The following is a 144179-nucleotide window of genomic DNA, read 5'->3' as shown; positions in this document are numbered from 1 at the left end:
TAACTTCCACATCAAGCATGCCTGATCATTTCAATCCTCATTATGAAATTAAAAGCAGATTACCTGAATCCCTCTGAAGTTGATGAGTTGAATTTTAAGGTCTGTAAGCAGAAATCAAGGCCATGACTCTGATCTAAGATTCTCAACACAAATCACGCGTTCAAGGTCAAATCTAATAGAAAGGACGAAGAGAAAATCTAATCTAAAAGGTAGAAGAAAAGGGAAAAAATAGAGTTTCTGACAAGCAGAATAGCATCGGGCCCCACGCGCTAATAGTCTCAGGATCATCCACGTGAATGGAGAGCTCTACCAAGGAACTCTCGAAAGAAAGTGCCTCTCACAGCATGAGTGGCGATAAAAAGGTGAGATACCTCTCGATTCGGGGACTAGTCCAGATTCGAGGCGTACCTTAAACAAAGAAGAGTCGCCATCCAAGGAAAGTGGGCCAAGGATCCCATACTATGCTCTGTTGCAACGGATAACCAGAGATATAAAATAGGGTTCGTGCCTGGTTACGAATTCGGAAGGTCTGAAGAGCACCTCATCCGCCCAAGTGCAAGCACCTGGTCTCTTATGCCATTTGTTATTGATTTTAAAGAATTTTGAGCGAAAGTCATATGAAATGGGAATGAATATCTCCAAGAAGACGTCTATCTAATCATGCATGTCTCGGAGAGGAAATCAAAGGCACACAAGATAAAATAAAAGAAACATGTGTCACCTAAGCATAGCTAGGTTATAAGTGACATGCCTAATGGGTGTCTAAGTTCTAATGAACAAACACATGCATGACACACCAAAAAAGTATAAGGTCTGCGCAATAAAGTAAGAAAACACTGCAAAACATAGAAAATGACTCTATACCATACAACCTTAAGACTCTAATCTATACCTAGGCCCGAGTCTTTAGATGATCTGATGTTCATCCAAAGAAGCCTACGTATCCCCGCCTCCACGAGAATCAAGGCAACGTAGTTCTTCACACCTATTCTAAGCTATGATGCCTAAGACATCTAGACCTCTATCCTAGACTCGATCTAAAAGACCGGACTAGTTCTTAAAGCTTCTTGTGTGATTATTTAAATTCCAATGGATTGTAGATTTTAGGACACCCTATATGCCCTAACTAAATATATGTTAGCCTTAAGCTAATGCAGGTGGTTCCTATAATCTATGTGTAGCTAGGCTGTATATCCTAAGAAAAACAGTAGGATCTATCGCATCTTAGACCTAGTCATCAATTGGCAATGTGGATCGCCAACTGACCGGACGGAGGCGTAAAACTCCTAGCTAGGACTCACTCCTAACTCTAACACAAACAAATAAAACACACAACAAACAAACAACGAACGAGGGAGCAACTCCCGACTCAAAAACTCTCTAACTAGGACAACCTCCTAACTCTAGAGAAAGATCCTTTCGAAAAAACAATATTTTGAAAGATTTTTGTAATTTTGAAAGATTTAAAATGCTTATTTTTAAAGGTTTGGCTGGACTTGGGATGTGGATCCCAAGCTGCACTACGTACCCTGTTGAAAGGGATCAAGCCAACGTAGTTCGGAACAGATTTCCTAACTACTCTCCTATGACTCAAGATTTTTGAGATTTTTGGTTTTCCAGATGTTTTTGATATTTTGGTTGTTTTATAGTGTTTTTTGAGTTTTTGACACAAGAGGACTGAATCCTATCATCATAAGGGGAGGATAGACTCCTGACATCCCGCAAAGGTTGGACAGCATCCTATGCTTTGCGGGGGAAAAGAACAGAAACACAACTCTGCAAGGGTTGGACATCATCCTATACCTTGCAAGAGTGGATAGAAAAAACACATGGTTTGACGAAAGGTAGGATAGAATCATAACCCTTATGATGATAGACCTTGATTCCTGAACAAGAGGACTGACTTTCTAGACTAAGGACGGATTCCTATGCTAGTGGACTATCAAGCTAAGATAAAACTCATAAGTAATAAGGAAAAAGAGACCTTGTGCATATTTGGCAAAGGTAAAACAACCAGCCGGGCCGGACAGCTACCTAGCCCTAGGGTGCAACAAATGTGCAACCCAATACCCATAAGGGTAAGGGTATGATGCCAAGCTGAGTAGGATGTTCTCCCAAAACCAAATGATGCACAAAGAGGAGGTTTAGTAAGAGAATGAGACTGGGTAAGTCTCTTAGACACATAGGTAGGATAGAGAAAAATGTTAACAAGGAAAAAGAGATCTTGTGCATATTTGGCAAAGGTAAAACACCCAGCCGGGCCGGACAGCTACCTCGCCCTAGGGTGCAACAAATGTGCAACCCAATACCCATAAGGTTCGGGGTATGATGCCAAGCCGAGTAAGGTGTTCTCCCAAAACCAAAAGACGCACAAAGAGGGGGTTTAGCAAGAGAATGAGATTGGGTGAGACTCCTAATCACAAAGATGAACTCCAAGAGAGGTGCTGATGAGACATGGCATGTCTCCTAAGGATGGATTCATTAATGAGACAAAGCTTGTCTCTAAAGGATACAACTTTCTCTGTCTGAGACATAGCCTGCCTCCCTAAATTGGGGCTTTAAATGACAATGTTTAAGGGTATCTCAAAAGACTGGGCACGTCTTAAAAACAAACGAGGGGAGGGCTACTCGGACTAAGAGAGTCCCCTAAGGATGGGCTTAGGCTAGCGCCTTCATCGCCCTTGCAAAGAGAGGGGATTCTAATATCTAAAGAAAATTAACAGAAATCTATAGGACTGTGTTAGTCTATCAAAGAGAAAAAAAAATAAAAAATTAATTACCGAGTAAACTCAAATCAAATATTTAAGCAAAGAAGAAATTATAACTAAAGAGTGCACAACCTGTAATAATCATAAAATGATAAATAACATTAATTAGTCCAGACCAGCCGCTGGATAGCCTAATAAAGTAAAAACAACATCAAACACTTCTATGCCCAACCACAAGCGCTGCCCCAATATGGGGGTGAAATCAGATGATGCTAAAGTAATCATCTGATATCACAAATACACATGATAATATTTCTAAGCCTGCCTTGAGATCAGACAGTACTCATGTCGATAATATCGAATAGAGTAGTCATCTGATCTCCTTCTTTCCTAAAACAGTTTATTTAAATAAAGAAAAGACAAATATAATAAGTTTTCAAGGTTGTCTCACCTGAGCAGTCCATTCATTATTGTCTTCAGAACCCTAACTCAAAGCTTAGTATGAAAGAAAAGTATTAAATTTATAAATACTGGACTATAGGCTTAATTTTGGAAATCCTTATCGAAATCTTCTCAAATTTTATTTCAAAGTACTCTTTATTATTCTTTGGAAAATATAAGAGATGAGTCTATCACCACGATTAAATCATGGAATAGCACCCAAAGAACATCAATGAATCCATCTCTAAATTACAGACCCACAGCTGAAACTCTCTTTCTTAAACTATCAAAATGATGATTTAAACTACTACTATCATGCTCTTATCATTTTCAAAACATTTACCAACATATTGAGATGTCTAGTATAAATGAAGATGACAAGTCTTGGGACATTAGAAATTGAAATTCATTGACTGATATTCGAGCGAGGATCATATATATAGAACCCAAAACAAGGTAAATGGATCATGGATACTCCAACAGAAAACAAGTGGATTTGGTACACTTATCCAAACAAGGGTAGCATGAGACGAATTTGTAGCTCTCATCGAAACAGGATTCACCTAACACATCATATGAATAAATGGCTTCTTATACCCTGAGAAAATAGCATTGACATATCATGCTTCTTTAGTTACAGCTCCCAATCTCTTCTCACTATTAAAGCAAGATAGTGTTACTCTTAACTTAAAAATGCATAGTTACAGGCACCAACCTATTTTGATAATGATTTTGACCTACCTTATTTCTCCATTAACTCACAACAAGACCATAAACAGACCTAACACCTTATAATGCAATAAAATAAAATATCCAGACATTTAGCAAATGAAATCAATACTAACTTCCACATCAAGCATGCCTGATCATTTCAATCCTCATTATGAAATTAAAAGCAGATTACCTGAATCCCTCTGAAGTTGATGAGTTGAATTTTAAGGTCTGTAAGCAGAAATCAAGGCCATGACTCTGATCTAAGATTCTCAACACAAATCACGCGTTCAAGCTCAAATCTAATAGAAAGGACGAAGAGAAAATCTAATCTAAAAGGTAGAAGAAAAGGGGGAAAATAGAGTTTCTGGCAAGCAGAATAGCAGATCAAAAAAAAAAAAAAAACGATTTGCGGGCACTCAAGGTGACCGGAGAAATCAATCCAGCTATGAAGCTTGCCGGAATCTGATCGGACTCCTCGGAGAAGAAGAGATTACGGGTGGAGAAGAAGGTGTACGAAGCTAGGATTTGGATTTGGGGGAAAATCTCTCTAATTTTTCTCTAAATCTTCAGATCTGAAAATGAGTCTCCTCTCCGGTCTCCTACCCTTTGCCTCAGATCGCAGATCTCTCTCTGCAATTCTTCAGATTATCGAGCTTAGCGTTGCCGCCATTAGAGCTTCGGATTGCGGCTCTCCGATTGAAGATCAGATCTCGGAGAAGATGAGCTTTGACCTTGTCGAAGCTTCAGTGATCCCACCGCAAAAGGTTGATCGGAGAAGAAGAGCGATCGGATCTCAGGGTTTCCGTTCGGAAAATGGGTTAGGGTTTGCTAGAGAAGAAGGGGAAAAACTAGGGTTTGTATTAGGGTATTTAAAGGGCAAAATAAAGCTTGATGAGGATAGAAAAGGAAGAAGAGGATCAAAGGAGAAGACTAATAGCTGAAGAAAACAGACAATGACCGGATCTCGATCGGAGAAGATGAAGCTTGGTTGAGATCTGTTTTTCTCTCTCTTCTCTCTTCTCACGGATTTTCTCTTTAAGAAGAGCTCGTCAGCAGAAATCATAGATCCGGAAGCTGTAGATCCAGTAGTAGAGAATCGAGCTTGCCGGAGCTTCGGCAATCTCACCGGAAAAGGTTGATTGGAGAGGATGACCAGAGCTTTCTCTCTCTCTCTTTCTCTCTCTCTCGCTGCTGCTTCTTGGAGATCTAATTTCTAAGAAAGAGAAAAGAGCTTGAGCTTTGATTGAGGTTGGCCGGAGCTAGAGTTTTGCCGAAAAATGGCAATCGGAGATGAGGAAGGCGTGCGGCTGGCCGGAGAAAATGGAGAAGAAGGATTTGGGATTTGGAGATTTTCTCTCTGCTAGGGTTAGAAAAATCTCTCTGTTTTTCTTTTGATCTGGAAAATGAGTTCTCTCTTTTGCCATTGACCGACGGATTCTTTTTATAAGAGCGTGACAAATTCGACTTCTTTTCTTACTTGGACAGCCACATTTCGGATAATCCACTCCCCTTTAATGTTTACACTGCGCACACTCTCCCAGCTCGTTCGCTAGGCAAACGTGCACGGATCGCGATGAAATTTTGCGGGGAGCTTGGTGAGACCTTAATCTACCTTGAGGTGAAATTTGGTATCCTATCTCATTCATTTGATGAGACTTTGCTCAAACAAGAGAGATTTAGGGGACGGTCAAAATGGGGTGTCTACAGGACCGCCAGATGGTTATTGTTGTTGTCGGAGTTTGACATCTCCCATGTAACCTAAAAATCAGTAAAGGGCCGAGCCATTGCTGAGCAATTGGCAGAAGCACCCCGAGAAGAAAATCAGCCTTTCAAACCGATGTTCCCAGATGAAGAGATCATGATGGTAGAAGATGAATATCCAGAAACTGGTTGGACCCTCTATTTTGATGGAGCAGCAAACCAAACAGGGCAGGGAGTAGGGGCATTGCTTGTGTCACCCCAAAATGAGCATGTTCCCCTTGCCGTTAAGTTACAATTTAATTGCACCAACAATATGGCAGAGTATGAAGCATGCATTGTTGGGCTTGAGGCCGCATTGGCTTTAGGCATAGAGAATCTTGACGTATATGGAGATTCGAAGTTAATCATTTGCCAAACTCAAGGAGAGTGGAGAACCAAAGAAGAAAAGCTACAGCCATACATGAATACCTAGATGCTCTCGCCCAACAATTTCGGTGCATCACTTTCAGTTATTTACCAAGGTTGAAGAATAGATTCGCCGATGCCTTAGCGACGTTAGCTTCTATGATTGACATACCTCACAATATGAAGATGAGGCCCATCACGATTCAGGAGCAATGGGCTCCTGCATATGTTGATGCTATAGAAATAATTGCAAGATGTCCCGATGGTAAGCCATGATATATGGACATAAAGAACTTCATCTCAGGCCAGGGGCATCCCAATGAGGCATCGAATAAAGAAATAAGGACTTTGCAGAGATTGGCAGCTAATTTTGTCATTTGTGGAGGGGAGTTGTATCGACGGTCTTTCGACGAAATTCAACTCTTGTGTGTCACTGAAGATCAGGCAGAAGAAATTCTCGCAGATATTCATGAAGGGGTGTGTGGGCCTCATATGAATGGGAAGATGTTGGCAAGGAAGATCCTACGTCTGGGGTACTATTGGCCAACATTGGAAGCAGATTGTCACACATTTGTGAAGAAATGCTATAAATGTCAGATACATGCGAATCTCATCCATGTACCACCCACAGAATTGCATTCTCTTACCTCTCCTTGGCCGTTTTCGGTATGGGGGAATTGACATCATTGGCAAGATTTCTCCTAGGTCGTCTAATGGTCACGAGTACATACTCATTGCAATTGACTACTTCACCAAGTGGGTTGAGGCCGCTTCTTACGCAAAGCTTACATCCGCATCAGTTGCTAAATTCATACGCACCAATATCATATGCAGATATGGAATTCCCCATGAACTTATCTCAGATAACAGATCTCATTTCAAGAAGGAAGTAATCACTCTTTGCGAAGAGTTCAAGATTAAGCATCATAAATCCTCACCTTATCGGCCGCAGACGAATGGAGCGGTGGAAGCTGCAAACAAAAATGTCAAGACGATCATTAGCAAGATGTCAGAAACTTATAAGGATTGGTTGAATAACTTACCGTACGCCTTGTGGGCTTACAAAACATCAATTAGAGCTTCAACTGGGGCAACCCCTTACTCTCTTGTTTATGGGATGGAAGCAGTGTTACCTGTTGAGATCCGTGTACCTTCACTCCGAGTATTGACTGAGGCTAAGTTGCCAGAAAATGAATGGGTAGATGCTAGATATAAAGAGTTGAACGTGCTAGATGAGAAGAGGTTAAAGACGCTTTACCATGTGCAAGGTTACCAGCGCAGAATAGCCCGGGCTTTTAATAAAAAGGTTAAGGTCAGAGATTTAGAAGAAGGCAATCTTGTTCTGAAAGAGAATCGAGCACCACTGTTTGACCCAAGGGGCAAGTTCAAACCAAATTGGTCAGGACCATACATTGTGGACCAAATCTTACCCGGAAAAGCCGTCAAGCTCCGTAATTTAAATGGAGAAATATTGCCAGAACCAACAAATCTTGATCAACTCAAGAGGTTCTATGCTTAAACACCAGAAGGCCGTCTTTTGGCCGAATAAATCTCAAATTCATTGCCCAAAATTAGAAAATATATAACCTTTTGCAAACCCTTTTGAGCCTAAATAAAATTTTCCTTCAAAAACCCAATATACTAGGGGCATTCGCCCTGAACTACGCATGACCTGATCCCTACACTGGGGTACGTAGGCAGCTCGGTCAAACCGAGTTCGGTTGTTTCAAAAGAAGAAAATCAATCATTCCAAAAAAAAAAAAGTTGAAAAGAAAAAAAAAGAAGAAAAAGAAAAAATCCATGCAAAAAGAAAAAGAAAAATTAAAATACCTTCAAACTAAGGGCATTCGCCCTGAACTACGCATGACCTGATTCCTACACTGGGATACGTAGGCAACCTGTTCACAGGTTTGGTCGAAATTATTGCAAAACCTTGAGCCATTCTTTGAAAAATCCTACCTCACCTATAAAGTCCTTTTGGTGTTCAAGTAAAAAGAAAAAAAAATAAAAAAAGAAAAAAAAAAGAAAAAAAAAGAAATGGAGCTTGAAGATCCGCTAGATTGAAAACCTGAAAACGCAATCTAGGCAAAATTTAGGATCATTTCCCTGCTAAGTTGAAAACCTGAAAAGGCGACTTAGGCAAAAGTTAAGAGAGTGGCCTGCTGAGTCGAAAACCTGAAAAGGCGATTCAGGCAAAAGTTAAGGCCGAGCGGTCCGCCAAGTCGAAAATCCAAAAAAGGGGGACTTGGTCGTGGTAAGATTGGGTTCCCACCAGAAGAATTACATCAATCTCTGAAATCGCAGTAGGTCAGACAAAAATAACAATGATTCCCGAAACTAGGGGCATTAATTTTTAGCAATCGGAAAGTTGATAGAAAGATATATGAAGTATCACTGTCTTAAAAATAAGTGAAGATGTTTATCAATGGAGAAACATTCTTTAAAAGAGGCCAACCTAACCCAAATGAAAATACTGATAAGTCAGAAGCATCACAGGATTACTTGAGTAATAGTTCTTATTTCGTCATTTTATTGCCAGTACTTGTAGTTTTTCAATTGGTTAGAAATTTTTTTACGAATTCTATCTTAAAGAATTGTTGTAGGGTGCAATCACTCCGAAGGCAGGTTTATTAACAGGTTCTGAGAAATTTGGAAAAGGCAAGACTGTCATGAATGGTGAAAAATCTTTGAAGAATGATCTCTGGTCAATGAATAGAAGAAGGTTAGAATATCTCAAACTGGGGCAGGTTGCTAATGAAGGGGCATCTCATATTCAAGCCCTGAAAGTCCTTTGCTGCACGGTGTTATTAAATCCTTTGCTTCCAAAATTGTTAATTGGAGATTTTGATTTTCTGTAAGCCCAATGGTTTTTACCTTGGCATTCCCATCTTGTTTTGATGATTCCAATACACAAGTGATCATTTATCACTAATGTGTTTGATTGTCTAAGTTGTAGATCTTGATAAAGTAAGATCAAGGATGCTTGGATTGAAGGCCAAGAAGCCCACATTGGACCACTAATTGGAAGGCCAAAGTCATCAAGCAAGAAGTCATGAAGACTTGAAGACATGAAGAAATTAATATTGAAGACCATTTCTTAAATGTAATTGATCCAAACCTAGATTAGGTTTTTAGAGGCATAATTAAAGTAATCTCACACACCCTAAATAAACAAGTGATTGTATTTGTGGAGTTCCAACACCTTGGAACCCTCATAGCAATCCCATCTTGGTTGAGAACTGGAAGCCCAAAAACAGAATTGAAAATCTGCTCTGCATAGGCTTCTCGGAACTCCGAGAGTTTTTCTCGGAACTCCGAGAATTATTCTCGGAACTCCGAGAAATGGTCCAGTAGACTTTTTCCAATTTCTGTGAGGCTTCTCGGAACTCCGAGATTTTTTCTCGGAACTCCGAGATTTTTTCTCGGAACTCCGAGAATTATTCTCGGAACTCCGAGAACACTCCAACGGTCTGAAAAAGAGCCGTTTGGAATTTTGCTGGAATTACCGTAATGCCACTGAACGGTCATATTTTGTTTTTCCTATAAATATGGGTGTTCTAATCATACAAACAATCAATCCTAACACTCTTAAACTTCATTTGAATACCCAAGAGTGAATCAAGCTTCAATTGTGCCTCTCATCACCAACTCTAGGATTTGGATCATAGGCTCTCAATTGTACATCTTTTGTAACCCTTGTGAAGGGATCTTTTAGTTCTTTCTTTCATCTTTCAAGATTTGTATTCGGAGAAGCGGAGCCCTTTTTCTCCGTGGTGAGGATTGCCACCAAGGTTAAAGCAATTGTAATTGGCACCGATCTTCGCCAAGGTTAAGAAGATCAAATAGTGAAGCCATCAACGGGTTTGGTTGGTGGAGTGGAGTAGGCCTCGGGTTTGAGGACCGAACCACTTTAAATCTCGGGTGCACTCTTTCTATCTCTTTGCTCTTTCATTTGCATTGCACCATTAGATTTAACTTGTATGCTTAAAATATTGTTTTTGATCTCTTAATCGGTTTAAGTCTTTCCAATTGGTAAATTCTAGTTTTCTTAAACAACCGTATTCTCCCTCCTCATAGTTGCCATTTATAATTCAACTTGGGACCCCCTATATCGGATTTTCACTTGGTATCAGAGCCTTGGCTCTTAAAAGATTTTAAAATTTTTTGTGAAAGTTATTTCAAAATCTAACTAGGGAAAGATCTTATTTGGCAACTTCTAATGGCACACCAAATTGGAACCGGACTTCCGGAAGGCCATTCCACAACTAGACCTCCTTTCTTCAATGGGTCAAACTATGGACATTGGAAAACAAGGATGCGCATCTATCTTCTTTCGATAGATGTGGAACTTTGGTACATTGTTGAAAATGGATACAATGTACCTTCCAATCCTTTTGAAGAATGGAATGTGGTAGAGAAAAGGCAAGCTAATTTGAACTACAAAGCAATAAATTCCTTGTTTTGTGCCTTAGCTACCGAGGAGTTTAATAGAGTTGCTCTTTTTGATTCCGCCAAGACTATTTGGGATACCCTTGCAACTACCCATGAGGGAACTTCACAAGTCAAGGATTCCAAAATAAACTTGTTAAAGAGCAAGTATGAAATGTTTAGAATGAGTCCGAACGAGAGTATTTCGGAAATGTATACTCGTTTTTCTATTATTTCTAACGAACTAGCTAATCTTGGTAAATCTTATCCTAACGATGAGCTTGTGAGTAAGTTACTTAGGTCTCTTCCTCCCCATTGGGATTCAAAGGTGACCGCGATTCAAGAGTCAAAAAATCTCAAGACTCTAACCATAGAGGAGCTTGTAGGATCTCTCATCACCCATGAGATGCTCCTTACTAGCCGACAAGAGGAAAAGAAGCCAAAGGAGAAGGAGAGGGAATTTAGATCCCTAGCACTCAAGGCTTCCAAGGAAGACTCATCAAGTGAAGCGGATAGTGACGAAGAAGAAGCCTTACGAAGATTCAAGAGCTTGTGGAGAAAGAAGCATAAGAAAGATAAGAAGAAGAAAGAGGAAAGTGATGTTGAAAGAGCCTTAAGATGCTTCAATTGCAAGAAGATTGGACACAAAAGACCGGATTGTCCACTTCTAAAATCAACTTCCTCTAAGTACAAGGGTAAGAAGGATTGGAAGAAGCATAAGGCTCTTGCCGCCGGTTGGGATGCGTTAAGCACATCGGGCAAAAGCTCAAGTGAAGGGGAAGAAAATAAAAAAGATGATCTTTGCTTCATGACAATCACCCATGAAGTTGAGGTAAACTCTAACCCCTCATATTCTTCATCTAGTAGTAAAAGTGATAGCATACCTTATGATGAATTATGTGAAACCTTGCATACCCAAATTTCCAAAAACAAAGTTCTTAAAAAATCCATTTTAAAGTTAGAAAAAGAACTTGAATTTTTGAAAAGTGATTTATCTTCTTCCATATCTCAAGAACAAGTTACACTTGAAAATCATAAACTTGAGATTAATACCCTTAAGGGTAGCTTGGATGAGAAAACTTGCCAACTTTTAAAATTTCAAAATATGGCAAGCTCCTCCAATTCTTATGAAGATGAAAGAAATGAGCTTTTAGTTCAAACATCCCATCTTCATAATGAAAATGAAAGACTTAGATTATGCTTACATAGATTTCTAAATGGAAATAAAATTATTGACATAATCCTAAGTAAAACTAGTCTTAGACCTCAACATGCTTATCATGATAGGACTAGTGTATCTAACCCTCTTGTTAGATGCCATTTTTGTGGAATAAATGGTCATTACCAATTCCAATGTGCATCCAAGAGTAGGGCTAGATGTGGGACCAAGAAATCTTGGGTTCCCAAAACCCCCATATGATGATATTCATATTGTGTAGATTAGGGGTTTTTGAACTTAAAATTGAATATATTTCATTTGTATGTTTTGTTTGATAACCCCTCTTGTATTGTAAAATTATTTTAACTAGGGGGAGTTAAAATTGAATTTTTCTTTGAAAAAGGGGGAGCTTTAAAATTGTAAATTTTAAACCCTTGTTTTTCTTACCCCTTCTTTTTGTTGATGACAAAGGGGGAGAAGAATCTAGAGTAAAGTCTCTAGTGTAAGAAAAATATGAAAAGAGTATATGCTTTGATTTGTAAATCTCTTGTGCTTGTCATCATCAAAAAGGGGGAGATTGTAAGCCCAATGGTTTTTACCTTGGCATTCCCATCTTGTTTTGATGATTCCAATACACAAGTGATCATTTATCACTAATGTGTTTGATTGTCTAAGTTGTAGATCTTGATAAAGTAAGATCAAGGATGCTTGGATTGAAGGCCAAGAAGCCCACATTGGACCACTAATTGGAAGGCCAAAGTCATCAAGCAAGAAGTCATGAAGACTTGAAGACATGAAGAAATTAATATTGAAGACCATTTCTTAAATGTAATTGATCCAAACCTAGATTAGGTTTTTAGAGGCATAATTAAAGTAATCTCACACACCCTAAATAAACAAGTGATTGTATTTGTGGAGTTCCAACACCTTGGAACCCTCATAGCAATCCCATCTTGGTTGAGAACTGGAAGCCCAAAAACAGAATTGAAAATCTGCTCTGCATAGGCTTCTCGGAACTCCGAGAGTTTTTCTCGGAACTCCGAGAATTCTCGGAACTCCGAGAATTATTCTCGGAACTCCGAGAAATGGTCCAGTAGACTTTTTCCAATTTCTGTGAGGCTTCTCGGAACTCCGAGATTTTTTCTCGGAACTCCGAGAACACTCCAACGGTCTGAAAAAGAGCCGTTTGGAATTTTGCTGGAATTACCGTAATGCCACTGAACGGTCATATTTTGTTTTTCCTATAAATATGGGTGTTCTAATCATACAAACAATCAATCCTAACACTCTTAAACTTCATTTGAATACCCAAGAGTGAATCAAGCTTCAATTGTGCCTCTCATCACCAACTCTAGGATTTGGATCATAGGCTCTCAATTGTACATCTTTTGTAACCCTTGTGAAGGGATCTTTTAGTTCTTTCTTTCATCTTTCAAGATTTGTATTCGGAGAAGCGGAGCCCTTTTTCTCCGTGGTGAGGATTGCCACCAAGGTTAAAGCAATTGTAATTGGCACCGATCTTCGCCAAGGTTAAGAAGATCAAATAGTGAAGCCATCAACGGGTTTGGTTGGTGGAGTGGAGTAGGCCTCGGGTTTGAGGACCGAACCACTTTAAATCTCGGGTGCACTCTTTCTATCTCTTTGCTCTTTCATTTGCATTGCACCATTAGATTTAACTTGTATGCTTAAAATATTGTTTTTGATCTCTTAATCGGTTTAAGTCTTTCCAATTGGTAAATTCTAGTTTTCTTAAACAACCGTATTCTCCCTCCTCATAGTTGCCATTTATAATTCAACTTGGGACCCCCTATATCGGATTTTCATTTTCTTTTTTCTGATAATCTCTGTCAAAACTCAAACTATCATATCTCTCTGAGTCCATTCAGAAATGGTCTCTCGATTCTCTTTGAACATCATACAAATGTGATGTCTCATTTCCATTGAAATCCGTATAAATACGTTATTTCATTCTCTCTGAGTCCATTTGAAAATGGTCTCTTCTCTTTGAACATCATACGAATATGATGTCTCATTTTCTTGGAATTCGCATAAATACGATATTCCATTATCTCTGAGTTATCTTTGAGCATCGTATGAATATGGTGTCTCATTTTCCTTGAAATCCGTATAAATACGTTATTTCATTCTCTCTGAGTCCATTTGAAAATGATCTCTTATCTTTGAACATCATACGAATATGATGTCTCATTTCCTTGGAATTCGTATAAATACGATATTCCATTATCTCTGAGTTATCTTTGAGCATCGTATGAATATGGTGTCTCATTTTCCTTGAAATCAGTATAAATACGTTATTTCATTCTCTCCGAGTCCGTACAACTATGGTCTTTTATTCTCTTTGAGCAGCGTATAAATGTGATGTCTCATTTCCGTGGAATTCGTATAAATACGTTGATTCATCCTCTCCAGGCCCACTCGAAAATGGTCTCTTACTTTCTTGAGAGTCGTATAAATACGGTATCTCATCCTTTTTCAGTCTAGCCTCTTATTCTTCTTTGGGATCCATACAAATAGGGTTGCTCATTCTTTGGGAAACCGTACAAACACGGTGTCTCATTCTGATATCCCGTTCCTTGCGGGCCTGTACAACTACGGTGTCTCATTCTTATTGAGTCCGTACAAATACGGTCTCTTAGCCCTTAGACCCCGTACAAATGCAAGGCCTCATTCTTGTTGAATCCATTCGAAATGATATCTCGTGTCCTTTGAATCCATATAAATATGTCTGAGCTCATTCAAAAATGATCCTTCGTTTTCGTTAAAAATCTTTCGAAAGTCATCAATTATTCTCTCTAAGACCGTTTGAAAATGGCGTCTCATTTCCTCTGAAACCGTTTAAAAACGGTATTCCTTTCCCTCCGAAAATCCGTTTGAAAACGATATCCCATTCCTTCATTGCCCGTTCGAAAACGGCGCCGCATCATAATCGTCTTTCGTTCTGGATGGCAAGATTTTTGCACCCAGAGTAAAGCTGATTTTCCGTCACTCTAAACTGCCATCTCATGGTGTTTAGAGTAAATGATTTTTTATATATGTTCAAATTCTAGAATTTCATCTAGGGTCTTGTATTATATTAGGTTGCATTGTGTCTAGGGAGTCCTTTGTCGATTAAAGCTACGCAAAATGGCTGTGCCACTTTTGCTTTGGTATTCGAAGACTACGTCATCTCCACCAAAGAGGGGCATCTGTAGACACCCCCATTTTGCTCCGCCTTAGTCAACAAAGAAGTTAGTGTTTTTCTATCGGTTCTTCGGTGTTTTCCATTCCCGTGTCCGCCTCTTATGTTTTCTCGATCTTTTCGATTATTTCTGCCGTATTTTGCATTTTTCCGCCAAGTATTGAGAAAGGTTATTCACAAAAATCAAAACCAGAGAGAATTTGGACCCATTCGGTGGGCCCGCCTTGAACATGTCGATGGAATAGGATCAAGCAAGTGGGGCCTGCATTATCATCTTGCTTAAACTTATGTCAAGCAACGAAACTATACCTTTTTCCATGGAAAATGCATTTCGGCTTTATTTGGAATTAACACTGAAACATTAATTTCTATGAGAGGGTGCCCATGTGTTTTAAGCCATGGGATGGGGCCCACCATGTGCCCAACATGGTGTGGACCCATCACCATATTTGTAAAACATCCAGACAAATTGGAGTGGGACCGCCATGATAAAAAGTTTAAACACTGGTAGGGTCATTATCATTGTGGGGCCCCTATATTAATTTAATTTTTTATTTCATGGGAATTTCGGCTAATTTTTAATGAGGTTGGACTACGTTTGCATTGCCACTTAAGGATCCTGCTAATTTTTAGAAAAACAGATTTTTTCTCCCCATATATTCGGCCATTCCTTTGTGGTGAAAGAGATTACTATCTTGGGCACTCTCCCTCCCAAAAAAAAAAAAGAGCTCCCTCGTCTTTCTATTATAAGAAGAATCCATCGAAAAAAAGAAAGAAAGGAGGAGGAAAGAATCTGTTTTAAGGAAGAGGAGCATAGTTCGTGAAAAAGAAGAAGAAGAACTCGGCAACTTTTCCTCAACAGATCTGTTATAAAGGAAAAAAGAAGGAAACGAGGTAGGGGAGCCGGAAGCATTCTCTGTTTTTTCCCTACTCCAAGAGCAACCCTCCATCACTCTCCTCTCTGTCCCTCAGTTTCCCTGCCCTGGCAGTAGCTCTCTCTCATCTTCTCACGTTCACTCCCTCTCCCTCTATCACTCTGTTTTTCTCGATCATTTTACCACCCTCTGTTTATCCCTCACCCTCTCCATCACTTGGTTTTTCCCACACTCTCACTTACCCTCAGTTTTTCCCACACTCTCACCACCCTCTGTTTTTCCCGCACTCTCAACGCCCTCTGTTTTTCTTATTTTCGATCTCGCTTTCTCATTCTCACTCTCACACCCTCTGTTTTTCTTATTCTTGATCACCCTCTCGAACTCTCCTTATCTCCCTCAGTTTCTCCCTCTCTCTCTCTCTCCACAAAAACAAAAAAAAACAAAAAAAGAAAGAAAGAAAGAAAGAAAGCGGACATCGGATCGGGCGTCGGCGAGATTTTTTGGATTATCAAGCTCTCGGATTCGGCGAGGATCTCGATCAAAGGTAGGTGCACTGTTCTCAGATTTTTCCAGGATTATTTGGTATTTTTTTATATCTTTGCATGATTTTAGCATTTAATTGAATTTAATTCAATATTATATGTGTGTGCTAAAAATCATGATCTACATGAGTGTTTCAATTCCGATTCGTCCCAAAATTTAATACACTGATCTATTTAAATAGACTAAAATAACCATTGGATCGGATCGGACATTGGATCAAAGGATTTCAAAAATTTGAGTGCAGAATTGAATTTCATTTAAAATAATGGCTGAGAAATTACAAAATTTGAAAAAATAGCTATCTTAGTATGATTGATTTTGTGGAATTTTAAATTTTTCTTAGGTTCATCACATCAGGACAAGATTAAAAGATATTTTTCGGAGTCGTAATTTTCTCAAAAAGCATGTTTTAAAAAAAGAAAGCTCTTCAAAAATGTCTGTTTGACGAAGAAAAATAAAATATATACTAAATAGATTCTAAAATTAATGAAATTTCGTGGGACAATAATATGATACTGATACATTCTACCATGAATTTTTAAGAATTTTTGGATTTTTTTTGGTATATTATTTGATGCTTTCTTTGAAAACAATCAGATTTTGTGAGATTTTTACTAACATCAGATAACAATTTAAATTCACAAAATTTTTACAGTAGTCTTATATTTCATATTTCTTGCTTCTGTAAAATTTTCAATTGATTTGGATTTTGTTACCTAAGGGATGTAGTGTAAATTCATAATTTGGTCTTAAAATTGAAAAATCCGAAATTGGTAGTAAATATTCTCAAAAATTCATGACATCTCATAGCATGCAATGTTTACTCATATCTTACTACTGTAGAAATTTCAACGAATTTAGATTCCTGTTTCTAGTAATTTCTGTGTTATTTTTACAATCTGGTCATATGGTTATTAAATCAGAAATAAATAGGACCTTAATGTAAAAATCTGCAAAACTCTTCTAATAAGCTACATACCTTCACATCTTGTTTCTATAGAAATTTCAATTCATTTCGAATTCGTTTGCAATAATTTCACTTGTAAAATCACTCAAGTAGTCTGAAATTGATAAAATCCACTAAAAATTGGCGTTAATTAAAAATCATTATGAAAATTCCTAGAGAACCTTAAATTTCTGTCACATGTTCACTCCTCAATCCATTGAAAACAGAAATCTTAGGATCTTTAGATTTCCCAGGCAAAATGACCAGTGTGTCCATAATCGTATCTCAATTGCAATCGATCGTTGACAATTTGAATATTTAAGCTATATCATGTTATTGGCTCCGAGGTTACTGTCCACGGAAATCCTGAGATATGCCAGGCAATAAGGTGCTATAACCTAATTATTAAATTGCACAAGGAAAGAGCGCGCAATTCCCTTCCGTGGATGCTATTCTAGGCCGAAATTGGTGAACCCTATAACCTTTGGTATTCCTTAAATGTCCAGAAACCGAAAATCCTTGAAATCTGAAATTCATTAACTTCAAGAACTTAAATTGATTTGTCTTGTGTCTCTCGGAACCGTTGGATTACGGTTTCCGTCATAAGAACCATTAGAGACTAATTTAGGAACACTTACGTCATGTCGTGTCCTAGGTTTTAGGGAGTCTTAGGTTTTAGGGAGTCCTAGAGTTAGGAGTCCAGCCTCATCACGTACGTTTGCTATGGATAGCAATCGTGTCATAGATAGCAATCGTGCCATAGATCTAGTTACACTAGTCACCCAAATTTTCCCTAGGACAAGCCTAGTTACCTAGGATGTAGGTTAACATGCATTAGTCTAAAGGACAACTTGCACTTAGATAGGATCATATAGCATCTTAGATGAAATTCTAGGATAATAAAATCTTCAACTTGAATTAAATAACTTCTCTTAAAACTGTTGAAACAGTCAATCCAGTCTAGATCGGTGTCTTAGATGAGTTAGGCATAAGTAGCTTAGCTTAGGTGCACCGAACTACGTCGACTCTGATCCCAGTGAGGCTTGGGTACGTAGGCAGCTTGGATGCTTGATGGCATACCAACCGCGAGTCGGCTCCACAACAAATTGTGAGGTTTTGTACATTAATTTTTTTGTAAATTCTTAATTAATTCACTTAGGATTTTTCATGAAATTAGAATTTTAGGAGAACTTTCACTTAGATTGAATTCAAACAAATTAAGAAATCAAGATACACATCTAGGATCATTGAAATTAGATCACAGGATGCATGTTACATAGTTCACACATTGACAAAGAGTTGAATGAGCCATTTAAAATAAATTTAAAAGAGTTGACTTTTGGAATTGAAGACCGATTATCGGGCAGGAATGGTGCATGTGGTGGATAACTCACCATACCTTCCATTCTTATAACCAGGTAACGAGTCTAGATTTCTGGTTAATTATGGGTCCAAGATCACACATCTAGGTGGCGACTCTGTAACTCTCTTTTGTGTGGAATTCGGACTGCCTTAGTGATCCCAAGTTCACATAAAAGATGAATTAAAATCAATAATAAAATAGCACACGCCAATCGCGTGGGTACGAGAGACCAAGAGAAGGCACGGCAGCTCGCGCCCAACCCCTCTCGCGGGATCGGGTCCCACAGTTTGGCGACTCTGCTGGGGATCACCTAACTTCATTAAAATTTCAAAAGATAACTCATTTGAAGTTAATTTAACTGGCTCATAAAAACTCTATCTCTTTTATGTTTGCTAGATTAGTTTGTTTGTCTTGTTTTATTTTCTCATCACATCGTACTCAAACTTAATCTAACAAAACCTGAAGGCATCATGGATTGCGCGAACTTATTGCACACACTTACATCACTTGCATCTAGACCCTTGCATCTCACATGCACACACGTCCTATTTTAGGAACCCGGAGTGTTATCTAGCATGGTTGACTGGGATTTCATCACCTGGTGCCTCTGTGCTAGAGAAGCATTCCACCTTTAGCCTAGCACCTTATGGTGCGTAAACGGATCTCTTGTTCACGTACTGATACGCCGGACACTGGTACAGTATATCGAACATGGATTCGCGCTAAGGGAACTCTTGGCCTTACCCCTAGATTAACCCACACATGCATGTAGTATACGAACACATGTGCATCACGTGTGTGAGCCTAGTTTAGGATATCCTACCCATTTGTGTCTAGATTAGACCGTAGTCCATCTTCCAATGGCTACGATCGGTCCTTAGGTACACAAACAAAGTCATGAGTCGAGACCCTCTCTCCACTCCGCTAGATTAGGATTAGGGTTTGATGCCTTCAAGTAACACTGTTAAAATGTGCGAAGATTAAAAGCTTTCCCTTTGGGGTTAGGATATAAATCCTATCATTTCCAAAGATCTCATAGGATTAGTCATTCATGATCTATCCGTTGAAAGCAATCTTATGCTATCTCATCTCATCTCTTGATCGTACGCCTTTCATTCTTCTATCATGTGATTCGATCATGTATTCATACTTTCTTTGTACTGGCAGGAACTGTGGGAGCCAGATCCCGCGAGAGGGGCGTGGGGCGCGAGCCGCCGCGCTCTCTCTCTTGGTCTCTTGTACCCACGCGATTGGCGTGTGCATTTAATTATTGATTTGAATTCGTCTTTCCTGTGGACTTGGGATCACTAAGGCAATCCGAATTCCACACGAAAGAGACTGACAGAGTCGCCACCTAGATGTGAGATCTAGGACCCATAATTAACCAGAAATCTAGACTCGCTACCTGGTTACAAGAATGGAAGGTATGGGGATTTATCCACCACATGCACCATTCCTACCCGATAATCGGTCTTCGATTCCAAAAGCTAACTCTTTTAAATTTATTTTAAATGGCTCATTCAACTCTATGTTAATGTGCGAACTAAGTGACATGCATCCTAGAATCTAATTTCAATGTGAATCCTAGATGTGTATCTTGATTTATTAATTTGTCTGGATTCATTCTAAGTGAAAGTTCTCCTAGAATTCTAATTTCATGGAAAACCCTAACTGATTTGATTAAGTATTTACAAGAAAATTAATATACAAAACACCACAATTTGTTGTGGTGCCGACTCGCGGGTGGTATGCCATCAGACATCCAAGCTGCCTACGTACCCAAGCCTCACTGGGATCAGAGTCGACGTAGTTCGGTGCACCTAAGCTAAGCTACATATGCCTAACTCAACTAGGACACCGACTTAGACGGATTTGACTGTTTCAACAGTTTTAAGAGGAATTATTTAATTCAAGTTGAGGATTTTATTATCTTAGGATTTCATCTAAGATGCTATATGATTCTTATCTGAATGCAAGTTGTCCCTTAGACTAATGCAGGTTTTGCCTACATCCTAGTTTACTAGGCTTGTCCTAGGGAAAGATCGGGTGACTAGTGTAACTAGACCTATGGTACGGTTGCTATTCATAGCAAGCGTCCGTGATGAGGCTGGACTCCTAACTCTAGGACTCCCTAAAACCTAGGACACGGCACGACACCAGTGTTCCTAAATTGGGCTCTAATGGTTCTTAGATTGGAAACCATAATCCAATGGTTCCGAAAGACACAAGATAAATCGATTTAAGTTCTCGAGGTTAATGAGTTTCAGATTTCGAAGATTTTCAGTTTCTAGACATTTAAGGATTACCAATGGTTCTAGGGTTCACCAATTTCGGCCTTGAATGGCATCCAAAGGAGGGAATCGTGCGCTCTTTCCTTGTGCAATTTAATACTTAGGTTATAGCATCTTATTGCCTGGCAGAATCTCAGGATTTCCGTGGACACTAACCTCGGAGCCAACAACATGCTATAACTTAAATATTCAAATTGTCAAAGATCAAGTTGCAATTGGGATACGATTATGGATGCACTGGCCATTTTTCCAGGAAAATCTAAAGATCCTAAAATTTCTGTTTCAATGGATTAAGGAGTGAACATGTGACAGAATTTTAAAGTTCTTTAGGAATTTTTATATGATTTTCAATTAATTTCGAATTTTCCATGGATTTTATCAATTTTAAGCATATGAGCGGTTTTACAAGTGAAATTGTTGCAAATAAATTCGAAATGATTTGAAATTTCTACAGCAGCAAGATGAAAATGTATGTAGCTTACAGGATGAGTTTTGCATATTTTTACATTAAATTCACATTTAATCTTGATTAAACCATTAAATGTCCAGATTGCACAATTAACACATAAACTAGTAGAAATATAACTCTACATTCTATGAAATTTCTACAGAAATACTATATGAATCAAAATAGCATGCAGTGAGATTTTCATGAATTTTAGAAATTATTTACTACCAATTTCGGATTTTACAATTTCCAGACCAGATTATAAATTAACACTACATCCCATATTAAAACAGATCCAAATAACACGAAAATTTTACAGTAACAAGTAATATGGAAGATAAGACTACTGTAAAAAATTTATGAATTTTAATGATGATCTGATGTTAGTAACAATTCTCCTAAAATCTGATAAGTTTCAAAGAAAATATTAAATAATATACCAAATAAACTCCAAAAATCTTTATAAATTCATGGTAAAATGAATCAGTAACATATTATTTTCCCACGAAATTTCATTAATTTTAGAATCTGTTTGGTATATAATTTAATTTTTCTTCGTCAAAAGATGTTTTTTTTTTGAAGAGTTTTCCATTTTTAAAACACAATTTGCGGAAAAAATCAGAAAAATTCGGAAAAATACAGAAATATTTTGAGAACAATGCACCTACCTGTGGTGAAGATCTCCGCCCAATCCAAAAAAATATAAAAAATCCTGCCGCCGCCGATCCGCTCCGCCGTCTTTCGCTTTCTCTGGAGTGTTTAGAGGGAGTGATTGAGGGAGTGAAGAGATAATGGAAGAAGAATATTAGGGAGAGGGATGGAAGAATATATTAAGGAAAGGGATTGGAGGGAGTGATTAGAAGAGATAATGGAAGAGAAAGAGATAATGGAAGATAAATTTCTCCTTTTTTTTATGGATGGGAAGGAAGATATATATAGGGAGAGAAAGAGAGAGAGAGAGATATGTTGGTGGAGAGCTCATCATGTTGTCCCTCTTAGTGGAGAATCCATCATTATTGTTCTTAGTGGAGGGCCCATCATGTTTCTTAGTGGAGAATCCATCATTATTGTTCTTAGTGGAGGGCCCATCATGTTTCTTAGTGGAGAATCCATCATTATTGTTCTTAGTGGAGGGCCCATCATGTTTCTTAGTGGAGAATCCATCATTATTGTTCTTAGTGGAGGGCCCATCATGTTGTCTTAGTGGAGAGCTACCATCATTGCTCTTCATAAGAGGCCTCACAAGAGGCCCCATTGAGGCCCCACAACGCGGGCCCCACAACGTGGGCCCCACAACGTGGGCCCCCGGTTGATTCAATTTTAAACAAATGTTCAATGCGGGCCCACCAAACGGGTACAAATTCTCCCTTGCTCGGATTCTCACGAATAACCCTTCTCCGCACTTTAGCGGAAAAAATCAGAACATTGCAGAAATGACCAGAAAGATTTGAGAAAGCGTAAGGGACGAACACCGGAATAGAAAACACTGAAAAATTGACAGCGAAACCCTAATTTCTTTTTTAATCAAAGCAGAGCAAAATGGGGTGTCTACAGATGCCCCTCTTTGGTAGAGATGACGTAGCCATCGAATACCAAAGTCAAAATGACAGAACCATTTTGCGTAGCTTTAATCGACAAAAGACTCTACGGAACCTAGACGCAAGCATTTACTACCTAATGTAAAACCCAAAACGAAGTCCTAGAATTGGAATGTAGTAAAAAAATCCTGCTGCGGTGCCGCTCGACATCACATTTATATGATGTTCAAAGAGAAAAGACCATTTTTGAATGGACTCAGAATGAAATACCATATTTTTACGGCTTCCAAGGAAATGAGACATCACATTTGTATGATGCTCAAAGAGAGTAAGAGACCATAGTTGTATGGACCTGAAGAGAATGGAATACCGTATTTTTACGGAGTTCCAAAGAAATGAGGTATCATATTTGTATGATGCTCAAAGAGAATAAGAGAACGTAGTTGTATGGACTCGAAGAGAATGGAACACCGTATTTTTTACGGAGTTCCAAGGAAATGAGGTATCATATTTGTATGATGCTCAAAGAGAATAAGAGAACATTTTTGAATGGACTCAGAAGAGAATGGAATACCGTATTTTTACGGAGTTCCAAAGAAATGAGGTATCATATTTGTATGATGCTCAAAGAGAATAAGAGAACATTTTTGAATGGACTCAGAAGAGAATGGAATACCGTATTTTTTACGGAGTTCCAAGGAAATGAGGTATCATATTTGTATGATGCTCAAAGAGAATAAGAGAACATTTTTGAATGGACTCAGAAGAGAATGGAATACCGTATTTTTTACGGAGTTCCAAGGAAATGAGGTATCATATTTGTATGATGCTCAAAGAGAATAAGAGAACATTTTTGAATGGACTCAGAAGAGAATGGAATACCGTATTTTTACGGAGTTCCAAGGAAATGAGGTATCATATTTGTATGATGCTCAAAGGGAATAAGAGAACATTTTTTAATGGACTCAGAATGAAATACCGTATTTTTACGGCTTCAATCTTCGGTTGAGATTAATGAATTTGGAGGTTTTTTTTATGAATTTGAATTTGACGTAGAATTGGATTTGATGAATTTGGGGAATTTGAATTTGACGTAGGATTGGAGTTGATGAATTTTGGGATTTTGAATTTTGACGTAGAATTGGACTTGATGAATTTTGGGAATTTGAATTTAACGTAGAATTGGATTTGATGAATTACGGAATTCCAAGGAAATGAGGTATCATATTTGTATGATGCTCAAAGAGAATAAGAGAACATTTTTGAATGGACTCAGAAGAAAATGGAATACCGTATTTTTACGGAGTTCCAAGGAAATGAGATATCATATTTGTATGATGTTCAAAGAAAGAAGACCACTTTCAAATGGACTCAGAGAGTATATGATAACAGAGATTATCAGGAAAGGGGGAACTGGAATCTCCAATTAACAATTTTGGAAGCAAATGATTCAATACCACCATGCAGCAAAGGTCTTTCAAGGCTTGAATATGAGATGCCACTTTATTAGCAACCTGCCCCAGTTTAAGGCCTTCTAACCTTCTTCTATTCATTGACCAGAGATCATTCTTGCAACGATTTTTCACCATTCGTGACAGTCGCACCTTTTCCAAGTTTCTCGGAATCCGTTAATGAACCTGCCTTCAGAGTGATTGCACCCTACAACAATTCTTTAAAATAGCATTTGTAAATTTTTCTAAAAATAGAACTACAGACATTGGTAATAAAAAGACAAAATAAGAAAGATTACTCAAGTGATCTCGTGATGCTTCTGACTTATCAGTATTTTCTTTTGGGTTAGGTTAGCCTCTTTTAAAGAATGTTTCTCCACTGATAAACATCTTCACTTATTTTTTAAGACAGTGATACTTCATATATCCTTCTATCAACTTTCGGATTGTTTTGAAATTAATGCCCTTAGTTTCGGGAATCATTGTTATTTTTGCCTGACCTACTGAGAGTTCAGAGGTCGATGTAATTCTTCTGGCGTGAACCCCATCTTACCACGACCAAGTATTCCTTTTTAGATTTTCAACTTGGCGGACCGTTCAACCTTAACTTTTGCCTGAATCGCCTTTTAGGTTTTCAACTCAGCAGGCTACCCCCTTAACTTTTGCCTAAGCTGCCTTTTCAGGTTTTCAACTTAGCAGAGGAATGATCCTGAATTTTGCCTAGATCGCCTTTTCAGGTTTTCAATCTAGCGGATTTTCAAGCTCCATTTTTTTTATTTTTTTATTTTTTTTGAACACCAAAAGGACTTTACAGGTGAGGTAGAGCTTTTCAAAGAATGGCTTAAGGTTTTGCAAGAGTTTCGACCGAACCTGTGAACAGGTTGCCTACGTATCCCAGTGTAGGAATCAGGTCATGCGTAGTTCAGGGGAATGCCCCTAGTACATTGGGTTTTGAAGGAAAATTTTATGTAGGCTCGAAAGGGTTTGCAAAAGGTTATATATTTTTTGATTTTGGGTTATGAATTTGGGTTTTATTCGGCCAAAAGACGGCCTTCTGGTGTTCAAGCATAGAACCTCTTGAGTTGATCAAGATTTGTTGGTTCCGGCAATATTTCTCCATTTAAATTACGGAGCTTGACGGCTTTTCCGGGTAAGATTTGGTCCACGATGTATGGCCCTGACCAATTAGGCTTGAATTTGCCTCTTGGGTCAAGCACTGGTGCTCGATTTTCTTTTAGAACAAGATTGCCTTCTTCGAGATCTCTGATTTTAACCTTTTTATTAAAAGCCCGGGCTATTCTGCGCTGATAACCCTGCACATGGTAAAGTGCTTTTAACCTCTTTTCATCTAGCATGTTCAGCTCTTTATATCTGGCGTCTCCCCATTCATTTTCTGGCAACTTGACTTCAGTCAATACTCGGAGCGAAGGTACACGGATCTCCACAGGTAGCACTGCTTCCATACCATAAACAAGAGAGTAAGGGGTTGCCCCAGTTGAAGCTCTAATTGATGTTCTGTAAGCCCACAATGCGTACGGCAACTTATTCGACCAATCCTTATAAGTTTCTGACATCTTGCTAATGATAGTCTTGACATTTTTGTTTGCAGCTTCCACCGCTCCATTTGTCTGCGGCCGATAAGGTGAAGATTTATGATGCTTAATCTTGAACTCTTCGCAAAGAGTGATAACTTCTTTCTTGAAATGAGATCCGTTATCTGAGATAAGTTCATGGGGAATTCCATATCTGCATATGATGTTGGTTCGTATGAATTTAGCAACTGATGCGGATGTAAGCTTTGCATAAGAAGCGGCCTCAACCCACTTAGTGAAGTAGTCAATTGCAACGAGTATGTACTCGTGACCACTAGATGACTTAGGGGAAATCTTGCCAATTATGTCAATTCCCCATACCGAAAACGGCCAAGGAGAAGTAAGAGAATGCAATTCGGTAGGTGGTACATGAATGAGATTCGCATGTATCTGACATTTATAGCATTTCTTCACAAATGTGTGACAATCTGCTTCCAATGTTGGCCAATAGTACCCCAGACGTAGGATCTTCTTTGACAACATCCTCCCATTCATATGAGGTCCACACACCCCTTCATGAACATCTGCGAGAATTTCTTCTGCCTGATCTTCAGTGACACATAAGAGTTGGATTCCGTCGAAGGACCGTCGATACAGCTCTCCTCCACAAATGACAAAGTTAACTGCCAATCTCTGCAAAGTCCTTATCTCCTTATTCGACGCCTCATTGGGATGCCCCTGGCCCGAGATGTAGTTCTTTATGTCCGTATACCATGGTTTACCATCGGGACATCTTGCAGCTATCTCTATAGCATCAACATATGCAGGAGCCCATTGCTCTTGAACCGTGATGGGCCTCATCTTCATATTGTGAGGTATGTCAATCATAGAAGCTAACGTCGCTAAGGCATCGGCGAATCTATTCTTCAACCTTGGCAAATAACTGAAAGTGATGTGCTGGAATTGCTTAGCGAGAACATCCAAGTATTCATGATATGGCAGCAACTTTTCTTCTTTGGTTCTCCATTCTCCTTGGGTTTGGCAAATGATTAACATTGAATCTCCATATACGTCAAGATTCTCTATGCCTAAGGCCAACGCAGCCCCAAGCCCAACAATGCATGCTTCATACTCTGCCATATTGTTGGTGCAATTGAATTGTAACTTAACGGCAAGGGGAACATGCTCATTTCGAGGTGACACAAGCAATGCCCCTACTCCCTGTCCTGTTTGGTTTGCTGCTCCATCAAAATAGAGGGTCCAACCAGTTTCTGGATATTCATCTTCTACCATCATGATCTCTTCATCTGGGAACATCGTCTTGAAAGGCTGATTTTCTTCTTGGGGTGCTTCTGCCAATTGTTCAGCAATGGCTCGGCCCTTTACTGATTTTTGGGTTACATGGGTGATGTCAAATTCAGACAACAATAACAACCATCTGGCAGTCCTACCTGTCAGGGCTGGTTTTTCAAAGAGATATTTCAGAGGATCCATCCTTGATAGGAGCAAGACCTTATGTGATAAAAGGTAATGCCTGAGTCGCTGAGTAGCCCAAACCAAAGCTAAGCAGGTTTTTTCTAGGACAGTATACTTCTGTTCGTACTCCAACATCTTCTTACTAAGATAGTATACAGCCTTTTCATGCTTGGTTTCTGGATCTTGCTGTGCTAACATACAGCCCATTGTGGTTTCTGTTACTGACAAGTAAAGTAGCAATGGATGCCCCGGTATTACTGGTGCTACTATCGGTGGTTCAGACAAACTTTGCTTTATTTTCTCGAAGGCCTGTTGACATTCCTCCGTCCACTCTTTGGAAGAGTTTTTCTTTAATAGCTTGAAGATAGGTTCACAAGTTGAAGTCAGATGAGCGATGAATCGTCTTAGGAACTGTATCCTTCCTAGGAATCCCCGTATTTCCTTCTCGGTTCTAGGCGGCGGCATCTCCTGGATAGCCTTAATTTTCTGAGGATCCACCTCTATGCCCCTTTGACTCACCATGAATCCAAGCAACTTACCAGAGGTAACCCCGAATACACACTTGCTAGGATTCAAGCGAAGCTGGTATTTGAGTATTCTTTCAAAGAACTTCTTGAGGTTCGGGATGTGATCTCTCCTTTCCTTGGCTTTTACAATCATATCATCGACATAAACTTCGACTTCTCGATGTATCATGTCATGGAGTAAGGCTGTAGCTGCTCTTTGATATGTTGCGCCAGCATTCTTAAGACCAAATGGCATTACCCGATAGCAATATGTCCCCCATTGTGTAATGAACGAGGTTTTAGCCATGTCTTCGGGTGCCATCTTAATTTGATTGTAGCCCGAGAAACCATCCATGAAGGATAGTAATTCATGCCCGGCCGTATTGTCTACCAGGATATCGATATGTGGTAGAGGGAAATCGTCTTTCGGACTTGCCCTGTTCAGATCTCTGAAATCTACACACATTCTCACCTTTCCATCTTTCTTCGGTACAGGTACTATATTTGCAAGCCATTCCGGATATTCCACCACTTGCAGGAACCCAGCATTCAACTGCTTAGTAACCTCTTCTTCTACTTTCAAGACCCACTCGGGCTTCATTCTCCTTAGCTTCTGCTTTTTAGGTTTAATTCCTGGCAACAAAGGTAGCTTGTGCTGAACAATGTCTTCGCTCAACCCGGGCATATCTTTGTAGGACCAGGCAAAAACTTCCTTATATTCCTTAAGTAGGTTTATTAATTCATCGCGCTCTTCAGAGGATAGAGTATTTCCAATTCGTATTTCCTGTATTAAATCTTCTGTTCCGATGTTTATAATTTTGATTTCATCTTTAAGAGGCTGGGCTCGGCGCTCCTCCTCTTGTTTGAGCATATGCTGCAATTCAAAGGGAGTTTCGTCGATCCCTTCTTCCTCGTCTGAGGAGGGAGTGTTATCATTATTAAAGTCAGAAGCAAACACAGAGACATACTGAGAATCGGATTTCATTGAATTGAAAGAAATTACATCATTATTCTTGGACTCATCCTGAACAGGCTCAGGATTCATATAGTAAATAAACTCAGAAAACGACTCGCCTGGACTAGGCACTGACACTGATTCAGTTGGCTTGACTAGACTTGACTTAGCCGTAAAATAAGATGGAAAAATATCAGAACTCCAGTTGGAAAGATTTTCTGTTGCAGGTGCAATCTGACTCTGAGGTTCAGTAAAGGTAGCATCGCCCTGAATAACCGCCACTAGCACATCTTCACAGTCAGTCTCTTCTTGCTTTTTAAAATGATCTAAAACGGGCAACTCCTGACAAACAACATCAGGCACATCTTCTTCGAACAAAGACCCCAACATATCTGGCTCAAGGCAGACTATCCAATCCTCAACAGTTTTTTCAACACAATATACCGGCGGTTCTGTTTCTGGGAGAGCAAGGCCACTGAATATTTCAAAACCCGGTATCATGATCCCTGTTACTGAGTCATACCATGGTTCAGAAAACCCATAGTATGGAGAAGTCTCACCTTCTTTGATAAAGTGACCATTCATTGATAAGGAATATGGAGTCATCGGGAGTATCCTTCCAGTGCGGCGGATTTCTTCCTTCAATTTCAACAATTCTTTCATGGATTCCTCCTCCTCCTCAGTAGGTATATACCCAAGACCGAAAGCTCCAGAGTTTGCTTTGATTGGGCGCCAGTGAGACGCTTTGCTTGGATCACGGCCTAAATTCATACCCGGAAAGTAGTTCATTTTTCTCATCATCTTGGCAACCACAGGACTGATGGCAAAAGGCAAATACAACTCCTCCCGAGAGGCATCTTCATAGGAAATAGCAGTAACATCGAATGCGAAACCATTCAAGTTGTAATCATCTGCTTTTGTAACTGGAAGAATCCGAGTTTCTCCTGTTATCTGCCCTATTTCTGGCTCTTCGTCGCCTCTGACAGTGATCAATTTTCCTTCTTTAATGAACTTCAGTTTTTGATGAAGGGTTGAGGCAACAACACCTTCCTTATGCAACCAGGGTCGTCCCAGAAGTATATTGAACGAGGCCTTGATATCAATAACTTGAAATTCCACCTCAAATTCTTGACCGCCTATAACGATCCTGGTGGTAAGGACTCCGACCACATTTCTGCGGGTATTGTCATATGCGAGGATACCAAGGGTTGATTCGGCAAAATCAGTGGGACCGAAACCCAAGGTAATGGCAGTTCTTAATGGACATACATTCAACGCGGATCCATTATCTACCAGCACAGACGGTACTTTCTTGCCTTCGCAAACAACAGTGACATGAAGAGCTCTAGCATGATTCCGACCTTGAGGAGGCAGCTCCTGGTCTGAGAAACTAATGGCCCTGGTGGCGTGTGTCAGAGCGACAACTTCAGCTAGTTGCTCTGGAGATATTTCTGAGGACACCTGTGTGGTATTCAGTTCTTTCAACACAGCCTCTCTGTGTTTCTTCGATGCTATCAACAACCCCCAAACAGATATGACAGCCTGAGTTTTCTTCAACTGCTGAACAACTTCATCATCTGGGTCCTTCACGTATTGCGGCTCCTCTCCTCGAGCCAATGCCCCTGGATTTTCGACTCTTAATTCAGCAGGTTTGAAAATTCTTCCACCCCTTGTCACATGTCTGACTTCATCCAATTCTGGCTCACCATAGGTGATAATTTGAGGGACTTGTGGCTCATAGGTGATTACCAAGGGAGGTACAGACTCCCTCAGGTATGATTCATCACAGAAGATGATTTCGGGTTCAGAAATGGGTTCTAAAGCACATATGAGGGTGAGAGGGTCAAACTCAGGATCTCCTATGGTTATGGCATTAACGGCAGCGGGAGGATTAGCATGACCAGGTAGCGGGTTTTGGGTAACATTGGGTCTTGGTTGGAATGCAATGACTTTCTCATCAATAAGTTTCTGGATTCTGAATTTCAAGGCGATGCAATTGTCTGTAAGATGACCAGGACCCCTGTGATACTCACAGTGTAGGTCGGCTCGCCAATTGGCAGGTAAAGGATTGGGGGGAGGCCGGGTGGCAGGTAGGGTTATGCGACCTGAAGCCAGACACTGCTTAAGCACCTCCGAAGATGGAATGGGAAGAGGAGTAAATTCTACCCGGGCTTGTTGCCGAGGTGCGGTCGCAGGTTGAGCATAGTCCATTACTAGAGGTTCCTGGGATTTAGAGGATTGAGCATTGGAATGGGAGATACTACTGACTTGGGCTGGTGGGGATTTTTTGAAATCTCTAGGATTTGGGTTGCTACGGTTGAATACACCTTGAGCCATAGCCTCCTCTATCTGGGTGCCAGCCACAATGAAGTGTTTGAAGTCTGGATAGTATTGCAATGACATGTGATACTGGAGCTGGGGGGAAATATTTTTCATGATTATCTGGACTTGCTCCTCCTCAGACGGGCGCTCCATCATCTGAGCTGCTATTCTCCTCCATCTTTTCACAAAAATCAGAAAGGATTCTCTCGAGTCTTGTTTTGTTCTCTCTAAATCCTTTCTGGTGATTTCTGTCCCATCATCATATTTGAACTGCCTGATGAATTGCTCGCCGATATCCTTCCATGTCCTGTAACGAGTCTTGTCCAAGACCATGAACCATCTCCTAGCAACCTTGGTTAGGGAAACTGGGAACAATTGAGCCATTTGCTCAGGAGATAAGCCTTGAGGCTGACACATGATGGTGAACATTTGTAAATGTGTGATTGGACAACCCACACCATCATATTTGTCGAAATCGGGCATTTGAAAATTAGCAGGAAGGCGGATTTCGGGAAATAGAGTAAGATCACTGGGATTGAAACTACCCTGGTCTTGAAACTGAATGTCTTGAACTTTTCTGGTAAGAGTCTCTAATTTCTCCATAACAGACTTATCAACCATGGACTGAGAAGGTCTACTGCGATTCTCGCTATACTGCTCTTTTTCCAAATCTTCTTCGGTTTTATCATGGATATTGATGAACACTGGCTGGACAGGTGCTGCTGAAGTAGCTGCTTGGTGCACAGGCCCTTTATCCTTGGACAACGAAGGTCTCAACTTTTCAGAAAGCTGAGCCTTGATAACTCGGTTTTCTTCTTTGAGTTCTTGAAGCTGTTGGAGAATCAAGGTAAGAGTATCGGTAATAGCAGTGGGTGGAAGACCATCTTGGTTGTTTGCCATTGGTGAGGATGAGGACGGGAAAGAAGGAGATGCTGGGGTTCTTAGAGAAGGTGGCGGGGATACAGATTTCCTCTGCAATCGAGAAGAGACCCGAACCCAAGGAGTAGTAGGGTTAGCTATGGTGTCTTCGGCCCTGCAATATTTGAAAGACATATTTTAAAATCAGAAAGGAGTAGACGAGGATATACGCATAGACCAAGATAATGAGAAAGAAAGATGAACTTTATTGATCAATCATTAAAGTTTGAGTACATGATTCATTCTTTCGAAGATAAACGGATAAGATTAAACATGGAACTAAGCACTCTTTTTAGACTTCTTCTTCGGACGACAATCCTTCTCAACTGACTCCTTTAAAGATTTGATGATTCTGGCATCCCAAGCAGATGAAACAGCTTTGACAATTTTGGGCTTAAGATCCTCAGGCGGATAGAAATGACGAAGGGGAGGCACAATGGATTGCTCCCTTCCATACTGACGCTGAATCCTGGCAGGAACATAAAAGGAAGTCTTTTTGAGACCAAGAAGGCGAACGTAGTTAGCTTCTCCAGTGTTGAAGACAGCTTCTTCGATTCCAGGGATTTGCCAATAAATCTGATCTTGTTGGCGAGAATTTAACCATTCAACCCAATCGCTTTTATGATCGAAAGAAACATCATGACGCCATTCACTGAAGGTGTATAACGTATGATCAAAATGCACAGGAGCTGCAATTTTTAGCTTGTGGCATAACCACACCTGAAGTAATGCAGGACATCCTGAGAAGGACCCAACAAAAGATCGAACATAAGAGCCTGGACCTGAGCTGGCACGAAGACGAGCCATCTCATCCAATCCATTAAAGGTTTCTGCAAGCATAGTAGGAATTGGATTGGCGCCACGATCCATCTGATCAACGAGGTCCAAGAGAACAGCTGACGCACAGCGAGAAGGCTGGACAGTGAGGAACCTAGCAAAGGAGCAGAATCTCAGAGCGCGACCTCGGGCTTTTTGAATATCAACAGCACCAATATGCCCAACAGGAGGGTAAATGTCAATCAGTTGTTGCATGGACACTTCCTGGTCTTTGATGAAAGAGTTCATGGATTCATCTGGATTATTCATCAAGCGAAGGAACAAAGGACGATAATCCGACACGTAAGATGGCTTCACCAGAGGGCCATCTACAGGATATTCCAATAAGGCACACCATTCTTCAAAGGTGGGACACATTTCTTGGTTGCCAAAACGGAAGACATGATGATCGGGATCCCAACACTCTGATGCAGCATAGAGTAATCCCCAATCGAGCTTGATGGTGGCCACGTAACCGAAGAGATTTTTCTCTTGCTCACTTATGGCATAGATATGGGATTCTCTTAATGTACCACGGATCCAATCAAGAATTGTACGAGTAGACATGGTGTCTGTGAGCCAGGAGAAAGGATACAGGGATAATCAGGATTACATGAACATGAGATTAGGATGAGTTCCTACCAATATAAAGGAAGTATGGATACTCGATCGAATCAGATAATATAAGATTAAAAATCGTACGATCGAGATGAGATGAGATAGCATAAGATTGCTTTCAACGGATGGATCATGAATGACTAATCCTATGAGATCTTTGGAAATGAATGGGATTTAAATCCTAACCCCAAAGGGAAAGTTTTTTAATCTTTGCACATTTTATCAGTGTTACCTGAAGGCATCAACCCTAATCCTAATCTAGCGGAGTGGAGAGAGGATCTCGACTCATGACTTTGTTTGTGTACCTAGGACCGATCGTAGCCATTAGAAGATGGTCTACGGCCTAATCTAGACACAAATAGGTAGGATATCCTAAACTAGGCTCACACACGTGATGCACATGTGTTCGTATACTACATGCATGTGTGGGTTAATCTAGGGGTAAGGCCAAGAGTTCCCTTAGCGCGAATCCCTGTTCGATATACTGTACCAGTGTCCGGCGTATCAGTACGTGAACAAGAGATCCGTTTACGTACCATAAAGGTACTAGGCTAAGGGTGGAATGCTTCTCTAGCACAGAGGCACCAGGTGATGAAATCCCAGTCAACCATGGTAGATAACACTCCGGGTTCCTAAAATAGGACGTGTGTGCATGTGAGATGCAGGGGTTTAGATGAAAGTGATGTAAGTGTGTGCAATAAGTTCGCGCAATCTATGATGCCTTCAGGTTTTGTTAGATTAAGTTTGAGTATATGTGATGAGAAAATAAAGCATACAAACTAATCTAACAAGCATAAAGTTTTTATGAGCCAGTTAAATTAAATTCAAATGAATTATCTTTTGGAATTTTAATGAAGTTAGGTGGTCCCCAGCAGAGTCGCCAGACTGTGGGAGCCAGATCCCGCGAGAGGGGCGTGGGGCGCGAGCCGCCGCGCTCTCTCTCTTGGTCTCTTGTACCCACGCGATTGGCGTGTGCATTTAATTATTGATTTGAATTCGTCTTTCCTGTGGACTTGGGATCACTAAGGCAATCCGAATTCCACACGAAAGAGACTGACAGAGTCGCCACCTAGATGTGAGATCTAGGACCCATAATTAACCAGAAATCTAGACTCGCTACCTGGTTACAAGAATGGAAGGTATGGGGATTTATCCACCACATGCACCATTCCTACCCGATAATCGGTCTTCGATTCCAAAAGCTAACTCTTTTAAATTTATTTTAAATGGCTCATTCAACTCTATGTTAATGTGCGAACTAAGTGACATGCATCCTAGAATCTAATTTCAATGTGAATCCTAGATGTGTATCTTGATTTATTAATTTGTCTGGATTCATTCTAAGTGAAAGTTCTCCTAGAATTCTAATTTCATGGAAAACCCTAACTGATTTGATTAAGTATTTACAAGAAAATTAATATACAAAACACCACAATTTGTTGTGGTGCCGACTCGCGGGTGGTATGCCATCAGACATCCAAGCTGCCTACGTACCCAAGCCTCACTGGGATCAGAGTCGACGTAGTTCGGTGCACCTAAGCTAAGCTACATATGCCTAACTCAACTAGGACACCGACTTAGACGGATTTGACTGTTTCAACAGTTTTAAGAGGAATTATTTAATTCAAGTTGAGGATTTTATTATCTTAGGATTTCATCTAAGATGCTATATGATTCTTATCTGAATGCAAGTTGTCCCTTAGACTAATGCAGGTTTTGCCTACATCCTAGTTTACTAGGCTTGTCCTAGGGAAAGATCGGGTGACTAGTGTAACTAGACCTATGGTACGGTTGCTATTCATAGCAAGCGTCCGTGATGAGGCTGGACTCCTAACTCTAGGACTCCCTAAAACCTAGGACACGGCACGACACCAGTGTTCCTAAATTGGGCTCTAATGGTTCTTAGATTGGAAACCATAATCCAATGGTTCCGAAAGACACAAGATAAATCGATTTAAGTTCTCGAGGTTAATGAGTTTCAGATTTCGAAGATTTTCAGTTTCTAGACATTTAAGGATTACCAATGGTTCTAGGGTTCACCAATTTCGGCCTTGAATGGCATCCAAAGGAGGGAATCGTGCGCTCTTTCCTTGTGCAATTTAATACTTAGGTTATAGCATCTTATTGCCTGGCAGAATCTCAGGATTTCCGTGGACACTAACCTCGGAGCCAACAACATGCTATAACTTAAATATTCAAATTGTCAAAGATCAAGTTGCAATTGGGATACGATTATGGATGCACTGGCCATTTTTCCAGGAAAATCTAAAGATCCTAAAATTTCTGTTTCAATGGATTAAGGAGTGAACATGTGACAGAATTTTAAAGTTCTTTAGGAATTTTTATATGATTTTCAATTAATTTCGAATTTTCCATGGATTTTATCAATTTTAAGCATATGAGCGGTTTTACAAGTGAAATTGTTGCAAATAAATTCGAAATGATTTGAAATTTCTACAGCAGCAAGATGAAAATGTATGTAGCTTACAGGATGAGTTTTGCATATTTTTACATTAAATTCACATTTAATCTTGATTAAACCATTAAATGTCCAGATTGCACAATTAACACATAAACTAGTAGAAATATAACTCTACATTCTATGAAATTTCTACAGAAATACTATATGAATCAAAATAGCATGCAGTGAGATTTTCATGAATTTTAGAAATTATTTACTACCAATTTCGGATTTTACAATTTCCAGACCAGATTATAAATTAACACTACATCCCATATTAAAACAGATCCAAATAACACGAAAATTTTACAGTAACAAGTAATATGGAAGATAAGACTACTGTAAAAAATTTATGAATTTTAATGATGATCTGATGTTAGTAACAATTCTCCTAAAATCTGATAAGTTTCAAAGAAAATATTAAATAATATACCAAATAAACTCCAAAAATCTTTATAAATTCATGGTAAAATGAATCAGTAACATATTATTTTCCCACGAAATTTCATTAATTTTAGAATCTGTTTGGTATATAATTTAATTTTTCTTCGTCAAAAGATGTTTTTTTTTTGAAGAGTTTTCCATTTTTAAAACACAATTTGCGGAAAAAATCAGAAAAATTCGGAAAAATACAGAAATATTTTGAGAACAATGCACCTACCTGTGGTGAAGATCTCCGCCCAATCCAAAAAAATATAAAAAATCCTGCCGCCGCCGATCCGCTCCGCCGTCTTTCGCTTTCTCTGGAGTGTTTAGAGGGAGTGATTGAGGGAGTGAAGAGATAATGGAAGAAGAATATTAGGGAGAGGGATGGAAGAATATATTAAGGAAAGGGATTGGAGGGAGTGATTAGAAGAGATAATGGAAGAGAAAGAGATAATGGAAGATAAATTTCTCCTTTTTTTTATGGATGGGAAGGAAGATATATATAGGGAGAGAAAGAGAGAGAGAGAGATATGTTGGTGGAGAGCTCATCATGTTGTCCCTCTTAGTGGAGAATCCATCATTATTGTTCTTAGTGGAGGGCCCATCATGTTTCTTAGTGGAGAATCCATCATTATTGTTCTTAGTGGAGGGCCCATCATGTTTCTTAGTGGAGAATCCATCATTATTGTTCTTAGTGGAGGGCCCATCATGTTTCTTAGTGGAGAATCCATCATTATTGTTCTTAGTGGAGGGCCCATCATGTTGTCTTAGTGGAGAGCTACCATCATTGCTCTTCATAAGAGGCCTCACAAGAGGCCCCATTGAGGCCCCACAACGCGGGCCCCACAACGTGGGCCCCACAACGTGGGCCCCCGGTTGATTCAATTTTAAACAAATGTTCAATGCGGGCCCACCAAACGGGTACAAATTCTCCCTTGCTCGGATTCTCACGAATAACCCTTCTCCGCACTTTAGCGGAAAAAATCAGAACATTGCAGAAATGACCAGAAAGATTTGAGAAAGCGTAAGGGACGAACACCGGAATAGAAAACACTGAAAAATTGACAGCGAAACCCTAATTTCTTTTTTAATCAAAGCAGAGCAAAATGGGGTGTCTACAGGAACTTATCGCAATCTCATGTTCATGTAGTCTTGATCATTCTTGTATCCCCTCTCTTGGCTTACAGGCACCATGTCTACTCGTACAATTCTTGATTGGATCTGTGGTACATTAAGAGAATCTTACATCTATGCCATAAGTGAGCAAGAGAAAAATCTCTTCGGCTACGTGGCAACCATTAAGCTCGATTGGGGATTACTCTATGCTGCATCAGAATGTTGGGCTCCCGATCATCATGTCTTCCGTTTTGGCAACCAAGAAATGTGTCCCATCTTTGAAGAATGGTGTGCCTTATTGGAATATCCTGTGGATGGCCCTCTGGTGAAGCCATCCTGTGTACCAGATTATCGTCCTTTGTTCCTTCGCTTGATGAATAATCCAGATGAATCCATGAACTCTTTCATGAAAGGCCAAGAAGTGTCCATGCAACAACTGATTGACATTTACCCTCCTGTTGGACACATTGGTGCTGTTGATATTCAGAAAGCCCGACGTCGCGCTCTGAGATTCTGCTCCTTTGCTAGGTTCCTCACTGTCCAGCCTTCTCGCTTTGCGTCAGCTATTCTTTTAGATCTCGTTGATCAAATGGATCGTGGCGCCAATCCAATTCCTACTATACTTGCAAAAACCTTCAATGGATTGGATGATATGGCTCGCCTTCTTGCCAGCTCAGGTCCAGGCTCTTATGTTCGCTCCTTCGTTGGGTTCTTCTCAGGATGTCCTGCTTTACTTCAGGTGTGGTTATGCCACAAGCTAAAAATCGCAGCTCCTGTGCATTTCGATTATACGTTATACACCTTCAGTGAATGGCGTCATGATGTTTCTTTCGATCATAAAAGCGATTGGGCTGAAGCCAACAAGATCAGATTTATTGGAAAATTCTTGGAATCCAAGAAGCTGTCTTCAACACCGGAGAAGCTAATTACGTTCGCCTTCTTGGTCTCAAAAAGACTTCCTTTTATGTTCCTGCCAGGATCCTGCGTCAGTATGGAAGGGAGCAATCTATTGTGCATCCCCTTCGTCATTTCTATCCGCCTGAGGATCTCAAGTCCAAGATTGTCAAAGCCGTTTCATCTGCTTGGGATGTCAGAATCATCAAACCTTTAAAAGAGTCAGCTGAGGGAGATTGTCGTCCAAAGAATAAGTCTAGAAAGAGTGCTTAATGTCATGTTTAATCTTATCAGTTTATCTTTGAAAGAGTGAACCATGTACTCAAGCTTTAATGATTAATCAATAAAGTCCATCTTTCTCTTTCATTATCTTCGTTTATGTGTGTATCATCGTCTGTTTTTCTCTGTGATCTTAAAATATGTTTTTCAAATATTTCAGGGCAGTAAACATCATAGCTAACCCTACTACTCCTTGGGTTCGGATCTCTTCACGATTAGAGAGGAAATCTGTCTCCCCGCCACCTTCTCTGAGAACCCCAGCATCTCCTTCTTTCTCAACCTCATCCTCACCAATGGCAGACAACCAAGATGGTCTTCCACCCGCTGCTATTTCCGATACTCTCACTTTGATTCTCCAGCAACTTCAAGAACTCAAAGAAGAAAACCGAGTTATCAAGGCTCAGCTTTCTGAGAAGTTGGGACCGTCGTTGTCCAAAGATAAAGGGCCCATGCACCATACAGCTACTTCAGCCGCACCTGTCCAGCCAGTATTCATTCCCATCCCTGATAAAATCAAAGAAGATTTGGAAAAAGAGCAGTACAGTGAGGATCGCAGTAGGCCTTCTCAGTCAATGGCTGATAAGACAGTTATGGAGAAATTAGAAAGACTTACCAGGAAGGTTCAAGACATCCAGTTTCAAGACCAGGGTGGTTTCAATCCAAGCGATCTTACACTGTTTCCTGAAATCCGTCTCCCTGCCAATTTTCAAATGCCAGATTTCGACAAATATGATGGTGTGGGTTGTCCAATCACCCATTTACAGATGTTTACCATCATGTGTCAGCCTCAAGGCTTATCTCCTGAGCAAATGGCTCAATTGTTCCCGGTTTCCCTAACCAAAGTCGCTAGAAGGTGGTTCATGGTCCTAGACAAGACTCGTTATAGGACATGGAAAGACATCGGTGAGCAATTCATAAGGCAGTTCAAATATGACGATGGGACAGAAATCACTAGAAAGGATTTAGAGAGAACTAAGCAACGTGTCGTCCATGCACCAATAGTGCCTAACCATCATGAAGAAAGACGTTGGGAAATGGCAAGACCGTACGATTACGACATGTATCACCTTCTCGCTGTCCAAACCTCATCATCACAAATTATGAAAGGGATTATCCAGCGAAACTGCGCGCGCCATCCAGACAGGGGAACGGCCCAATCCCGCCAAGGAAGGTCTTCTCTCCATAATGATGAAAAGGTCCGCGCGCCACCCTTTAAAAAGCAAGAGAGGGGAAGAAGAGAAGGATCTTTTTTTCTCAGCTCCCACAAAACAATCGGAAAAAGAGGCAAGGCAACAACAGAGGAGACTAGGAACTTAATCCCAGTCTCCCTGTTAGTCCCCTTCGACCCATCCATCCGTACACCCAGAAAAGAACCTGCGCCTTGGTCCTGGTAAACTTGATCGAACCCTCTCCTCTTCTCGATGTCCTTTATATTGATTGGTCGAAGGATCTGACTTGGGTGTCGAGGTGGTCGTCCGGGACCCACCCCGGACCCCCTGACCCCCTTTGTTTGTGATTGCAGACCCCACGGAGGCCCTCTACTGACCGCGCGATCGCAGACTCGGATTCAGACGCCATCATATTGGCATCATCCGTGGGACTCGTCGAGTACTGAACGCCTTACGGCGATGAGAAATCACACCCAACAGCAAGAAATAGGGGTAATGACCCAGAGCCAGTCTCAACACGCACAAACCCACGCCTCAAGTTCCCGGGAGCCAAACTCACGTCTCTCGGGCCGACACCAGCCCTCCTCCAGCGCACCGCAAATGGTCCCCACCATGGAAATGTTCAACGAACTCCGCCAAGAGCTACTCCAATGCTTGCCTCAGCCGGAACCTCCGGCCCCGGGGAGGCCCCTGGCAACACATGACCAGACGGAAGCGTACGACGAAGGTGACGAGGAACAGCCGGGGAGCGTCATCCCCGGCGAAGGCTAGTACCGACCCGCCGGACGCCATCCCCATCGGCAAATAGCCCTTTGCCTCCCACAGCTAGGGGACACCAGCGAAACGACGGGAAGCAAGCTACGCTAAGCCGCGCTCCCCCTGCCCGGACTGCTAGTTTCTAGGAACCGCCCCCAGCTGGGACGGAGGAGGTAAAGACCTCAGCGCAACCCCCCGGCATGGACCCGATAGCCAACCTACAGAGGCAAATCCGAGAAGTAAAACTGAAAATGAAAAAGCCTTACGCCCACGGCATCCTCGACGAATGGGAGAGGGAAACAGCATCCCCGTTCACCTCGGAGGTCCTAAAGACCCCAGTGGAAGCAGGAATAGATCTCTCCCGTTTAGGTCTGTACGACGGGAGCACAGACCCTCTTGAGTTCCTCCAAACTTTCAAAAGGGTAATGACGCTCCGAGGCACGTCGGACGGATTTATGTGCAGAGCCTTTGCCTCCATGTTAAGAAAGACCGCTAACGACTGGTACATGAGATTGGAGCCCGACTCCATCGCATCCTTCCATGAATTCGGAAGGAAGTTCAGCGCAAGATTTGCCAACAACCGCCTCTGCCACGATCCAGCGGACGCCCTCTTAGCCCTCCGACAATGAAGAAACGAGACCCTAAGAGACTTCATGTTGAAATTCAACGCCGAATTGGCCCAACTTTCTAACATGGACGTCCAAATAGCGGTCGCAACACTGAAGCATGCCACCACTGACCTGACTCTCAAGCTGCATCTTACCCTCAAGCCACCGCGAGACCTGCAGGAGCTTGAATCCAAGGCTGACAAATTTGTACGAGCAGAAGAAGCCTGCGCCCAAGAGCAGAGCCGGCCCGGCCCCGATGAAAGAAAAAACAACGACGGCCGAAGGGCCATGAGGCCACGGGCCGAGGAAAGACAGGCGAGCCGGAACCCCGTCCCCGTCTTCGAAAGACTGGGAAGCGCCCCACTGAAGGTTCCCCTCTCCCATGTCCTGCTAGCTATCAGAGATCAGGGTCTCCTGACCTCCCCAAGAGAATGGACACGGACCCGAAGAAGCGGTCCACAAGAAAGTTTTACGAATTCCACGGGGACCACGGCCACGAAACTGATCATTGTTTCCACCTCCGGCTCCAGTTAGAAAAACTGGCCGAGGAAGGGCACATAAATCAATATCTCAGGAGCCCTGGCGAAAACTCGCACGAGGCCCATCACCCCGCTGACGAACCCAGAGGCAGGCGTCAGTCACACAGCAGGCGTCGGTCCAGTAGCCGACTCCGATCCACAAGCCGACGCCGATCCCCGAGCAGGCATCGCTCCCGAAGCAGGCACCGATCCCGCAGTAGACACGACACACGCCGCCACCAGCGCCCCAAGAAAGAAGAGCCCCCTGAACGGCCCCAGGCTAGCGAACAACCGCCTACCATTATCGGAAAAATCAACATCATCGCGGGCGGACCGGCGGCGGGGGGGACCAACAACGGCTGGCTGGCGAGCGTATGCAGAGCGGGTGTTTTCCCTAGAAATACCTTCCAAAAAGGCCCGGACGGATCCCCTCCATGAGGATCAGGTCATCACATTCTCCTCTGAAGACCTCAACGGACTACAAGTCCCTCATGACGACGCACTGGTCGTCAGGCTAGTCATCGCCAACTTCGACATAGGAAAAATTCTGGTCGACACGGGAAGCTCCGTCAATGTGCTATACCTTGGAACCTTCGAAGAGATGAAACTGGGCGAGGGCGAAGGGAGACTGGGAGCCGCAGAGTACTCCATCTACGGGTTCTCCGGGGCGTCGGTGCGGGTCAATGGCAAAATCAACTTACCCGTAACCTTTGGGACGTATCCCCTCCAAAAGACCATCTTGACCACCTTCATGGTCGTAGACATACCTTTCACCTACAGCACCATCATAGGGCGCCCCGCTCTGAGAGACTTGGGAGCGGTAGTCTCCACCCCCCACCTCAAGATGAAATTCCCCACTCAAACCGGGGTAGGGGAAGTTCGGGAGCAGCAGATGATAGCAAGCCAATGCTACGCGACAAGTGGGCCCGCACGATCGGGAGTGAAGACCCCCTGGAGTGGGCCCGTACGATCAGAGGAGAGCCCGCCGAGGAGCTAGACTCCATCCCCATAGCCCAAGATCAGCCGGAGAAACAAGTCCGGATTTATTCCCTGCTGAAAGGCACCTTGCGAGACCAAATGATCAATTTCCTCAGAGCCAACAAAGACGTGTTCGCATGGTCCTCTCAGGACATGCCCGGGATACCCAAGGAATTGGCCGTTCACAGGTTAAACGTAAATCCAACCCTCAAACCCGTCCGATAGAAAAAGAGGAACTTCGCGGTAGAGCGCCAAACTCACATAAAAGCCGAAGTGGAGAAACTGCTACAAGTCGGATTTATCAGAGAGATCCGGTACCCCGAGTGGCTGTCAAATGTGGTCATGGTCAAGAAAGCCAGTGGGGGCTGACGGGCCTGTATAGACTTCACAGACCTAAACCGAGCCTGCCCGAAAGACCCCTACCCTCTCCCGCGAATAGACCAGCTCATCGACGCCACATCCAGGCACGAGCTCCTCACCTTCCTGGATGCCTTCTCCGGTTACAATCAGGTAAAAATGCACGAACCGGACATCCCGAAAACTGCGTTCATCATCGATCAAGGCGTCTACTGCTATACTGTGATGCCCTTCAGGTTGAAAAACGCGGGGGCCACATACCAGCGGCTCGTGAACAAGCTATTCCGGGAACAGATCGGAAGGAACGTGGAGGTGTATGTTGATGACATGCTGGTAAAACGTTTGGAAGCCTCCACACACATCTCTGACCTTCAAGAAACCTTTGACACCCTGCGACGAGCCCGGATGAAGCTGAATCCCGCAAAATGCGCCTTCGGGGTGACTTCCGGGAGGTTCTTAGGGTTCATGGTTAGCCAGAGAGGCATCGAGGCCAACCCCGAAAAAATCCGGGCCATCCTGGACATGGAGCCCCCGACAACAGCGGTAGAAGTGCAGCGGCTCGCAGGACTAATCATCGCCCTCGGTCGTTTCATGCCCAAGTCAGCGGAGAAATGTCAGCCCTTCTTCAAACAGCTAAAAAACATATGAGAATTCGAATGGACCCCGGCCTGCCAAGAGGCCTTCGACGCCTTGAAACAGTACCTTTAGACATCGCCCGTACTAGCCAAACCTGAGCCGGGGGAAAAACTATTTTTGTATCTCGCCATCAGCCCTACGGCGGTAAGTGCGGTATTGGCCAAACAGAGCGACAAGAAGGAACACCCGGTGTACTATGTAAGCAAGACCCTCCACGGTACGGAGGTCCGGTATTTAAACATAGAGAAATTCGCCCTTGCAGTTGTCAGCGCCGCCCGGAAACTCCGCCCCTACTTCCAAGCCCACCCCATAATACTTTTGACTGACCAACCCCTCAGGAGAATTCTCCAAAAATCGGAGACCTCGGGCAGGATGGTAAGCTGGGCCGTCGAGTTGGGAGAGTTCGACATACAGGTCCGACCGAGGCCGGCCATTAAATCCCAGGCCCTTGCCGACTTTATAGTGGAATTCACAGCCCCCGCCACGGAACATGCAATAATGGAAAATGCAAGGGGCCCCACCAATCAGACGGCTTGCGAAGACATGAGGCCAGACTCTGCGGAACAGAGCGGCGAGATTCACTAAACCCTGCACGTTGATGGCTCAGCAGGTAAAACGGGGCGCGAGGCGGGAGTGCTCCTCCACGGCCCCGAAGGATTCACATTAGAATACGCCCTACGGCTAGATTTCAAAGCCTCCAACAACGAGGCTGAATACGAGGCCTTGTTAGCAGGGCTAAGCCTAGCCATGGAGCTCGGCGCAGGAAATTTAAAAGTCTATAGCGATTCCCAGCTCGTCGTCAATCAAGTAAACGGGGCATACGAGGCCAGGGGCCTCAGAATGAAGAGATACCTCCAGAAGGTAAAAGAAAAGCTGCAGAGAATGGGGGAAGTTGAGATTCTCCAGGTACCGCGAGACATGAACAATCGAGCGGATGCATTGTCGAAAATGGCCTCTGAAGAAACCCATGACTTATGTGCCGTGCTCACAGAGATACTGTCCCACCCCAGCATCGATGAGGTACAAGTCTTGGAAATTCCACCAGGACCAAACTGGATGGATCCCATCATACGATACTTGAAAGACGGGATACTACCCGAAGACAAACTGGAAGCCCGACGCCTAACCGCAAAAGCCGCCCACTACGTGGTCCACAGACCCAGGCTGTACAAACGGTCACACACATGGCCGTACCTCCGATGCCTGGTACCCTCCGAATCGGAATACGCACTACGGGAGGTACACGAAGGAATATGCAGAGACCACGGAGGCGGCAGGATCCTAGCTCAGAAAATCATAAGGCACGGCTGCTTTTGGGCTACGATCCTCAGGGACGCCAAGGAGTTCGTCAAAAAATGCAGCCCGTGCCAGAGGTTCGCCACCACCCCCCGTCAACCGGCCACCCCATACACCTCGATGGCAAGGCCCCTGCTTTTCGCCATGTGGGGCATGGACCTGCTCGGGCCATTCCCAAAAACCCCGAGGGCACACACATTGTTGTACGTCGCCATCGACTACTTCACCAAGTGGGTCGAAGTTAAAGCCGTGGCAAACCCCAATTCAAAAGCAACGGAGAAGTTTTTCTATCATGACGTGGTCCGCCGCTTCGGCATTCCAAGAATACTCGTAACAGACAACGGACCCCAGTTCGCAAGTGCTGAATTCAACAGATTCTGCGATAATCTAAGCATTGAACACAGTTTCGCCTCCGTAGCACACCCGCGGGCCAACGAGCAGGTGGAGGTAACTAACAGAATCTTGCTCCAGAGCCTCAAGAAGCAATTGGAAGAAGCTGGAAAGAACTGGGTAGAAGCACTCCCTAGCGTCCTCTGGGCCTACCGAACGACGCCATGGACCGCAACCGGGGAGTCCCCTTTTAGTTTAACTTTCGGGGCCGAAGCAGTCATTCCGTTGGAAATCGGCCTCTCCAGCTTCCGCACGGAGAACTACGACGAATAAGGAAATTCTGAGCTCCTCCGGAACACTCTCGATCTCGTGCTCGAGAAAAGAGAAAAAGCCCTCCTCCAAACCGTCTCCTACCAGCAAAGGGTGGCACGATACTACAATGCCCGAGTAAAAAAGCGCACAGTAAAGCCCGAAGACCTAGTACTACGGCGGGCGGAGGTATCCGACCCCCGAAACACCAGGAAACTCGCACCAAAATGGGAAGGACCCTACAGGGTCGTTCGAGCACTCCGCCCTGGGGCCTACCAGCTAGAGCACCTCGACGGGACCCCAGTCCCTCGAAGTTGAAGCATGGATAACCTCCGAGAGTTTTACCAGTAAAAATGTAGGGTAATGTCTGTGTTTTTCTTTTAGGATATGACGGATGTTTTGTTTGTTTCCTTTTTTGTGATTTCTAGAAGCAAAGCCATGTTTTCCCCTTTACAAATCAATCGAATAACGTTTCTACCTGAGCCATGTGCATCTCCACTTTCCGGCCTATGATGAATAAAGGGCCGGAAAAAGACAGGGAGTGGGACAGAGGGAGCATCTGGGCTGATCCCCCCGAAAATACCCTAAAACGCTCCCTATGAAAAAAGACCTCCCCTTTAAGGGCAGGCGGGACCCATTAACTCCGAGCTGATCACTCGAGGGGAAGATGGTCCTTCCACGAACAAGACGCCCTACGGGGGTGTACTAGAAGTATTCTCGCCAACCAAATTAGAACTTAATAAATGGCCCACGGCGCATTGTATAAAAAAAAAAAAAAGAGAGTTCAAAAGTTATTACAGACCAAGCATGTCAATGGAACCATGAAAAGAAGCAAATCCCCAAGGCGTCCGAGCCCCCTTAGAGGTCTCAGTAACTACAGGAACTTCCGAGGCAACCGCCGGATCCTCGACCGGTCTCGGTGTATCCACTGGTGCCGGCAAAAGATCCTCCGGAACGCCTTCCTCGGCCTCGTGCACCAACTTCTCGAGAGGGAAGGAAGAATCAACCTCACAACGCGCCGCGGGCATTCAACGAAAGCATCTATCTCAATATCCACGCTGAATGAGGCTGCGGCCTTAAAAAAACTCCTCGAAATCTCGCCATTCCTCCCGCGTTTTCACCAGCTCATCAGCGAAAGTTTACTGGGCCACCACAAAGTTATTTTCCGCACGGTTCCTCCCATCCTCGGCCAGCTGGAGTTCCCCCCGGAGTTGAGAAACGGTGTCGTCAAGCGCTGCCTTTTCGGCTTGGGCCTTCTCCAGGTCCTCGCTCAACTTTCGAACTCGGTCCTCGAAGGCACCGATCTCGGACTCATCCTCAACCATGTACTGCAGCATCTTCCTGGCGAAAGTTTGGGCCTACAAAAGCCCCCGCCACAAATAAAACATCAAAGAATTGCTGCGAAGACAACCCAAAAAGAGAAAAAATGAAAGCAGAAAGGACCAGCCACCCGGTACTTACGCAAGACATCGACTGAAGATACCAAGCCCTCAGGGCCCTGCGGTTGAAGCCTTCTAACTCAGCCTCATCACCAGGAAGGGCGGTCATCAACCCTAGCTCCACCCCAACCTGGGGATTTCTGAGGACGCTATCCTCAACACCAATCTTCCAGTCGGGTATAAATAGTTCTCCTTGCGTCTGATAGCACTGCGGGGAAAGCTCCATCCGCTCCAGAAGCAGCTTGGTCATAACCGACCCTTCCAGCCGACTCGGCATGTCCTCCGCAAAAGCGGCAGGAGGACGGGCCCCACGGCCGGTCTTCCCCTGTTTGGCACAAGAAGGGGCAACCCTATTGGCGGGAGGTTCCAACTCCCGGGGAGGAGGCCTAGCCGTATCCTTCTCTCCAACCGACCAACCGGAAGAACTCGACGGTGCGGACGCGGGAAGCCTTGTTTGCGACCGATCTATCCAGGCCGCAGTCATGAAGCCTGAAGGGATCTTCTTACGGTTAACCAGACCCTTGGCCGCTGTCGCCGTGACCCCCTTTCCCCTTACAGCATCACCGGGAGAAGACATGTCTGCTGCCAAAAACAGAAGAGCAACAGCAACTCAGCGCAAAGAAAATGACAGCTAAAATAAAAAAAGAAAGGAAGAGGGAAGCGAGGGGGAGACCAACCCAGGGAAAAAGGCTCACCACGATGACTGGCGGAAATCTCGCCCACTTCCTTGCCCGTACAGCAAGTTCTCCTCTCCACAAAACCCAGCAAACCGAGCCTCCTCAGACCCCTCTCCCATCTAAACTCAGAAATGTCAATAGGCTCCCCGGAGGCAAGCTTCTCCAAGTCGAACTTGCTACAGTCGGACTCGTCGGGGAGGGCTTTCCTTCGCCACTCAACAGAGCGCCTCCAAGAATGGGGGAAGCCCCAACCCGCATCCGACGGGGGAATGATGAACACGTACTCTTCTTTCCACTTCTTAATGGAAGAGGGCAAGTTCGCCGCAATCTTCACTTGGGGACGCTGGGTCAGGTACAACCAGCCATCCTCCCCCTTCACCAATGGGCTAAGGGCTACGCAACTCCGGAGCAGAGGAAGGGTAGGTTGAACCTTGTGAAGACCCACCTTGGCCACAAAGGCCAAGAGAGTACGCCAACTATTGGGCGCCAGTTGGGAGGGGGCCACTCGGTAAAACTCGAGGGCCTCTACTATAATACCCAAGAGCGGAAACCTAATCCCCGCCCGAAAAGCCTCCACGTAGAAATCTACCTCCTCCTCCGTAGCACCCTCGCACACCCCATCCCTAAAAGAAGGAACCCTAATCCTATAGTCCTCGGGAATGTGAAACTCCCTTCGAATCCTCTCCGCCGCCCCTTCTTCCAAAGTACTCCTACAACGCGCCACCCGGCCAGGGCGGATAACGGCACCAGACCGAATGTCCCTAATCTCCGCTTCGCGAGCAGAAGAGACTTGAGCGGGAGATTCAAAGGGAGCGGCCCCCAACTACGATCCAGAAGCCCCGGAGCTATCTTCCAACTCCCTAGGCAGCTGTTCATCTCGAGAGCCGCCCCCGCCTTTCACCAACCGCCTCCTTTTCCTTGGCAGAGCCCTCTCCACTACTTCTACTGACTCGGAAGACGGACTCTGGGAACCGGTTGCGACAGACATCGTAAAATAATCAAATGACAGACGAAGTAAAAAGCACATAACTCACCGAGGCAGATAAACGGGGAAGGGCAAAAACCAGAGGGAAGTTGGTGAAGAACGGCACCTAGAGAAATCAACGCAGAAGGGAGCCCACTCCACCTGAGAGAGACAAAGAGATAAAGCGAGAATGAAATCCCCAGAAAGGCCTTAAAAAGAGCTAGGGTTTCAACACACGTCGATTAATCTCCCTCCCTGTCTAATCCGATGGGACGCGGACACGTGGCGTCAATTGGGAAATTCGAGGAAACAGCCAAAAATCGAAGCGCCATTTCCCCCCGACGAAAAAGACGTTACTACCCCTACCGCTAAATGACTTCCCTAGCAAGCCATCACCACCTAATCAAAGAAGGGGACCAGTTTACAACTCCACCGAATGAAAAATACCAAGTACAGTGGGAAAAGGCTCGGGACCCACCACAAGGGTCTGGCTTACAATTCCACTAGATGAAAAATACCGAGCATAGTGGGAAAAGGCTCGGGACCCACCACAAGGGTCCGGTTTACAATTCCACTAGATGAAAAATACCGAGCATGGTGAGAAGGGCTCGGGTCGCATGACAAAGGCCCGGTCTTATTCCTACCGCTCCGCTCGAAATAATTCGGCTACTGCGTAAAGGGAAAGGAAGCATAAGATACGAGTCGTCAATACAAAAAAAAAAGAGCCATTCATAACTATTTCCTTCTAGCCCACGGGCCTACAAAAAGAGGGAGGAGAGTAAAGACAAAAAGATAGGGCACGCAGACCCGGGCCCCCGAGACCCCCAGTAAAAAAAAAGAGAGAAAAAAGGGAAAGAGCCCCTCCAAAGTCCCACTCAGCCCGTTCCCTCCCGCCTAAAGCGACTAGCCACTGAAAGAATTTCCCGCATCAGAAAGCTCCTTATCGCTATGCTCCGCCTCCGAAGAACTCCCCCAATCTGGATCCGCCAGGCCCACCGATGTCCGGTCATTTAGCCACCTCACCCGGTTCCTCAACAAGTCGTTCTCCGCACGCAAGGCCGCGATCTCTCGATCCATGTCGATCATTCGGTTACAAACCTCCATTCCCCTACCATGAACATAAGAGAAGAACGAGCGGTTGCGATGAACAAAAGCTTCATGGGACTTCCTCTCGTAAAGGGGAGGGGGAAACCCCTGAGGCGGACTCCGCTCAGGAATTGTTTGTTGAGGCCCCAACCCGTCAGGGTTTGTCTCGAGGCTACTGGGAGGACTCCCCTCGGTAGCAGCTTTCCCCTCGTCACTTACAGAGAGACCCTGGAAAGACAACGACATCTCTGGCAAGCCCGAAAGAAAGCAAAGAAGGAGAAAAGAGCGAGAAGGCGATCTGTGTAAAAGACGGAAGAAGTCACCCTTTATAAACCCTATGAGAAACCCTTGGGCAAGAAAACGAAGCAACTTGCCCTACGCGTGTTTGCTTCCTATTGGATGATCGGCCAGCACCGCGTGATGGCACTACAATTCCTCGGGAATGAACCACCGGACAAAACAGCACGTCTCCTCGTACTACGGAGCCCCCATAAATGCCCTCATCATGGCGTCGCTTGACCAGACATTATTCCCTTAGCCCATTAAATGGACCAAATGAGTAAGGGGGTGTTATGATGGGACATAAATACGGCGCTACTCTCAAATCTCGCCACGTGTCGCCCATGCACCAATAGTGCCTAACCATCATGAAGAAAGGCGTTGGGAAACGGCAAGACCGTACGATTACGACACGTGTCACTTTCTCGCCGCCCAAACCTCATCATCACAAATCACTTTCAACTCCTCCCCACCTAATGAAAGGGAAGGGTCCGGAGGTGGGAAACCAAGCAAAGAGATCCGACCTCAATTCCACTAGAGGAAAAACGCGCGCCTGGGCCCAGAGCCAAGGCACAAGAGCTCGACATACAAACACAATAGGCGGAGGAAAACTAAACGCGATAGGTAAAGGCTCAGAACCCCACACAGGTTCGGGCAAAACGTCACAATTCCTCGTAACAAAGAAAATATATACCAAACGGACGGGAAAAGCAGCATCAGAAACACGGCACAAACTCATAAAGATCATCCATTCACATCCTCTTAGCCCACAGGCCTACAAAAAAGGAGGGGGGATAAGAAACAAAGCACAGGGCACGCAGGCCCCAAAATCCCCGACAGGAAAGGGGAAGAAAAAAAAAACAGAAAAACAGGAAAAGCCAGAAACTAATCGGAAGAAGACTCCTCTCCCGAAGGGTTCCCCTCCTCTTCCCAGGAGCTCTCCAGCAGGGGGTCCACCTCGTATTCAAGCAGCTGCTCGTTGAGGGAGTGAACCTTTCTCTGCAATGCCTCGTTCTCCTGCTTCAAGTCCTCAATCTCCTTACCCATCTTCGAAACATGGCCACGCAGTTCCATCCCCTGTTGATAGGCCCGGGAGAAAAAAGACCACTCCCTGGCGACACGGGATCGAGACGACTTGTCCTTCCTAGGCAAGGAGGAAAGACGAAGGGGGGGAAAGCCCGAGGAAGGGCCCGAGTCCCTCCTAGGCCTTTTCCGACGAGCCGCAAGGTCCTCCTCTGGGTCGGAGGACAAGTCGGGGACACTCGACGATTCCTGGGAAAGAAGGGCCTTGCCCCTAACTCGCGAAGGGGAACCAGACATGTTGTTGAAAAAAGGTGCGGAGAAACACCTATCTCAGAAAAAAAGAGAGGTAATAATCGAGCGCCGGGGTAGTCCTCCTTTTCAAGCTCAAGGAAGAAAACCTTGTATCTCGAAACAAGGCGACCAATAATAACGCTGCCATTTCCCGGGGATAACCGCCGGATGAAACTGCACGTCTCCTCGTACTACGGAGCCCCCATAAATGCCCTCACCATGGTGTCGCTTGACCAGACATTACTCCCTTGGCCCATTAAATGGACCAAAGGAGTAAGGGGGTGTTATGATGGGACATAAATACGGCGCCACTCCCGAATCTCACCACATGTCGTCCATGCACCAATAGTGCCTAACCATCATGAAGAAAGACGTTGGGAAACGGCAAGACCGTACGATTACGACACGTATCACCTTCTCGCCGTCCAAACCTCATCATCACAAATTATGAAAGGGATTATCTAGCGAAACCGCGCGCGCCGTCCAGACAGGGGAACGGCCCAATCCCGCCAAGGAAGGTCTTCTCTCCATAATGATGAAAAGGTCTGCGCGCCACCCTTTAAAAAGCAAGAGAGGGGAAGAAGAGAAGGATCCTTTTTTCTCGGCTCCCACTGTAGACACCCACATTTTGCTTTACTTTAACCAACAATAACCTAATATATGTTTTAGGTCATTAATATCTTGATCTGACTTTACGGATCATCAATCGGGACAAAATAAGATAGGGTCACTTCATAGCCCGAACCCTGATTCCATTCCGAGACCCGATTTCCGTAAATCGTTAGATCAATGGCAGATCTTGACCTGGGTCTAACCATCCAAAACCACCTAACCTCTCCTCTCATCCTAACCATCCAAACCTCACCTAACCTCACCTAACCTCTCCTCTCATCCTAACCATCCAAACCTCACCTAACCTCACATAACCTCACCTAACCACCTAACCCCACCTAACCTTACCTAACCTCACCTAACCTCACCTAACCTCCTATCCCATTCTCCTATAAATACCCTCTCATCCCACCATCCAACAAAAAGAAGAAAAAGAACCCCTCTCTTAGAAAATTCATCCCTCTCCCTCATCTCTTCAAGGGTTCGGCCATCCTTGCCGGATCGGGTGATTTTATACGTTGGGTGATATATATCAAAAGCAGTCATTATCAAGCAAGGAATCATCTTCAAGGAATTACCATCAAAGAAAAATCAAACACAAAGTGGGTTTCCAAAGAGGTAGGCATTTATTTCAATTCTATGTAGGGTCTGTTTTCATGCATATCTTTTACTTTAAAAGAAAAACCATGTTAGGAAGCATGTAGGGTCTGTTTTCCCCCTGGTTAGCCTCTGGTTAGACCCTGGTTGCACCCAGGTTCGCTGCTGGTTGCACCCAGGTTCGATGCTGGTTGCACCCTGGTTCCCTACTGATTCGCACCCTGGTTCCCCTGCTGGTTGCACCCTGGTTCCCTACTGGTTGCACCCTGGTTCCCTGCTGGTTGCACCCTGGTTCCCTACTGGTTCGCACCCTGGTTCGATATTGGTTCGCACCCTGGTTCCCTGCTGGTTCGCACTCTGGTTAGACCCTGGTTGCACCCAGGTTCGCTGCTGGTTGCACCCAGGTTCCCTCCTGGTTGCACCCTGGTTCCCCTGCTGGTTCGCACCCTGGTTCCCTGCTGGTTCGCACCCAGGTTCGCTGCTGGTTGCACCCAGGTTCCCTGCTGGTTGCACCCTGGTTCCCCTGCTGGTTCGCACCCTGGTTCCCTGCTGGTTCGCACCCTGGTGCACCCTGGTCCGCACCCTGGTTTGTACCCTGCTTCCTCCTGGTTAGACCATGGCTAGTCTCGGGTTTGCTCCTAACTTAGACCCGACTCACTAAACCCCATACCCATAAGCCTTAAACCCTATAACCATAGCCACACATCAACCCAAGCCATACCTTTGTCCACTCACTGAGGCACACCATTTATCCATAAATTTGGTTACATTAAATCTAACCCAGCCAGGCCACCTGCAGCTTAAGTCAAAACGCCCCAATACAATCCAACCAAGTGGGATCCCAACCCAGCTCAACTGAGTCAACTCTAGCCAACCTCCCTAGTCGAGTTGACCCAACTCTCTAGTCGAGTATGCTCAACCTCTTTAACTAATTGGACTCTCCCCTTAGTTGACTCAATCCAATTCCTTAATCAACCCATCCCAATGCAACCGAGTCGCATTCGACCAAGTTGCGGCCTTCCATGTCACAACCGAGTCATTCCCCTATTCTACTAATGCCCTTTTACACCTAATAGAACTTCCTCCCTTTTGCCTAACCAAGTCATATCCCAACACAATCTGAGTCGCATGTTTGAATCCATTTGGCCGAATCTCATAAGCCCGCCCATTTTGAATTCCCAAAATTCAAACCCTTGATGATTCCTGTATGCTCAATTCTTTGATGCAAATTCCCAATTCCAAAATCTCATTGCTAAATCAATGTTTCTGAATCTCAAGTCCAATGCTCAAATACAAACCCGATTCCTGATCCAAATACCAATCTTGTTTTCCAAAATCCAAGCAACCTCCCCAGTGGAACTACGTGTGGCTTGATCCCCATCACGGGGTACGTAGGCAATTTGGCACTCCCAAGTTCAGTCGCACATTTCTCTATCTTTCCCATTCCCTCACACTATTCATCATCTCGATTCATCTCGTGTCTCTCGGAACCATTGGATTATGGTTTCCGTCGTAAGAACCCTTAGAGCCCAATTTAGGAACAATGGTGTCGTGTCGTGTTGTGTCCTAAGTTTTAGGGAGTCCTAGAGTTAGGAGTCCAGCCTCATCACGGACGTTTGCTATGTATAGCAACCGTGCCATAGGTCTAGTTACACTAGTCACCCAATCTTTCCCTAGGACAAGCCTAGTAAACTAGGATGTAGGCAAACCTGCATTAGTCTAAGGGACCATTTGCATTTAGATGAGAATCATATAGCATCTTAGATGAAATCCTAAGATAATAAAATCCTCAACTTGAATTAAATAACTTCTCCTAAAACTGTTGAAACAGTCAATCCCGTCTAGGTCGGTGTCCTAGTTGAGTTAGGCATAAGTAGCTTAGCTTAGGTGCACCGAACTACGTCGACTCTGATCCCAGTGAGGCTTGGGTACGTAGGCAGCTTGGATGTCTGACGGCATACCACCCGCGAGTCGGCACCATAACAAATTATGGTGTTTTGGATATTAATTTTCTTGTAAATGCTTAATCAAATCACTTAGGATTTTCCATGAAATTAGAATTCTAGGAGAACTTTCACTTAGAATGAATCCAGACAAATTAATAAATCAAGATACACATCTAGGATTCACATTAAAATTAGATCATAGGATGCATGTCACTTAGTTCGCACATTAACATAGAGTTGAATGAGCCATTTAAAATAAATTTAAAAGAATTAGCTTTTGGAATCGAAGACCGATTATCGGGCAGGAATGGTGCATGTGGCGGATAACTCCCCATACCTTCCATTCTCGTAACCAGGTAGCGAGTCTAGATTTCTGGTTAATTACGGGTCCTAGATCCCACATCTAGGTGGCGACTCTGTCAGTCTCTTTCGTGTGGAATTCGGATTGCCTTAGTGATCCCAAGTTCACAGGAAAGATTAATTCAAATCAACATTAAAATGCACACGCCAATCGCGTGGATACGAGAGACCAAGAGAGAGAGCGCGGCGGCTCGCGCCCCACCCCTCTCGCGGGATCGGGTACCACAGTCTGGCGACTCTGCTGGGGATCACCTAACTTCATTAAAATTCCAAAAGATAATTCATTTGAATTTAATTTAACTGGCTCATAAGAACTCTATCTCTTGTATACTTGTCAGATTAGTTTGTCTTGTTTTATTTTCTCATCACATTTTACTCAAACTTAATCTAACAAAACCTGAAGGCATCATAGATCGCGCGAACTTATTGCACACACTTACATCACTTGCATCTAAACTCTTGCATCTCACGTGCACACACGTCCTATTTTAGGAACCCGGAGTGTTATCTAGCATGGTTGACTGGGATTTCATCACCTGGTGCCTCTGTGCTAGAGAAGCATTCCACCCTTAGCCTGGTACCTTTATGGTACGTAAACGGATCTCTTGTTCACGTACTGATACGCCGGACACTGGTACAGTATATCGAGCAGGGATTCGCGCTAAGGGAACTCTTGGCCTTACCCCTAGATTAACCTACACATGCATGTAGTATACGAACACATGTGCATCACGTGTGTGAGCCTAGTTTAGGATATCCTACCCATTGGTGTCTAGATTAGGCCGTGGTCCATCTTCCAATGGTCACGATCGGTCCTTATATACACGAACAAAGTCATGAGTCGAGATTCTCTCTCCACTCCGATAGATTAGGATTAAGGTTGATGCCTTCAGGTAACACTGATAAAATGTGAAAAAAAAAAAAATTCCCTTTGGGTTAGGATATAAATCCCATCATTTCCAAAGATCTCATAGGATTAGTCATTCATGATCTATCCGTTGAAAGCAATCTTATGCTATCTCATCTAATCTTTTGATCGTGCGCCTTTCGTTCTTCTGTCATACGATTCGATCGTATCTTCATGCCATCCCCTAACTGGCAGATGCAGAATCTCACAATCTTTCGATTATGCGTTCTCATGATCTGATCATGCCTGGTCCAGATAATCCAATCTTGCTTGTACCCCTGGTCTGTTCCTCCTCTAGGGGCTACCTTTTTCAAGATTATTTTGCTAAGTCCTTCAGAGTTCACTCTCAGAATCCTTGAGCTAGGGGCATTTCCCTATGCGAATCAGTCATCATTGTCCAAAATTGAAAGTATCAGCCATGATGATGTTCAGAACGAACCAGCCTTCGCCGAGCCTTCAACGCCAAACAGTTGCAGCAGTTAAAGTTTTAGTCACTTACTATTTTATGTTGAGTCAGTCATCATGGTCAGTATAATTGTTGAGTCCGGTCTTACAGTTAAAGGTCAATGCCTAGTCCAGGCAAGTTATCTTCTGTTTCCCTTTCTTATTTAGAGTTGTGAATCCTGAGCATGTTCAGGATAGGTCGTCTGATGTAATAGCTTTTCTTTAAATAAAATTTCAGTCAGTTCCAAAAAGTTCACTTGTGTCTGTTCTTAAGTGTGCTTCTGATCTTAAAATAAGACTCCCTCTTCAAATGAGGACAAAATTGACGAAACTCCACTTGAGTCACAGCAATTACTTGAACGAGAGGAGGAGCGCCAATCCCAACCTTTCAAAGATGAAATTGAAATGATAAACACTGGCACTGAAACTTTGATTCAGTGAATGCCGATTGAAAATACATTACCCTCTAAAGAGTGTGAAGAATTGATAAAATTATTTCAAGAATAAGAAGATTGTCTAGAAAAGCTACAACCGATACCAGGGGCAAGACATAGATGGAAAGCTCAAAGAAAATGAAGAAAGTGAGAAGATATATGCTATACAAGGGGCATAGAGTGGAAACAACTTTCATATTTCCAATCAATGACCTTGGTTCTCAAATTCATAACATAAAGCCAACAAATTCAAGATGAAAAGTTCAAGAGCAAACAATGAAAAGTGATCATCAGATATCGAGAGTACGAATCCATAGATGGAGGATGTCAAAGAACAAGTTTCACTCTATGAAAATCAAAAGCACGTATTAGAATCTTGGAAGAAGAAGATCCATTATCTCTTACCTGGAAATGCCGTCAAATTCTGTGAAAAAAAAGAAAAGAAAAAATAAATAAATAATCAGTACCAGAGGGACCCTAGTAACCTAGATCGATTCCCAATTTGAACATCGGAAGGCCTCCTTTGGCCGAATAAATCCCAAAATCAGAACCCAACGTCAAAAGAATACCGGTTTGCAAACCCTTCGAGCCTGAATCAAATTTTCTTGAAAACCCATCAAACTAGGGGCATCCGCCCCGAACTACGCGAGACCTGATCCCTACACTGGGGTACGTAGGCAGCTCGGTTAAACCGAGTTCGGTCGATTCAAAAAAAAAGAAAAAGAAAAATCAATCGTTCCAAAAAAAAAAAGAGGGACAAGTTCCAAAAGAAGAGAAGTTAATTGTTCCAGAAAGAAAAGAAAAAAGGAAAAAAATCAATTAACCTTCAAACAATTGATCTTCAAACTAGGGGCATTCGCCTTGACCTACACACGACCTGATTCCTACCTTGGGATATGTAGGCAACCTGTTCACAGGTTCGGTCGAAATCTTTGTTGAACCTTAAGCCATTCTTTGAAAAGCCCTATCCTACCTATAAAGTCCTTCTGGTGTTCAGAACTAATGAGCTAGGTCCCGAGACACAATAAAAAAAAATGATGAATAAGAAAACGAACGGAGTTTGAAGATCTGCTAGACTGAAAACCTGAAAGGGCGGTCTAGGCAAAATTTAAGATCATTCCCCTGCTAAGTTGAAAACCCGAAAGGGCGGCTTAGGCAAAAGCTAAGGGGATAGCCTGCTGGATCGAAAACCTAGAATGGTGGTTCAGGCAAAAGTTAAGGCTAGCGCGGTCCGCCAAGTTAAAAACCCCGAAGAGGTGACTTGGTCACGGTAAGAGAATCATTATAAGAAGGCTACAGCTGGTATCAAGACTGAAGATCAACTGAAGTTCAAGCAAATTCAAGTGATATCCTCAAAACTGGGGGCATTGAAGCTAAGCAATCTTAGGGGGCGTAATTAAATCCTTGAGGCATTACTGTTTTAAGGAAAAAGTCCAGTGTTTACCAATTGAAAAACTATTCCTCGAAAGGATAGACTTACCAAACAAAATATTAACTAAGTCAGAAGCATCACTGTGTTTGTCAGTATAGTCAGTCAATCTTTGTTATTCTAAGTTCACTCCTTCAGGGCTGCTCAATCCTTTCAGTAGTGCCTTTCATCTAAGTTTTCTCTTTAGAAAGAGTCAATCGTCGTTCCTATGTCCAAATGATGTAACTGTCTTGGTGAAGGAGGCCCGGCCTAGGCAGCTCCCTGCAATTATACCTGAAAGGGTTCGAGAATCTAGTCAAACAGCTACATTTCAAAGAAGATCAACTCAGAAGAGTTCAGAAGTAGAAACATCAGAAAGCCCAGCTTCCGTAAAAAGATCATACCCCAGGAAGGCACCTTAAGCTTGGAAGAGCCCCAGATGCAATGGTGGTTGAGCCAATTTCTCAGAAAGATGAACCATTAAAATTCAGAATTTCCTTCCGGTTAGTTAAATACTATCCTGGTCAAGAAATGTTCATCTAAGCACCTGTCAAAAAACAGATCCCGCTTTTCCATGTTAGAGAGCCGTTGTTCTAAATTACCAATTTCAAGTATCTTGTTCAAGGTTTCAGTTATCAAAATCCCCAGAAGACAAGACCAACAGTCTCATTGAGAAAAATCTTGTTGAAGTTTCATAAAAGTGTTCCTAATCCATTCTTGTTACTAATGGTTCTTCGTTCATAAGGTTGGTCGTCTCATCATTCGTCAAAGTCTTGGTTTCCAATATCTTTACTGGGCACGATCTATAATGTCCCCGATTTCATTGAGTTCAAAAAAAAAAAAAAAAAAAAAAATCCAAAATTCATCAAATCCAATCCCCGATTCAAACAAATCCAATCTTACGTCAAATTCAAGTTCATGAAAAATCTCATGTCCTCTTTGAGCCCTTTTGTGAAAGGTGCCTCATTTCTCGAGTCCATTTGTGAATGGTCTCGTCTTCTCCTTGAACCCGTTTGTGAACAGGTTTCTCATTCTCTGAGTCCATTTGTGAATGCTCTAATGTCCTCTTTGAGCCCGTTTGTGAACGGTGCCTCTGTTCTCGAGGCCATTTGTGAATGGTCTCATCTTCTCCTTGAGCCCGTTTGCGGACGGTACCTCATTTTCCAAAAATAAAAAAATTTATCAAATCCAAATCCTTAATTAAAAAAAAAAATAAAAAAAATCCAATCCTACGTCAAATTCAAGTTCATAAAAAATCTCTAAATTCTTCGAGCCCGTTTGTGAACGGTGCCTCATTTCTCGAATCCATTTGTGAATGGTCTCGTCTTCTCCTTGAGCCCGTTTGTGAATGGTGCCTCATTTCTCGAGTCCATTTGTGAATGGTCTTGTCTTATCCTTGAGCCCATTTGTGAATGGCGCCTCTTTTCTCGAATCCATTTGTGAATGGTATCGTCCTCCTTGAGCCCGTTTGTGAATGGTGCCTCATTTCTCGAGTCCATTTGTGAATGGTCTTGTCTTCTCCTTGAGCCCGTTTGTGAACGGTGCCTCTTTTCTTCGAGTCCATACAACTATGGTCTCTTATCCTCTTTGAACATCATACATCTATGATGTCTCATTTCCTTGGAATCCGTACAAATACGGTATTTCATTCTCTTCGAGTCCATACAACTATGGTCTCTTATCCCCTTTGAACATCATACAACTATGATGTCTCATTTCCTTGGAATCCTTACAAATACGGTATTTCATTCTCTTCGAGTCCATACAACTATGGTCTCTTATACCCTTTGAACATCATACAACTATGATGTCTCATTTCCTTGGAATCCGTACAAATACGGTATTTCATTCTCTTCGAGTCCATACAACTATGGTCTCTTATCCCCTTTGAACATCATACAACTATGATGTCTCATTTCCTTGGAATCCGTACAAATACGGTATTTCATTCTCTTCAAGTCCATACAACTATGGTCTCTTATCCTCTTTGAACATCATACAACTATGATGTCTCATTTCCTTGGAATCCGTACAAATACGGTATTTCATTCTCTTCGAGTCCATACAACTTTGATCTCTTATCCCCTTTGAACATCATACAACTATGATGTCTCATTTCCTTGGAATCCGTACAAATACGGTATTTCATTCTCTTCAAGTCCATACAACAATGATCTCTTATACCCTTTGAACATCATACAACTATGATGTCTCATTTCCTTGGAATCCGTATAAATACGGTATTTTATCTTGCCCAAGCCCATTCAAAAATGATGCTGCATTTTCATTAAGAATCTTTCAAAAGTCATCCATTATTCTCTCTGAGACCATTTGAAAATGACGTCTCATTTCCTCTGAAGCTGTTCAAAAGCGATATTCCTTTCCCTCCGAAAATCCATTTGAAAATGGTATCCCATTTCTCTCGTTGCCAGCGGCACCGCAGCGGGTTTGTTTTATTGCATTCCAATTCTAGGATTTCATCTAAGGTCTTGCATTATATTAGGTTGCATTGTGTTTAGGGGGTTCCTTTGTCGATTAAAGTTACGCAAAATGGTTCTGTCATTTTAACTTTGGTATTCGATGACTACGTCGTCTCTACCAAAGAGGGGCATCTGTAGACACCCACATTTTGCTTTACTTTAACCAACAATAACCTAATATATGTTTTAGGTCATTAATATCTTGATCTGACTTTACGGATCATCAATCGGGACAAAATAAGATAGGGTCACTTCATAGCCCGAACCCTGATTCCATTCCGAGACCCGATTTCCGTAAATCGTTAGATCAATGGCAGATCTTGACCTGGGTCTAACCATCCAAAACCACCTAACCTCTCCTCTCATCCTAACCATCCAAACCTCACCTAACCTCACCTAACCTCTCCTCTCATCCTAACCATCCAAACCTCACCTAACCTCACATAACCTCACCTAACCACCTAACCCCACCTAACCTTACCTAACCTCACCTAACCTCACCTAACCTCCTATCCCATTCTCCTATAAATACCCTCTCATCCCACCATCCAACAAAAAGAAGAAAAAGAACCCCTCTCTTAGAAAATTCATCCCTCTCCCTCATCTCTTCAAGGGTTCGGCCATCCTTGCCGGATCGGGTGATTTTATACGTTGGGTGATATATATCAAAAGCAGTCATTATCAAGCAAGGAATCATCTTCAAGGAATTACCATCAAAGAAAAATCAAACACAAAGTGGGTTTCCAAAGAGGTAGGCATTTATTTCAATTCTATGTAGGGTCTGTTTTCATGCATATCTTTTACTTTAAAAGAAAAACCATGTTAGGAAGCATGTAGGGTCTGTTTTCCCCCTGGTTAGCCTCTGGTTAGACCCTGGTTGCACCCAGGTTCGCTGCTGGTTGCACCCAGGTTCGATGCTGGTTGCACCCTGGTTCCCTACTGATTCGCACCCTGGTTCCCCTGCTGGTTGCACCCTGGTTCCCTACTGGTTGCACCCTGGTTCCCTGCTGGTTGCACCCTGGTTCCCTACTGGTTCGCACCCTGGTTCGATATTGGTTCGCACCCTGGTTCCCTGCTGGTTCGCACTCTGGTTAGACCCTGGTTGCACCCAGGTTCGCTGCTGGTTGCACCCAGGTTCCCTCCTGGTTGCACCCTGGTTCCCCTGCTGGTTCGCACCCTGGTTCCCTGCTGGTTCGCACCCAGGTTCGCTGCTGGTTGCACCCAGGTTCCCTGCTGGTTGCACCCTGGTTCCCCTGCTGGTTCGCACCCTGGTTCCCTGCTGGTTCGCACCCTGGTGCACCCTGGTCCGCACCCTGGTTTGTACCCTGCTTCCTCCTGGTTAGACCATGGCTAGTCTCGGGTTTGCTCCTAACTTAGACCCGACTCACTAAACCCCATACCCATAAGCCTTAAACCCTATAACCATAGCCACACATCAACCCAAGCCATACCTTTGTCCACTCACTGAGGCACACCATTTATCCATAAATTTGGTTACATTAAATCTAACCCAGCCAGGCCACCTGCAGCTTAAGTCAAAACGCCCCAATACAATCCAACCAAGTGGGATCCCAACCCAGCTCAACTGAGTCAACTCTAGCCAACCTCCCTAGTCGAGTTGACCCAACTCTCTAGTCGAGTATGCTCAACCTCTTTAACTAATTGGACTCTCCCCTTAGTTGACTCAATCCAATTCCTTAATCAACCCATCCCAATGCAACCGAGTCGCATTCGACCAAGTTGCGGCCTTCCATGTCACAACCGAGTCATTCCCCTATTCTACTAATGCCCTTTTACACCTAATAGAACTTCCTCCCTTTTGCCTAACCAAGTCATATCCCAACACAATCTGAGTCGCATGTTTGAATCCATTTGGCCGAATCTCATAAGCCCGCCCATTTTGAATTCCCAAAATTCAAACCCTTGATGATTCCTGTATGCTCAATTCTTTGATGCAAATTCCCAATTCCAAAATCTCATTGCTAAATCAATGTTTCTGAATCTCAAGTCCAATGCTCAAATACAAACCCGATTCCTGATCCAAATACCAATCTTGTTTTCCAAAATCCAAGCAACCTCCCCAGTGGAACTACGTGTGGCTTGATCCCCATCACGGGGTACGTAGGCAATTTGGCACTCCCAAGTTCAGTCGCACATTTCTCTATCTTTCCCATTCCCTCACACTATTCATCATCTCGATTCATCTCGTGTCTCTCGGAACCATTGGATTATGGTTTCCGTCGTAAGAACCCTTAGAGCCCAATTTAGGAACAATGGTGTCGTGTCGTGTTGTGTCCTAAGTTTTAGGGAGTCCTAGAGTTAGGAGTCCAGCCTCATCACGGACGTTTGCTATGTATAGCAACCGTGCCATAGGTCTAGTTACACTAGTCACCCAATCTTTCCCTAGGACAAGCCTAGTAAACTAGGATGTAGGCAAACCTGCATTAGTCTAAGGGACCATTTGCATTTAGATGAGAATCATATAGCATCTTAGATGAAATCCTAAGATAATAAAATCCTCAACTTGAATTAAATAACTTCTCCTAAAACTGTTGAAACAGTCAATCCCGTCTAGGTCGGTGTCCTAGTTGAGTTAGGCATAAGTAGCTTAGCTTAGGTGCACCGAACTACGTCGACTCTGATCCCAGTGAGGCTTGGGTACGTAGGCAGCTTGGATGTCTGACGGCATACCACCCGCGAGTCGGCACCATAACAAATTATGGTGTTTTGGATATTAATTTTCTTGTAAATGCTTAATCAAATCACTTAGGATTTTCCATGAAATTAGAATTCTAGGAGAACTTTCACTTAGAATGAATCCAGACAAATTAATAAATCAAGATACACATCTAGGATTCACATTAAAATTAGATCATAGGATGCATGTCACTTAGTTCGCACATTAACATAGAGTTGAATGAGCCATTTAAAATAAATTTAAAAGAATTAGCTTTTGGAATCGAAGACCGATTATCGGGCAGGAATGGTGCATGTGGCGGATAACTCCCCATACCTTCCATTCTCGTAACCAGGTAGCGAGTCTAGATTTCTGGTTAATTACGGGTCCTAGATCCCACATCTAGGTGGCGACTCTGTCAGTCTCTTTCGTGTGGAATTCGGATTGCCTTAGTGATCCCAAGTTCACAGGAAAGATTAATTCAAATCAACATTAAAATGCACACGCCAATCGCGTGGATACGAGAGACCAAGAGAGAGAGCGCGGCGGCTCGCGCCCCACCCCTCTCGCGGGATCGGGTACCACACCCACAAAACAACCAGAAAAATAGGCAAGGCAACAACAGAGGAGACTAGGAACTTAATCCCACTCTCCCTGTTAGTCCCCTCCGACCCATCCATCCGTACACCCAAAAAAGAACCTGCGCCTTGGTCCTGGTAAACCTAATCGAACCCTCTCCTCTTCTCGCTGTCCTTTATATTGATTGATCGAAGGATCTGACTTGGGTGTCGAAGTGGTCGTCCGGGACCCACCCCGGACCCCCCTGACCCCCTTTGTTTGTGATTGCAGACCCCGCGGAAGCCCTCTACCGACCGCGCGATCGCAGACCCGGATTCAGACGCCATCATCCGTGACTCAAACCCGTGACCACCAGGTCACAATGGAGCAACCTTGCCATTGCTCCACGGCTCGCCCTCTTTATGTAGATTACTATAATAAATATTTTTATATCGAAATGCTTATCAATTTATTTATTTTTATTTTTTTTGATGTATTTTGTTTGGATGAACACAGACAGAAATTGAGTTGTATTTTTGTGTTATTTATTTCATTTAATGGTTGATAATGTAATTATTTGCTGAATGAAGTTTCTCTCAGAGGATGAAGTATCTCTAAATGAACCGAGCGTCTGTTCATGGAAGAGAGCTTAATACTGAAGCAGGAAAGGTGACCCCGCATCATTCGGTTGTATCTGTTGGAGTGGTGCAAGAAATTGGTTGGAAGTATAGCTCTAAGGTAACAGGAGTGGGCTTTAAACGTGAAATTTGTAGCTTCTCTTTTTTTTTCTGATTTATCATCCCATTTCCTATTGTGTAGATTGAGTTCAGGTCTTTTATAAGTACCAGTAAAGATCTGCAGTTTACTGTTGAGGTCAGTAACAATTATATGTTCAGTTAATACTTACAAGCATGATGTCGTGGATTCTCTTATTGCAATTGTATTATTTATTTTCATCTAGTTCCATTGATACGAGTTCATTCTGTATCTTTTTCTCTCTGTGTCACTTGTATGGTTTTTACTGTCCTAGATGAGCCTGGATCAGAAAGGGCTCAAAATAATTGGTATTTGGTAGTTGGAACCATGGTTTAAATTTTGGTTTCGGCTAAAATTTCGGACTTATCCGAAACCGAAATTTCAGCCGAAATCCCGAAATTTTGGGCTAAATTTGGTATTAACCACGAAATCCCTGATTTTTTGGTACAAAATTTCGATCGAAATCGCCGAAACCCGAAATTTCGGTAATTTCGATCGAAATTCCTGAAATTTTTGAAATTTCAAACGAAATTTGGTAAATTTCTGGAATTTCGGTTTCGGTGCGTTTCGGTTTTGGTCCCCACCGAAATCCGAAATTACCGAAATCCAAAATTTCCGATTTCGGTCGAAATTTAAAACCATGGTTGGAACTGGAACATAAAGGGCAGCCCAGTGCACAAGGCTCCCGCCATTGTGGGGTCTGGAACTGGAACATGATTAGAGAAAATTAAATCATTTCTTGCTTTCCTTATTTTGTCAGTCATATAATTTAAGTCAGCAGCAAAATCACTTCTTTCCTTCAAATTAGCTTTAAGTGTCTATCTTACCACTCCAAAATAAGCTGGTGACTGATTCTGTTTTGTTTTGGTGTGGGTTGTCTGCAAGCAGTTAAGAGTGCTCTTCACAAATTAGCCAGTAAGATCTTCATTATTTGCTCCACCATTCATAAGTTGTCTAAATTCTATTTCTTCATGTCATATAATGGGTTGATCTTATCACTTACAATCTTTTTTTGTCTTGAAGAATCAAATACTAGTTGTAGATAAGTCTTGCATTTTCTGCTCCATCAGTCTTGTTATGCGCTATATGCAGTTTCATTCTCATCATAAAACTCCTCATCACCTAAAAGCTCAAATATTACTTAGAAATGTAAATGAAATTGATATTATGGCGACTCGTGGCTGGAATGTTGTTTGCCATTTTCTAGTGGATATTGCTATTGATAATGAAAATCCTCATTTTTTCTGGAATGAACATGGACACTAATGATCTGTAGTAATACAAATGGCAGATAGACCTCTAACTGTGAACTGTATTGTTGTTCACAGTAAAAAGTGAAGAACGTGATCGCAGGCAGGAATCTCGTGGATCAAAGATTTCTTAGAATATCATACCTAACATTTAGCTCCTTGTTCACATGCAACATTCATATGTAAACAATGTTTATACGTGTATCTGTTCTTGTTATGCTGTCTTGTCTATAGGAAGTTATGGTTTGTGCAGTAGGGTGCAGGGCTCAAATTAAAAGATCAAACTGATATGAGTGGAGCCAGCTTCCTGCTTGAGGCCACTAATCTTGCTTCATGTCTGAACCCTTCTTGGTCCTCACACTTTGGACTCGAATATAAACTTGCTGATTGATGCTCCAGAATTTCTGTACTTGGTTAGTTAATAGAGCTGTATAACTCCAAAAGTTTATGTAATTCTGATCATGGTTTAAAATTTCGGTTTCGGTAGCGGTTTCGGACCCCCGAAATTTCGAAAATTGAAAAAACTTATTTAATTCATTTTGAAATTTCGGTCAAAATTTTGTAACATTTCTTTAAAAAAAAAAAAAAAAACTGCATTTTCTTGAAATTTCGGACCGAAATTCGAAATTTCGCCAAATTTCAGTTTCGGTCGAAATTTAAAACCATGATTCTGATACATATTTCTAAACCTTGTATTTGGTTTGATCTGTGCATAATAAACAGACAGGATGACTCTTTATCATAAGTAAAGGAGTCTTTAGATTTATGTAGCTGGATTGAGTCGCCACAAATTCCCCCATGATTTGTTGACACGGACACGAGAGTCACGTGTCGATACTGACACGGATTGTCAGACACGGCAAACCCCTAAATTTTATAAACGGGGGCACAGCTAAAATAGAAAGCATATATAATCATAGTTTGTCAATATGGAATTGTGTATCGAATTTTGACATGGATATGAATTGTTTGACATGGCAACATCTAAAAATCTAGAAGGGTGACACGTACATACACATAAAATCATTGATTATTACACATACGTGTCGACACGCCCGCATTATCTTGAACACTTCTAGCAATACATTTAGAAGTGTCCGAAGGAGTGTCGAGACGTGTGGACACGCGTGTCGGCAATAAATTCAAAGCGTCGGTTAAATCATAGTAATTCCCATTTTTGGGGTTTTCATAATTTAAATTACTTTAAAAAATAGGTATTTAGTGGCGGTCAAACCCGCTGTTAAAGTTTAAAAAAACATTTATTTTATCTTCTAGTGGTGGCTATGACCATCGGTGCAGATAAATAAATATACAGGTGGTCATGGCCACTAGTAAAAGAAAAACTAATTTGCTTTTAAAGGATATTAGGCGGCGCCCATAATCTGCCAGTATAACCTTTACTGGCGGATATTAAACTGCAGGTAAAAATCAAGACTCTTGTACTGATGGGGCCAAACACCCTATAATTTCTATTCCTGTAGTAATAATGTTTGAAGGGATGTGGATCTTTGGGCTGAGTCTCACGGCTTTTCTTATGGGGAGGACAAAGGTGGTTGCCAATTTTAATCAAAAAGGCTCTTCTAAAGCTATAATAGGAATGCTAAAATGAAGGATGCTCTTGCACCAAAAAAAAAACAGTAGCAAGGGCGCCCCATTGGATCCACTTCACCCAAACGCATTTATGATTTCTTTAATTTTGCATTTTCAGTGCCATTATCGAAACGGTTGGGTGATGTAGATCCAATGGGGCGCCCTTGCGAGTGGGTTTTTGCTAGGCCGCCCTTTAGTTTAGCCTTCTGATAATAATATCATACAAATACAACTCATACTAGACTACTAGTCATGAGTCATGACAAAAGTAGGTGACGATTGATGTTGCTTGAAAATGCCCTCTCATTTAAAACAAGAAACTCCCACTTCCCCACTTATCAAAACCTTTATAGAGTTGTTTACAAAATCAAATCCCCAAAGTTAAGGGATGTAAAGAGATATAAATCCCCTCAATCAAGGGATGCACAAACATATAAAGAAACACAGAGAATTACAGGATAGTATACAAGGAATGTACACCAAGGTGATTTGAGTCAGCTGGAAATCTCACAGCTGGATGGAAGAATCTGGAAGCATAATGGCTGGATGGAAACATCACATGGAAAATTACCAATTTTAACACTCCCCCTCAAGTTGGTGCGTAGAGATCGATCAAGACCAACTTGGATATAAAATTCCGAAATTTGTCATGGCCAAGAGCTTTGGTGAAGATGTCTGCCAATTGTCGAGAAGTGGAAACATATACAGTTTGTATAGTGCCATTTTGAAGTTTTTCTCGAACCAGATGGCAATCAATTTCAATATGTTTCGTCCTTTCGTGAAAGATCGGATTGGTAGCGATGTGCAAGGCTGCTTGGTTGTCGCAGAAAAGTGTAGCCGGCCGAGATGTCTGGACATCCAAGTCATGTAGAAGATGTTGAAGCCAAACAATTTCACAAGTTGCATTAGCCATGGAGCGGTATTCAGCTTTAGCAGAGGATTTTGATACAGTATTTTGTTTTTTTGTTCTCCAAGATAAGGGGCTATGACCCAAAAAAAAAAAAAAAAACAATAACCAGATGTAGAACGGCGTGTAGTTGGACAACTCGCATAATCCGAGTCACAATAGCCATATAGATGCAAGTCACTTGTGGATGAAAGGAGAATACACCGACCCGGGTTGCCTTTAAGATAGTGAAGAATTCGATAAGCAGCATCCATGTTAGGCTTGCGAGGTGCATGCATAAATTGGCTGAGTAAGTTAACTGGGAAGACTATGTCTGGACGAGTAATCGTAAGATATATGAGTTTGCCAATAAGCCGCCTATAAGGGGAGGGGTTGGGCAATAATTCACCATCATTTGGTGTGAGCTTTAAGTTCTGCTCCATTGGGGAAGGTGAAGTCTTGGCTCCGAGAAGACCAGCATCGTTTAAAATTTCCAATGTATATTTTCGTTGGGAAAGAAATAACCCTTTCTAAGAACAGGCAACCTCAATACCAAGGAAATATTTGAGAGTGCCGAGGTCTTTGATATGAAACTTGTTATGTAAGAAGGATTTGAATCGGGCAATCATATCTGGGTTATCGCCGGTGATGATGATGTCGTCAGCATATACCAAGACGTAAGTTTGACCTTTCTTAGTATGTTGAAGAAATAGGGAATAATTTGCCTTAGATTGGGTAAAACCGGCATCTAGTAGAGCATGTGAAAACTTGGAAAACCAATTTCTCGAGGCTTGTTTTAGGCCATAAAGGGACTTGTTTAACTTGCAAACACGAAGCTCCCCCTGTCGTGAAAATCCAGGTAGAAGTTTCATGTAAACTTCCTCATCAAGATCACTGTGTAAGAAGGCGTTATTGACGTCTAGTTGGTGTAAGGGCCACTGACGGACACTGGCTACAACAAGAAGGCAACACACGGTCACTAATTTTGCCACGGGTGCAAAAGTTTCATGATCGTCTAATCCTTCACGTTGTGTATACCCCTTGGCTAATAAACGAGCCTTATATCGTTAAATGGAATCGTCTGCACGATGCTCGATTTTATACACCCACATGCAGCCCATGGGGTTTTTGCCAGGTGGAAGGGTAGTGAGCGTCCAAGTGTTATTTTCCTCCAAAGCTCGAATTTCGGCCGCCTTAGCTTCTCTCCAATGGGGTTCTTTAACAGCTTGAGTAAATGTGGTAGGTTCTAAAACATAAGTTATAGCAGCTAGAAATGCACGGTGAGCAGGAGAAATGTTGGTATAAGATAGGAAATGGGACAAAGGGTACGGTGTACCTTGAGGAATGCCCTCTGAAGGAGATGATGGAGATGAGCTTGAGACAATGGCAGAACACTCGAAATCTGAAAGGTAACGAGAGGTGGTCCGAGGTCTTGTAGAATATCGACGGATGGGAGCTTCATTCGAAGTGGGAAGAGGGACATTGGTGGGAGGAGAAGTGGTGGTTGGGGTGGGGTGTTTGGTTCTGCTGCATTGGTTGGATTGTTTGGAGAATGGACAATGGTAGGTTGGTCGGGGATAGGAGGAGGTATGACAGCATGCTGCTATGACAGCATGCTGCTAAAGTTTGAAATGGGAAAATGGATTCATGGAAAACAACGTCTCGACAGGCAAAAACTTGTTTCATATCCAGATCATAGACTTTATAACCACGTTGTCCATATGGATAACCAATGAAAACGCAACAACGAGCTCGCGCATCGAACTTATGTTTATGACGTATATTATGTGCATAACATAGGCAACCAAAAACTTGCAAATGCTTGTAATTTGGTGTCACTTTAAATAAAATTTCATGAGGACTTTTATTTTGTAAGAGAGGCGTTGGAAGTAGGTTAATTAAGTATGCAGCAGTAAGGACACATTCTCCCCAGAAAGACAAAGGCAAATGAGCCTGAAATCGCAAAGCTCTAGCAATTTCAAGTAAGTGTCTATGCTTTCTTTCCACCACCCCATTTTGTTGGGGGGAGACACACAACTTTGTTGATGCTGAATGCAAGTATGGTGAAAAAAGGAAGGATGTCATTACTAGAAAATTCAGACCCATTATCGGAACGAATGATGTGAATAGAAGAGTTAAATTGAGTATGCACCATTTTAGCAAACATCCGTAAAGGTAAGGTGTCTCTGATTTATATCGCATCAAATATAGCCACGTACAGCGACTGAAATCATCAACAATTGTCAGAAAATACCGTGCACCATTTCAAGATGGAGTAGAATAAGGTCCCCAAATGTCACAATGGATTAACTCAAATGGATTATTTGTAGAAATAGAACTATTAGAGAAAGGAAGCCTAGTTTGTTTAGCTAATGGACAAACTTGACAATGACAAGAAGATAAAGACACATCTTTATTGGACTTAGCTAGACTCTGAAGATGCGATGTAGATGGATGGCCCAAACGCCAATGCCAAAGATTGAATCGAGTAGTAGAAAAAGTAGCAACACTAGTAGGTTGAAGCATATAAAGTCTGCCATGTTGTCTACCCACTCTAATCATCTGCTTCAAATCCAGGTCCTACAAGATACAATGATCAGGATAGAAGATGACAGTACAATGAAGATCCTTAGTGATGGACCTAACAGTTAGTAAGTTATGCTTAAAGGTTGGCACACAAAGCACATTAGAGAATGGTAGATTAGGAAGCAGGTGAATATCACAGGTTCTACTGATAGGGATGAGGTCACCATTAGGAAGTTGAACGAGATGTAAAGAAGAGTTGGGATTAGTTTTGGTAAAGTTGGAGCTAGATGAGGTCATATGATTGGTCTTCCCTGTGTCAATAATCCAAGGAGATGAAAAAGGAGAAAATGTGACGCTGTTAGAGAACTTACCAGCCGGATTAACACTTGGATTGAAGTTACCCATTGAGAGAAGGTTCAACAACTGATGATATTGTTCTAGAGTCAGTTATGGGGCTGGAGTAGTGACCTCCAAAGGATCTGACTGAGCATTGTTGGCAGCATGAGGAACATCACATCGAGGTCCACATCCAGCGTCAATCCGTGAAGGATATCCATGTTTGGAATAACAACGATCTTCTGTGTGGCCAAGTTTGTTGCAGTGGGTGCAATGAGGGCGCTCGCGACGCGGCTTGGTCACATTATTACGGCTAAAATTGTGCTGGTTTTGAACTGCAACAACAGATGGGGCGATGGTAGTAGTGGTGGCCTGATTGGCTACAACAACAGTGCCATCAATGTGTGTCTCGTACCTAGAGCGCATCAGCCTTTGATTCTCTTCTTGAAGAACAAGACTATAGGCTTTGTTGACTGTGGGTAGCGGATCCATTAACAGGATCTAGCTCCGAATAGCAGAAAACGAGTTGTTAAGCCCCATTAAAAATTGCATGAGTTTCTCTTGCAACTGAAACTCAGCAAGAGCCTTTATTACTCCACAGGAGCAAGGAGGGAGGACGAGGTAGGATGACAACTCGTCCCAGAGAGCTTTCAGCTTGGTATAATATGCAAAAATTGAAAGTTGTTCTTGGAGATGGCTGATGATATCACATCGAATGCGATAAACTTTTGCGGCATTCCCTTGAGAAAAACGCTCGCCAAGATCGGTCCAAACAGCAGCTGCAGTATCCGAGTAAATAATGCTGTCTCAAAGATCTTTGGATATTGCATCGAGGAGCCAGGAAAGGACCATCATGTTGCAACGAGACTACAAACCATGGTTCGGAGAAGATGCATCTGGTTGTGGGAGAGAACCGTCAACAAACTAGAGTTTGTTCTTTGTCGTGAGAGCCATTTGCATAGCCCTGCTCCATGTCTGATAGTTGTCACCATCAAGAAGGGTGGAGACCAAGATATTTCGTGGATTATCAGATGGATGAAGGTAGAATGGACTACTGTAATGGTCATTGAGGGGAATGCTTGATGAATTATCAAGAGTCTTTGATGGAGAATTTTCAGAAACATTGGAATTGTTGGTCGACATGGTTGAGCAAAGGGGTAGAAGAACCCAGGAAAAGAGAAAATATGTCTCAGACCTAATGCTCTGATACCATGAAAATTTAATAAGAACTGTTGTATTACTTCATGAGTGAACGTACATATTTGTAGAGTTTTTTACAAAATCAAATCCCCAAAGTCATGGGATGTAAAGAGATAAATCCCCTCAATCAAGGGATGCACAAACATAAAGAAAAACAAAGAATTACAGGATAGTATACAAGGAATGTACACCAAGGTGATTTGAGTGAGCTGGAAATCTCACAGCTGGATAGAAGAATCTGGAAGCATAATGGCTGGATGGAAACATCACATTGAAAATTACCAATTTTAACATTAATCTCTAGGTTTAGGAAGGTTGTGGCTAACTCTCCTTGAAGAGTTGAACCCACGACTTTGAGGGGACTTGTTCTTACTTGCAACCCAAATCAACTTTTCATGAATGTAGATGGGGCATTTTCCATTGTGGTTAAGACATTCATAGGCAAATCAACAACTGCCAAGTGTCACTTGACAGACGAGCAGATTTTCCTTTAGAGAGAGATGAGTGCAAGGGGCTAGGCTCGAAGGTGATCGGTCCCCACAAATTAGCTGTTCAAAAGGGAAGTGATATATTCAGCACCTTTTCTTAATTGGGACAGCCTCTTCTAGTGTAAGGGGCTGTCCGAAGTTAGAAAAGGGGGCGAATATATATAACTTACTAAAAAATATGTAAAAAAAAAATCAAAACTTTGGTAAGCCCCTAGCAACGGATTATACTACAATCATCATCTCATACGAGAAAAGAGTTCCTACTCCTCGGAGTAGATCACTTATTTACTCTGTGGGCTTAAAATACAGTGGCAGCCACATTTTTTGGGTGATCCAAAAAATCGGCTCAATAGGATCATCCTAACCCTTCGATTTGTGGAGGTTAAAATTAGACAGCTTTGTGGAAATTTATACCACGACATTTTAACCAACCCAAATCAAAGGGTTGGGATGATCCTATTGAGCTGATTTTTGGGCACACCCTTTTCTATGACAGGGTCCATCAACTGAATGGTTTGCATCACAAAAACAATGTGGGCCCCAACTGTGTTTTGCCCTATAGAGCAGATAAGTTATGTGCTCGACCCTCCACAACCACTTTTATATGTAGGGATTTGCTAGCATCCATCTCAAAAGGCATTTTGCAGATGGTCTGTCGTACGTCAGGAAAGCTAGGGAGGCTCACTTTTCAGCAGATTTTGTCATCATTCACGAGGTGGCTATCCTGACATGCGGCAGACCTTCTGCGAAATGCCTTCTACGATGGACGCTAGCATATATATATATATATATATATATATATATATATATATATATATATATATGAGAAAACTGTTGGTGAGCTTAAGCGCACCAAACCTATGGTGCGCTTAAGCTCCCCAATCACATGGGGGCCCACTTTGTTAGGTGATCCAAAGCATTCATTTTAAAGGCCTTATGATAGATAGGGGGTGTACCAAAAATCAGCTCCATAGGATCATCCTAACCCCTTCATTTGTGGAGGACAAAAATGGGCAGATTTGTGTCTGTCCATTTTTGTCCTCCACAAATGGAGGGGTTAGGATGATCCTATGGAGCTGATTTTTGGTACACCCCCTATCCATGTAAGGGACTTTAAAATGAATGCTTTGGATCACCTAACAAAGTGGGCCCCCATGTGATTGGGGCGTTTAAGCTCACCAAAAGTTTGGTGAGCTTAAACGCACCAACAGTTTCCTCTCTCTCTCTCTCTCTCTCTCTCTCTCTCTCTCTCTCTTTATATATATATATATATATATATATATATATATATATATATATATATATATATATATAGAGAGAGAGAGAGAGAGAGAGAGAGACCGTGTCCAAATACACCACTGGCGGGACCATGCCCAGATACACCACTGGCGGGACCATGCTATAGTGTCTAGATACACCACTGGGGGACCATGCTATAATGTCCAGATACACTACTGACTGGATCATACTATAATGTCCAGATACACCACTGGCGAGACCATGCTATAATGTCCAGATACACCACTGGTGGGACCATGATATAATGTTCAAATACAGCACTAGCGGGACCATGTCCAGATAGCTCCTACACCCTAGTGTAGATAACTTATCTACACCCAAGCTTAAAAGACAGTGGGGGCCGCATTGTTTGGGTGATCCAAAGCATTTATTCGATGGGCCCTCACATCGATAGGGTGTGCCCAAAACATCAGCTCCATAGGATCATCCCAACTCTTCGAACTATGGAGGGAAAAATGGACAAATTCGTGAAGGTTTATACACGTCCATTTTTACCTCCTCAAATCGAAGGATTGGGATGAGCCTTGGAGCTGATTTTTCGGGCACACCCTATCTATGCGAGGGCCCATAAAATGAATGCTTTGGATCACCCAAACAATGTGGCCCCCACTATATTATAAGCCTAGGGTGTAGATAAGTTATCTACACCAGGGTGTGAGAGCTCTTTATATATATATATATATATATATATATATATATATATATATATATATATATATATATATGAGAATAGAGTTCCTAAGGTGTCACCTCATATAGCTTATATGAGGTGGCGCTTAAAAACATAAGGGGCCCACTTTGTTTGGATGATCCAAAGCATTCATTTGATAGGCCCTCACATAGATAGGGTGTGCCCAAAAAATTAACTTCATATGATCATCCTAACCCTTCCATTTGTGGAGGTTGAAATGGATGGGTAAAAACCTCCACAAATCTGCCCATTTTTAACCTCCATAAATGGAAGGGTTAGGATGATCCTATGGACCTGATTTTTTGTAGGCACCATATCCATCTAAGGGCCTTTCAAATGAGTGGTTTGGATCACCCCAAAAATGTGGGCCCATTATGTTTTGTGAGCGCCACCTCATATAAGCTATATGAGGTGACACCTTAGGAACTCTATTCTCTCTCTCTCTCTATATATATATATATATATATATATATATATATAGAGGAATAAGATTGTACGCTCGACCGTACCTAAAGTTAGGTACGGTAGAGTGCCAAATCACATGGGTCCCACATTTTTGGTGAGCATCTAAACCATTCATTTGCAAGGCCCCATCATAGATAGGGTGCATAGCAAAAATCAACTCCATAGGATCATCCTAACCCATCCATTTGTGGAGGCCAAAATGGACAGACAGTGTTTGTCCACAAATCTGCCCATTTTGGCTTCCAGTTTTGGAGGGGTTAGGATGATTCAATGATGCTGATTTTTGGTATGCACCCTATCTATGATGGGGCCTTGCAAATGAATGGTTTAGATGCCCACCAAAAATGGGGGACCCATGTGATTTGGCACTCTACCGTACCTAACTTTAGGTACGGTCGAGTGTACAATCCTTTTCCTTATATATATATATATATTCTATAATAAGCTGGGAGGAAAAGCCCAGGCTTTTTTGAATTTTCTCAAAATTCTGTCGAATTTTCACCTCAGCCAAAACCGAGAAATGCCTCATATGCCCTCACATTCCCACGCATTGAAATTTCAAATACCCCCTGTGCCCACAAATCCTTATCACCTTTACACGTCAGCATTACTCTTTTACCATTAACCCCTTTGCTGCTATCTAACATCTATATCTGTGAGAAATTATTTGAGGGTAAAATCGTCCATTGCTTTCTCATTTAATACAAAAGTATCGACACGGGGTGCCTGTATATGACAATTATGGAACAAACTACCAAGAAGAGGTGTAGACATATGACAATGACGAACAAACTACTTGATATTACGCATACGGGACACTTCCAAAATATTGACGGATTCCGGGCACCTGAAGGGGAATAACAATTATGGAAACCTCTATCAATTGGAGGGCTAGGATCAGCCTATGGAAATGATTTTATGGGCACAACCAATTGATGTTGTGTTCCATCACATGGACGGTTTGGATCAACCTATAATGTGGTCCGTACAGTTCTTTGTCGGCCTGTGCATCGATTGGAGGGCTAGGATCAACCTATGTAAATGATTTCACGGGCACAACCGATTGATGTTGTGTTCCATCACATCGACGATTTGGATCAACCTATATTGTGGTCCATACAGTTCTTTGTCGACCTAGAAAACTTTTTCTTTTGCATTTTTTTTCATTACTAGGTAAGTGGTTATGCATACTTTTTTTGCTTATTGTTTCTACATGTTTTTAACTATTTTTTTTGGTATCATATTCCTATTTTTCTGCCGTGTCACCCGTTTTAGCCCATTATATTGACACATGAATCTTTACGCATATTGTTACTGTTTAAGAGCTGCTTGAAAGAGTTAAATATCTACTCTAGATACTATTGGGCTGTCAGATATATTTCTTATTAGATAAGGAAAATAGCAGCTTTTCTACACATATTTTTACTGTTTAAGAGCTGCTTTAAAGAGATAAATATCTACTCTATATACTATTGGGCTGTTAGAGATATTTCTTATTAGATACGTCTCCTCTGCTCTTCTTCACGTAGAGTTTTGTTTGAAAACTCTCTAAATTTAACACGTCTCTCCCATTTACCCCTTACCTCCATTAGATTTGTACGATTCAACCCTTAACATATGTACCATATATTCATCTATGTTAGTCTACATGCAAGGGTAAAATCGTGAAGAAATTTTAGATTTTTTTTGAAACTCTACATTTATGCACAGAGTACCACCCTTCCAGCATTTTTAGACGTCTCTCTCAGAAGAGAAAATGAGAGAATTTTTTGAATTATTTCAAAATTCTATGAGAATTACACATCACTTTTTTTGTCTTTTTTTAACGTAGGCACCCATTCAACCCACATATTTTCTATCCTACCCCCTCCTTTATGCTTTTTAACAAAGGCACCAATGAAAGCCACATAATTTCCATCCTACCCTCTCCTTTATGCTCTTTTAACAAAGGCACCCATGAAAGCCACATAATTTCAATCTTACCCCCCTCCTTTATGATTTTTTAATAAAAAATCTATAGGATGATCTTAACCATCCGATTTAAGACGAACAACATATTACGGAAACCTCTATAGATTGGAGGGCTAGGATCAGCCTATGGAAATGATTTTTGGGGCACAACCTATTGATGTTGTGTTCCATCACATGGACGGTTTGGGTCAACCTATGATGCGGTCCGTACAGTTCTTTGTCGGCCCGTGCATCGCATGGGTTTTTTTACCAGTATACTATATAGCAGAAGAGAAAAGGAGAGAATTATTTGAATTTCTCCCAAAATTCTATGAGAATTACACATCACTTTTTTTGACTTTTTTTAACAAAGGCACACATTCAACCCACATATTTTCAATCCTAACCCCTCCTTTATGCTTTTTAACAAAGCCACCCATTAGAGCCACATAATTTCAATCCTACGCCCCTCCTTTATGCTTTTTAAATTATGGAAACCTCTATAGATTGGAGGGCTAGGATCAGCCTATGGAAATGATTTTACGGGCACAACATATTGATGTTTTGCACCATCGCATGGACGGTTTAGATCAACCTATGATGTGGTCCGTACAGTTCTTTGTCGGCCCGTGCATCGCACGGGGTTTTATATATATATATATATATATATATATATATATATATATATATATATATATATATATATATAATCTTATTATATATATATGTATATATGTATATAATAAGATTATATATATATATATATATGTCTATCTATCTATATAGATATATATATATATAGGTTGATCCAAACCGTCCATCTATATATATATATATATATATATATATATATATATATATATATATACATAGAGGAAAATGATTGTGAGCTTGAAGCTCATATAGCTTATATGAGCTTGAGGGCCCAAACACATGTGGGCCCACATTGTTAGGATGATCCAAAGCATTCATTTGAAAGGCCCTTACATAGATAGGGTGTGTACAAAAAATCAGCTCCATAAGATCATCCTAACCCATACAAAAGTGGAGGGCAAAATGGACAGACACCGTTTGCCACAAATTTGCCCATTTTTGCCCTCCGCTTTTGGAGGGGTTAGGATGATCCAATGGAGCTGATTTTTGGTACACACCCTATCTATGATGGGGCCTTGTAAATGAGTGGTTTGGATCACCACAAAAAATTTGGAACCCATGTGTTTGGGCCCTCAAGCTCATATAAGCTATATGAGCTTCAAGCTCACAATCATTTTCCTCATATATATATATATATATATATATATATATATATATATATATATATATATATATATATATATATATGTGTGTATATATATATATATATATGTGTATATATGTATATATGTGTATATATATATATGTGTATATATGTATATATGTGTATATATATATATATATATATACACACATATATACATATATACATATGTGCATATATATGTATATATGTGTATATATATGTATACATATATATATATATATATATGTATATATATGTATACATATATACATACTAGTAAAAAACCCAGTGTGATGCACGGGCCGACAAAGAACTGTATAAAGCATAAAGGAGGGGGTAGGATTGAAAATATGTGAGTTGAATGGGTGCCTTTGTTAAAAAAAGTCAAAATAAGTGATATGTAATTCTCATAGAATTTTGCGAGAAATTCAAATAATTCTCTCCTTTTCTCTTCTGATATATATATATATAGAGAGAGAGAGAGAGCAAAAAGATTATACGCTCAACCGTTTGAACCTTGGGTACGGTTGAGGTTTTAAAACACATGCGATTGGGTTTTTTAGTGGGCCCCACCTGCTTAGCTCGACGAAAAGATTAGAAAAAACCCTAGCATACGATACCCACTTATCTCTCTCTCTCTCTCTCTCTCTCTCTCTCTCTCTCTCTCTCTCTCTCTCTCGTCTTTGGAAAGTTCCCAACCCAATCGCAGACGAAGGTCTCTCTCTCTCTCTCCGTCCTTCTCCGGGCGCCACCTCCTTCACGATGGGCGCCACCTCCTTCTCCGACGTACAGGTATGTATTTTCCATTTTCTTTTTTTCGTATTAACTGCTATTCTAGGGTTTTTTTTCATTTTTTTAATGGTTCAAGGGGTTTTTATTCAAGGGGAGTTTTGATTCAAGAGTTTTTTTTGTATTAACTGCTATTCTAGGGTTTTTTTCGTTTTTTTCATGGTTTGCGGGGGTTTTGATTCAAGGGTTTTTTCGTTTTTAATGGCTTTAAGGGGTTTTGAATCAAGGGGGGTTTTGATTCAAGGGTTTCTTTTCCTTTTTTAAACTGATTCTTTAGGGTTTTGTTTTCTTCTTAAAATCTAGGGTTTCTTTTTCTTTTTTTAACTGATTGTTTACGTATGTGTTTTGTTTTTTTTAGGGAAAAAACTTATCTAGGGTTTCTGTTTTTTTTTTCTTTGGACTAATCTTGCAGGCATTTTGGGCTGAGAAGACTTATTAGACCCTGCTGCTGCTGCTTTTTTTGGGTGTTGATGGCTAATGCTACATTACTAATGAAGAGGAACCACTGCTGCAATTGCTTTTGTTTTATTGAGACACTTTTTTTCGTTGGCATTATGTGAAGTGCTTATATGTTTGTATTTGATGGCAACTGTTGCCATTGTATGAAGTATTTAAATCTTTGTATTGGGCTGAGAAGACTGTTGCCATTGGGCTGAGAAGAGTTATCAGAACCTGCTGCTGCTGCTTTACTTTAGAAGAGTTGTTTCTGTTTTGTGTTTTAATAGGCATTATAGGAGTAGAAAGTGGATAGAATATATGAATATCATTAAGGAAACTGTTATGCGAGGAATATGTTTTGTTAAATTTGATATCCACTTCTGTGTTCCATGTTGAAAATAGGGACATATTTCTTTTGTCCTTTCCTTTAATATGATTTTTCTTCTCTCTGTTGATTGTGATCATGAGCTCTTTTTTTTTATATTCCTGTACCATATAGCTTAGTTGTTCATGTTGACGCATATTCCTCAAACTCTGCCAATAGAGTTTATCAATGCAAAGAGAAAAGAACCACAAACGTTTCTGGCTTTATTTGACTATTTGGAATGCATATAAGAAATAAGTGCTTTACATAATAGCACGAATGCATGAAAGGTTCACTAGTAAATTTTAAAATGAAATCCCCAGGAACATCTAGTACTAAGTTGAGTCAATAACCAATTGATTTGGGCGAGTTTGGTCCATTAAAAGTAGACTTTTTTTCTCAGCCACTTGTCTTTGAAGTTATCTAGAAACCTAAAGAAAAATGTTTTCTTTCGAATTGGAAATTGTCTTAGTCACCTTTATGCCATTGATGTATTGACTTTGAGTGTGGCTTCAACTGTAAATGGGCAAACACAATGTATCGAACAACTTTGTGGACATTTTGTATATGATATATTTTTAGCCTTTGCTCTATTTGTTCAGGATTGACTTTTTTTAACAAATAAAATTCTTTCAGACGACACAAGTACAAGTTCCCAAGATCAGGTCCAAAACTAAAGTGATTCTTAAGCACCCGACAATCCTCAATGCTCAAAATTAAAAACCAACTTCATATAATGGCAATTTATTTTATTCCCACACAATGTACTAAAAATAGCCAAGCAATCATCCAAAGAATCTTCTTCTCGATAAATATGGGAAAATCAGCAATCTTCAGAAGCTGCTAGTTATAAAAAGTAGTTTTCATTAACCACTTTACAACTAAGGAAGGATAGGAATGATGTTGTACTTGAGCTTACCAAATTCGGTTTCAATCGTATACAAATCTTGCAGCAGAGAGTGGCATTTGCATTACCATTCATACAACTTTCGACATGAATTTTCAAAAAAAATACTACTTTCGATATGCTCCTATCTTATACGTTAATGTTCCATCACCTCTCTAAGATTAGCAAGAGCAATTAAATGAGGCAAGTTGGTAAAAAGATCAGTAATTCACATTCAAAGTATGAAAATAAGTACATTGCCAACGCCACCATCAAGTTTCTCCGTCCATGAAAATAATTACATTGCCAACACCCCCATAATGTTTCAACCCAATTTAAGACTTTGGTTTCATGAAAAGTAAGGAAAAAAAACCAACAATTTCTAATACTTTATGCATCCAAATTTCATTCTTCAACATGGTATTTTCATTCTTTAACATGGTATTTTCATTCTCCAATGCATTCACGCGGTCTTCGATTGTCCTATTCTCGGCATTTCCTTCTCTTCCATTGTAAGGCCTTGACACCCTACCAACCTCAGTCCCGTATGAATCAACGTCAGCCTAACGGAAATATTGCGGCCCTGAACATTGGTTACACATTAGAATTCCCACAAGTTGCATAAAAGAAGACTACATTACAAAAATTGAATGTTTACTGACCCGGGGCATATTGCAACTGTAGTGTGGGCGGCCTCTGTTTCCGTTTGCGTTACTTTGGTAATTTTCAATACCGCTGGCTGCTCACATAGACAGTTCTTGGACGTTGCTTGTACACTAAATGAATTACCATTGTTGCTGCTTGAGGAAGCCATCACAATAGTTTCTCTTACATGCAAAATAAGAGAATGTCAGCAAAATAACTATGTTGTTCAAACAACATTGGATCAATTAATTCATCAATTAACAAGAGCAGCATCATCATGACATAACATTGTGGATTTGGTAAAAAAAAATGAAAGCACCTCCAAGCGTAAATCCCTAAATCAGAAAATGGTAACGAAGGGTTTTCATAAACAAAGGTTTTTTTTTCCACGGGCCACAAATCTTATTTTAATAGAGTGATTCTAGGAAAGCTCTATAGGTCATTTCCTACTGATATCAGCCATGGAAAAAGGCCTTACAAACCAGTCTTCTGTTTTGATTCTATATGGTCAAATGAAAATGACACCATCTAACTTAATGGTTAGCCAAAAACAGGGGGACCATCATCATCACACAACAACAATTTAATAAAAACTAAGGGACAACTAGAGAGGGAAAGAGTACTCACCCACAACTGATATTCTTCTTGTTCTCATGCAATGCCATCAAAATATCCTTCCATCATGGATTAACTTTTCATTACCCAAATACCAAAATAACATCATGGTTGAATTTTTTGTACGCAAATTAAATCATGTCTAGGCCTTCTTTAGCAACCGTGACATTTTTTTCCCATGGAATATTAGTTTAAGAAAAACAAACCCTAACTCCATGTCTTAAATCCAAATAAAAATACAAACCCTAACTCCATGTCTTGAATCTACACAAAAATACAAACCCTAACTCCATATCTTGAATCCAAACCCCTTTAATCCGTTAATAAACAACAACAAATTTAGAATAGCATTATACCGGAAAAAAAAATTGAAAAAAGAGGAGAGGGAGTGATGTAAGATTAGTCCAAAGAAGAAAAAAAACAGAAACCCTAGATAAGTTTTTTCCCAAAAAAAAAAAAAAACAAAACACATACCTAAACAATCAGTTAAAAAAAGAAAAAAGAAACCCTAGATTTTAAGAAGAAAACAAAACCCTAAAGAATCAGCTTAAAAAAGGAAAAGAAACCCTTGATTCAAAACCCCGCTTGATTCAAAACCCCTTAAAGCCATTAAAAACGAAAAACCCCCCTGAATCAAAATCCCCCTTGAATCAAAACCCCTTAAACCATTAAAAAATGAAAAAAAAAACCCTAGAATAGCAGTTAATACGAAAAAAAGAAAATGGAAAATACATACCTGTGCGTCGGAGAAGGAGGTGGCACCCGTCGTGAAGGAGGTGGCGCCCGGAGAAGGACGGAGAGAGAGAGAGAGAGAGAGAGAGAGAGAGAGAGAGAGTAGAGACGTTGAGAGAGAGAGACCTTCATCTGTGATTGGGTTGGGAACTTTCCAGAGACAAGAGAGAGAGAGAGAGAGAGAGAGAGAGAGAGAGAGAGAGATAAGAGGGTATCATATGCTGGGTTTTTTTTTCTATTCTTTTCGTCGAGCTAAGCACGTGAGGTCCACCAAAAAACCCAATCGCATGTGTTTTAAAACCTCAACCGTACCCAAGGCTCAAACGGTTGAGCGTATAATCTTTTTGCTCATATATATATATATATATATATATATATATATATATATATATATATATATAGATAGAGAGAGAGAGAGAGAGAGAGAGAGGAAATGGTTTGTGTGCAGCTGTACAGATAGTTTATCTGTGCATGGCTGCCACAAACCATGGGAGGGCCACATTTTTGGAGGGATCCAAAGCGTTCATTTGGAAGGCCCTTCCATGGATAGGGTGTGTACCGACAATTAGCCCTATAGGATCATCCTAACCCAATTAAAGTTGGAGGGGAAAATGGACAGACATTGTTTCTGCCCATTTTTTCCCTCCACAAATGGCAGGGTTAGGATGATCGTATAGGGCTGATTTTTGGTACACACCCTATCCATGGAAGGGCCTTCCAAATGAATGCTTTAGATCCCTCCAAAAATGTGGCCCCCCATGGTTTGTGGCAGCCATGCATAGATAAGCTATCTGTGCATCTGCACACAAACCATTTCATCACACACACACACACACACACACTAGTGGGACACCCCCGTGCATCCACCCCGTGCGATGCACGGGGAGTGGGAAAAAATTATATTTAGCTTCTCATGATAGACAATAGAGAAACTGCATATTACGGAAACCTTATAGATCGGAGGGTTGCGATCATCCCATCGAAATGATTTTGGGGGCACAACCTATTTGCATCGCGGCCCATCAAATGGCTTGCTTGGATCATCCTATGGCGTTGACCGTAAACTTCATTTGAAAAATATGGGTGGGGCCTACAATTTGGCCTTAATGTTAATGCACGACCCACACCATAGATGATCACAACTCTCCAATCTATAGAGGTTTTCGTAATTTGCAGTTTTTCTTTAGATCGGAGGGCTATGATTATCAAATGGAGACTTTTGGATAATGGGTGGTGCGTACAATTCATTTTGAAAAATACAGGTGGGGCCTACCTTGTTCAAAGATTTGAAGAAATTAATTTTTGGGCCCACCAACTGTGGGGGATAGACCAGTTCAAAGATTTGAAGAAATTAATTTTTGGGCCCATCAAAAAGATTTTGAAAAATATGGGAGGGTTTGACCCGACCTGTACGGGTCCGGGTGACACGGGCGAGGTCAAAATGACTCGGGAAAATTTACGGGTCACGAATCTTGGACCTGTACCCGGCCCAAGAACTGTACGGACCACATCATAGGTTGATCTAAACTGTCCATGTGATGGAACACAACATCAATACATTGTGTCCGTAAAATCATTTCCATAGGCTGATCCTAGCCCTCCAATCTATAGAGGTTTCCATAATATGTTGTTCTTCTGAAGGTGCCCGAAATTCGTAAATATGTTTCAAGACGGAATTCGTAATATCATAAAAAAATTACTAAGAAAAAGTGGTTTTTTCGTAATTGTCATATTTCGATACCTCTTCTTTGTAGTTTTTCTGTAATTGTCATATACAGGTACCCGTTGTCTGTAATTTCCCTCCGAAACTTTACTCCGTAATGATTATTATTGCTAGCTTCTTTGCGTACTTATTATTGCCAGTTTTTCACCACGTCTAATAAGACAAATCTCTGAACACATACAATTGCAAAGAATGGGCGAGACGTAGCCTTTGAAGAAGATGGCTAGAAAATCATGATTTGCTTTTTCAAATAATGCCGAAAAATGGGTAGGATTGAAATTATATGGCTTTAATGGGTGCCTTTGTTAAAAAGCATAAAGGAGGGGGTAGGATTGAAAATATGTGGGTTGAATGGGTGCCTTTGTTAAAAAAGGTCAAAAAAGTGATGTGTAATTCTCACAGAATTTTGGGAGAAATTCAAAATTTCAAAAAATTCAAGAAATATGTGAGTTGTATCTGTTCCATACTAGTAAAAAACCCCGTGCGATGCACGGGCCGACAAAGAACTGTACGGACCACGTCATAGGTTGATCCAAACCGTCCATGTGATGGAACACAAAATAAATAGGTTGTGCCCCAAAAATCATTTCCATAGGCCGATCCTAGCCCTCCAATCTATAGATGTTTCCATAATTCCTCTTATCTTAAATCCGATGGTCAAGATCACCCTATAGTTTTTTAATTAAAAAACCATAAAGGAGGGGGTAAGATCGAAATTGTATGGCTTTAATGGGTGCCTTTGTTAAAAGCATAAAGGAGGGGGTAGGATTGAAATTATTTGATCTAATGGGTGCCTTTGTTAAAAGCATAAAGGGGGTAGGAATGAAATTTTCTCGGTGAAAAGATGCGGATGGCAACTGTTGCTAGAAAAAAAAAAGTAATCATTACAAATAAAAGATCCTTCGTGCAAAGATGCGCATGGCAAATGATGGCAAATGTTGGTAGCAAAAAAAAAAAATCTCGTAATCATTACAAAAAAAAGTACATAAGCTAAAGTTATAAAGTTTTCAATGAAAAATTACCTATAAATGGTTACAAAGTTTTTAAATTACGAAAAAAATACGAACAACATGTAGTAATATATGAAAATTACTAGAAAAAAGTCAAACATCTCTGACATAACTATACACAGAAATACAGTGTATATCTTTCGCTTTAAAAGGAGGTATACACAGAAGCTGCATGTATATGGGGTAAATTGAGGGGACGTATTCCTTCCTATACACAGAAATACAGTGTATATCTTTCTCTTTAACAGGACGTATACACAGAAGCTGCATATATATGGGGTAAGATTGAAATTATATAGTTGAATGGGTGCATTTGTTCAAAAAAGTCAAAAACTTTGACTTGTAAATCTCACAGAATTTTGGAAATATTCAAAAAATTCTCTAATTTCTCTTCTGCTATAATATATATATATATATATATATATATATATATATATATATATAAGGAAATGGTTTGTGTGCAGCTGCATAGATAATCTATATGTGCATGGCTGCACAAACCATGAGGGGGGGGACATTTTTTGGGGGATCCAAAGCATTCATTTGGAAGGCCCTTCTATGGATAGGGTGTATACCAAAAATCAGTCATTTAGGATCATCCTAACCCTGCCATTTGTAGAGGGAAAAATGGGCAGAAACAGTGTATATCCATTTCCCCCTCCAACTTTGATTGGGTTAGGATGATCCTATAGGTAGTACACACCCTATCCATGGAAGGGTGTTCCAAATGAATGCTTTGGATCCCACAAAAAATGTGGCCCCACTATGGTTTGTGCAGTCATGCACAGATAAGTGCACAGATAACTTATCTGTGCAGCTGCACACAAACCATTTCCTCTCTCTCTCTCTCTCTATATATATATATATAGTATATATATATATATATATATATATATATATCTATATATATTATAGCAGAAGAGAACTTAGAGAAGTTTTTGAATATTTCTAAAATTCTGTGAGATTTACACGTCACAGTTTTTGACTTTTTTGAACAAATGCACCCATCCAACTATATAATTTCAATCTTACCCCATATACATGCAGCTTCTGTGTATACCTCCTGTTAAAGAGAAAGATATACACTATATTTCTGTGTATAGAAAGGAATACGTCCCCTCAATTTACCCAATATACATGCAGCTTCTGTGTATACCTCATTTTAAAGAGAAAGATATACACTGTATTTCTGTGTATAGTTATGTCAGAGATGTTTGACTTTTTTCCAGTAATTGTCATATATTACTACATGTTGTTCGTATTTTTTTCATAATTTAAAAACTTTGTAACCATTTATAGGTAATTTTCCATTGAAAACTTTATAACTTTAGCTTATTTACTTTTTTTTGTAATGATTACTTTCTTTTTTTTTGCTACCAACATTTGCCATCCTTTGCCATGCGCATCTTTGCATGAGGATCTTTTATTTGTAATGATTACCTTTTTATTTTATTTTCTAGCAACAGTTGCTTTTCACCGAGAAAATTTCAATCCTACCCCCCTTTATGCTTTTAACAAAGGCACCCATTAGATCAAATAATTTCAATCCTACCCCCTCCTTTATGCTTTTAACAAAGGCACTCATTAAAGCCATATAATTTCGATCTTACCCCCCTCCTTTATGGTTTGTTAATTAAAAAACTATAGGGTGATCTTGACCATCGGATTTAAGATAAGAGGAATTATGGAAACATCTATAGATTGGAGGGCTAGGATAGGCCTATGGAAATGATTTTTGGGGCACAACCTATTTATGTTGTGTTCCATCACATGGACGGTTTGGATCAACCTATGACGTGGTCCGTACAGTTCTTTGTCGGCCCGTGCATCGCACGGGGTTTTTTACTAGTATATATATATATATATATATATATATATATATATATATATATATATATATCAGAAGAGAAAATGAGAGAATTATTTGAATTTCTCTCAATTCTATGAGAATTACACATCAATTTTTTTCACTTTTTCTAACAAAGGCACCCATTCAACCCACATATTTTCAATCCTACCCCCTCCTTTATGCTTTTTAACAAAGGCACCCATTAAAGCCACATAATTTCAATCCTACTCCCTTCACAATACCTATTTTACCATTCTTTATGAATTTTTTATTATACATTTTGTCCACAAAGTCAACATGGTGGCGTTTTTTCTTTGCAAAATTACAGAAATGGGTGCATATGTTACATAATACTACGGATTTTTGTGAAAATATTACATAATACTACGGATTTAGGACACCTTTCAAAATATTGAAAGGTGTGCATCGCACAGGGTTTTTTATTAGTGTATATATATATATATATATATATATATATATATATATATATATATATATATATATACACACACTAGTAAAAAACCCTGTGCGATGCACTGGCCGACAATATTTTGAAAGGTGTCCTGAATCCGAAGTATCATGCAATATGTTTACAAAAATCTGTAGTATTATTTAACATATGCACCCAATCTGTAATTTTACAAAGAAAAAAGCCACCATGTTGGCTTTGTGGACAAAATGTATAATAAAAAATTCATAAAGGTAAAATAGGTATTGTGAAGGGAGTATGATTGAAATTATGTAGCTTTAATGGGTGCCTTTGTTAAAAAGCATGAAGGAGGAGGTAGAATTGAAAATATGTGGGTTGAATGGGTGCCTTTGTTAGAAAAAGCCAAAAAAAGTGATGTGTAATTCTATTAGAATTTTGGTAGAAATTCAAATAATTCTCTCCTTTTCTCTTCTGCTATATATATATTAAAAGGTTTCTGCGCTTGAGTGCAGATAAGCTTATCTACACTCGAGTGCAAAAATAGGGGTGGGCTCACATTTTGGCGGGGGGATCCAAAGCATTCATTTGGAAGGCCCTTTCACGGATAGGGTGCCCACCAAAAATCAGCTCCATTGGATCATCTTAGGGTGTCCATTTGTGAGGTGAAAAAATGAGCAGATTAGTGGACAAACAATATCTGTCCATTTTCGCACCCACAAATGGACACCATATGATGATCTAATGAAGCTGATTTTTGGTACACACCCCATTCATGATGGGGCCTTTCAAATGAATGCTTAGGATCACTCCAACAATGTGTCCCCACCATTGTTTCCTGCACTCGAGCGCATATAAGCTATCTGCACTCGAGCACAAGAACCCTTTTCCAATATCGGGTTTCTAGTAGAGTTTTTTGTTTCCTGATTTTTAGCCACTTCGACACTAGTTTCCTGATTTTTAGCCACTGCGCTAGCTCAACCCCTCTCACCACTTAGAGCTGCTAGTTTATCCTTAAAAAAATTCATGGCAGCCAATGTCCCCTCACAGTTAAAAAAGAAAAGAAAACTCCCTCTTTTGAAGAAAATGTTTAAAACATGTTTTAAATGTATTAAATGCGTTTTGGCTAACGTCCCAACTTTACCCCTCACTATATTTTGTAAATTACAAAATTTTAAGGGAAATGATAAATGCGCCTCTTTTCATTACTAGGGACACCCAGCAACAAGCAACAATGTACCAATGACTGCGGAGGGGCTGATGTACTTCACTTCGTAAGGATTCAACGAATTTGATTGCCACATACACTGCAGTTGGGTGTCCCAAGTGATGAAAAGAGACGGATTTATCATTTCCCAATTTTAAGGGAAGTGATAAATCTGCCCCTTTAGATTACTTAGGACACCCGGCAGCAGTGTATCAATGAGTGCAGAGGGGATGATGTACTTCACGTCAGAAGGATTCAACAGGGCTGATTGCCACATACACTGGCCCCGGGTGTATCAAGTAATCAAAAGAGGCGGATTCATCACTTCCCAATTATAAATATATTTTTTTTGTGTTTCTGTTTTTTTTATTTTAGAACCAACAGCGTATTAAACTCGAATTTTTCCTGTACTTTTTTTTTTCCCGCCTAATCACCTTTTGCTAACTATGCTTAAGACTCAAGACTCAAGACTCAAGACTCAAGACTCAAGAGAGGATATTACAGGAAACTTTTTGGAGGGTATTAGGGGAATCATCAAGGGCGTTCTGGAAACCTTCTTTACTTTGGGTTTCGTAAGAACCAAAGGGCTTCCAGAGATGTGTTCAACAAATACTTCCATTTGCCATAAAAAGCGGGCCCAGCAAAGACGAGAAGGGTTCTATTTCTTCTCACTACTCGAAATATCCGAATAGAGACGATACAGGTTCTATCTCACGTCCTTTCCCGATATGTACAAAAGGACAAAAGGTTACTGGCACATAAGTGTCCACGTGGCAGGAGGTTGTCCGCCAAAAATAGAAAGCTTCAGAAGCTCTATTTGCAGGACGCATGGCAGCCAGAAACTGAACAAATCCCCACTTTATTTTCCTTGTTTTTATTAATGGAGTTTTAGGCCTTGCTTGAGCAAGAGAAAATGCATAGTAATTGCATGGATTTGAGAAATTAGAGGTATGTTACAGACCCACCCTTGCTTTTTTATTCTTTATTTTTTTTCATGTTTCTCTTGGTGGGTTTTTTTTTTCTTTTTCTTTTTCTTTATAGCTCTATTTTGTGATTGCCTTTTGTGTAATTCCTCTCTTGCCTGATGTTTTTCTCTTTATCATGGCTTCATTGTTTCATTTTTATTCGTGGGTATTTGCGTTGTTGTCCTGTTGAATTTTGCATTTTTGGGTTTTCTCTTTTTCTCTTAATTATGAAAAATTTATTGGGTTTTTTTTCTTCTGCAATTTCAGTAATCTGGATTGCTGTGGGGTTGCATCTCTTTTTTTGAAAAATGGAAAAATATGAAAACCCTTTACATGGGAATAGAATTGTGGATTTACTAGTCTCTTTGGATTCAAATCGTTGCTTTGAAGGATTGCGCTTAATTTTTGTGGTTTTCTTTTTATTAGTGATTTATTTTGAGATTAAAAATGCAGGCTTTACTGGATTCATTTTCAAATAATTGCATTTAAGAGTAGTTACAGTTAAGAATAATTCTAGTACGTGAAGCAAAAAGTCTCCTGAAAAATTGAGTTTAGACTATCACTCATCATATAAAGAGTTTCTATGATTAGATTAATGTTAGAAATTCTTTTGGTTAAACTTGATGCGGACTATTGACAATGGGTAGGGGTGCAACTCGGGCCGCGTAGGGTCGGGTTGAGGCCAACCCAAACCCCACCCGAGGAACCATTTCCTCAACCCGACCCTGACCCGATCCGAGTGCCAACCTGGTGGGGTTCGACCCGACCCAACCCGAGGAACAATTTCCCCAGCCCGAAACCAACCCGACTTTCAAAGGCCCAAAATCCATTGAGCTTTGAATAAATTGGAAGGGTGAGAAAAGGGCTAAAATGAGAACAAGGACATTGATTTTAGAATAGACCAAAACTAACTCCATGGGAAAGCTGAGAAAAAGCCTAGATGGAAGAGTGATTTCTACAAGGTGGGAATTGAGAGAAAAAAAAGGAGAAAGAGAAAAAAAAAGTAGTTGGGAACCTCTCTCTTCCGCGGCCTCAACCCCGCCCTCCTCAGCCCTGCCTACGACCTTTGAAGATATGGAGTTGTTAGCACTTAGAACTCCAGAAAGATGAAAGGAGGGTTGGGTTTAGAGTCAGAAGATGGGAAAGAGAAAAGGGGGGTTGTTTCCTAATTATGTTTGGGGTAAGTTACTATTACGTGCTGTAGTGTTGAAAAAATAACCTAAAAATGTTGGTTGTTTCCAAAACCTGTATAAATGTTTTTTTTGAAATGGCCTGTATAAATGTTATTTAAAAAAAAAGGGAATTGAAGGACGAAAATGCCCTGTTAAACCTTTAAGTCTTTAACCATTCAAAAAAAAAAAACAGAGAGTCTTTAACCATTCATTTTACCTTTTACCTTTTACTTCATCGAAGCATACGAGAACGGTCATTTTACCTTTTACCTTTTACTTCATCGAAGCATACTAGAACGAGGGTTTTCCGGCCAAATATTCTCTCCGACGATCGAAGACAAGCTCTCAGCCCTCTTCCTCCTTCAATCTCCCACTAAAGCAGGTACAAGCTCTCTCTCCTCTTTCCCTTACTGCTATTTTTTGAAGAGAAGTAGGTTTCATAAATGAATTTTTTTTTTATAAACATTAGGGTTGTTTTTTATGTCCTCTTCCTCGTCCAATCTTCCACTACAGTAGGGTTTCATTCAAAAAGAAGTAAGGTTTCCTTCTGCATATTTAAGAAGGGTTTGGAGCTCTCTCCCTCGTTCTCGAAGCCAAAACAATGTAGTCGAAGCAAAAAATAAGTACTCGAAGGCTTCGACTAACATTTTTTGGCTTCAAGTACTCTTTTTTTGCTTCGAGTAATATTTTTGCCTTCGGGTAATTTTTTTTGGCATCGAGTAACTTTTTTTTGGCTTCGACAAGCATTTTTGGCTTCAAATAATTTACTTTTTGCGTTGAATAACTTGTTTTGATGTGGCATGGAAGTAGAAGGCATGCTTGGGGGAGAAGATAGTGCACTTACACGAACTTCGTTCGGGGGCAATATTGATGAAGTTACATTTAGGGAATTAGAACCTTCATCTCTTCCTGGACTTACTTATGTATAGGCTTAAAAAATTGAACCCTCTATTATTATCCAAAAGCCTAAACGTTGATTGGAGGTCTATCGCCTTCCATCCCTTATTAGGCCAGCTAGGTTGTACCCGAATGTCTAATTCAGTCTGAGCACACGGTTTTAAACCCTCTAGAAATTGAAAGAGCTTGATCTTCGTTTGCAACATCATACAAAGTGGTCTGAAATTGATCGACAACATATCAGCATTTTATTGCTAACGAAACCTCACTTTCGTCTGTGATGATCTTACGGTGAATTAGAGGTTGAAATTCCCGTAAATTAATTGGGTGATTCACGGTTAATAAATTTCCTCTCTCCACTGACATAGTCGTACGAAATCCCCATCATAGTGCAATATAAAAGAAGACATTTATCATTTTCCGCACCTATCAAACCTGTAACAAGAGAAAATAGTTGTTAATCCATTCCAAAATAGATTAGTTGAAGACCAAATTTGGTTGCTTAGGGCCAAAATAGTTTAATCAAAGGCAAACTATGTTATTCGAATCCAAAATGGTTAGTCGAATCAAAAAATATATTACTCGAATCCAAAATAAGTTAGTCCAAGCCAAAAATAACTCAGTCGTAGCAAAAAATAGGTGGTTGTAGCCAAAATATGCCACCCAAAGAGCTCTCGCCAGCCAAAAGGGTAGTGGAAGCCAAAATGGCACTCGAACGGGTTATTCGATGCCAAAAATAGGTTACTCGAAGCTAAAAATATGTAGCTCGAATCCAAAATCGGTTAATCAAAGCCAAAAAGTGATTAGTCGAAGCCAAAAGAGGTACTCGAAGCCAAAACAAGTTAGTCGAAGTCAACTATAAGTTCCTCAAAGCCAAAAATATGTTATTCGAATCCAAAATGGGTTACTCGAAGCCGAAAATAATAGTCGAAGCGAAAATTGGTAGTCGAAGGCAAAACAAGTTACTTGAAGTATAAAATATGTTACTTGAAGCCAAAAATGCTAGTCGAAGCCAAAAAATATTAGTCGAAGCCAAAAAAAGTTAGTCGATGCCAAAAAAAAATTACTTGAAGGCAAAAAAAAAATTACTTGAAGCCAAAAAAAGTTACTTGAAGCCAAAAATATGTTAGTCGAAGCCAATAATAAGTACTCGAAGCCAAAATAAAAAGTAGTTCGAAACCATAAAAAGTAGTCCGAAGCAATAAAAAGTAGTTCGAAGCTTATTATTGGCTTCGAGCAGCTTATTTTTGTTCGACTAATCCTCTGTTCACTTTGACTAGACTATTTTGGCTTCGTGTACCTATTTTTGGCTTCGACTGATCCTTTTTTCGCTTCGACTACATTGTTTTGGCTTCGAGTACCTATTTTGGCTTCGAGAACGAGAGGGAGAGATCTCCAAACCCTTCTTGAATATGCAGAGGGAAGCCCTACTTCTCTTCGAATGAAACCCTACTGTAGTGGAAGATTGGAGGAGGAAGAGGACAAAAAAAACAACCCTAATGTTTATAAAAAAGTTTTCATTTATGAAACCTACTTTTCTTCAAACAATAATGTTGAGGGAAAGAGGGAGAGAGAGCTTGTACCTGTTTTAGTGGAAGATTGAAGGAGGAAGAGGGCTTAGAGCTTGTCTTCGATTGCCGGAGAGGAGAAGATTTGGCTGGAAAACCCTCATTCTTGTATGCTCTGATGAAGTAAAAGGCAAAAGGTAAAAGGTAAAACAAATGGTGAAAGGTATCACAGGGGCATTTTCGTCCTTCAGTTCCTTTTTTTTTTAAATAACATTTATACGAGTTTTGGAAACAACCAACATTTGTAGGTTATTTTTTCAAGAGTACAACACGTAATAATAATTTACCCTTATGTTTATTTGGTGTCAGAGTTAGAAATTGGGAAAGAGGAGATTAATATAAAAATATTATATGGAAAGTAACTCTCTTGGGTGGTTGTTGTACACGTGGAGGAAGATTGAATTCTACTTTATATGTGGGTATTGGAAGAAGTAAAAAATAATTAAAATGAGAGAAAAGAGAAACATTATCGACTAATGGCTGAAAAAGTTAAACTTTTGATTAAAAAGTAAGCTTTGAAAAGTAAATGACGCCATTGCCTTTGCTTATAATTTCAAAAATCTTTGCATTTTAGCATGGAGACTTCGGGTTTTGGGTTGGGTCGGGTTGTCAATGCCTTAACCCGAACCCAACCCGAAATAAAATCGGGTCAGCTTTCTTGAACCCTAACCGGACCCGAATTCTGACTTGCCCGACCCGACCCGAGCCAAAATCGGGTTGAACCCGTCGGGTTCGGGTCGAGCCCGACCCAAGTTTCACCCCTAACAATTGGATGGATTGGATCGGATCCATCAATGTCTAGTTCACGATCCACTTGGATCCTAATTGGATCGAATCCAAGTAGAAGAATTCCTTGAATCCTATCATCGGTGTTTGAATCCAACTCCGTTTGGATTCGGACCATCTAGGACCCAACAACAAAATAAAAATCTATTTTTGCTATCACTAGAAAATTTAAGCAATTAGTATTACTAAGTAGTGCAATGAGTGAATGTTTACATATTTTATATAAAATCACTGAAATACCCTTCTAATGTATGCTAGACCATTTTATAAAATCACTTTTATATTGAACCCTAGTCAAATATTTTGCTCATGTCCACAGATCCCAAATATGGATCCGTAATTTTTAGGATCCCAATAAAATCTTGAAATATGATCCATAAACGAATCTTCAGATTGAAATTAATGTCCTGATCCATTGCGACTCATGTTACATACATATAACCTCGTTAGCATATTCCCAATTTATTATGGTAAAGATGCTCAGCCGTGAACTCCATAGTGTTGTTGCCTTCATACTCCAGCCTTAAACCATAAAATGTTCTTCCCCAACAATAAAAACAATTATCGTGCTTAACTTTTGAGATCCCTTGGTGCATAATTTGGTTTCAACATGTTAACCTGCCAGAATTAACATCCTTCTCCTTGAAAGCATGTCCAGTATTGTACTTCCTTTCAATTATTTGCTATTTCCATCTTTAATTCCTGAATATTTCGAGCTGAGGTTTAGTACTCATCATGGCACTAGTCTGCATTTTTCCATCGTTGGGAATCAAGGAGAGCAATGCAACTCATGGACACTCCCATAATTTCTGGGGTATTTCCCTCAATTTCTTCCTTTAGAAAGGGTTGAGTAACATTACTAGTAGTATCAATCTTTTCTTCAATTCCTCATGCCTTGTCAATTTTCTTTACAGCTATCCTCACTGTTAGTTTCATGACACGTCAACCAAGAAAACAGCCGGTATTTTTATTGAGAGGTTATTATATTCTATAACTAGATCTGAAGAGTTCTTTGTATAAGGAAAAAAAGGGATATGTCTGTAATGTAGTTCTCATACCACTACTCAAGGATACAGATAATTAATTCTAATGAGTTACCCACTTGAATAATTGATGGTTGCATACTTCATCATGTGTCACATTTGCATTTGTCTTACAACCTCCAATTTTTATATTGATGTGTGATTTTTCAGCTAGCAAAACACCATAATATACTGATAAAGAAATTACATTCTAAGAAACAGAAAAAATACGTGCCATTTCCGAGAAAATGAAAAAAAGAAAATGCATCCTGTTCTGTGGCTTTTCTTAGTCAGGCATTCTACATATATGGGGTCGTGCCACTCTTATGCCAACTATGAAATGGCTAGGGACTGTTGTTATATATTAAATGGAAATCAAAATGGAATCCTAAATTTTACCTATAAAAATATGAGGCCTTTCATGAATGCAAATTACTATCAAATGGTTTAATGTATTTTGTAAATGAATCAGAAGCGTTTGAGCTGAAAACAGTGATGATAACTTGACAAATTTAGAAATCACTAGCTTTGGGATCTTTCAATGAAAAGTTAAAGGTGGTATAAGTTATCGCATCGTGGAAGCTGCCTGATGCTTTCAATACTAAATTTCATTGATTTATCATATCTTTACTAGTTCAACCATTGATTCTTGTACTCCTTTATCTTATGCAACAGATATATGTTTGGATCGGGACCAAGGCCATGTGGGTCGCATTAAGATTGCACATACATTTGCATGTGGAGACCTAAAATTGATCATTAGCATTACCCTACAATGATAGTTTGCCTAGTTATTCTCAAAACTTTAAATGTCTTGATGAGACTAGGTGAAACATAAAAAAACAGAGAATCTGCCTAGTTGTTCTCAAAACTTAAATGTCTTGATGAGATTGGGTGCAACATAAACAAAACAGAGACACTGTAAACTGTGAAGTGATGTTAGGTGGAACAAGTAGAGCAGATGTGGGAATGAGAGAAGAGGAGTGTGAGTAGATGCTAAAGGTGTGTTTGGTTGCACAAAAGCCAAGGAGGCTTAGGGATTTTGCTTGGCAATTGGGTGCCACATCAGCAAAATTCCCCATTTGGTCGCCAATATAGCATTGAAGTCCCTCGAGACTCCCTAGGATGTCTCCTGAGTAATTATTACTTGTTTGTTGATGTGGAATTCTTGTCCCCTCATAACATCCAAGCCAAAATCCACTAAAAGGGTGGAATTTTGCTTGAAATTTCTTGGTAGTGTCTCTCCCTCCCTCTCTCTCTCTATTCTTTCTCTCTCTCCCTCTCTCTCTATATATATATATATATATATATATATTGGTATTGACACCCCCTACTTATTCCCCGACTCTCTGAGTCTATGCCATCATTGCCATGCAACCAAACACTAACCACTATTCTCCAAGGTAATTCCCCATTTGGTTGCCAATATAGCGTTGAACTCCCTCGAAACTCCCTGGGATGTCTCCTGAGTAATTATTGCATGCTTGTTGACGTGGCACTTTTGTCCCCTTATAATTTTACTCATATGCATACTTTATAAGCGTCTCATTTTGTCGAAAACTTAAATTTTATTTGAAAAGGATATTATCTCTCTCACACACACACACACATGTATGTATGTGTTGCGATACCATGTTTTTCATCGTATAGAAAGTGATCTTTTTTTTTTTTTTTGTGTTTCCCAGATGAAAAAAAAACAAAAGAATAGACTAGAGACATGTAGAAAGAGAAAGTCAAACATTGATTATACAAATTTAACATTTTCTTTAAGTTTGTTATGTCTTTGCAAAGTTGTTGTTTTTTACTTTGTGTCATGTATTGTATTGTGGGATTAGTCTCAAATTCGTTTTTATAGACAGTCATACAAGTTTCCCATTCTAAACATAGAAATTTCAGGTGCACTGCAGATACTCTTGTTTATTATCTCAGGCTCTTTTTAAAAATTTGCCTGGTTGGTTCATAGCTTGACCAAGTCGACTTGGTTTTGAACCTATGTACTGAACATGCTATTTTTCTGGAGTGATTAAAAAAATAGACATACAGAAAAAGGATAATAAGTACCAAGTACATTTGTACTCTAAGTTGTTAAAAAACTTGTCTAACTTTCCATTACTCGGCCAATTTAATGAAATACTCACTATAATTATAATCACATATCCTCTCTTTTCCATCTTATTAACACTTTTTAAAGTATTGCAGTGGCTTGTTTGACTTGCAGAACCAAGAACAACTCAGCTAGGTTAACTTATTGAAGCCTCTAAGTGAGTGTCTGGTCAAGTTCAAGTTTTTGGTCTTTGAACTCAGATAGTCTTCATTTAGTATCTTGTGCACTTCGGAGTTTTATAAACCATTGTCAATATAGAATATTTGTCATCAGTGCCTTTGCTTAATCTCATATTTTATTTATTACTAACTTCTTAACGTATTGCCATGGTGGGTTGGATACGATTTGGTTTTTCTCACTGGGTCTTGTTAATGATTACATGACATTTTCTTAGAGCTCTGATCCTCTTTGAGCATTAGACACAGGAAAGCATGCTTCCTTTTTTTCTTCATCTTCATTGATCAATGGATAATATTCTATTGGCCTTCTTCACCTACATTAGACACTAGGTGCTTGATTGTGAGCTCAACAACAAAGTTTTTAGCCTAAACCGCCTTTTTTTTGGCTTGAAATGCACTAAATGTTGAATGAAATTCTTAACCAGTTCTTTGATCTTTCCCAAGCCTAATGATGCCACTGCTCAACTGATTCTTTGATTATTCCCAACCCCAATGATTCCACTATTTTGTGTGCCATACCAACTCTGACATGCATTACCCTATTGCTCATGGTCCTTGCACTTGATCAAATAGACTCAGACACTAGCACACCTGTTACCACTTACCAACAACTTGGCCCATGGGGACATGCCTCTTAGCTTTCTCTGTGGACGATCTTTGCTCAGATTGTTATGGGTGAGATCAACCCCAAGTATTGAGGATTAATTCAAATCAAAGAATGAAGTGCAAGAAGGTGAATAAGAGGAGGAGGAGAGAGAAATGTTAAGAAGGATCCATGTTTGCAACATTTAGCGAGGTGATCTGGCTTTGAGCACTCCGTTTGGACTGTAGTATTTCACTTCCTAAATTTCCTTCCCTCTATGGAGATAATAAGAACCTTATTCAGAATTCCTCCAATCTAATTTTCATGATTGCATGTGGCATATATGGAGGTGGACTATCATTATCTACACCAGTGCTATTACAGAGGATGGATCACATTACCATATATTTCTTCTACTCATCAACTCGCTGATCTCTTCACAGAAGCAATGACTTGCCAAGCATGATTTTTTCAATGACTCTTGCCAAGCATGATCTTATGATTCGCAAATTAATACCTCATGATCACCTAGTTCATCAATTTGAAGGGAAATGTGGAACACAGGAGGCTTATATACACCATTACAAGGTGTATATACATCATCTGTGTTGAGAGGGAAAAGTGAGAAAAGAGAAAAAGTGAGTTAGGGCTTCTCCCCCTCACTCATTTATTTATAATATAATAAAGAGATGTACAATGACTAAAATGACCATAGGCATATAGGCTTATTCTAACACTCCCCCTCAAGCTGGAACGTATAAATTATACATTCCTAGCTTGTTACATATATCACTAAGCTTGGAGTTATTCAATGGTTTTGTGAACATATCTGCCAACTGTTCTATAGAACGAGTGAATACAACGCGTATCTCTCCTTTCTGAATCCTCTGACGAATGAAATGACAGTCGACTTCGATATGATTAGTTCTCTCATGGAAGATAGGATTTGTCGCAATATAGATGGCTGCCCTGTTATCACAATATAACTGTGAAGGAGAGGGAAATCCAATACCAATCTCAGTTAAGAGTGACCTCAACCAAATAATCTCAGTCGTAGTATGCGCCATGGCTCTATATTCTGCTTCTGCACTCGATTTCGCAATGACATCCTGTTTCTTACTTCTCCATGAAACCAGGTTACCTCCAACAAAGGTACAATACCCGGTAGTCGATTTCCTATCCGCAGGAGATCTAGCCCAATCAGCATCTGAGAACCCCTCAATCCGTGTATGACCATGCCGTTTGAATAGTAATCCTTTCCCTGGAGCACCCTTCAGATACTTGAGAATTTGAACCACTGCGTTCCAATGAGATGTGCGAGGAGAGATCATGTACCGGCTAACTACCCCAACGGCGTAGGATATATCAGAACGAGTAACGGTAAGGTATATGAGCTTGCCCACAAGCCTTCTATACCTACCAGGATCTTTCAACAAATCACCCTCTTCTGGAACCAATTTCACATTTGGATCCATAGGTGCAGCTACTGGTTTCACACCAAGATTTCCTGTCTCTTCTAACAAATCAAGAACATACTTCCTTTGAGATAAAGATAAACCACGAGAGAAGTACGCAACTTCTATCCCAAGAAAGTATCTGAGACGTACCAAGTCCTTTGTTGCAAATTCTTTTTGTAAGAAGTCTTTCAATTTTTGAATTCCCCCTGAGTCACTGCCTGTAATAATGATGTCATCGACGTATACAATCAACATAATGCATCCTGCTGAGGACTGATAGCTGAATACTGAGTCATCTACAGCACACTGTTTGAGACCAAACCTCATAACTTCCTCACTAAATCTACCAAACCAAGCACGTGGTGACTGCTTTAACCCATAAATCGCTTTTCTGAGTCGACAGACAGATAAGGACAACTCCCCCTGAGCAACATAACCTGGCGGTTGCTCCATATACACTTCTTCAAGTAGGTCGCCATGCAGAAAGGCATTCTTCACATCTAGTTGGTGAAGAGGCCAACCATTATTAACGGCGAGGGAGAGTAGAACACGGACAGAAGGTATCTTCGCAACTGGAGAAAACGTCTCATGGTAGTCTACATCAAATGTTTGAGTGTAACCTTTTGCCACCAGACGTGCCTTCAGTCGATCAACCGTGCCATCAGGAAGATACTTAAGGGAGAAGACCCATCGGCAGCCAACTGGTCGAGCGCCGGCAGGTAGAGAGACAAGATCCCATGTGCTGTTGGACTGAAGAGCGCCCATTTCAAGGTCCATTGCAGCCCGCCAGCCTGGGTGGAGGAGAGCCTCATCCAAAGACTGTGGTAACACAGCAGAAGACATAGACAAGACAAAGCTTTTGAAAGGGAGAGTTATACGATCATAAGAAACGAAATTAGAAAGCGGGTGAGCAGTAGAATGGGAACGAGTACGGGAAGCAATAGGAGAATCAGATACCTGAGGAGGGGGTAAGAAGATCTCTGCCTGTGAGGACGATTTCTCGGCTTGCGAGGGACGTGCCTGCTGTGGACAACGTTTATATTGGACTGTAGTAGGCGGACGAGCTACCCTGAGAGCACACGAGTCGACCTGTCCAGAAGGGCAAGCAGGAGGATGTGCAATAGGAGTAGTAGGAATGGGAGAAAGCTCAGGAAGAGAAATAGTCACCTCAGGGTCTGATCTGACATTGGAAGGACCAGAGGAAGAGCCAAAGAATGGTTCTGATTCGAAAAAATGTGACGTCAGCTGATACATACCATCGGCGCAGACGTGGACTGTAGCAACGGTATCCTTTCTGGGTGCGAGAGTAACCCAGAAAAATACACCGTTCTGGACGAGGATCCAGCTTATCACGGCCAGGACCCAAATGATGAACAAAACATACGCAGCCAAAGACTCGCGGCGTAAGGGAGAATGGGTCCTGATGTGGATAAACTATGTGAAATGGAGAATCACCATGAAGCACCGAAGACGGAAGACGGTTGGATAGGAACAAGCAGTAAGAATGGCGTCAGACCAAAAGGATTTAGGAACCTGCATCTCAAAGAGGAGTGTGCGAGCCACCTCAAGTAGATATCGCAGTTTCCTTTCAGCGACGCCATTCTGCTGCGACGTGTATGCACATGATGATTGATGAAGGATGCCATGAGAAGAGAGATAGTCCTGAAAGCCATCAGTAGTAGAGAAAAACTCACGAGCATTATCAGTACGCAGGCATTTAAGATAGTACTAAATTGATTTTTTATTTCATCATGAAAATTTTTAAAAGCAGAGAAGACCTGAGAGCGGTCTTTCAGAAGATACAACCAAGTCATGCGTGAGTAATCATCAATAAAAACCACAAAGTAGTGGAATCCATTATTTGACGCGACCCGAGAAGGTCCCCATATATCGCAATGAACTAACTGAAATAAACTATTAACCCTAGTAACGACTCAGGAAGGGAAAGACACTCGATGATGCTTCCCGAGTTCACAAGACTGACAATGAAAATGAGAAATAGATCTAGGAACTAAAGATGTCTGCCGGAGACGCTGAAGGGAGGGGAGATCCAGTCGACAGTGCCACTGAAAGGCATCCACGGAACTGTGTAAGGCTGACGAAGAAGGGCTCCATTCAAGACGGTACAGGCCATCCACCTCACGACCCGATCCAATCGTCCTCCCAGTCAAAAGATCCTGAAAAAGACAGTAAGAAGGATAGAACGAGATAGAGCACGACATATTTTTTTGGTAATTTGGCTTACAGATAATAAACTAAAAGGAGACTTAGGTACACACAAAACTGCAGATAGAGGGAGATTAGGTGAAGGACAGGTGGTACCAATACCAGTAATAGGTGTAGTGGAACCATCAGCTAAAGTAATGGACTAAAAATCAGATGGAAATGAGCCAAAAGAAGAAAGCTGTGATGAGTTACCAGTCATATGGTTTGAGGCTCCTGAGTCAATAATCCAGGACCCAGAGTTAGAGAGTAACGTAGTGTGTGAACTACCTGGCTGGGCAAAGCCTGCAGTAGCCTGGGAGGCACTCTGACGAAGACGTTGGAGCTCCTCATAGTCTGCCCTGGTGAAGGAGAATGACCCATCAGCAGGAGTAGTGGCTATTGTGTCAGACGAACCAAAGGTGCTGAGGTGGGCTGATCGGGACGGGCGAAGCTCTGGATGCAGCGTATAACAAGTCTCAATGACATGGCCAACACGGCCACCACCACGGCCACTGCCAACACGGCCACCACCACGGCCACTGCCAACACGGCCACCACCACGGCCACTGCGTCCATGAGCCCGGGAAAAAGAACCACCACCCTGGGAAGGACGAGGACCACCACCTCCATCATATGCGGCAAGGGCCAAACTATCAGAAGTAGAACGGGAGGGGGTCACTCCAACACACTGCTAGGCGCGGAAATAGACCTCACGCAACGAAGGAATATCTCCAGAACCAAGAATCTGATGGCGCAGATGTGTAAACTCTGGGCCAAGGCTCTCAAGATAGTGTACGACACGAATCTATTCCCGTTGACGCCGGAGAACATGAACATCAGAGGTGAGGGGCATGAAGACATCAAGCTGCTGGCATAATGAAGTGAACTTCCCATAATGGGCCTCAAGTGACATGTCTCCACGACGGAGCCGCATCCACTCAGAGTAAGTAGAGCAGATGCGAGTCAGGTTCTCAGCCCCAGAATACGTCACGGCCGTGTGATCCCAGACCTCCTTTGCAGTCGGAAGAAGAATCATAGTAGAGTAAATGTCTGGAGTCATACTCTGCCATAGGAGACTCCGAATTAGCGCATCTTCCTGTTCCCAACGTGTATATAGAGGATCCTTTAGCGAGGGAGGATCCTCGCGAATAAAGCGTACTTTACCCCGGCCAAGAAGATATGTCTCAACCGCAACCTTCCAGGGTAAGTAGTTGGTTCCATCAAACTTGGCAATATTCAACCGTGGATAGGAATTTTCCACAGGTGCCAATTGAGAAGACGAAGAAGAAGCCGAGGGTGTGGATGAAGGATCAACAATTCCGGGAGGATCCATACTGATAGGAAATGTAGAGAAACAGAGAAACCACGACCCACAGCAAAAAAAAAGATGAGAAACGAATAGACAGAACCAACTAATCCCGAGAGTTGATCATATGACAATATCGGAAGGAAAGGACAAGAAACTAGAGAAGCCCATAAAGGAAGAGGGTAGGGAAAATGAAAGACAAAAAGAAGAAAAAGAAAGAAAGAAAAGTGTTTAGCACGTAGACGAGAAGAAGAAGGCTTCTAAAGAATGAAAAAGGGATGGTTCGGTTGGAGCGAGCGTGGGGAGGCTGACCTGGAATTGGTCCAAAACAGGGGATGTTGGCCTCTCTGCAAATCAGAGTTCCAGCAAAAAAAGTAAACAAAAAAGAAAAATTCTAGAAAAATTTTGGGGGGTTGCAAATCAGGTTTCCAAGAAAAACTTTTCCGGATTAATTTTCCATACAGCACCCGGGAATAATTTCCAGATTATTTTTCTCGGAAATTTTTTTTTTTGGGGGGAGGGGGGGGGGGGGGGGGGGGAGGCAAATCCAGATTCTCGGTGGGGGGGCAAATTTAGATTCCCGGCTGAAGAGGCGAGGGGGATAAATGGGTGGGGTCGTATTGCCTGTAGGAGACAGTGGAGGTGTACGGGTGGAAGGGCAAGGGGCGGGTGGAGGAGAAAGGTTGGGGTGACAGAGAGGGGAAGAAGGGTTCGAGGACAGTAGGGGAAGGGAAACAGAGAGAGGAACGAGGGTAGGGCTGGGAGAGAGAGATGATTAGGGTTAGAGGTTGACGGAGAAGATGGCGGCTAGGGTTAGTTTGGATCAAGAACCCTAAGGCTCTGATACCATGTTGAGAGGGAAAAGTGAGAAAAGAGACAAAGTGAGTTAGGGCTTCTCCCCCTCACTCATTTATTTATAATATAATAAACAGATGTACAATGACTAAAATGCCCATAGGATTATAGGCTTATTCTAACAATATGGAAGGTTTTTTTGTAAACTTTAGAATATATATACAACTTAAGTGTATACAACGAAATGAGAATATATCTTGATACCCCTAAGATCAATCTTGATACCCCTAAGATCATGTACAATACTATAAGTGTACATTTGTAATTGGCTGCTAAAATTATAGTTTTAAAACTCCCCGCGCTTGCGTCGATTCCCTCGAGTCTACTCCCCTCTACCTTGGCCGCGTTCTGCATTGCATCCGCGTTTTGCCCTATAGAGTCAATAAAAACTCCTTTGACTCTCCCGAGTTATGACCGCGTCAACCGCGTACTTGGCCGCGTCCGCGCCGAGTCGACAAGGTTTTTTCTTGGCCGCGTTTTGCGTTTTTAAACACCGGCTAAAATATTATATATATATATATATATATATATATATATATATATATATATATATATATATAATATTTTAGAGAGAGAGAGGTCATGTAGACTAATTTGATTCTTTCATTATCCCATTTTTGCGTGCAAGGCTCTAGGCCTCTTTTTTTATTAATCGTAAGTCGTCAGAGAGATGCTTTCTGATAATCAGGTGGCATTGCTAATAATACAGTAGCACATTGAAGTCAAGGTTGCAAGAAATTTGATATCTACTCCGTGTGTGAGACCTAAGATCAATTGGGAGACTTTTTACAAAGACACTCAGTCGCATTCAGTTTGGTATTCTATGTTAGGATCTGGGCATGGGTGATATTTCTCCACTCCTTGTAGGGGAGTGTTATAACGTAGTTTGATTTACATTGTGTTTTGGTGTAATTCCTTTCTTTATTTATCATATCATTTCTCTACAAACAATGAAGCTATAATTAATGCAACTATAAATCTCATGGAGAGTTTGATCTTGGCTTAGGATGAACGTTGGCGACATGCTTTACTAATGCAAGTCAGACTGGAATTGGTAGCAAATGCAATTTGTGCTTTAGTGCTCCTTCTATTCCAACTGGCATAGCAAACTAATACTGGCCAGGAAGGCTTCCGAAATGTTACATTAGTAGAATCGAGCCATCATGGATGAACCTAATGGAAACTTTGACATCTATATAAAACATATAGGTCATGGGGTTGGTCTTCAACCTCCACAAACTTCTCTTCTCTTCTTCTGTCCTCATGTCTTCTTCTTGCTTCTTTTTTCATATGAATTGGATACTTAAGGAAGAGTTCTCTTTCATCTTGTTAACTTACCAACTTCTCCAAAAGCTTAAGCTATTGGAGAAAGGCGTTATTATCTTTTATACTTTAACACTCCCCTGCACGTGTGGCCCACTTGGAAAACACGTGGCACGTGTGGTCCCACTTTGGACCAACCATTGCATGTGGATTTTCGCTATCCGGGAGGTTTGAACTCGAGACCTTTGGCTCTGATACCATGTTAACTTACCAACTTCTCCAAAAGCTTAAGCTATTGGAGAAAGGCGTTATTATCTTTTATACTTTAACACATCTTAACTACCTGTACTGTAATGAGCTTCTCAGTAATGACACAACTAATCCTTGATCGTGTCCTTAAAATTAACTGTGGTTCTAAAAATTTCATTTTTATATTCACTTAATTTCTACACTTGTCAGCTGCACCCAATTTTATTTTATTTTTTTTGAAAAAAAATCATTTGGAATTAAAACCTTATTTGTCTATTTTGCTGCCTACAGGCATAACATGTATGGCCGGAGGCATCGACGGGACTGCTCTAGACTCAATTTGTATTTCAGGATATCCCATTGAACAATTTATCACACATAAGAACAAGATAGTGAACGGAAATGAGGAATCCATGACAGATTTAGGATGTGCTTTGGATTCTGCCAATCAATGCACACAAAGAGGATTAAATAAAGATTTGGGTGCAGGTGCAAATGCAGGTCCAAGGGCAGGCATGAGATATGTGACCACCAATCCCCTCTCCGAACTGGTTTGGTCTCCACATAGTGGTTTGATTCTTAAATGTGCTGATTGCAGTTTATCTGAGAAAAAGTCCACCCATTTGTTGGATACAGACTCAAGCAATATAATAATTCCACCACAACAAAGCATTAAAGCCAGGGTCAGTGATAACAATGGCACATTGGCTGATGGAACTCTAGGCTCAATGAAACCGCCACCCATTCTGGAGAGTGAAACATCTAACAGAGTAATTTTTGTCCAATATCCTAGAAGTCCTTTAGGGATCAGTCCTCTCTGCCAGTCAAGAGATCAGGAAAGTAAGTAGGCTTTTTTTTTTTTTTAAATATATTAATCTGCACTATGCTAAGCATTTTTAATCTATCAGTTTTAGACTGGAGGCTTTATCTTTTATGATTTTTTTTCCTTAATGAGAAATCATGTTCAAAATAAATGAAATTCTGATTATATAAAATTCACAGTGACAGAAACATGTGGAGACGTCGACCAATTTCCCAAGAAAATGGAAGTATCATGTGTAGATACTAACAACTATGAGGATGATTATTCATCCAATAAAGACATGGGCATAAGTTCTCTCAGTGACACGAAAAAAAATGTGGATATTTTCCAGCTCAGAGAAGACATAGTTACAACTTTCCCTGAAAAACCTTATGTTCCAGGTACGTACATGACTACAGGTGTAGCATATATTGTGTGGAGAAAAAGAGGAAAGCAAATGATAGAGAGGGTGTGCAACTGTAAATAGAGCCAAGCTTTGAAATTTCGATTTCGAGGGCGTAACCGTTGGTTACAAAATTTCAGTTTCGGCGTAAATTTCGGTCCCGGCCGAAATCCGAAATTTCACTTGTCATGTGTATTTCTCTTAATAATTTTTCTTGCTCAAATTCTTAGAATATTTTGTGTCCACAAAAGTAATGAGTGTTCTTGCAGGTCTAGAGAATGGCAGAAGTACAAAAGTGAGGGATATTCTTGCAGGTGTAGACAATAGAGGAGGTGCTAATTCTTCGTTATTTAAACTAGAAGAAATCAGACCTGATTTGGACCCTGAATGTGGGGTTTTCACCATCCAACCACTGTTGACACGGGAAAATAATATACAACCTTTACAGACAGTGGGCATGTTTTGCAGTCAACGTTCTTCCAAAAAGGCAGTAGCGGAAGGTGTAAATTCTTGTGCTGAGGTGGGTACAATTTTGGCATCACAGACTAAAGATGAAGGTAAGGATATACCTGAGCAGAATAAGTGGATTCTTTCATTTGACAGAGAGTCATTAGTTGAATATGCTCCAAATAAATGTAAGAGCCCTCTGAATCGAAATAAAGATAAAGGAAAGGCTTTGTATGATACAGAAATTAATCAGAGCATTTTAAACGAAGTGGATGAAAGCCATGAAAGTGATGAGAGCTGTAACAGTAGGAGGTTGTATTCAACAGGAAAGAGAGCATGGAGCTTTGAGCAGCAAGGCATTGTCAAAAGTAAGAAGATAAAGAAACAACACCATAAAAGTTCTCGTTCAGCGTCTTTTGTAGGAAAAGATAGCTCTTTTTTGAATTGGATATCAAATATGGTGAAAGGATTATCAAAGTTTGATGCAGATGATACACCTCCTTTGGCACTTCCTGGGGAAGCCTATCAGAAAAGTCATGATTCTCATTCATCAGAACAAGATAAAAACCAAGGAGATCCTGATTGTAGAAGTACGGGGTTCCGAAATATTTTTCAGGCCTTGTATTGTTCAAGCTTGAAAGAACAGGACAAGAATGATGGGAATGTTGATCGTCAAACAGGAGCAAAAGGCTCAAAAGACCTCGAAATGGCTGGCAGGATGCAATGTGACCATGGGAACATTCACATAGCTAGTGATGAGGAGAGTATGAAATTAAATCTCTCTATATCAAATGAGATGTCTAAAAAACCTGAGAGCAACATTGGGGAGAATCTCAATTCATGCAATATAGCTTGTGGTTTTGAGACAGGTGGAATGAGCTCTCGCAATTCCTCTTTTGAGAAGGATTTTGGTTCTCCATCTGAGGGAAAAATGGCTGGTAGAGTTGTTTCTGTTGATCCTAACAGGCTTTCAAGTTCAGTGAACATAAAAAACAACCCACTTGAGAGCTTATGGATAACTCGGTTTTGTCCTAAAGCTTCTGCAACCATGTTAGACTTAGTGAAAGGCAACCATAATTCGACTGCAGTGTTTGAGGACAATTTAGAGGATGGTCATGAGCCTTCCATTGAAGACCAAAGAAAAGGTGTCAGTAAAAACATGCAGAATAATATGATCACTGCGACTGCCTCATATAGTTCAAAAGGAACTGTGGTAGAAAGTGATCAAAAGTTAAAATCAAAATTTAGCCCAATTCTACCTACCCAAAGATTAAAATATTCTGAGGCAATGGCTTCTATTTTTGCAAGGCGGTTGGATGCCCTCAAACATATCACACCCTCAAAAGTTGGAGATAATGGGACTCATGCAACTACAATGTGCTTCTTTTGTGGCATGAAGGGTCATACCTTAAGGGATTGCTCACATATAATTGGATCGGACATTGAGAGTATCATAAAAAATGTAAATTTATGTGACGTATCAAAAGAATCATCCTTATGCATTCGCTGTTTCCAGTTTAATCATTGGGCCGTTGCATGTCCATATGCATCCTCAAGAAGACAAACTCATCTGGATTGCAATGCTAGTTTAGGCGGCATTGAGAATTGTGGGAGAATGCAACACAATTCAGGAAATCAAACTCTTTTTATCAATCATGATGGAATAAATTTACTGCAGTCTCAAAATAAGGATGTCCAGCACCAATTTTTCACTGCATATACAATTTCTCACAAAGAAAATTCAAGAGTGGGTGGTGAATTTATGTTATGTACAAATGTCAACAAGAAGTTGAGCAGATCCATGATCCATGATGGACTGGTTTCAAAAGATTTTCAAGGAGATGAAATTCCAGCTGTACCAAGGGGGTTCTTTGAAACAATTAAGAGGCTTCGTTTGTCTCGTACTGATATCCTCAAGTAAGTGCATCTTTTCACCTATTTTCTTTAGTTTTTCTTTTACAGATAGATACTTACTAATCCCCTGAACATAAATTTTATTCAGTCATCCATGTGACAACTTGATGAAGCTTTCTAGTTGATTGTTTCCGAAATACAATGTTTTAGAAGCCAAATGCTGATGGATTGCTGTGGGCTATTCATACCATTACTAGATGACATGGGCCGGTTCTCCTTAACAACCTCTATAGTAACAATAATTTATTTAAAAAATATCAAAACTACCCAATAAACATAGGTAAACCATCAAATCATGCCCACAAAAAAAATTTACAATGGCTGCCCATAATCACATGTTCACAGATTGGCTCGACATCCTATAAAACTTGTACTAAAAAGTGGTAGCTAACTGGAAACTGAGAAATATCAGTTTCGGAAAGCAACGGAGTAGAAGGAAAATTATCTGAAATATATTCTTATGCATACTCCTGCTTGATAGAGGGAAAAAATAGTTTTGTAAAATTAATCCATTGGCTGAGCTCAACAATAATAGGAGAATCTCTGACACCTCTGAAGTATCCCACGAATTTTTTCCAGACCCCACTTGGCTGCTACCATTGTTAGAACAATGCGTACTTCCATGGATTTTAGAAGTATTGAATTTTAGAAGTAGAACAACGCGAGCCTTGTGTCATGGGGAAACAATTCAGGACACAACCGGTATTAAAATCCAAACGTACCTCGTCTCGTTGCGTCTTGAGAAGTCGTCATTTATAGCAACTTTGGTTGCCACTCCTGGTTGAGAGGGTTGGTTGGCCAAATTCTAGAGGGAGAGCTGGCCCCGTGACCTGTTGACTCCTCCCCCATTAGGCCTAGCAGGTGTGGGCCGAAACCTTGGCGGTTTGCTTATGGGTTGCAAAAGGACTTGCTTGTGCATGGCACACAGTGGGTGTTAACCGAGAGTTTAGAGAGAATTAAATGAGTTAGGGTAATCTCCCCCTGACTCATATCTTTATACTAAAACATAAAGGAATGTACAAAGTCCTAAATGCCCTTAGGCAAGTTACATATTCCAGCACTCCCCCTCAAGCTGGAATGTAGATATCATACATTCCTAGCTTGTTACATATATCATTCAATTTTGACTTATTTAAGGATTTTGTAAACATATTAGCTAATTGGTCCCCTGACCGAGTAAACACAGTACAAATCTCTCTTTTTTGGATTCTTTGACGGATAAAATGACAATCCACTTCAATATGTTTGGTGCGCTCATGGAAGACTGGATTGTTGGCAATGTATATTGCAGCTTTGTTGTCACAATAAAGCTGCGAAGGAGAAGATGAAATGAAGCCAATTTCAGAGAGAAGTGAACGTAGCCAAATAAGTTTCGTGCTTGTCTGTGTCATTGCCCTGTATTCAACCTCTGCACTGGACTTAGCTATAACATCCTGCTTCTTACTCTTCCATGAAACAAGATTGCCACCTACAAATGTACAATACCCAGTGGTAGACCGTCTATCTGCTGGGGATCCAGCCCAATCTGCATCAGAGAAGCCTTCAACTTTCATATGGCCATGTCTTTTGAACATCAATCACTTCCCCGGAGCCCCTTTCAAATACTTGAGAATCTGTATCACCGCAGCCCAGTGGAAGTACGTGGAGAGCTCATTTACTGACTGACAACTCCAACAGCATAAGAAATATCTGGCCGAGTAACCGTGAGATATATAAGTTTACCGACAAGCCTGCGATACCTGCCAGGATCCTCCAACAACTCTCCTTCTGGAACGAGTTTCAAATTAGGATCCATAGGTGCAGAAGCTGGTTTAACTCCAAGATTGCCTGTTTCATTTAGCAAGTCCAAGACATACTTTCTTTGTGATAAGAACAAGCTTCTAGAAGAACGAGCAACCTCTGTCCCCAAGAAATACCTGAGCTGACCCAAATCCTTAGTAGAGAATTCCTTTTGCAAGAAGGTTTTCAAACGCTGTATACCCTGTGAATTGCTTGCTCCCTGTGATGATTATGTCATCCACATAAACTATCAACAAAAATGCACCCAGCTGAAGAGTGATAACTGAAGACTGAGTGATCTACTGCGCATTGTTTTAGGCCAAAGCGCATGACTGCTTCACTGAATCTCCCAAACCACGCACGTAAAGATTGTTTGAGGTCATAGAGTGACTTGCGTAGGTGAGAGGAAGAGGACTAAAAATGATGTAGGTGGAAAAACTTGGGGTGGGGGCGGATTGCAGCAGTGGGGGGGTAGGCTTGCAGCAGTGGAAAAAAAACTTGGGGTAGGCTTTACCTGCAAACCTAAGAATTGGGGGCTGGAAAAAAAAATTTAGGGGCGGGGCGGATTGTAGCAGCGGAAACTATTTTCTGGGAAAGTGAATTTGTGGGAGGGGGGGGGGGGGGGAGTGTCAGAAAAAAAATTTCAGGAAAATTTTTGGGGGGTGCAAATCCCCGTTCTTGGAAAAACTTTTCTTGGCTGGGCGGAAAATATTTTCCGGGAAATTTTTGAGGGGTCCGGTTAGGAGGTGCAGGTGGCTGCAACGGGGCGAGCAGAGGGAGAACCAGGCGGGTATGCGCGGGGAAGGAGAAGAGAGTGGCGAGGGAGGGCTGATACCGTCGGGTCGATGGAAACGACTCCTTCTCGACAGGAAAAAGACAGCGTACCGTTGTGCCTCTGATTAAAGCTTGCCCGGAGTTGGGGTTAGGGTTTCGCGACGAGAGGGAAGGGGGGGTTCGGCTATGTGAGGGTGGCGGAGAAGGTGGAGGCTGAAAGAGAACCCTTGGGATAAGAAAACCCTAAGGCTTTGATACCATGTTAACCGAGAGTTTAGAGAGAATTAAATGAGTTAGGGTAATCTCCCCCTGACTCATATCTTTATACTAAAACATAAAGGAATTTACAAAGTCCTAAATGCCTTTAGGCAAGTTACATATTCCAACAGTAGGAAATCATACTACAACTCATGGGCGTGCCCTAAGGGAACATTGGGTGCGGACTGTAATCCCAGTTTCTTTGGTCGAGGTTGGGGGCCAAAGACAATGCATGTTGGGTTGGATTCCCACATGCCTTGTGCGTACGGACCGGTGCAGGGGGCTAGCTATATTGTTTGCCTCCTCCTGCACCGCGATACTTCTTGTGGGTAGGCAAATCTTTAGGTCTTCCATGAGTTCGTGCCGGGGCGACCTCGGTTGCCCTCGCGAGGTGTACACCTTGCGGATCAGTCCATGGGGCATATTCCTTCTTGGATGACTAAGCCTCAGCGCTTGGCGGATTGGTGCGTGGCATCGTCTTGCCTCGTACTCGATGGACTTTGTATTGGGCTCCAAGGCCTGATGTTTGATATACTCGTGATCCAGGCTGATAATGATAGTGGGTATCTAGAAGTGATGTCAAGATCTGAGCCAAGTAGCCTTTTGAACAGCTTAGAGACTGTGTGCACATCCGAATAATCAAGGGGTGTTGGCGTGAAGGGCCTTCAGAGCCTTGCACGATTGAAGGCTTGCCCTAGCATTCGTGCATGTTGGGGCGACGCACGGGTTATTCCGCTACTCAAACATTAGGCCCGTGACAGTTGGTATCAAAGCAAAATGTCCAAGCTATGAATTCAGAGTGTCCTTTGAGAGTTGGTATCAGATGGTATCAAGTGACAGATCAGAGCAGGTTGTGAATGCAAGAGCTTGTCAAAGAGCTATGGTACAGCTGGTGTGTGCTGGCATAGTTGCAGCAAGTTGCAGTGTTTGTGGCTATGGTTAGTGCATCTCTAGTGCTTGTTGCTATGCACAAAAGAACGGGAAATGCTTTCAGTTGTGGCAGAGTTGGAAAGAGATTGAATGTTAACTAAGTAGTTGTAGCTTGGTGTGCTAAGCCGCGGATGTCTTTGAATCTAACACTTTGAAAGTCCATTAGTCAACCGAAGAAGAGCTGAAATTGTGTGGGTATGTTCCTTTCTGAAAAGTGACGCAAAGCTTTCTCAGTGTTGTGTGTGAGACATCATTGAGCCGTGTTGGTGGCATGGGTTACTTTGTAAACTCAGTAAACAAAGTGGCAAAGTATGGCAACTTGGAAGTTTGAACTCTTCCTTATTCTACATGAGTCGCGCAACAGAGCCGCGATGGCCTGGAAAGATTTATACCATCTATGTTTGTTTAAAAGCATTGTTCAATAGATTTGCTCGAAGCTTGATACAGTGGAAGAGCAGCAACCACCATCAGCAAATGGGTTGGTGTAACGACCCGATTCCGTCAAGTCGCTACGAGCAATAGAACAACGCAAAAATCATGGAATTTTTTTATTTATTTTATATAATCAACAACCACGACAAAAATCTTATTCCAAATTAAATAAGTCTACCATAACAAGAGGTCCTTTCAATACTCATACTCCAAATGAAAAGTAAAGTTTTAATCACTAAAGTTCAAACTAAAGAAAGTCTCGACAAAATAAAAATAGAAAATGACGCAAGACGTCATAGCGCAATAATCCATGAAGCGAACTCTCCGATCACACGATCCCTTATCCCATGGTTTCTTCGTTTGCAAACGCTCCGCCATCTAATGCCTCAACCCCTGTGGTGGAGGAAACAACATTAGAGCAGGGTCCTCCAGAGACCGAGCGGAGTAAAATGAACAATATAAAAGGGCATGCAATAATAATTCAGATCCTTAGCAATCATCTAGAAGCAATAATAAATAACTGGAGAATAAAACTACGCCATCTATATCACTATAAACAGGAATGAATGACAATAATGAATGATATGTTATGTGTGCATCGAATATGTAAAATGAGACAGCACTTTCCCCAAGTACATCTGGCTTTTCCCCAGTTTACTTTTCTGTCAGTTCTTTTCTGACTTTCTCCTTTTTGCCGGTGTCCTTGCCGCACGACTACCCACTACCCCTGTCCAATGGTAGTGGCGTTATGGACTCGGATTTCGCTCTCGCATTTAATGCCGAGCCGTTTCGGGGATACTATCCCTTTGGATGGTTTGCCAACGAAAGGCTGTACACGCTTCTTGCGTTGGCCTTTGGACCTTAGGTCCCAGGATGATACCACCACACCCTTAATTTTCCCTTCACTCTCCTCCATGTAGGATATGCAATTAGGGATTTTAAGGTACGTTACCTTTGCCTTCTTTTCCTGCATCCTTTCACATAAAGGTTAGAAACAGTTTATTTTTTTATTTCATTTCAAGTAAACAAGTATAATGAGCTATACAGTTATCACAAAGAAAATAGTATACGTAAGATTACTTAGCATGAAACAAGTTATATTGAAACCATTACAACACAAGGTCTAGCTGTCACCTGCCTTGTAAAACCTCGGATGTAAATATCGAGACGGCCTCTAAGTGAGAGTGTGAGGGAAATAATCCTGAAGATAAGAATCATACCCAACCATTTACGTTTGATATAAGATTAAGAGAATAGCAAGGGGATTGTAAATTACCTGACTCGTACAAGGACATTGGATCGAAGAAATGATCTAACTTATATGAAAATTGACTTATTTGGCTTCGTACATAAGATTTGAGATCTGCCTATATATATCTAATATATAAAAGAGGCTTTCAAAAATACTTCTTTATAAGATCTGTTTAGATAAAAAGAATCATTTTTTTTAGAGCTATTACATGTATAGCCTTGATGCTATCGAAGTAGTCACAGAAATCATTTTAGGGAACTCTTTGTGCATACACTGCTAGTTTAGAAATGTGTCCCCAAAAATTTGTCTTATACTCTTATGAGCATGCACTGATAAGATAGGACCTACTCAAAATTAGTTTAAAACCCTATGTGTTTATATACAGTTATGATGGAAAATACTCAAAGCTCATAAATTTGATCTGATTTGGACAACAAAACACACACACACACACACCTATAACTCATACATTTGGTCTATTTTGGGCTTGAGAATACAAGTACATACTACCCAAAAATCTGGTCCATTGTCGACTAGAAAATACATGCTTACATATTATAAATCTGCCATGTTTTCGGGGACATAAGATACTCTCATTTTCAAATACAACCTGGTCCATTTTTTGTCTTAAAAATCTTAGACCATCAGGGTGAAAATCTGGTCCAATTTGGACCTAAATACCCATATATATATAGGACATAAATCTGGACAGATTTGGTGTTCTCGATTAAGGTACAAAAACAGTACTAAAATTTGGGCCTGTGTACTCTAAAAACCACATACTATTGGCCCAAAAATCTGGACAGATTGTGTTCCCAGGTGGGGCACACAATAAGATAAATATTTGGACTGTTTCATTCTCCCAAAATGGACACAAAACTAAAAATAAAAATAAATCATTTCGCAAGGTAGTAATGCTCATAGAATCACTGAGATAAAAAGACATGCAAAATTTCATTTTTCTCAACTTATACCCACACGACAGTTGGAGTCAAAAACCATTGTAAGGTTTCATTATTTTGTAACCTAATACACATACAACTGTTGGATTTCATATATATATATATGGATTCACAAGATTTTAGAATGTAAGAATTAAACCAACATCTATTCATCCATTGAACATTTACACGCATACATATACATGTATGTACATGTGTTTTTATGAATAAAATGATGGTTTAAGATCTCTGTATTTATGATGTTTGAGTCACGTGAAATGAAAATATTACACAATCATGAACTCTTATTTCATTCGTAAAATCTACTACAAAGAGGGTTTATCAAGGACGCTTGATATCTTCTCTATTTAAATCACATATATATTTATTTGTTTTCTCTTTTCCTTGTTTTATAATACTTAACTGTTTAGGTTTTTACTTAGAGAATGAATAAGATTAATTAGAACCAAGAAAATCACAAAACTTACTTGGATGGAGTTAGGGTTTGATAAGAGATTGAAGGTTTGATAAGAGCTTCAATCTTCTTCTTCTCTTCTTTTCTTTCTTTGTTTCTTCCTCTCTCTCTCTCTCTCTAAAAATTTTGGGCGGGAATGGGATAGGTGTACGTCACTATATATATATATATATATTTTATTCTATTTTCCTTGTTTTATGATTGGTAAATTAAGATGAGTCATAAGAGGGGTCATAAGAGGGCTATAGTAAGTTACCAAAAACCCAACACCTTGGTCTTATTTATAAGGCGTGATAGCCACTTTTTATGGGTTTTAAATTTTAAAGAAAAGGAAAACAACCAAAAGAGAGGATTACATATATTCCCTAATTTTTGTTTTGATTGCTATTTTGGATAATCTACTATTAATGATAATATTATATCCCTAAAGTTTCTCACTTTACATCATCCATAAGTTTACTTAATCTCCAAGTAATCCCACTACTTCTATTAATGTAAAGTTCCCACTATTGTTAAGAGTTTTTGGATTTTTTTATTTAAAGAAACTAAGATATCCAAAATCTAGGAATTTCCTTTTAAGATTACTTATAATTAGTAAATTTAAAAAGGCATCTTTAAATTTACTATCATCACACCATATCATTGATTGCTAATTAAAAGAAATCACATATATTTCCCTAAATAATTACTTATAATTAGTAATCCTACAAAGGCATCTTTAAATTAACTATCATCATCATATATATATATATATATATATATATATATATAATTTATTGAGGGTGGGCCCACACCATATGCACGTTTTTCCATACAAGGGAAAACGTGGGTTTCTTCCCATAACTTTTTATTTTATTTTTATTTATTTTTTTTGACTTTCCACGTTTTAAGTGATATTTTCCGTGGAAATTATTTTTACAACAAGACTTATTTTCTTCTCTAATTTAGGGAATTTAGTTATAACCTTCAATAGCCCTAGATTCTAAGATCTATGGATCAAAACAAATTAAAGGGAAAAGAGTGATTAAAACTAAGATCTAGGGTTGATCATTGATGGATCGTTGATCCCCACCCTTGAAAATAGATTCACTGATCAAATGGCCTAAATCTTAGAGTTTTGAAAGAAGAAGAATCACAGTCATTACAGTTGGCATGTTTCGATGACCCACCGATGTGTGAGATCGGAAGTGGCAGTTGGGGAGTTGTGAATGCTCCTTTGCAGTGTTGGCTAAACATCGATGTGTTTGCATTTGGCCTTAAGGGCTTGCTATGACAAAGGGTTGGCTTGCTGACAGAAGCCTTCCCCTACCAGATAAGGTGCTAAACGTGTCGGCACCAAAGCGCTCACCGAAGTGAATTTGCTTGCTCAGGGTGATGGCATAACCAGCTTGACGAACTAGCAGTATGTTCTCAGGGTGAAGAGGAAGCACCGACGAACCAAGGTCAAGGTACAACCCATGAGAAGGGTGGCGATACTGGGGGCCAGCAAGGTGAAGGTGTGTTCATGACCTCGACGAACTAGCATACATGCTCAGGGTGAAGAGATGGCCAATGACTGAAGTACTTGGATGGCAGTTCACAATCATTATGGAGCATGCCAGATGCTCACCTTCGAACGACCTTGGAAAGGACGCCAAGGCCGCTTAGATCGACAATGGGTTTGCTGTGCTGATATGGGACAGTGTGGTGAGCTCAGATGGCATGTGGGCAGACTGTGTTGGTATGGGACGACATGGTGTGATTGTGTGTTTCTTGGTGCTTTAGAATTTCTTTGTTTGTTGAAAATGAAAGGACAGTTCAATCTGAATGATGGAAGATTTTGGTGGTTAGCAGTGTGAGCCCTAGCCGCAGGTACCCAAGGACACCATTGGTGGCATAAGGGTTGATTGTTCAAAACAAGTACTATGGCGTTGAATCGAAGCAAGCAAGACTAAGCGTCACCCAGGAATGTAGGTTGCTTCCTGGAGCTTGTTCGCACTTTGCATGTGGCAAGTGCCGTGCCGAAGGTGATGGCTCCCTATTCGGTTGTAGGTTAGCCAAAACCTCCCGTGCCGAAAGTGATGGAGCGCGATTCGGTTGTAGGTTATCCAAAACCTTCCGCAACGTTTGTAGGCACCGTAAAAAACCTTCGCCTAATTTGATGGAGTTCGAGAAAACCATCGTTGTTGAAGATAACTCCAACAGAGCTATAAAGCAGTGGTTGGCAGAACTTGAGGCAGTGTTGTATGCAGCAGAAGTCAGAATGGACTGATTGTCTAAGTACTAGTGGCAGCTGTTTTCAAGATTGTGAAGTCATTGCTATTGTCGAACTGAGCCTCAAAGAGCGCTCAGTGTCGACGAGGACGTCGACGTTATCAGGTGGGGGAGTGTCACGAGGAAACAGTTTAGGACACAACCGGTATGAAAATCCAAATGTACCTCGTCTCGTTGCGTCTTGAGAAGTCGTCATTTATAGCACCTTTGGTTGCCACTCCTGGTTGAGAGGGTTGGTTGGCCAAACTCTAGAGGGAGAGTTGGCCTCGTGACCTGTTGACTCCTCCTCTGTTAGGCCTAGTAGGTGTGGGCCGGAACCTTGGTGGTTTGCTTATGGGTTGCAAAAGGACTTGCTTGTGCATGGACGCACACAGTAGGAAATCATACTACAACTCATGGGCGTGCCCTAAGGGAGCTTTAGGTGCGGACTGTGAGTTATCCACATGGATTCTTCAGTTTCTTTGGTCGAGGATGGGGGCCAAAGACGGTGCATGTTGGGTTGGGTTCCCACATGCATTGCACGTACGGACTGGTGCAAGGGGCTAGCTATACTGTTTGCCTCCTGCACCGCGGTACGTCTTGTGGGCAGGCAAATCTTTAGGTCTTCCTTGAGTTCGTGCCGGGGTGACTTCGGTTGCCCTCGTGAGGTGTACACCTTGCGGATTAGTCCATGGGGCATCTTGCTTCTTGGATGACCAAGTCCCAGCGCTTGGCGGATTGGTGCGTGGCATCATCATGCCTCGTAGTCGATAGACTTTGCATTGGGCTCCAAGGCCTGATGTTCAATATACTCATAATCCAGGCTGATCATGAGAGTGGGTATCTAGAAGTGCATGTCAAGATCTGAGCCAAGTAGCCTGTTGAACAGCTTAGAGACTATGTGCACATCCGAAGCATCAAGGGGTGTTGGCGTGAAGGGCCTTCAGAGCCTTGCACGATTGAAGGCTTGCCCTAGCATTCGTGCATGTTGGGGCGCCGCACGGGTTATTCCGCTGCTCAAACATTAGGCTCGTGACATTTGGCCCAATGGTAAGGTTGCCCCATTGTGACCTGGTGGTCACGGGTTTGAGCCATGGAAACGGCCTGTCTGCAAAGCAGGGGTAAGGCTGCTTACATCTAGCCCTCCCCAGATCCGGAGCCTTATACATTGGGCTGCCCTTATTGAACCATTGTTTGTCTCTACCTTTTTCTTATCATGGGGTCCGACAATACCTAACTGGCTGATTGGATCCGGGGTAAAAGTTTTATGGAAAGAAAATCCCAGGTCGAGCATGGCTGAAATTTTCCTTGAAAACTTTCAAGTCTGGAAAAATTTTCCATGGAAAGTTGAGTATAAACTTTCTAAGTAATTTTTACCTTAACTCCAAACAGCTCCTAATGGTAAGTCTTATTTTTTTAATAAGGGTACATTTGTTATAAACCCCATTATAGTCGTGTTATGTGGGAAGCTATTCATATTAGATGGTATTCATTGTTCCAAGTTATTCATATTCTGTCAGAACTTTAGAAGGCAGTACAACCAACTTATCACTTCTTATAACAAACTTGCCAAATAATTGGGTTTGCAGACCCGTCACATCACCTTCATCTCAACTCAACTCAACAAAGCCTTTGTCCCAAACTAGTTGGGGTTGGCTAAATGAATCCTTTAGAAAAATTTCAAGAAGAAGGTGAAAGGAATCTACCCGGCTCTAATCTTGGCTCTAGTTGGGTTCTTCTACGTGAATCATTTTCTGCCATTCTATCCTATTCAATGTCATGTTCTGTGTTATGTTCCTAGCTATCAAGTCTTTCCTCTCTGTTTCTACCCAAGTTGTTTTCGGTCTGCCCCTACCTCTTTTTACTCCATCAATTTGGCGCGAGTCGCCTCTTCTCACTGGAGCATCCAAAGGCCTACGTTGTATATCTCCAAACCTCTTAAGCGGTGCTCTCTCATCTTCTCCTCAATTGGTGCCATCTCCACCTTTTTATGAATGTCTTCATTTTTAATTCTATCTAACCTTGTGTGCATGGTTTTAAATTTCGGTTTCGGTACCAATTTTGGACCCCACCGAAATTTGGTAAAAATTAAAAAAGCTTATTTAATTCATTTCGAAATTTAGGACCGAAATTCCCTGAAATTTTGTAACATTTCTTTATTTTTAAAAAAAAAATTACATTTTCTCGAAATTTCAGATCGAAATTCTCGAAATTCTGAAATTTGGGAAAGTCTGAAATTCCGGATTTCCGCAAATTTCGGTTTCGGTCTCCACCAAAATCCAAAATTTCGAATTTCAGCCGAAATTTAAAACCATGCTTGTGTGGCCGCACATCCATCTGAGCATTCGCATATCCACTACACTCATCTTATGCACATGCTGCTTCTTGGTGGCCCAACATTCTGAGCTGTAGAACATGGCTGGCCTCGCAGCTGTCTTATAAAACTTTCCCTTCAACTTGGTAGGGATTTTACGATCACACAGAACTCCTGAGGCAGGCTTCCACTTCAACCAACCTGCTCTTATTCTATGGTTAACATCCTCTTCAATCTCTCCTTCCTTGTGTAGAATTGAACAAAGATAGCGAAAGATATCCCTCTTAGGCACCTCCTGTCCAGTCATATTTACTACATTCTCGTCCCGCCTCCTTACATTACTAAAGTTACACTCCATATACTCTGTCTTAATCCTACTCAGTCTAAAACCTTTGGATTCCAAAGTACACATCGCCTTCATCACTTGTTTTTATTTTTACTTTTCTATATGACGATTCGGTGCATCTCAAAGTTTCTGTCCACTGCTTACGATGGTTTAGTACCCCCTGCTAATTTTTTTTCATTCTTTCTGAAAATATAGTTTATTCTTTTATTGAGATGATACTTCGCATTATATAAGTGCACCTTGCTCTTCAAGGATAATATACACCACCACTCTGACCACGATGGAATCAAAATTATAAAAAATTGCATGTTGAATAACATGTAAGGGTAGATTAGGCATTACATGTATGTTGGTATTGTAGTCATTGTACACATGTTGCCCTAGTGGGGCCTATATATAAATCATTTACATGAGGAGCTCCCTACTGGAGACTCTCCATCTCTCTACTCCTCTTCTTCTTCATCTCTTTTAACCCTAACTCCATTTCTAACATGGTATCAGAGCCAAATGCTGATCCTCAGTGAAAGCAGAAGAAGAGTCTATCATCTTTATCTCCCTCTCTCACACATATCTATCTATGTTGTGTTTTCAAAAATTTCTGCCCACAAAATCCCAAAAATATCTCTTTCAATCTCTAAAACCTCTCTCATGCATCTCTATTTCTCTCTCATTACGCGAAATCCCTAAAATCTCTCAAAACCTTTTTTTTTCTCTCTGTATCCCTCAAATCTCTACCTAATCGTGTGACAACCCTTCTCTCTCTGTGTCTTTTGTGCCTTCCTCCTATCACACCCTTTTTTTTTGGGCTTTCCTCATCATAATTGCATGCCTTTCTTCAGCTTCACCATGCGATTTTCTCAGTATGCGATTACCTTCAATAATCGCATGCGATTACTTTGCATTTTCTCTTGAACATGCGATTAATAATTGCACAGGAGGAGATAACATGCGACTCTTTTTCAACATGCAATTACTTTGGATTTTCTTCTCATGCGATTACCCCACACGATTACTCTGGGTCTTCTTTGTTGTAATTGCAAATGTAGTGTGCAATTACGTTCGCGATCACAAAGTGGGTCTTGCGATTACACAACATGCAATTACTCCTACTCCTCCTTCAACTTGCGATTATTAATCACATCTCCCATCATGCGATTTATAATCACACCTCCCATCCGTTCTTGCGATAACTCCCCTCCTCTCTTTCTTTGCCGTAATCTCGCCATAACGGCGACGTAACCTCCATCTGAAAAACCCAAAAAAAGAATGCTAAAACCCCAGCAACCCTCTTTCTGTTTTCCACTATTTTTCTTCTATTTTACTGCAAACCCCCATTTACGGAAAACTCTTCTCCTCCACCTTTGCTGTTAATCCAAAACACAAAACAAAAAACACAAACAAGAAAATTCTCATTGCCCTAAGACCCCAAACCCATTTTTGGGCCTCCACTATCTATTCCTCCCTTTCTTTCTATTTTGAATATATCCTCGCTTTTGTAAACCCCAAATCCCTATTCTTTCCTTTCTTTCTCTTTTGAATTTCATTTGAGGTAGAAATTTCTTCCCAAATCCCTTTTGGCATCCCAAAACCTCTCCATTCCAAGATCCCCAATCTCAACTCCAAACCCCTTATTTTCTCTCTTCTATATTATTTTGCCTTTATGGTCTTTGTCTTGTTCTCCAAGGTGCACACCAAGTGTTTGATGAAATCTCTAAGAGGGATTTAGTGCCTTAGAAGTCTTATTTTCCTTGCAAGTTGAAGGTGGCCTTCAACTTGAGGGGGAGTGTTGTCATGTAGTTCTTGGGTTGTCTTTTTTCTTGTTGGTATTGTCCTCTTTGTTGTCTTTTCATGAGGGAGTAATGTCTTGTTTTCTTGTCTTGTTGTCTCTAGGCTCATGTAGTCTCGCCCGAGGGGGAGTGTTGTTGTGATCCCTTTATGTTCTGGTTGGGTGTTCTTCCTATTTAGTCTTGTTGTCTTCTTTTCTTGATATTTGTTCGCCCTTCTATGGTTATTTTGTCTCCTCTTACATTTTCATTTCTTCACATTGTCCGTTCTTCACATTGTTCGTTGTTTCTTCTTCGCATCCTTCATATTGTTCCTTGCGTAGTTTTACGCATTCATCTTATTGTCTGGCTATATGCCTTATCTACCTCGGACGACGTGCTTTCCCCATCATTGGTTGGTTTTCTCCAGGCGACAGTTTCCCCATTGACCTTGTCTCCAGACGATGGTTTCCCCATCGTTGGTTGGTTAGTTATCTTTAGGCGACGATGTTCATGTCGTCGACCTTGTCTCCAAACGATGGTGTCCCCATCGTTGGTTGGTTCTTCCTCTTCTTCTTATCTTCAGAAGACGATGTTCATGTCGTTGACCTTATCTCGAGACGATGGTTTCCCCATCATTAGTTGGATCTCTTCAGACGACAGTTTCCCCGTCGACCTTGTCTCCTATGGTTTTCCCATCGTTAGTTATCTTCTTCTATCGGCGTTGGTGTTCCCGCTCGTGGTGCTTCGTTGTTGCTCATGTTGGTGTGCCCTTTTTGCTCGATGGGTCGTTGCTATTTTCTTGGAGGTGCCTTTGTTCAATCCTTCGTGGTATTTAGATTTATTCGTCGGGCTCTCATTCAGGGGGATGCCTTGTTCTTCTGATCGCTTTCGTCATAGTGCTGCTTCAGGGAAGCTGTTCTGTTTTTGGGGTTGCTAATCTCCACGATTGTACTCTTATGGTGGCCGTTGTCCTTTATTATTACGCTTTTCATTATGTATCCACCACACTAGCTTGAGGAGTGTCATACCAAGCTGCATGTGTGTATGAGCTTATTGTACTTTTTGTTATCTTTAGTTGTTTATTGCAGTTTTCTTTGTCCAAGATGGAGTTGTATAGTATATACACTCCAACATGAGGGGAATGTTGAATAACATGTAAGGGTAGATTAGGCATTACATGTATGTTAGAGGGTATTGTAGTCATTGTACACTTGTTGCCCTAGTTGGGCTTATATATACATCATTTACATGAAGAGCTCTCTAGTGGAGACTCTCCATCTCTCTACTCCTCTTCCTCTTCATCTCTTCTAACCCTAACTCCATTTCTAACATTGGATAATATTGAACAAAGAAATAAATTAAGTTAGGTTCCCAAGCTGTTAAAGGCACCTTTATTTATTAGATTAATTTGCTCAAATATTACTGAATTAACACAGCTTGAATTGTGTTCACAAGAACTTGAGGTTTATTCCTCAGATATAGATGTTCTCGTCAATTGGAATGCTATTTAGAGCTTGGGTTCTCAAGCATTTCAGTATTAGTTCTTATTTCATTAAGGATGCTATTTTTTCACTGTAGCTTAATCCTATTTAATTTTTCTTTATATGGATCCCGCAGATGGATGAGATCCCCAACTTCCGACTTTCGTGTTGAAGGTTTTTTCGTACGGCTGCGGCTTGGGAATTGGGAAGATGGATTAGGGGGTACAGGTTACCATGTGGCTTGTATTAGTGGTAAAACTTGCAACATCGGAACCTTCTCTATATAAGAGTATTTTGCTCAATTAAACTAGATTTACAATGGGCTATAACTCAATAGTTGAATCTTTGGGGTTGGCATTTAAGCTGCAAAATTGTAGATAGTTTCACTCTGCAATATATTCGAAGTGGGTGCAATTTTTGTGTAAATTTGAAATCTAGTTAGGATTAGATTACAACCCAAGCTTTCCTTTAGTAAGAATTCATGGAATTCTTACAATGCAAACCTTTGGTGTATGATTTTTTCCCTCTGTTACAGTTTACCTTATAACTTTGATTTTACAGGTCTGCCCCAAGAAAAAGCTTCTGGAACTTTTGAAATCCCCATTTCTATTGCCGTAGGGGGTTTAAAGTGCTTAGTTGAATGCCGTTATGTGTCGAACTATGATTTCATTGAGGTAAGATACTGATAATACTATTTAAATTTCATCCACTTGATGTCTGCTTAGATATTCATTTAACATTCCTTTTGTATTCATGAGCTAATCCATTCATTACATTAGTGTAGATGGTGAGCTTGTATTCTCCAAGCAGAATACCAATGCATAGTCTCCCAATGGATATCTTTAAACTTGATAATTTTTTTTTGAAAAATGACATATTTCATTAATATTAAGTTAGCATTTGGGACCAGGGGTCCCATCTTGCATACAAAATATTAGAAAGAGCTGGCACGGGCATACTCGAAACCAGATAGGTAGTACAGTAGAAGAGTAAAAAAACCCTAACCTAAACCCTCGTCCTTTCCTCCTACCAACAGCCCCTTAATTAACAGAGTCGAGAAATCCCCTTTTTTCTGATCCCATCAGAGACTATGCTAAACTGTTCTCCTATCAAAGCCCAAAAAATTTAATATACTCGAAAACCTCCAAGGTGTTATCATGTATGTGTTTCTACAGGCTGCAATTTTTACAAAAACTTTGACCCTATTCCGTGAGTAAAGTTTCGATTTCAGTAAGAAATTCCTCGTCAAAACTATTAGCCCGAAGCTCCTCCACTGTTGGATTTTGACTCTGAAATGCCCGCTTCCTCTTAATTATATCCTCTAGTTTTTTAATCCCTGTCTCCTTGTCGCTCACCCATCGAGAACGCCTAGCCTCCTTTTCTTCCTCCGTTGTCTTAATAAAGAAGGGATGCTTGTGCAAGGGGGAGTGAGTCTCTTTGACATTTCTCAAACTATAGAAAACTTCCAGCCTACTATTAGCTGACACTTTAAGCTTTCTCCATTGCTGCTTCAAGAATACCCTAATGGTTTCCTTAGGGGTTGGTAGAGTCTTAGAGGCTAGCTCCTCATTATATTCCAATACTTTGAGCCTTTCTAAGGCAATTTCCATCTCACTGAGGTCCACTGACCTCTTCCTTTTCCGACTCAAAGAACGAGAGGAGGGTGAAATATTTCGGAATTCCATTTGAGCCAGATTGGATTTCCAGGAAATTCCTTAAATCATATAATTTGGAGGTAGAAGAATCGTCTCAAGCAAAACACAGGCGGTGGGCCCAAAGATCAAGCTACCATGTAATGAAGCGTGAAGGAGTCTCCTTCCGTCAGAAATAAATAATGATGGCATCGTAAGAGGCCTTGGTCATTATCATGTATGAACAACCTTTTCAGCTTCCCAAAGAATATTTACTCATGTAGTCCTTACATTTAATTAGGATGATCGCTCCTCAACCAATCACATCAATTGCATATTCAATTACCAAGAAAGGAAATAATAAGATATTGCGAAAGCCTTTTCCCCTGTCAAAGAACATCAAAATCCAGACTAAATTGTGCGGGACACCTCATCCACAAGAGACGTAGACTTTACGAAGCAGGGTGGCCCTACCAAAGCTTTCACCTTTTGATATCGGTGCTTCTTTTCTTTCTGGAATATGCTCCAAGGAAGGACCTACTTTTTCCTTTGATGGGTTCCTGAGAAGGGACCCCCTTCGATAATCTGCGATAGCCACTGTAGGTTGAGGTTTCCTTGCGCGACCGGATTTAGATTTACAACTTTCCGGATAAAATCTAGTAGTCCCATTTCTGACAACACCTAAATTTTTCCTTACCTCCGCAAATCTTCCTTTCCTTGACCAGGAACGAAAAGAGCTTACATGTCCAGAATGGCGCTTCAGCAATGATCCCTTCAACTTTAACCCTTTCCCCTCAATAGGGCTGACGGAGGGGTAATCCGTACCCCAGGCAGGAGTGGACATTTCTGACAGGGAGGGATATTTGAAATTTGAAATCAATGGGATAGGTCCCGAAGGCCCAACGGCTCCCCGACCAAGATTTTTCGGTGAAAGAGTAGGCGGGCATTCCGAAGCCGACGCAAGCTTTTCCTGGATTTGAGGACCACGATTTAAGGGGTCAAGATCCGGAGGGGATGGAGCCCTGCTCAAAAGTGGATGCAAAACCTGAGGCTCTGTGCTGGGAGTCGCCAGACACCTACTGCCCAGAGGTTCAATGCCAATTGTGTAACTTTGATCAGAAATCTGAATTTGAATAGATGGTGGCAGGAACTTCCACCAAGGAGCAAGAATTTTAGCAGACACAGATGTCATACATTGGTTATGACTCCCTTCCACTGCTAGTACTCGATCAAAAAGATTACCTAGAGCTTGAACTGTTGATATGGCCCATACGTGAAGAGGAATGCCATAGAATTTGACCCAAAATTCCTCCAACCCCGGGGTGGTGTCTTTATTCCATGGAAAGAGGGAATGAAGTTGGTCGTCCCACACGTCATTGCCTTTGTCCAAGATCGCTGCAGCTTCCTCTTCCGACTCGAAGATAAATAAGACTTTGTCCTTTGATAAAACACATGAACATGATAGGAGAGGGAGGTTCTAGACTCTCTTGGCCCACAACCAGAGATCATGAAGGGTCCCAGAAGTATCTTTTATTTTCCTGATTTGGCAACTTCTGAGTGAAAATATTCTTGATTCCACCTCCTTGCCCGATATAGAGAGAGCCGGAGTACCTCCCCTAGGGAGAAGGGAGATCGTCCCAGAATCGGGCCATAGATCACCTTCAATAGAATCCGTTCTGACGTCCGGGTTGTTACTTTTTTCACCTGGAGGCCGAGTTTCGTCCTTTAAGTCCAGACGACATCTCCGGCATCTGTCCCTCCAGCTAAAATTAAGATATTTACCGGAGAGAACGCCAGTCACCTAGTCGCCCACTTAGATCCCTCACGTTTCTTTTTTCTACCCACCTCCAGTAGTTCGGAGGAGTAACTCCAGGTACGGGTTCCTGGTTGTGTTGTTTATCCCACCGACAGGATCGCCTCCATTTAAAGTTCCGATAAGCACAAAAATCGCAGAACCAATCCCCTTCCATTTTGATACCAATTGTTACAAACCTGATTCGGTTGGCAACAGGATTGATCTTCTTAGAGTGAAGATCAGCCCCTTGATCCACTTCGAGGGAAGGATCAATCCTCCTTTGTGCACAAAGACACACTTTTTGGAACGATTTCTTCACTCCTTTAAACTTGATATTTGAGCAGGTCTTGTATTCTCCGAGTAGAATACCAATAGAAGGAGGAAGATCTAACAAAGATAAAGGTGGAAACTTCAGTAGCATAACATCGTTTTCCTTCCTCAATCGATGGGTGCCAGTAAAATTCTCTTTGGAGTCCTCTCTCTACCAATTGAAAGAATGCCTTCCGCGTCTCCGTTGGATCCCTTAATCAAGAGATGGAAAAGCCTTATTCAATCGTTAAACCATAGTTTTACCAACTGGGGCAACTAATACCTCCCTAGCTCGTGGTACAGCACTAAACGGCAATGAAAGTCTTGCTGTTATTCATCATAGGGATTGCGAATTTCATTACCTTGTGTGTCTGTATATATACTTATATATATATAATAAATTAATAGAAAGGACTATTTCATAAAATTAGTAACAATGAGAACGACTATTTCAGAAAACTATTAACAATGAGCACACACAAATATTACTTTTAGAATCCAAGTAGTGGCTCTTTCTATGTTCCATTCATATTTCACAAATAATAATTCCTTGGCAGCTGATAATTTTGCAACCTATTTTTACCCAGGCCACCCCCTTTAAAATTTCTATGAATGCCCGGAAGATGCCTTTCAAAGCCACCTCTCTCAATGAAGCCCATCTTCACACATCTGCCTAGTTCGCCCCCTTTCTTCCACTCTCAACTCTCCTTCATCTCAACGATCTCAGTGCGATCAGAATATCGTCTTCCTTCACCAAAGAAGTTTTCTTGTCTGTTGTAAAAAAATTACAGTTTCATAGCATTTTCCTATTAAAGGATCCCCTAAAACTCGTAGAAAGGATCTCCTTGATTCCTTGAATATGCACAATTTCCCGAAACAATCCATGCCTCCAACCACCGATTTCAACATGAAATAAGGGTAGAGAAGTCTCCACACTCCATATTGTGCTTAGAATCAACCATTTTGTGTGAAAAAACGATAAGAGAACCGGAAAAAGGAAATGAGTATTGAATTGGTAAATCAATGCAATGAAAATTGACTGAATTGATTTGTAAAAAGTGCAATGCCCTACATAAATTCCTCTCTAAACAAAATTCAAACCCTTCTACTTATTCTACTCCTGAAAACATTCATTGTGTTTATTTTATTTATTTTATTTTTTATTTTTATTTTTTTTTAGGGGGGGGGGGGGATTCTCAAGGATAGCAGAGAGTTTCCTGTTTTCTAAAATGGGTTCGCTGGGAGAAATTAAGAGACAATAGTTTGCTGGGGTGAATTAAGAGAGTAGAAACATATATATATATATATATATATATATATATATGAGGAATATGATTGTGAGCTTGAAACTCATATAACTTATATGAGCTTGAGGGCCCAAACACATGGATCGCACATTTTTTGTGGTGATCCAAATCATTCATTTACAAGACCCCATCATAGATAGGGTGTGTACAAAAAATCAGCTCCATTGGATCATCCTAACCCCTCCAAAAGCGGAGGGCAAAAATGGGCAGATTTGTGGCAAACGGTGTCTGTCCATTTTGCCCTCCACTTTTGGATGGGTTAGGATGATCCTATGGAGCTGATTTTTTGTACACATCCTATCTATGTAAGGGCCTTTCAAATGAATGGTTTGGATCATCCTAACAATGTGGGGCCTCAAGCTCATATAAGTTATATGAGCTTCAAGCTCACAATCATATTCCTTATATATATATATATATATATATATATATATATATATATATATATATATATATATATAGAGAGAGAGAGAGAGAGAGAGAGAGAGAGAGAGAGAGAGAGAGAGAAGTGTTTGTGCGCTTGAGCGCACCAAAAAAATGGTGTGCTCAAGTCGTTATAACGCCTCCCATTGGTTCCTTTATGTGGGACCCAAACATTTAAACCAATGGGAGGCGTTATAACGACTCGAGTGCACCATTTTTTTGGTGCGCTCAAGCGCACAAACACTTTTCTCATATATACACACACACACACAGCGAGAGATGTATCTACAGTCATTTTCAGATGATCGACTTTCAAAGAGCTGGTCCTGCTGAAGTACACCAGATGTACACTGGAAAAAGTGAGCTCGCGCATTTTCAATTGAGGATGAGGTGCTTTCGGTACTTGGAGAGGAAATTTCATGTTCTCATTCTTCCTAATCTCCTGGATCTTGTTCTCCTTCACCTAACAGAGCAAATACGGAGCTGTCAAAGCATCTTTCTTCCCTCATATCCTTTCGTTCGACGTCAAATTTATCAAGAGAGGGACCACTCCCGACTTCGAATCGAGATATTGCTCTACTCGATCAGCAAAATGGGGAGCAAACTTCGGGCAACGTAATACTTCGTCGATGCCCTTCTGGTCTTTAGCACTATTACCTGATTTGAATTTAGTTCCCTCTCTCTCTTTATATAGTGGAAGGGACACCCTCTTCCATTATTCAATTCCACTGGATGTAGCTATTATCTCATCCTCTATAGAGTTATCTAGAAATGTAGGGCTTTCCGCAATATACACATGATTGAAGAAGCAAAATATTCCTATCTAAATATGGAAGAGTGGCTACAAATGGAAAGAATGTTGCAATGTGCCCCTGTGGTTAGATCATAAACTACGTGAAATGTAGAGGCATATACACATCTAAGTTTCTATCTCTAGATTTGGAAATTTATGAGCCTTCAAATGTAGCATTGGTATGGTTCGTTTAGCTTATAGGAACATCATTTGTTCATTCCATGTTTCAAGTTTGTTTAAAAATGTCTAGTATAGTTACTAAATCCATCTGGACTAGCCCTTGCCCGTGTGCAATAAAGATTTTGGAATATTAGAAGTATAATAGTTACCGAAAACTTCCTAGTTGGATGGGAAGCTCGCTGCTCTGGAAACCCGCTTCAGAAGTTAAGTTCTTCTCACTCCCTTAATTTAGGGGAAGCATGCTTCCCGAATGCTTCCTTCGTGTTTCCTCTTAATTAATAGTGCACTTCCTATTTTGGTGGCTATTTCTTTCTAAAAGTATATTTTCTCCTTTTGATAATATTGAAGGGGCGTGTTTAGAAAAAGAGTGCATTTAAAACTTGAAAACTCATTTTATGTTTCCAATAAAACAACTTAGGGAAATGATATATGCGCCCCTTTTCATTACTAGGGACAGACAGATCTAGTGTATGTGGCAATCAGACCCCTTGAATCCTTGCCACGTTAAGTAAATCAGCCACTTTGAAGTTGTAGATACACTAGATCTGGCTGTCCCTAGTAATGAAAAGGGGCGCATTTATCATTTACCAAAACTTAACATTATATATACATTGTTAGAAGTATGTGTTTGTGTGTGTTGATGCCTAAGGGCATAGTGGTCATTGCACTCTTCTCTCTTTATATAAATACATAAGTCAGGGGGAGCTATCCTCAAATCACTCTTTCTTTCTCTCATTCTCATCTCCTCTTCTTCTTCTAACATGGTATCAGAGCTCTAGAGTTACGATGCCCTAGGGACCAGATCTGCCTCGCCTCTCATCTCTCTCTCTCTCTCTCTCTCTCTCTCTCTCTCTCTCTCTCTCTCTCTCTCGGACAAACCCATCCCCGTCTCTGCCACAAACCCGATCGAAGCTCCGGATTGAAGATCGACGATTCTACTCAAAAGCCTTAACCCTAACTCTAACCCTGGCCCTAACCTTTCCAAACCCTAACCTGTGAGCAGTACCGTGAACAGTACCCGTGAACAGTATTCATGAATAGTACCCGTGAACAATACCCTCCAACCCCAAATCAGTGCTGCATCCCCTCCCTTCGCTCGTTTCAGCCCCTTCAGCTCACTTCTACTGTTACTTTAGCCGGTTAGACCACTGCACCCATCTCTGGTATTGGCACTGTTTCCCCTCACCCTGATCTTACCTTGTCATCGGTCCTTTGTAATCCTAAGTCGCCCTTTAATTTACTGTCTATGACCCAAATTACCAAAACTCATCACTCTTCGGTCTCTTTCTTCCCTCTCATTGTCTTTCAGGACCTTTCCACTGGGAAGACGATTGCTTCTGGCCGTGCGGCCAATGGTCTCTATTACCTGGACTATGATCCTCCTCGTGGTGTGTTGCATAGCTCTGTTGATTCCTATCAATGACATTGTCGTCTCGGCCATCCTTCTCTTCAGCGACTTCAGCAGTCCTCTGTGATCTATGGCCCTCTTCAGTCCTTTCAGTGCGAGGCCTGTGAGCTTAGGAAGCACCATCGTACTTCCTTCCCACCCAGGCTGGTTAGCTGTGTCTCACGTCCATTTGAGCTAAGTCCACTCTGATGTCCTTCCCGAACTATTTCTCTTCTAGGTGATCAATACTTCCTCAATTTTGTTGATGATTTTTCCCATATGACTTGGTTCTTTCCCCTTAAGGATTGATCCAAAGTGTTTACTGCATAGTTGTAAATTTCGTTTCGATGGCCATTTCGTTTTGGAGGAAAAATTTGCATAGTTGTAAATTTCGTATCGGTGGCCATTTCGTTTTGGCCACCGAAATGAAATTTCGGAAAATTTTGCATAGTTATAAATTTCGTTTCGGTGGCCATTTCATTTTGGCCATCGAAACGAAATTTCGAAAACTTTCGGACAATTTCGTTCTAAACTTTTCGGTAAATTTCAGTAAATTTTGGTCAATTCCGGTCAATTTCTGTCGAAATCCGGAACGAAACAAAATTTTCATCATTTCGTTCCGGTTTTCGGTCGAAACCGAAACGTTTCGTCCATTTCGGACGAAACGAAACGAAATTTGCAACTGTGGTTTACTGCTTTTCGTACTTTCCATGCCGAGATGACTACCCAGTATGACTGTCGTCTTAAATCTTTGTGTACTGATAATGCTCGAGAGTACTTTTCTGCCTCTAATGGCTTTCAGGACTTCTTATTCTCTCATTTTATTATACATCAATCCTGCCTACAACTCGCAGTAGAATGGTGTAGCTGAACACAAAATATGGTCCTTGCTTGATATTGTACGCACTCTTCTCTTCCAAATGCGGGTTTCTAAAGCCTATTGGAGCGATGTCATCCTTACCGCCAATTTTTTGGCTAATCTGCTTCCGTCCTCAGTCCTTGATGGCAAATCCCCCTTTTCGATCTTACATCCTCACCATGATCCATTTCCTCTTACCCCACGGGTCTTTGGTTGTGCTTGCTTTGTTCATACCCTTATCCCAGGGCTAGATAAATTGGATCCTCAGGCGGAGCGTTGTGCCTTTCTAGGCTACTCTCGTACCCAGAAAGGTTATCGGTGTTACAGTCTTCGACTTTGCCAGCTATTTGTTTCCACCCACGTCACTTTCTTTGAGTCTACCTCCTTCTTAACTGCTCCTGCTTAGAGCATTCCCTTTGTATCCGAACCTCAGATTCCTATTCTTATTCTTGTTCTACCTGATCCTGTTTGTTCACCCTCTTTACCATTGTAGCTTACTTCGGTTCCTACTCCTCCTTCCTCAGCTCCCCTTCCTCCTTCAGCTCTTATACAGGTTTATCAGCACCGGTAGCAGTCAGATGCTTCCAACCCTCCTCCCGAGCCATCATCCTCTCAGCCGGCGATCCCAGCTCATTCATCTGAGATGCTTCTTATTCCCTCTCCCGATGTGGCTAGCGACTTCCCTATTGCTTCACGGACTCATTCCTGTTCTATTACCCATCCTATTTCTCACTTTATCTCTTATGATCATTTCACTCCTACTTTCGCACTTTTGTCTCCTCTTTGTCTTCTATTTCCCTGCCTAAGTCTGTGCAGGAAGCTCTTACTCACCGTGGTTGGCGTGCTGCTATGGACAGTGAGATGGCCGCCCTTCAGGATGTCGTTTCACCTCCTCCTGGTGCACAGCCTGTTGGCTGTCGATGGGTCTATGACATCATATATTTTACAAATGGGACAGTTGAGCACCTTAAGGTGCGCTTGGTTGCCAAACGTACACTTAGACTTATGGAATTGACTACACCGAGACATTCTCTCTCGTTGCTAAAATTTCCTATGTGCGCTCTCTTGCCGTCAACCATGGGTGGCCCTTATATCAGTTGGTTGCCAAAAATGCCTTTCTCCATGGTGACCTGGTTGAGGAGGTGTATATGGAGCAACCTCTTGGGTATGTTGCTCAGGGGGGGATGTCCTCCTCAGTATGCCGGCTTCACAAATCATTGTATGGTCTCAAACAATCTCCTTGAGCCTGGTTTGGGAAGTTCAGTGATGTCCTCATGAGATATGGCATGAAGCAATGTGGAGTTGACCACTTAGTGTTTAGTCATCAGTCGAGTGTTGGACATGTCCTTCTCATAGTCTACGTTGATGATATTATCATTACAGGGAGTGACACATGTGGCATACAAAAGTTGAAGGTATTTCTGCAAAATGAGTTCTCCACAAAAGACCTTGGTCGCCTTAGATATTTTTGGGGATTGAGGTAGCTTACTCTGGTAGTAGCCTCTCTCTCTCTCTCTTTCTCTCGCAGCGGAAGTATGTTTTAGATTTACTAGATGAGACTGGATCCTTGGGCATGAAACCAGCTGCTATTCCCATGGACCCCAATACTAAACTGCTTCCAGAAGAAGGCGACTTGTTAGTAGACCCAGGCAAGTATAGACAGCTAGTTGGGAAAGCTCATATACCTCACAGTCACTCGCCCATATATTTCATATGCCGTGGGGGTTGTCAGCTAGTTCATGAGTACTCCTCGTACCTCCCACTGGGTAATTGTGATTCAGATCCTTAAATATTTGAACAACGCTCCAGGGATAGGATTGCTTTTCAAAAGACATGGCCATATAAAGTTCGAAGGTTTTTGTGATGCTAACTGGGCAGGGTCACCGGCTGATAGAAGATCCACTATTGGATATTGCACCTTTGTTGGAGGTAATTTAGTGTAGTGGCGAAGCAAGAAACAAAATGTTGTATCCAAGTCGAGTGCTGAAGCAGAATACAGAGCTATGTCACATACTGGTAGTGAGCTTATCTGGTTGCTCTCCTTTCTATCTAAGATTGGATTCTCATCATCTTCCCCAGCTGAGTTGTATTGTGACAATAAAGCTACTATCCACATTGCTAATAACCCAGTGTTTCATGAGCGTACCAAACACATAGAGGTGGACTGCCATTTCATACGTCACAGGATCCAACAGGGCAAGATATGCACTACTTTCACTCGGTCAGTAGATCAGCTGGCTGATTCCTTCACCAAACGCTCGAGCAAAGCTAAATTAAGTGATATTTGTAACAAGCTAGGAATGCATAATATATACATTTCGGCTTAAGGGGGAGTGTTAGAAGTATGTGCATGTGTGTGTTGATACCTAAGGGCATATTGGTCACCTGTACTCTTATCTGTTTATATAAATAAATAAGTGAGGGGGAGCTATCCTCAACTCACTCTTTCTTTCTCTCATTCTCATCTCCTCTTCTTCTTCTAACATACATGAATCGAATATGTGAAACTGTAAATTCCTAAAATTTGTAATTCTAATGAGTTGAGAAGTCTTCTTTTCTAGTGGTAATCTTTACCTATATTAACCCCTCCTCCCTAACCTACTACAATCCTACTCTTTGTATGTACTTCTTGTTCACTTCTCACATTTTTTCTTTTCCGAAATCCTTCGCTTCCTGTTTTCGCTTCCCGCATCGCTTCTCGCATTCGCTTCCCACTCTAGCAACTATGGTTGGTATTCAGTTTAACTATGTCTTCTTCTTGCATGAATGTTGATGGGTGGAATGCTAGATGTTGATTTTCAGTTTAACTATGTCTTCTTCTTGCATGAATGTTGGTGATTTTGGATTGTTCTTTTCTATATAATTCAGTTAAAAGTATTGATGTATCTGATCTCCCTGCTGTATAGCAACCAAACATGGATCACTACCTCTATTAACTTTAGGAAAAACTACTCAATAATTAGTTCCTGTAAATTAAAACCTTTTTTCTGATGAAAGCATTTTAAGTGCCAAATGCCCTCATCTTGCTCGTTTTAAACATCTCCATTTTAATGGTGTGAGGACAATACAATCATGCATAAGGTGCTGTGCTCAAAAGTGACTGGTCAATTTGGTCCTGATCAGTATGGTTTCTTTACACTTCAGAAGATATTCCTACACTAAGACTAAAACCGTGGGTGTTTGTTTTGATCCTACGATCGCACTCTCATCCTTTAATCATCTTAGCAGTTTCCATTTCAAAAACTAAAAATAAAAATCATCTTAGCAGTTTACCTCCCCTGAAGAGGGCACGGACGTAGTTTAGGTAACTTCTTAAAATAAATCAGTTAAAGTCGCCTATGTTCTGACGTCTAGTTTGTTATTCCAAGTCCTGTTAAATTTGTGTTTGTATTTAGTTATTGGGTCCTCGCACTCGACTGGACGGGTGCTGGGGGCGAGGAAGCTAGTCAAGAAGCAGCATGTTGGGCCACCAAGAAGCAGCATTTGCATAAGATGAGTGTAGCGAAGATGCGAATGCTTAGATGGATGTGCGGCCACACAAGGTTAGACAGAATAAAAAATGAAGACGTGATGACAAGCCTGTTTTTGATGAATGCCCTAGACCATTGGGTATTGGAAAGGATAGGAAGAGGTATGTTGAAGGCTTTTTGGTCGCGGTAGTAGATGAAGATCTCGAAAGGAAAGTGATATAGCTATTTGGCTGGGTGGGAGTGCATGGAAGTATTGACCTATCTGCAGCGGTTTGACCCAGAAGATTTTTTTGGTTTTTATTGGCCCAAGAGTATACTCTTGGCGACTCTTAATTGATTTTATGTAATAGCAGCTCCCCAATGTAATCTTCATAGCATTAATGAAATTGTCAATTTTCAGAAGAAAAAAAAAAATGAAGACATTCGTAAAAAGGCGGCGATGGCACCAATTGAGGAGAAGATTAGAGAGCACCGCTTAAGATGGTTTGGACATATCCAATGTAGGCCTTTGGATGCTCCAGTGAGAAGAGGCGACTCGTGCCAAATTGGTGGAGTAAAAAGAGGTAGGGTCAGACCGAAAACAACTTGGGTAGAAACAGTGAGGACAGACTTGATAGCTAGGAATATAACAGAGAACGTGACCTTGGATGGGATAGAATGGAAGAAAATGATCCCCGTAGAAGAACCCAACTAGAGCCAGGATTAGAGCCGGATAGATTCCTTTCGAATTCTTCATGAATTTTTTCTAAAGGATTCATTTAGCCGACCCCAACTAGTTTGGGACAAAGGCTTTGTTGAGTTGAGTTGAGTATTTAGTTATTGGGTGTGGGATGTCAGTTAACGATATTATATAATTTCGAAGATGTTCCACATGTTTCTTCAGTGGGATATACCTCAAAGTATTTAGGTAAAACCCTTCCCGTCTTCATTTTCATTTGCACATTGTTACTTGATGAAACCCCTCACCCCATGTCAACATATTTTTTCAGAGATATGTCATTTCTTTGTAGGGAACTGGGGTGCGAGTCAAATTTATAAATTCAGTATTGTTCTTCCCAAATGTTTTCCTGAAACCACTTCTTTTCCTCGTGTTTTAGATATTTCCTGGTTGTCTCTGAAATGCATCCGAGAAGTTTTCCTGGTGTTCCAAATGTGAACGGATTTCCAATTTACTTATTTCCACAGCATATTTGGAAATCTGATTTTTTTCACTGCCAGTCGCTGATTTGGAAATCCAAGGATTTGATCCGGATCCAAATCACAATGCAAAAAGGGCTGCATATGTGAGAAATCCAAATCAAAATCTTCTTGGCATCCAAACGGGCCCTTCATGTTTGAGCGAAAGTCTCATGAAACCTTTGCTAAGGCTGCATTTATTGGTTTGCATTATAATCTTTAGCGTCTAAATCTCTTTATTAAGATGATATCAACATCTACAGGTCTATTGGTTGGCCATATTGCTATATATTGTTTGACTCAAAGTTATCATCACTGAATAATTTGGATATAACCTCAATGTATGTGTTAGATAAACAAATTTCTGATGACCCTTTGGTCCCACTGCACTCTCCACACCCACAAAAGTTTACTCTCTTCTTTTCACCACGTTACCTTTAAACCTTATAGTTCCCCTTGCATGAATTATTGAATTTGATGCCCAATATAGTCAGCAGGGTTGTTGATGAGATCATTAATATCTTTATCTACATACCTTCTCGATTTATATATCCACTAGTAGTTATGAACAAGCAGTTCAAACAAGCTTACTAATTTGCTTTGCTTGTTTACACCTACATTTTCTTCACTGGTTTGTACAACTCATTGTAAGATTTATGAACCAATAAAAAGATTCCAAATAAAATAGTAGAAATGACCAAAACCAGTGGATCTCAATACCTTTTTTTCTGCTCGATTTTCATAGTTTTTTTTTTTTTTTTTTTGAATATTTACTCAATTTTCAAAGTTGAGACAAAACTACTCAGAGTGCCCGTTCATCCATGCTATATAATATTTTCCCATCCTCCAACCCATTTGTTAATGGGTATAAATAGCTCAATACGGGGATTGAGTTTCTTGTCTCAAGGAATGGATAGATTATCCTTCAATATCTATAACATTAATGATTCATACTGGAGGTTAGCATATGCTACAAGAAACCTATGGCACCAATTTGGCCAATACACTACCAGATTAGGAAACCAGTAATTGAGTACCTAATATCATTATTTTATAATTGTTCTAAGCTGTCATCCCAATGTGTTTGCAGGAGGAGCTTATGGCCTGGTGGTGTGCAACCTTGAAAAGTGATGGCAAACTACCCTCTGAAAAAGACTTGAATTTGAAACTTGAAGAGAGAAAGAAGTATGCATTTTAGATTATGAAAGATTTATGGAGGAGTTTCTTGATTATTTTGCTCACCAGTATAAGTTACAATTGTTTTAATGTTTGTGCAAATTGTAAATTGCAATTTAGAGCTGCTGTGTAGTAACATTTATGTATTGTAAATCATCCTGGATGATTCTTGATGTATATAGAATTTTGGGAATTTCTAGCATGCATGAACCATCAGCTGAAGAATAATTATCTAACCCAATATCAAATTCATCTTAAGAACTGTCAAGGAATGAAAGAAATTTTCAGATACAAAGTCTCTTTATCCTCTTATCTTTGCACCTTTTCTATCTTCTTTTGATGAATTTAGGAGGGATATGAAAAGCCCAAAAGGTGAAGCTAGGAGCAGCAGCATGGAAATCTGTAATTTGACTATGGCAGCTCATGTCCAATATTTTCAACAACCCACTCAAACAATCACAAGAAATGTATATTTACTTGTGTAAAGATCAACCTCCCAGTCGACACACCATATGCGAACAAAAATACAGATTTAAGAGTGAAGAAAGAAAGAAAACCAGTGCAGATGAGAAGTAATGAGAAATAATGGATGAAAGAAAATTGGGAGAAAATGGGAGAAGAAAGGAGATGGACTTCCTCCACCCTGCAACACAAGCCTTGTTCTATCAATCCTTCTTCCTCAAGTAGTTGGAGTCATGATTGCTTGCCAGGTATGATTTATGTTAGAATTAAGCTCTGCCCCACCAGTAATTAATATATAGCAGCTCTCCACACTACCTTTAACAGCAGAAACATCGAAACAATGCAACCAATGAGCTCTTTCAATCCATCAAATCCATTTGGGACTCCTTGGCTTCCATCAACCAACCAACTTTAGTTGCAGATGATGACGATAAAGTTATCTGTGGAATGCCCCTTTGCAATGGTAGTCTTTGGTTGCACGAAGTCTAAGGAGGCTTAGGGATTTTGCTTGGCATTTGGGTGCCAAAATTCCTTGTTTGGTTGCCAATATAGCATTGAAAGGCCAGGGGACTCCCAGGGATGTCACCTAGTTAATCACTGCCTATCTTGCTACATGTCACCCTTGTCCCCTCCCTATTAAATTCAAGTGAAATCCAAAGGGCAGAAAAACAATAAAAATCTATCTTTAAAAAAACACACAAAACCCTAAAATATACCCATTAAAGTTTCAGTGCCAATGCTCTACCAATCTTTAAAAAAATACACAAAACCCTAAAATATACAACATTGTGTCTGATTGTTAAATTTTATATTCAGAAAACTCAGTAGTTTTAAAAAGAATTATAAATTTTTAAAGTAACCTTCAGAGAGAAAATGAAATTGGGAAATTGGAATCAGGGCGATGCAACAAGATGCCAATGGCTTGGATTGAAAATCTTTGTGGGGTTCGTTACAACTTCGAATCTAGTTTTTTCAATTTTTATATTTAGAAACGTCTTTGTAGTTTTAAAAAAATAAAAATTGGCATTCAAATATAGAGAGTTCTATTTTTCTAAAGATGATTTTTATGGAAAAACATGGAAAGCACACAACAAGGCTCTGATAGCATTAAAAGTTGGCAAAAAATCAAATTTATTGTATGTAAATCTTATATTGAATAAAGAATTCTCTGAGTAGTTTCAAGAGGATTGTCTCCTTTTGATTCACACCTGTACCCCGAGTTTTTCTTCTCTAAGTGAACTTCATGACAATTCAAGAGAAGATGGCCCTCTCTTTTAAATTTTGAGATTCTCCAACAAGATTTAGGATTAGAGCATAGTTAGCAAAATGGCATTTTTTTCAAAAAAAAAAAAAAAACGCGTTTCAACAGTTTACCGTTTAAAACTTTTTACATTAAAATCCGTTTTTAGGCCAACTTTCACTCACTATATCTTGTAAATTACAAAATTTTAAACCCATTTTTTTGTGCTTCCGTTTTTTTACTACATTTTTTAACCAATACAGTATTAAACTTGCATTTTTCCTGTCCCTTTTTTTGCCTAATCATGTTTTGCTAACTATGTTTAGAGAAAGATATGGAGTTTGTTCTCTAGTGTTTCAAAGACTAATAGTGTAGGATAACAGTTCTTCAAACTGAATTATGTATCTCATTCTCTCGAAAATTTATTCTCCTTTTATATTATTTATTTAATGTCGATTAATATCCATGAACAGAGAATGCCTCAAGACTCTAAATCCTAAAAAAATTAGAAGTACACAGAATGCCATAAGACTGTAAGGGGCCGTTTGGATGCGCGGATTTTAGAATCCTTGATTTCTTCAAAATTGTAGATCGGAGATGAGAGAAGGAAGAGACCAGTCGTCGTTTTCTGATTTCTCGCCCTACTTTCCGATAGCAAGAAAGCAGCAGATCGTCTCATGTTTCCAAGTTTTAGCAATCTTATGATGTGGGACTGTAGGAGAGATTTCTAAAACCTGGATTTCTTACTTAAAATTCAAGAAATGCTATCAGGACAGCATCCAGCAGCTTGATCATGAACCCTCTTTTACACAGTTTTTAAACTAAAACCTGGATTCTAAAATCCACGTATCCAAACGGCCCCTAAATGTGCCTAAAAAATTAGAAGTACATCCTTTCATATAGAATTACAAGTATAACAGCCACCATACATTAACCACATGTGGGTTTATTGGGTTTACTAGGTTCAAATTAGAACTACATTCACTTTTGGGCCCATGAAGTTCAATCATGGTTGCGTGATTAATTAGACTTTCCAACTTAATTTATATCCTATATTTCTTATGGGAAGTGATATATCCGCCCCTTTCGATTACTTGGGACACACATGGCAATCAGCCCCATTGAATCCTTCTGACGTGAAGTGCATCAGCCCTTCTGCAGTCATTGATACACTACTGCTGGGTGTCCCAAGTAATCAAAAGGGGCGGATATATCACTTCCCTTTCTTATTGGGTATCTACATATTTCATTCATTGTTCATAACCTAACTGATCCGTTTATAGCCCTTATTAGGCATCACCGTTTGATATAATTAAAGTCATGTAATTACAACATAGAATGAATAGACCTCTCAAATATTGGAGCTACTTCATTCATTGAGCATTCTAAAATCAATAATTTTGTTTAGTGTATAGAGTGACTCTATAAACTCTCATGTATGCTTAGAACGCTCGCCCATAACTCATCGTCAGTCCTTAAAGAGTAACATAACTTGTATCAATATCAGGATAAGATGCCCAAGTCACCATTATCAGTTGTGAACAATTTTAGTTCTACAAGGAATTGGAATACTATATCTCATGGCCTCTGTTCATATTCTCAATATTACGTATGGAAACTTATATATGTCGACATGCTGAGTTAGTGGAATTATCAAAACAAGTGTGGTGTTTTTGGTCATTTTATTGGAAGCCCTTTATTTATCTTCTTGTGCACGTGTCAACAATACATGGCTCCATTTTTAAGAAAACGGATTCACCTTTTCCTAGCAGCTCTCTTAATACAATGAGACGGGGCCCACTAATTTATAGTGGATCCCATCTTTACTTGATTTTAATACTTCTCTTCTATTTTGACCGGCCAAGCTTTGGATATCACCTAATCCTAACATCCAATAATATGTTATGCCAGCATACTGGTATTTCATATTTGCACTACCATTTTTTAACACAAATTCACCTTGTCTATTTAACAAGCTGTCAAAAGATATTACAATTCCCCAAAAGCTCTCAGCAGCCAATATAAAAGGAAAAGACAAGGTGAGTTTTTGTCGTTATCTAATTATCCCAGTGCAAATATAAATAGTCTAAAATACCTGTGCATAGATAATTCACACTCAACACCCAAAAAAGGGAAATGATATATTCGCCCCTTTTTCTTACTCGTAAAAATGCACGTGCAATCACGTGCGGCGTATTTACATAGGAAAAATACAAACTAAGATTTTCCAATAGGATTTAAGAGTACCTATAAGGTCAAACACATAATTACAATATCTCTTTTTTTTATTCGTAAGTTAGGGTTTGGCGTGGACCCCTACTATTGCATTGTATTGTTATAGTATTGAATTACAATATCTCTTTAGCAACAACAAAACATGCTGCAAAATCCAAAAGGCAAGGAAATGATATATTCGCCCCTTTTTCTTACTAGTAAAAATGCATGTGCAATGCACGTGCGGCATATTTACATAGGAAAAATAAAAACTAAGATTTTCCAATAGGATTTAAGGAAAAATAAAAACTAAGATTTTCCAATAGGATTTAAGGGTACCTAAAAGGTCAAACACATAATTACAATATCTCTTTTTTTATTCGTAAGTTAGGGTTTGGCGTGGACCCCTACTATTGCATTGTATTGTTATAGTATTGAATTACAATATCTCTTTAGCAACAACAAAACATGCTGCAAAATCCAAAAGGCAAAATGCATTACCTTGTGAAGAACAACAAAGTTTATGAAGTAAAACTTCATTATCAAAATATTAAACAGCTATTGGATGGCCAGTGGACAGACATGAAATTATTAAACATAGATTGGATGGTCAGTCAGTTTCTTTATTTCAGCATTAGGACAGTATGTTGCTTGAATATTTTTTTACATGTAAGATGCTTCATCTCTTTGTTAGAAATTTAAAAAATGTCCGTTGTTGTGTGACAATTTTTGTCCACCCAAATGTGACGTATTCTCTATTTATGCCTAAAATTTTGGTAGAATATAAAGTTGTGCTTCCTATGATAAAATAGCAAAATGGGGGGATGATAAAATTCGAAGTTACAAAAAAGAAGAAGAAGATAAAGAAGAATAATATGGAAGACGTACATGCGTCAATCAGGAGAAAGCCCTTATAATGTTTAGAACCTACTTGCATGACTCAAACTCAAAAATTTCAAGTAAAAAAATATAGCAAACAAAATTCAAGATTAAGATCAAATCATTAAGGAAAAAATTCGCAAAGCAAAATTCAACCCTTGATTTTGTTCCATTTCCAATGATGCTATTTGTGAAAATTGAAGAAAGTAAACCATCTGAATTATGATTTCTTGTTTACACATCATATGAAAATGAAGATGTTTTTCATAAAATTGGGCAATGGGCCTCAAATGCCCACGTTTGTGTTTATGCATTTACATCAGATATGTTTAATATCAAAACATCACGCTTAGAACCAACCTGCTGAAAAATTTCAGCGAACAAATGCATTATAAAAGCATTTATATGAAGAAGTCTGTTGTGGATAACTCAGAAATAGAAAGGTAATAAATATAATAAGAGAGATAATTTTGAGGTGAAGATTAGTAGAAAAATCAATGCATTGATGTAAAAGTCGAAAGCTTATCAAAATTAAAGCAGTGATACAAAATTATTGATATAAAGAGGGACCATTTCAAAAGTAAAGCAATGATGCTAAAGCGGACAATTTTTGCATGTCATGGTGGTTCCTTTCTGTTTATCAAGATGAGAT

General features: G+C 40.9%; 3 protein-coding genes and 2 long non-coding RNA genes across 14 annotated transcripts; 3 read left to right on the top strand and 2 right to left on the bottom strand.

Moving 5' to 3' along the window:
* Positions 1-32017: 32017 nt before the first annotated feature.
* On the bottom strand, positions 32018-36701 carry LOC143888698 (uncharacterized). The gene is made up of 3 exons (XM_077393127.1): positions 36476-36701; positions 32234-33307; positions 32018-32034 (listed from the first exon to the last, which is right to left on the bottom strand). Exons 2-3 carry the CDS (start codon positions 33300-33302, stop codon positions 32018-32020), a joined length of 1086 nt encoding a protein of 361 aa, XP_077249242.1. The 5' UTR covers positions 33303-33307; positions 36476-36701.
* Positions 36702-63702: 27001 nt separating this feature from the next.
* On the top strand, positions 63703-66052 carry LOC143887162 (uncharacterized). Its single transcript, XR_013254086.1, has 3 exons — positions 63703-64406; positions 64488-64541; positions 65753-66052. It is a non-coding gene; the product is annotated as an uncharacterized LOC143887162 (long non-coding RNA).
* A 5461-nt stretch (positions 66053-71513) lies between these two features.
* LOC143888697 (uncharacterized) lies at positions 71514-72155 on the bottom strand. Its single transcript, XM_077393126.1, has 2 exons — positions 71938-72155; positions 71514-71814 (listed from the first exon to the last, which is right to left on the bottom strand). Exons 1-2 carry the CDS (start codon positions 72153-72155, stop codon positions 71514-71516), a joined length of 519 nt encoding a protein of 172 aa, XP_077249241.1.
* Positions 72156-89785: 17630 nt separating this feature from the next.
* LOC143887793 (uncharacterized) lies at positions 89786-124528 on the top strand. Of its 10 annotated transcripts, none has more exons than XM_077391975.1 (7): positions 89786-90017; positions 91494-91588; positions 97698-97740; positions 105972-106520; positions 106683-106883; positions 107155-109249; positions 124363-124528. In XM_077391975.1, the coding sequence occupies exons 4-7, from the start codon at positions 105983-105985 to the stop codon at positions 124511-124513; spliced, it is 2985 nt and encodes a 994-aa protein (XP_077248090.1). In that variant the 5' UTR covers positions 89786-90017; positions 91494-91588; positions 97698-97740; positions 105972-105982; the 3' UTR covers positions 124514-124528. The 10 variants fall into 10 exon arrangements, with proteins under 10 accessions (XP_077248090.1, XP_077248086.1, XP_077248091.1 ...); XM_077391971.1 differs by having other exon boundaries at positions 97679-97740; XM_077391976.1 differs by lacking the exon at positions 91494-91588.
* A 121-nt stretch (positions 124529-124649) lies between these two features.
* LOC143887792 (uncharacterized) lies at positions 124650-138934 on the top strand. The gene is made up of 2 exons (XR_013254378.1): positions 124650-124900; positions 138647-138934. It is a non-coding gene; the product is annotated as an uncharacterized LOC143887792 (long non-coding RNA).
* Positions 138935-144179: the final 5245 nt, after the last annotated feature.

This window comes from Tasmannia lanceolata, unplaced genomic scaffold, assembly GCF_043159265.1.
Source record: "Tasmannia lanceolata isolate RefF3 unplaced genomic scaffold, GAP_Taslan_0.1 ptg000012l, whole genome shotgun sequence".
Classification (NCBI taxonomy): Eukaryota; Viridiplantae; Streptophyta; class Magnoliopsida; order Canellales; family Winteraceae; genus Tasmannia; species Tasmannia lanceolata.
The sequence above is the reverse complement of the archived record's forward strand: the minus strand, read 5'-3'. Positions and strand labels throughout refer to the sequence as shown.

Excerpts from the sequence above, each read along its gene's own strand:
- LOC143888697 (XM_077393126.1), bottom strand. The coding sequence starts at position 72,155 with ATGTCGACCAACAATTCCAATGTTTCTGAAAATTCTCCATCAAAGACT. Across the intron at positions 71,815-71,937 it reads ACGACAAAGAACAAACTCTA|CATTATTTACTCGGATACTG; the intron begins GTTTGTTGACGG and ends TCTTTGAGACAG.
- LOC143888698 (XM_077393127.1), bottom strand. The coding sequence starts at position 33,302 with ATGTCTACTCGTACAATTCTTGATTGGATCCGTGGTACATTAAGAGAA.
- LOC143887793 (XM_077391969.1), top strand. Across the intron at positions 106,521-106,682 it reads CCAGTCAAGAGATCAGGAAA|TGACAGAAACATGTGGAGAC; the intron begins GTAAGTAGGCTT and ends TAAAATTCACAG. Across the intron at positions 109,250-124,362 it reads TCTCGTACTGATATCCTCAA|ATGGATGAGATCCCCAACTT; the intron begins GTAAGTGCATCT and ends TGGATCCCGCAG.